The sequence below is a fragment of the Chelonia mydas genome, chromosome 9 (assembly GCF_015237465.2).
Source record: "Chelonia mydas isolate rCheMyd1 chromosome 9, rCheMyd1.pri.v2, whole genome shotgun sequence".
Lineage (NCBI taxonomy): Eukaryota > Metazoa > Chordata > Testudines > Cheloniidae > Chelonia > Chelonia mydas.
In genome coordinates this window covers 95938463-96052496 of record NC_057855.1, presented here as the reverse complement: position 1 = coordinate 96052496, position 114034 = coordinate 95938463, and the positions used below count along the sequence as shown (strand labels likewise).

The following is a 114034-nucleotide window of genomic DNA, read 5'->3' as shown; positions in this document are numbered from 1 at the left end:
CATTTTTATTTTATTTTGTTGAAAAACTTGGTCTTTGGTTGCTGAAGACCAAAAATTTCTTTTGTTTTTTTAACCACCTAAAACACAGATAAAAATAGATGTTTTCTTGTGAAAATGTCTGTTTAATCAGAAAGCTGTTTTGGTTGCAAAAAGGTTTTGACGAACATTTTTTCCAACCAGCTCCACTGACCAGGCAAATGCCCCTGAAGTTAATGCAGCCTCAGACAGCAGCGACTTCAGGAAGATGGGCTACATGGATTGTAAGAGATTCTTTGCTCCTCAGACTCTCTTCAATTTTGTCTATGTCTGAGACAGCCATATGAACATGGCTCCAGGGCCACTTTGCTCAGACCGTGGCAGCTTTGTGCATTTGGGGTGGGGGACTCCAACTGGGTCTCTGCTCTCTTTGCACTGGATCTTTCTACCCCTTTCCCTACACTCTGCCTCTAGGATTCTTCGTGGTGCCAGTCTCCTGCCTTGGACTATGGACTCTTTCTTCTTCAGTGCCGTGCTCTTTCGTCTGGTTCTTTGTATCCTAGGGAACTGTGGCAGCTTGTATGCACATGATGCAATATCCATTCTCAGGAAAACACTGCAGCTATACTAGGTATCCATCCGCTCCCGCAAGTAGCACGTGGTCTGCTCGGTTCCAGCCTCTCCCTCCCTCTACCCCAAGGTCTACCTCTCGGGCTGGTATTTCTGCAAGGTTATGGTTGCAGTGGTTTTGAGGGCACAGTTTCTTGATATTCACATGGTTTCCTGCCTGGGTGTGGTGCTTACTCTTCCTTTTTCCTCTGAAAGGACAATCTGCCTAATTCCTGTCAAATTCCTACTAGGAAGCCCTGCAACCAGACACAGGGGGCCTGAGTTTCCATTGTCGTACATCTTGTGCAGTCATTGACAGCAGTGCAAAGTAGGTGTAAAACTCTACCAAAGCAGAATCAAGGAAATGTAGGACTGGAAGGGACCTCGAGAGGTTATCTAGTCTAGTCCCTTGCACTCATGGCAGGACTGAGTATTATCTAGACCATTCCTAACGGGTGTTTGTCTAATCTGCTCATTAAAATCTCCACTGACGGAGATTCCACAACCTCCCTAGGCAATTTATTACAGTGCTTAACCGCTCTGACAGGAAGTTTTTCCTAAATATCTCATCTAAATCTTCCTTGCTTCCCTAAGCCCAGTATGTCCTGTCCTCGATGGTTAAGTTGAATAATTTATCACCCTCCTCTTTATAACAACCTTTTCATACTTGAAGACTATGTCTCCCCTCAGTCTTCTCTTCTCCAAACTAACAAATCCAGTTTTTTCTCTCTCTCCTCATAGATCATGTTTTCTAAACCTTCAATCATTTTTGCTGATCTCTTCTCGACTTTCCCCAATTTGTCCACATCTTCCCTGAAGTGCACTGCCCAGAACTGGACATAGTCCTCCAGCTGAGGCCTTGTCAGTGCTGAGTGCAGGGAAAGAATGGTAGCTTTACACCCATTTTGCTCTGGTGTCAGTGGCAGCACAAGATTCAGGGCAACAAGCAACCAGGCTCAGTGAGCATGACCTGGGGGAGGGGAAGGGAATTCCCATCCTGCTGCAGTTTGGTTTTTTGTCACACTTCTTCCCCTGCCTTGGGAACAAGATGATAACATTTCAGTCAGACTTGACAACCACATTAAACCATTGTGAGGCATCAGACAGGAGATGGTCTCAAAAGACCAGGCATTTAGAAGGGTTAGATTCTCCTAGTAACTTCCTGAGATTTGTGCATATGCAGCTGAGGGGACAGTTGGGTCACAGACATCTAGCCTTATGATCCAAGCTGCTTAGGGAAGAGTGGGAAGAGAAACAGACAGACACTCTCCCTCATACTGTGTAGTGATCTGGGGACAAAATACTCAGCTCTGAATCAGGGAGTGCAGAGACTTGAACTTGAATGGAGGGAATGGTGGCCCCCTTTGCCTCCCAAAATGCTCAGGTTTCCAGCTGAAAATGACCATTTTGACATAGGCCCATTTTCACGAAGGCTTTCGAAAGGGCGTGTTTGTTACAAAGCAGAACGAAAACAAATATCAAAACCCCAAAAGTTGCCGGGGAACACCAGTGTTGCCCTGCGCTCAGCTGTGTTCACACGGCGCAGTTCTGAACACAGTCCAGCCTACGCACCAAGTATCCCTTCCAATGCACCTCACAGCCAAGCCTCAGACATTTGCCTCCCCAACTAGGCTGATGTGTTTCTCCTCGCCTTAAAACAAACGCTCGTGCTAGTGTAACCCACACACCTTCTGGGTGTGGCGTTCTGTCCCATCTAGTGGCACCGAGACCACTTAGAGAGAGAGAGAAAATGAGTCTGCTCTACAGCCTTAGCTAACAGACAGTTGGCTTTTAGCTCATGCTGTAGAGGCTCATGCTCTAAGCTCCAGAGGTCCCTGGTTCGATCCCGCCTGCCGCTGACCGGGGTCTGTCGGCGTTATACTAGTATAACTATAGTCACTGAAGGAAAGCGTGGTTTACAGCCCCCTAACATTGTTCAGTACAGCTCCATTTCACGGATCTGACCCAAAGGCTGTTGAAGTCAATGGGAGTCTTTCTGCTGACGTCAGATCAAACTCCACGTGCATTATCAAAGAATAAATGCGTGTCCCTTCTTGCTGTTATTGTGTGAGACACTTTCTCAGGGAGTCCTGAAGTGTAAGTCACATTGTCACTTTTCTGCCTCATCAAGAGAGTGATTTGCTACACTATGTGATAGCTCCCAGACTGCTGGCCAGCCAAACCAACTCCTCGGGACTCTGCCAGTCCAAACTTTGCCTTGCAGGTAACCCTGGGTTCCCCCAGCTCCCAAACCCGCTGGAAGAGCATTCCTCCATCCAGCCCCTCTCACTGGCCACTCTCCGAAATAACCAAGTCTCCAAAGAAACAGAACACACAGCAGCAGCCTGCTGGCTCAGCTGAGGATGGGCACCTCACTGGAATATCACAGCACTGAGATTAATTTACAACAAGGATAAGTTTAGTAATAAAGAACAGAGATTTACGTGATACCAAGCAGAGATGATAGAAACAGAAAATGGTTACAAATAAATCAAAAATATGACATGCTTCAAAGCTTTGTCTAAAGCAATTTTCTCACCTAGTTACTTGTCCAGTGTCACCAAGCCACACAATCTGGGACCTACTGCTCAGAAATGCAATGAGTGCTGACGCAGCAGTTTTGGCCCACAGCCCCATGCAGCTATGCCTCAGTTTCCCTGCTCTCAGTGGTGTGCTAGGGTCAGTGAGTCACTGGTACAGCTAGTAAAGCTCTGGACTCTGCTGGGAACAGGGCAGACTCCGCGTGGAAAGAGATCTGGTTTCACACCTTAAGGGGGTGACAGAAACCTTTACTGGTCTAAGTGAAGGAAACAGGCACAGCTCAAAGATGCTGTGGCCCAGAAACGGCTGTGGGCCAGGACTCCATCGGGAGTAAAGAAGACTCAGGCGCGTAAGAGAGCTGGTATCATGCCTTCAGGGTGACAGAACCCTTTACTTGCCTGAGTGACCCAGATGGGCATGGCACAACTGCTGGGGGGAGTCTGGATGTTGAAGAGGGGGAAAGATGCCCCTTACTCTGTGGTTTATGATTAGGGTGACCAGCAATGGAGACTCAGGCCCCCTGTGTCTAGTTGCAGGGCTTCCTAGTAGGAGTTTGACAGGAATTAGGCAGATTGTCCCTTCAGAGGAAAAAGGAAGAGTAAGCACCACACCCAGGCAGGAAACTGTGTGAATATCAAGAAGCTGTGCCCTCAAATCCACTGCAAGCATAACTTTGCAGAAATACCAGCGCGAGAGGTGGACCTTGGGGATGGGGGGGAGGGAGAGGCTGGAACCCAGCAGACCATGTGCTACCTGCGGGAGCGGATGGATACCTAGTATAGCTGCAGTGTTTTCCTGAGAATGGATATTGCATCATGTGCATACAAGCTGCCACAGTTCCCTAGGATACAAAGAACCAGTCGAAAGAGCACGGCACTGAAGAAGAAAGAGTCCATAGTCCAAGGCAGGAGACTGGCACCACGAAGAATCCTAGAGGCAGAGTGTAGGGAAAGGGATAGAAAGATCCAGTGCAAAGAGAGCAGAGACCCAGTTGGAGTCCCCCACCCCAAATGCACAAACCTGCCATGGACTGAGCGAAGTGGCCTTGGAGCCATGTTCATATGGCTGTCTCAGACATGGACAAAACCGAAGAGTCTGAGGAGCAAAGAATCTCTTGCAATCCACGTAGCCCATCTTCCTGAATCTTGGTGGGGGGCCATGTGACCCTGCGTGCTCCCCCACGTGTTTCTTTGGGACGACACGGTGCCAGGTACTGGGAGAGGTGTGTCCGTCCCAGGGGCCCAGCCAGGCATGGAGGGCAGAGAGCGCCGGGCAGGGAGAGTCGAGTCAGTTGGTCACCCCCTCCCCCAGTGTGAGAGAGGTGTACAGGAGTGTGTGTGTGTGTGTGGTAGAGGTGTGTGTGTCACCCCTCCCTATGTGACCCCTAAAGCCTTAAAGATAAAAAAGTAAATAAAAAGAGTCCAACTCTGCAGTATTTCTTTTTTGCGCAGTCTTAGTCAACTTGATGTTAATTTGAACGTTTGTACTGCATAGTTCTGATTGATTGCCGTTGAACGCACTTGAATATGAGTAATTTTACCAGGTGTCCCTTGTTTAGCATAGGGAAATATGGTCACCCTATTTAGGATGGTCAGTTCAGATGTCATTAAACCAAGTGTGAGATTGGAGAACAAAGCAGTCAATGCCCTGTCGAGAAAAGAGGGGGATAGAGGTGAAGCTTACATCATGGCCAGTGGCCAAAACTCCAGCCTCAAACTCACAAGGGAGTTGTGACAATCGCGGTCCAGACACCGCATGGGGAGAACAGGGGTCTGAACCCTGAAGGATAAGCAATGGAATCAACTGATTGCATACAATATTATTGTCCTATAAAAGTGTATCCTGTAAGGTCTTTTACTAGTGATTAATATAGGCGTGACCTGTATGTTTTAGCACTATGTGAGGAATTCTGGCTATTATGAGGATATTATGTTTTAAAGTCTGTGACCAAGCAAAGGGAGAAAGGCTTTCTCCCAGGCAGGAAGGCAGGCAGCTATCTCCCTGTCTGCGCTGTAAATTAAGCATTGTGGAACCAAAACATTGAAAGCCCCATTTACATAGGAGTCAAGAAGAGAAGAACCGCGGGGGTGGGGTGGGAGTCATCCTGTCTCTGGGTACAAAAATGAGTTTTGGGAAACACAAGGAGAAGAAAAAAAGCCATTTTGGCATCCATCACTGAGGGAACAAAGAGGTAGGCCCTCTTTGTATCTCCGAACGGTGGGTTCTCCCTGCTACGTGGGTTGGTGATGCTGAAGAGAAACTGTAGACAAAGCGTCGAGCCTGCTAGGAGTCCCCTAGAAGCATGTTATACTTTTGTTTTATTTGTAATCATTTTCTGTTTCTATTATCTCTGCTTGGTATCACTTAACTCTGTTCTTTATTAATAAACTAGTTTTATTATGAACTCATCTCAGTGCGGTTATATAAAAGGGATGTGTGCATCCTCTGGTGAGCCAGCGGGCTGGTGTGCGTTCTGTCTCTTTGGAGATAGCAGGCTTAGTAATTTCTGCGTGTCCAGCAAGAGGCCTGGATACTGCAGAGGAACGCTCTTCCAGCGGGGTTCAGGAATTAGGGGCACCAACAGTTACCTGCAAGGCAAGGCAAGGACTAGCAGAGTCCTGAGGAGTGTGTTAGGCTAGCTAACAGTCTGGAGTGACATGGAGCTGATGCAGTTTAGCAGCAGCAAATCTCTCTCTTGCTGCGGCAGAAGGGTAACAAGGTGACTTACTGTTCTGGATGCCCCATGAAAGCATCACCGGTAGGGGGTCTGGAGGCTGATTGTCACTATGCAAGAACTTGTTCCCTTCCACAACTACCCTCACACCCGCTCTCCCCACTGACTTTAGGCCTGAATTTACACCAATAAACCACTTATGGGGAGCACTAGTTCCTCTAGGATGGTTGAATTAATTAATAAATATCACAATGTGCTATTACAAATGTAGTAGAAACATGGGCATGTACTAGAGGTTTTGTCCAAGTGGGAGACTGACAGAAATCCCGTTGCAACTCCCAATCATCAGAGAAGCAATAAACTCCACCTGGACAGAAAGTAACATACTGTACGTATAACAGGCAAGTGACTGATGCAGTAGAAAGAACAGATACTTCTCTGTAAAATACCCTAATTAGAAAACCTTTACAAGAATGAATATGGGGCACAGGCAAGGTTTTGAGACCCAAAGCTTCACTACTGTCTTCACGTGTCCTAGCTAGAAGGGCTTTTCTCATTTTTCAGAGGGTGACGGGTTAGTGGTAAATGTTGCAAGGGCTTGTGCAGGTAAATTACAGCAGATCTGTGCTAGGGTTGAGTAATTTGGGATTTGAGAAACCTGGGTACAAGTCCCTGCTCTGCCACCGCCTTCGTGTGTGACCTTGGGCAAGTCACTTAGCCTCTCTGTTCCTCTTCTGTACAATGGGGCTAATAGGACTGCTCTGCCTCATGGAGGGTTGTGACGATAAACAAATTAAAAGATAATGAGACACTCAGATACTACAGTAGTGGGGCCATGTAAGTAACTTACCTAGATAGATGTCCATGCAGGACATCCTTACACTGCCCGAAGCCAGTGAGAAGGACCAGGGGTGAGTACTGTAAGCTGGCATGTGAAGGAGCATATCCTCATCCAAATGGAGCAGAGACTCAGCTCCTCTGCTTGCTGGGATTTCCCCCAGCATGGAGGAGTACCCAGTGAACATGCACCTGCTCAGCCAGTTCTTTCCACCCACATCCCTATAGTCCCAGCACAGGGGGCATGACAGGAGGAGGGTGGGACCATCGCCAGCTGACATACGTTTGAGCAGGCTGTTCTAACCCATGGCTGGAGTCAGGCAGAGACTTAGGGAGCGGCCAGCTCCTCAACAGCGGCCAGCTCCCCACCACCCCTCCCAGTGCTGCAGAGGATGTAACAGAGAATCAGCCAGCAATCCTTACAAAACTCCCCTGTTCCATATAAATCTGGTTGACTGTGGGCAGTATTTTGAACACCTCCAGATTTCACTGCGGCAGGATTTTCAGTAAAATCCACTGATGCCAGAGCCTGCCAACAGCCTGTATCCTAGATAAGTTAGGACCCTGAGCCTGCAAACTCTAGCCTTAAATTGGCAACTCGTTCTTGGTATGGCCTTTGGGCCAAATGCCAGATTGTCCGGGGGGGGGGGGGGGGGGGGGGAGAATGCTGCCCTGTCGCCAAGCATGCGCTTCCATGCCCAGGCCTAGGCCAGGAAGTTTATTCTTTTACAACAAAGATTAACAAACAAAGAGAACACAGTCTTAAGCCAATACCTGGTCCCCAGGCTGCTAAGTCACCCCTCTTAGGGGTCTCTGGCTCTCCAGCTCCTGGCAGCACCTTGTTTCCTCCAGCTCCACTCCCCTCTTGAGGTTGTGGAGTTGTCCCTTTGCTCAAGGGACCCACCACAGCTGTCAGCTCCACTCCAGTGTGACCTCTGCTGACTTGGGCTCAACCTGTCTCAGTCCTATCCCACCAGCTGCCTACTAGCTGCACTTTATAGGCCCAGGTGTAGCTCAGCCCCCTTCAATTAGCTGGATTGGGCTACCCTGCTCCAGTGCAGTGGCACTGGGCTCAGTCTGGCCACAGAAACCAGCTATCCTGTGTCACAGACACTGAAAGGCTAACCGAACAGGTGCTGTATTTTGCGGATACCAGTCCCGGGGAAGAGCGGAACTGGACACAGAAATCAACAGATGTAGCAAAGAAGCAATTTTTATCCTTCTTTATTTGTTGAAAATGTCACTTAAAAATAGTTCAAAATAAAAACATTAGAAAAATTGAACTTGCATAAGTAAATAAATCTACATGACAAAAGATCAAGTGGAAGGCAGCTGACACGGAGCTTCCATCTTAAGACAGACTAACCAGAACCTATTTACAAAGTACTGTAAACAAAGTAACTATGGCAACACTGCTATCCGTTTGACATGGCTTCCTTTCCTTTATTTATTTAATTTTATTTTATTTTTGGCTTGTTACGCTCAGTACATGCGTCTGTTCCAAAAACGTACTAGCACATCCTCCAGCACATTAAAAATCTTATAAACATGCATATGTACACAGCATGGGTTCAAATAAACTCTGAACTAGATGGATATATTTATACCTTTTGCCCAGGACTATAAGTCACAGTCTGGTTTAGTTCACTTATTGATTACAGTTCATGAGCCAAATGTTGCTTGGGTGTGTGCATAAGTGCAATGCCAGCGAGACAGCAGACACAGCCGAGCTGCTGCCGGAGCATGGGGTAGATTACTGCCTCTCCTACCCTGGCTCCCCAAAACTCAGTGAAGTTACTCTGACAGGAGCAGCACAGGGATGTTACTCGGGAAGTGGGAGAACCAGCTTCATGACACCCAGCCACACACCAACATTTCACACTTCTACCCTTCATAAGTGAATGGATGTTAAAGCCCAGTGCCTATGCAATGAGGCATGGACAGATTGCCATGGCCAGTGGTCAGCTTAGTACAGTTCAGCTTCACACACTTACTGCAGATGTGCGAGGAGTCAGAGAGCTGGTCGCTTCAGGGACCACCTACCATCGAGAAGTAAGGACAGGGATGGTGAATGCTGGCCAGAGCAAACAAGGCCCAAGATTTTTTAAAAAAAATCAAAACAAACAAACAAACAAACAAGATCACCCCAAACAAACTCACAATAAAATGAAAACCCATTTTAAAATGCTCCACCGTTTTTAGAATCCAGCTTTTCAGCCTAATTGCTTTTCATTCCCAAATGCAATTTGCCCCACTCAGGTTGAACTTTAATTGCAATATGAGGGTTATAATTATTCCCTGTAATATTTCCTTCATGAAGAACTTAAAGAGTAATGACCTATGTATGATATGTGTCTATATCTCTTTGGGACACACTGCCCCTTGATATTTCATTCTTAACAGAATACTCCAGACCTTCTGCTAAAATTAACGATGTATTGCTAGCAAGGGAAAAAAGGCAACAATAACAAAACAAGGGGAACCCAGAGCCAGATGGAAATGCAATATGCAGTCTATATATACACACTGTATGTGTTGGTGCTGGTATTTCTGCCAGCAATTTGTAAAAACTGTATAAATTCTTATATAGGAGGGAGATTGATCATTGCTGCTCTTGTCAAAGCATAAATGTAAATATTTTTCCTATTGCAACAGAACATTTTTTCCTATTATAAAGCCCCTTTGGGGTGGACGGAGTAATTAGTTGTCATTGTCTTTTTTCATAACCAAGGTGAAGGAACTGCAAATGTTTTAAGTAGGGGAGAAAAAAACCTAGCAACCCCTTGTCAAGCCAAGTGTGCATTCCATAAAGAGGGGAGCACATATGGCAAGGTAAAAGGACTGGGAAAATATAAAGCTTATTCACTATATGGACATTTAGAACGTGAAAATGTAACAGGACATAAGTATTAGAGGTCATGCATTAGAAAAGGCCTTTGGGCAAAAGAGAAGTTAACTGTTGTGTTAACCATTAGCTGCTAAGAGGCAGTTTCAGCCAATGTGACTTCCTGATGTGCTAATGACAGAAGAAGTTCCTACTGCTCCAAGGAGTTAAATTAAAAATGTCTTAAAATGTTAATTGCACATTTTCATCTGTATAAAGGCCACATGGGAACCACACTATTGCAGGGCACTAGCTCACTACAGACAACTAAGGGTGGTGGAGAGGAAAACTTCCATTCTTGATTTTCAGAAAACAAGTGCTAGTTGCTTTTTGGTTTTTACTTGACTCCAGCTCAATAACATTTCCATTCAATAAATTAAGTACCGGGCACGTTAAAAAGAATAAAAAGGAAAGCATAAAAAGTGCTTACATTTCCTTTATAGGAAACCACTGTCAAATCCCTCTTCTGAGTGGCAGTCATTTGCAGACTTCTTATTTGCTTCCAGTAGCAGGTACAATGAGGTATTAGTTGCTGCAGATGAATTGTGAATCGTAGACCCCTTGCTGACCATTTTAGCTGTTGACTATTTACTTGTTTGTGGTATGTGTTATATCCTTATGGAATAGAAACAGACTATTTTTCACTACCACTTTTTTTTTGTAACAAAAAAAACCCACCACAACAAAATAAAATAAGGAGCAAGAAGAAGCAAAGCATCCAGTTCTGCTTCCCAAGAACGCCTGAGGTCACACGCAACTGCCAGCAGCTTCATCCAGAATTCAAGCTAAAACCGAGGACTTGCGCCCAGTCTCATCCCTGGCACATTCATCAGTTTGCTTCAATAGCCTTCTGACTAACTTCTCTAAATCTTTTCTTGATTTCAGCTCTTCTTCCAAACATTGTTTCATTTTTTTACTCTCCTGTGGGGTGAGGAAAAAACCCACTATATTTATTCTTATCAAAGTTCAAAAACCTCATAGGCCCAAAAGAGCAAAGCATTTAAATATGCGGTTAATGTTAAGTGCATGCCTAAGTGCTTTGCTGAATAGTAACAGACATAAGCATGTGCTTAAGTGTTTTGCTGTAGCATGGCCTTAATCGTCACTTAAAAGTGGTGGGGGGAAAAGCCCCCCAAAACCCAAACACACCCAAAGCAGGGACATTTGACAAAATTTAGTGCTGGTTTCCAAAGAGTCACAGACCGGGTCACTTGTGGTTTGGAATACACTAAGGGCCTGATCCTGCTCAGCCAGATCCTGCTGCTGTACAGATCCACATTGAAGTTACTGGGACTTCACATGGGCATAAGCATCCACCTGCAGGAATCCCATTCCAGGACCACGACTTCAAGGCCCTCTGGTAGTGGAGTGATGTCAAGAAGATCCAGAACTGGGGTGCAGGGGAGGGGAAGGAGGGATACTTCCCTCTCCTACCCCAATGGGGATTAATTTTTACATCTGTTTATCATAATCCTATAAAAGGAACACTGAGGTCCGTAGAGATTAAAGGAGACAGAACAATTAAAAAACCAATATATGGCTGCCAGAGGCTAAACCCTGCTTTGTACTCTTCATATACTGACACAAAGTATAGAGCCCCACGGATCCTGCAGCCACTTGGCACATCGAACTCCTGCTGACGTCAATAGGAAGTGTGCCTGTCAGGCAGCTGCAGGATCAGACCCATAATTTTGAAGCCATCTCAGTCCTCAAACAAAGATCGGCTAATTGATAGAATGTTGGTAGAGCAAGGTCACCTGTTTAATCACTGCTCCTTACTGACAGCACATGCAGAAATGCTCTAATTACCTGCTTTAATTCTTTGACCTGATCTTTCAGTGCATAAACCGTGTCTACCAGACTTCTAGAAAATAAGCAGAAAATTAAGATAAGAGAGCTGAGGTGCAGTAAATCAACATCAGAATGAGGTTTGCATACAAATAAAGAGTTAGTTGTGGGAGGTGCTGGCAGTTTGTATTTTATCTTAGGCTGCTTATTTCAGCAGGGCTATTAACATTTCTTGAGTTAAGTATGTGCCAGCACCTCAGTGCTGAGGGTCCATCCATAAGACCTTGTTCTGGAGTCTCAGCAGAGGAGCATTTAAACGTCACAGCCATCAAAACAGTTACCAGAACATGTGTTTATCTAGGTCTCAACAACAAAACATACAAGGCATTTACATCAAATGGTATGCATGGAATATGGATGGATGGCCACAAGAATGAATCTGTCGGGGCTCGGCCGGAGCAGTAATGGTTTTACAAATAACCTCCAATGGAATTATGCTGATTTACACCAGCTGAGGATCTGACCTCCAATTTTAAAAAGAAAAGGAGCTAAATATAAATTGGAATCAGTCTTGTACTCCTCGCCACCTGAAACTCCCAGTGAATATAAAGGATGCACTGGCTATATTCTGACCTGAGTACCTATATCCTTCCAATAACAATACACAGAGAAGACATGGCCTTGGTTTTTAAGGTATCATCCAAAATCCACTGGAATTTATCATAAAGTTTAAAGCATAAACACACAAATAGGGAAGCCTCTAAGCAGCTGACTAGCCTCACGCACTTTTCCTCCGTGACAGTCTGACCATTGCTTCTTGTTTCTTCTATGATGATTTTCTCTTCCTCGGGCAGTAGGACCTGGGGTATGGAGTCTTTACGAGAGCCTATAAACAAGAGTTGCCAAACAAAAAGAAAAACTGAAACCTTCCACAACAGCTGACACCATTTAGAAATAACAAGCCTAATTGTGAACTGGCTCACCCTAGTCGATATTAGGATAGTTCATTGGGAAACGGCTGGAGGTGGAATTGGGTCCCCCATTCAGAGTAAGTCTAAGCCTTGTGTTGCCTGCTAGCATTCATTCATTAGTATTTATATGACAGTAGCACCCAGAAGCTCCGGTCAGGATGGGGTCTCTGTTGTGTACACATGTCCCCTGCCTTAGATGGTTTCTTCAAATGCCATGATCAACATTCCTCCTTTGAGCTAACTTGCCATTTAAGCCTTGATAACACACTAGTTTCTGCGCAAACATTGTGCATCCAGGAATAAAACTTTCAACAGCATGTGCAGAGCCAGACACGTCAAGCCTGCTAACAGCGAGAGCAGAAGGTGACTCCTCTAGATCCCCACAATGCCTACACTGCAGTATGTTAAATACCCACATGGAGTCAGCACCCTTAAAAACTTGTTTTTTGAGTGATTCCCCATGATAGCTGTGGCCATTCTCAATCTAAGCATCAGGAATCTGGAAAGAAGGTACAAAATGGGCAATGGCCTAATTCAGCAAAGCACTAAATCACACGTTTTAATATATAAGCATGTGTTTAAATCCTATTGACTTCAATGGGACTTTAGCAAGGATGGACGTAAGCATGTGTTTAAGTTAACTGGGGCTAAAGCAGCAAATGGCAAGTTGTTGGAGGCGCTCGCTGAATCTAAAATTATCTGATTGCTTATAAATTAAAGTATTTGTTTAGGGTAGGAACCATTAGAAGATACATGTTTCATGGATCCCAATTTAAAAATGTTTCCTCATCAGATAGTTCACCAGTTGAATCTGATCTCTCAACAGCACTGATAAATAGCCGTAGTTCCAGAGTTTCAGAAAATGTTAGATACTCAGGTTCTCATGAAGCAGCTTGTTCTTAAACACGCGGCTGATCAAGAGATAATATTCAAGCTTCCTTTCAAAAGCTACCTACCACCCTGAGATTAGCATCAGTTTCTCTTACTCACAGCCACAGGCACAAACTAAGTTTGTTTAATTCCTACCAAGTGCTAGTGAAGTAGCTGTGTACTACAACCCAGAGCATCTGCCATCTTACCTCCTACTTGTTCATCCTCTGTGACAGAAGAAAAACAATAGCAAATAAACCACTAAATGTATGAAATGTTCTTATCTTGATGATTCAAACACCACGGTTTCTTTGCACAAGCTTGACTGCCGTATGTTGCAACACTGTTTTTTTTCCTAAGAGGTGATCATCATTTCAGATACCTTGTGAATTATGTAATATATTTGTGTGTCTACCTGAACTGAGAGTTTGCTGAAAACCTGCACCAGTGCAATAGGCCTCAATAACTTTCAGAATCTGGGCATCCTCTTCTAGTGCAGCAGTACCTGCAAAACATTGCAAATATTGGCTAAAAGCAATATATTTTGGCTTTTTTCTCTCTCAAAACCCTTGCAACAAACTCACTTACAAGGAGAGACAGACTTGCTTGTATGACAAATGGTATTGTCTCTAGGAGAGGGGCAGAGGTGATACTCTCAATTCAAAGGGATGGAGAGCTTTGCATTTCACATGAAGGCCAATTAAGTGGAGTGGCACCTACCTTTGGCTGAGGTCTGACTAAAGGAAGGACGGGGATCCTGGATAGCAAGTGCTGTGAAGAGTCAGGTAGCTACTACCCACGGTATGAGGGACTTGCAGGGGAAATAAGTGCATTTGTTAAGAAGTTGCAGGCTTAAAACCCCACTGCCAGGATCGTTGAGAGAGGTACAACTAAGAACTAGGACTCAGGAAGTCCTGATTTCTAATCCTGGCTTTGTCACTCTCTCACTCTGTGGGCAAGTCATTTATCTATTTTAGGGTTTTGTACTGCCACTCTTCACCACAGTATCTGATCCACTTCCATGTGAAAATCAAGTTATGTCCCAAGTAGACTTCATGGAGTCTCCAGCAGGTCTCCCATAACGGGATTAAAAAAAAAATTGATGGGCAAGAAGGGGAGTTAGATTTTATCAATTTATTTTTTGTTGGCAGGGGTTTAGCAGTACAAGGAGACGCCTGCATTGGGAATATTATTCTTATGTTGGAAAGCTTTTTTGAAGAGATAGGTTTTGCAATGTTCCTTAAAGATGGGCAGACGCTGGACTGGCCTGATTTCCTCTGAGAGTTAGTTTCATAGCCAGACCCCCTTGACAAAGAATGTTTTGCCCCCAGCTCTCACAGGCTTCTTTCTTGGGCTTTGTGATCTGCATTGTCCTAGAAGAGCACAGCTATTGTGATAGTTCATAGATTGAAATTCAATTTAAACCATTAACTGCTTTGACGATTATCCTTTCGGTCCCTGTTTCTCTATCTGTATGGTGAGGATAATAACTTCCCTACCTACCTCATTGTGATTTTGTGATGCTTAAATCAATGGTAAGAGTGATATAAATCCTAAGCATTCCCACAAGGGTCTCTCAAAACTAAGATAGATGGTAGCTGTGCATGGCACAGTGGGAAGCTTATGAGTATGATGAAGGCTTTCAAAAAATCTCAGAAACAAAGTACCTTTAGTTATTTATGTGCAACATATGATGCATTGAACAAATGGCTCTGTTTTCATTTAAAATCTCATGTAAATTACGTTGCAAACAGAACTCCCCTACAGAAAAGGAAACACTTACTTTTTCTAATAACAAACTCCTCATCAGATGCTTTTCTCTCCGTTTTCCTTTTAGGAAGAAACTTCTTCATGGTCTTTGGACTCTTGCTGGAATCCTATAGAGAAACAGACTTTCCTTCTAAACAAGAGCCAAAGATAGCTAAAATAGCAAAAGCGGCAAAGAGTGGCACCTTATAGACTAACAGACATATTGAAGCATAAGCTTTCGTGGGTGAATACCTACTTTGTCAGATGCATCTGACATATTCACCCACAAAAGCTTATGCTCATGCATCTGACAAGGTGGGTATTCATCCACGAAAGCTTATGCTCCAATATGTCTGTTAGTCTGTAAGGTGCCACAGGACGCTTTGCTGCTTTTACAGATCCAGACTAACACGGCTACCCCTCTGATACTTAAAATAGCAAAGCAGTTCAGACTGAATGTGGTTCATTGCATTATGCACTAAATTCCTTTGTAAGCAGTTATAAAGTTAAGGAAACTTCACAGCACTTAGGGCTATTCCCTGCACTAGGTCTGTGTGCACAAATCCCAGTAAAAGCAACGGGAACTGTGCATGTGTCTCAGGCAAATGACGGGAATAAAACACAATCAGATGAAATATAATCTTTTGGTAAGTGACTCACATAAATTCACTAGAAATATCAGTATGATCAACTTTTCTGTGGTCAGTTATAAAATTCCCTATAGAATTGGATACATGTTAATTCCTAGACTACATTTTTATTTATAATACAGAACATATCATAAATGATGCATTGTTTATATATATATATATATACACACACACTATATCTGTGTGTGTAAAATTATAAACACCTTCCCACACACATATATATGAAATATAGGCATATACACACAGAGTTAGTGTCTGATAAGATTGTAAAGATAAGAAACAAGTGTTTAGTTCTTTTGTTGAGCCATAATCATTCTTATTGATTTTGAAAGCATTTGTATATGACAGGTTATGTGTAATATAAATATCAAGGGTAAAAGATCTAGTAACGAAATAAATAACAGGGGTGTCATGTTTTTCATGCAATGCAGCCTTTGTGTCACAGTTCTAAATATTTTTGGTGAGCCCGTTCAAAATGTATTTACCAATCAGAATTGAATCGTGTTGTAAATTATTAAAAGCAGGCACAATTAGGAAAAAGCAAACGGGAGAGGAAAGATCTGCTTAATAAAGGTCACAGCACAAGCATTCTATGTTACAATAAGCCAAAGAGATGTATCTACCCTTACCTTTAAGATATAAGACATCCTCTAAAATGAATATGTAAAGAAAGAGAAGATGAGTGTGAGTGGTCGATGATTTTATTGACCAAGTCCATTTAATCAATAGTTCTAAAACAACATTTAAATGTTAGTGTTGCAATTAATGTGCTACAAGGATAGTCACACCCTCAATATCAACATGCAAAAGAACCAAAAAGAGCATGGTTTCATGCAAAATTATGAATGCTGAAAAATTAATTAAATATGAAATACATGACAAGCAGGCATTAATATACTCCTAATACAGGAAAAAAAGTAATCATGCTTCAATGAGTAGTAGTAGGATGTCAGTAAATATTGCCTATTTATAACCATACATCTTAGAAATGCAATAAATCACGAAAAATCCAACCTCAATATGCAAGCTAAGGCACTGATTCTGCAGCTGCTCTGCATGCACAACTCTCACCCAGACTTGTGGAGAAGCTGTAGGAACAGGCTCAGGGGTTTTGCTCTATGCTCAGATTTGTTTCAAGAACAGTAACCATTTCTTCAAGTCAGCGGGGGCGAGGGAACATTTGGTGTAAGGGTGGCAACGCCCGCTGGCATGCTGTGAACTGTGTTTTCTAAAGTAGAATGGGACCCTTTCCTAGTGAAATTATTTTTTCTCCTGATCAACATCCCCCTAAATGGGAGACTGCTACAGTGCGAGGCATTGAAATACACCAGAATTTTCCTTCTACTTCACGAGAAATAGTTTTTCCCCCTATAATCATCGTCAATATGGCCCAAATCCTGCCCTCTCCTCAGCAGACACACTGGGCTCTCAACACAGTGGAACCACGTGGATCTGTTGCAGAAGAGGACAGGAAGATGCCAGAAGATTTTGCAGGGAGGTGTCCACACATGCTGCATCCAGTACGGGCCCGCAGCATAGGTTTCTGTGGTATCCATTTGCTCTGAGGACAGTGTGGAGTGGACAGGGATGACTGAACCTCTAGTCTTCCCTAGTGTGGGTTGCAAAGGCCACAGAAACTATTCCAGTCCTTAGGCTGGATTAGCAGAGTAGCTCCCTGGCCTGATAACCTGCAGTCAGGTGTTCCCCAGCAGTTAGACAAGTTTCATGGCCAAAGTACTGAGGGCTAGATTTGCTCCTAGAAGCAGCTCTTACTACAAATGTTTTTGTGGGGTCTCTGGGAAAGACCCAGAGACCCTATATGACATGGGTTTTGAGGCAAGATTCGTCCTCTAAGGGCACTCACGTGGTGCCCTCTGACCCAACAGAAGTTGCTGTTTGCACAGAAATGTGCTGCTGTAAGAAGAAACCTTGCAAGTCATGCAAGGCAGGTAATTTTTCAAACTAGGAAATGTGTGTCACACCCCATTACCCCAAATCCGTACATGAGAATTTACTGATGGGCACCTGCTCTGTAATTTCAAATTATGACTAGAAACAGAACAGGAAAAATGACCCAGTTTAAATGGAAATGGCGACACTGATACACAGTGCGTAAGCAGGCTTCTGGGGTTTCCTGAATGCAGCTAGCTACGAGAAAGAGCACATGAATATGTGAAATTCCGCCCTACGAACAAGAAACCAATTGAAATCTCAGTGGATGTCTAAAAATCTCGTATCTTTCCATCAAACTCTGCGCCTCCCCCCCAGACAATAATGAATTTCTTTCAATTGAAGCTCTAAATTCTCTTTACAGAAATGGATTTTTAAAATCATTTTCATATGTCTCATAACAGGAACCTGACCTGGTCTGATTTCTCATCCCCATTACATGGTTGTATCCATGAGGGTCAGCCTAAATTTTAAAAGGTCTCGTTCAAAGCCATTACTGTCCACCAGGTAATTGTGGGAGGCGTGAATTAAGAATCATAGGCATTGTGTTGGAGCCCTTTGAGCCACTTAGTGTGTGAACAGAAATGTTATGCCTTTAAAAACAGGGCCGAATTCTGGCTTCTAGTGCGTGAACATAGCTCCAGCTGGAGTTCATCTGAATTTACCCAGGTGTAACACCAAGATCAGAATGTTGCCTAATGTGTTTAAAATTTACTTTTTTCCTTCCTGCTCAGAGTGGGCCAATCAATTAGTGTACATTCCAGATGAGTCGTGTCGGGTCTGGTTCTACTTGGAATTGGGGTTCTGATTTGCAAAACGCAAACGATTCTGAAAAGGTTTTTTTATTTTTAAGCTACAAAATGGTGCAGGGGAGGGGCCACATACAGATCCTAGCAGATGAGGTCCACTTCCCAAGAACCCTCTTCACAATTGGCGCTTACGAGCACCCTGCCAGCAACCTCAGTAGGGTGGGCCTGAGCTGAATGGCTCATTCCTAGATCCAACCCTGCCAAAATGCATGCGAGGCATGCTGATAGGGCAGTGAGAGACATCAGCTACACATGCTGTGCCTGATCCGTAGACGTTAAATAAGTGGCTTTTAATTGACAACCTGGAATCTTTCCGTGAACACTAGCTTCACTTACACATTGTCATATTAAGGTTTGTGTGGGTGAGGGCTGGGGGCTGCCACCAGAACGTTGCTCCTTAGCACACAGGGCATTGCGGACATCCATTTTGTGTGTGGGATCATCACAGCCTGCCCCATGCTCAGCAGAGAGTTTTTCACAGTACTATAGGCTTCACGCACCAGTCACATGGTCATTCTCTTATCACACAACAGTTGTTATGGAATCACCATTAATAAATTCTCTTCTAGAGAAATCTTAAGCTGTTTTCTAAACATATAGTCTAATGTGCCGTGTTGCAATTACCCAGTCACAACTTGTGAATGGGATTCAAAGGGCTGTGGTGTCAATAGTTATATTGGTCAACCTAGACATTTTTGGCCTATTTTAAAAGAAAATTCATTTCTTATTGCAAAGCAGTGATTCATCCTTAGATTAAAATGTAGTAAATGGGCAACAGTTTGTTATATATGAAACTGCTTAGTCAACATTAGGGACTCAGAGCATGGAAAGATTAAGGGATCTTAAAACCCAATTTAGTTTCCAAAATAAAATTTCTGATTTTTCTTAATTAAAAAAATCATCTCAACTGCCACCGTGATGTCTCAACCCCCCTCCTAAATAATTCACTCCTGCAGCCCACAGACCCCCCCCCGCACCCATCAGGTTTCAGAGTATTGCAGGCCCTGAGAATGAGCTGTTATAACAGAAGGGTGGCTGACACAAGCCTAGGATGCGTCTAGGACCATGAGACAGTAATGTTCACACCTTCGTTGTAACCAGGATGATTGGTGATTCAGCTGTTTAGTCATCTACTGCTACCGGGAACATTAAACAATTACTCAGTTTATTTTAAGGGAGGGAAGGATAGTCTTGTGGTTAAAACAGGGGACTAAGAATCAGATCTGGGTTCTATTATGGGCTTCCCCACCGACTTCCCGTGTGTCACCTAAGCCCTGGAAACTGAGTTTTTTCAGGGGGATAATACTAACAGGGGATCTGTGATCTAGCACCAAAAATACAGGGTGGAGAAATATAATTAAAATTAATAGTGGTTTCCTTCCCACAATTTTCTGTGTTGAGCCCAGTTCTGAAGTCCTCATGTACATAAAACTCTCAAATGGAGGCTTTGCCTATAGACTGCAGGACTGGAATCAGTGGAAAATATAAACTCTTCAATCCTGCAAATACGTATATACTTAACTTAAAGCACGAAACTTTGTTCCATTGACTGGTGGGACATACATGCTAAGTGTTTGCAGGATCAGGGCTTTATTTTGTGCAGCCTTTAACACCTATCTTCGTTAAAGGTCATTAAACCTACTCCTTTCTACTATCATCATGCAAAACAACTCTGTGCACAAACGTTAAAGATTTCTATGAAAGGCACAATACCCTGCGTATCCAAGATTACCTCTTTGTAACCTAGAGCTGCTGATGGTCTGAGTGGAGGAGCGGGTCGGAGACAACTTAAGGTCCAGGCTTTAAGGATTTTGGGTGGTTCCAGTGGTCCGCGAAGCTGTCCAGTTGAACTAAAAGTCTGAGAAAATACCTGATGAGATGGTGAAAGCTGTTTGCCTTCGCATACAATATATGAGAGGGGGGAAAAAAAGACCTTTCTCCATCTGAACTACTGTAAGGTCATGGCTTACCACAAAGATAGCAAGGGACATTAGAAAAATGACATGAATAGCTAGCTACAGTGTTAGATGTGAACTCAACAGTCACAGGCATGATGAGGGCCCAGAACCATGACCTCAATGTGAAAAATCCTGTAGCTCTATAAACTGGTCTGAAATCAACAAGAATTAAATTCAATGATGACAAGTGCAAAGTACTTCACTTAGGAAGGAAAAATCAAATGCACCACCTCAGAATGTGGAGTAGCTATCTAGGCGGTAGTACTGCCAAAAGGGATCTGGGGGTTATAGTGGACCACAAACTGAGCAGGAGTGGCCAATGTGATGCAGCTGCAAAAAAGGCAAATATGATTCTGGGGTGTATTAACAGGAGTGTTGTATGTAAGACACAGGAGGTAATTGTCCCGCTCTGCTTGGCACTGGTGAGGCCTCAGCTGAAGTACTGGGTCCAATTCTGAGCACCACTGTTTAGGAAAAATGTGGACAAACTGGAAAGAGTTCAGAGGAGAGCAACGAAAATGATGAAAGGTTTAGAAAACCATTTAGTCTTGAGAAAAGAAGACTGATGGGGGACCTGATAACAGTCTTCCAATACATTAAGGGCTGTTATAAAGAAGATGGTGATCAATTGTTCTCCATGTCCACTGAAGGTAGGACAAGAAGCAATGGGCTTCATCTGCAGCAAGGGAGATTTAGGTTAGATATTAGGAAAAACTTTCTAACTACAAAGCTAGTTAAGCTTTGGAATAGGTTTCCAAGGGAGACTGTGGAAGCTTTAAAAACAAATTGGACAAACATCAGTCAGGGATGATCTAGGTTTACTTGGTCCTGCTACAGCAGAGGGGGCTGGTCTTGATGACTTCTCGAGATCCCTTCCAGCCCGACATTTCTATGATTCTGTGAAACTAGCTAGATACAAAACCATCTGCTTTTGTCACATTAGGTAAGAAGAAAGCCTAGTGTCAATATTGAGATCCAATAAGTTCAGAAAGGACTGGAATGGTACAACATACTTACAGAATGAGCACTCCAGGACTGCGTTTTTGATATTGTGCTGCACGTCCCTTTGGTTAGCCTTTGCAAATGGTCGAGCCATTCGTGCAAATCCTGGCTGCTGTTACAGGACACTGTGATTCGTTCTATCATGTTCCCTGCATTAGAGGATTAAATTACATTCCTTATAAAATGGCATCAATCCACCAAAGAGAGAAATTCAGCCCAACTCATTCTGACAAGAAGCACCTCCTGTGTTTGCAGTGCGATATGGCTGGAAAAAAAAAAAAAAAAAAAGCACCGCATCCCAGAGGAGGAAGGTACAAGTCCCTTTATATGGGCCTGTTCCAAAGCCCAATTAAGTCAATGGGAGCTTTTCTTCTAGCGTCAGTTGGCTTTGGGGATCAAGCCCTCTGTGACTCTGGTATGACTATATCTGGAATAGTGTGCTCAATTCAGGGCACCTCATTGCCGGAAAGATATTGACAAACTGGAGGAAGTTCAGAGAAGATCAGCAGAAATGACCAAGGTACTGGAGGGATAAACGTGTGAGGAATTATTAAAAGCTAAGTGTAGCTTCACTAAGCAGTAACTAATGGGGGCCATGATAAAAGTCTACAAATATTTACAGGGTTCAAATGCTAATGATGCAGCCAAAGTACTGAGCATGATACAAGGTTGGTCTAACTAGGAGTCATGGGATGAAATTATGAAAGGGAAATTTAGACTGAGTATTAGGAAAAGCATCCTAGCCGTGAAATGTTTTGGACTGTAGAATGATCTGTCAAGGGACCCCAAAGCATAAGACATTTATAACTAGAATGGACAAGAAATTAGGAAATATAAATCAGGAAACAATACTGCACTGGTCAGGGATGGACTGGATGATCCAGATCTTTTTCCATTTCTAGCTCTGATGATACTCTGACTCAATGCGCAGAAGTAGTGGCTTGTGAATCAACTGGTAGTAGATTATGGAAGTGGTTCCCAGCATTTTCAGAGGACTGTACCAATTTAAGCAGACCTTGGCTGTACCTTAAACTCCCCTCTTTCCTCAGCATACAAGCTACTGGTAACCCATAATGGAGTCTGAAGCAGCCTGAGCACAGTCATGGCAGGTTAAACTGCACGCAAATGGATCAGAAGCAGACCCCCTTCTGGTCATCAAGGGAGCTGGACACACAGAACTCAGATGTCACAGTAGCATAAGAACAAGAACAGATTAGCATATTGTAGCAGTGAAAGGGTAAAGCATCTCATGTAGTAGCAGATGGGAACTACTTATACAGTATCTGCTGCTCCCACTGGACAGGAAATGCAACAAGTGTAGTGACCTGTGATTTCAAAAGCATGCTCGGTCCCTTCGGTTCCTTCTAATTTTGTCAGCGTCATTCCGGTTAATGGCAGTTTTCCCTACAAAAACAATTGAGAATGATTCAGACTCTACATCTATCATTTTTAGCCAATTTGACTTTCTCAGGAGTCACCACCAGAAATCATTGAAGGCTTCAGGAAACCAGAAAAGATTGCCCTTCAGTCTGTGGATCTAGATTTCCCTGTCCTTAGCAGGCCAAACACAAGGTCAAGTCCATTAAAGGAACTCCCATGCTAACTGAATTATAATAAATTATAGTACCTAGCTCTTCCATAGATCTCAAAAGCTTTACAAAGGAGGGTCATTTTCACTAACTTCCATAAGCCTCTCTTAGGAAAAGTCATGTTGCACAACTGAGCTGTCAGTCTCAAATCAAAGCCAAAGAATGCCCATCATGACTCCTTACTAACGTCATGATTGCTCTTGTACATGTGTGCTTGAGTGTGATAAATCAGCACGAGGCTGTTCCTTTCTTGGGAATTATTTCATGCCTCCAGTTGGTTGTGGGGATTAAAGCCAAAACAGAATGACTTCCGCCACTCAGTAGTGTGGTAAGCCCCCAAAAAATGCATTGCCTGGAGCATTGCATTATGTAAAATGGAAATTATCAGCCTATGGTTAAAAAAAAAGGTCATAACGAAAGCTTTTAACCAGGCATTACTGAGATGGGGGTGGTACACGCCACCAACACCCAGTCTGAAGTTTCTATTTGGGTTCAGAATGGTAAAGCCATGTCAGCATTTATTGTGCATGCACCAGAGTAATTGCTCAGAACTCTCTGAGTATAAGAAAGTGAGATATTTTAATTTAAGGGCACTCATGCTTGTGGAAACTATCTAACGACTCCCCATGCTGGTATGTATGATAAACTAGAGTTCTCTGTTTCCTGGCGGTGGGGTGTTAGCACCACAACAGAGAAATTTCAGAAAGCAGAGGAATTTAATCTGATTACAGACATTTGGTTTCCTTCTTTACGCGCAAATACTTGCAACTTCAAATCAAATTTGCCTACCTGATAGATAAACCCAGTCATCCGAGGGCTTGCAGACAACATTAGCAGAACATTGGAAAACAACATGAAATACCTCTCTTCTTTCTCCTAAAGTGAAAAATACATCCATCTTATAATGCATCACATACATTTTCCTCAGAGACATTAGTATAATGGGCGCAATCCAGTTGCAACTGAAATCAATGGCAATGTTCCCAATGACCATAAGGACACCAGAACTGGGCCTATTAATTTAAAATTTACTTATTTTCTTTACTTAATATCCCTTCAGAGTCTATAAACATTGATACATGTATCCTACCAAGCATTAATTTGGCTGGCTATGAGAAGTACCAATGCTCTAATAGGTAAATACTCAATCAAAACCAGTAAGAGCTACTGTAGTAAGAAATTACTCATATATAATACACACCCACGTACACATATATATGTAATAGAATATATAACACATATATTAATACATAGAGAGAGAGCATTAGAGGCTACCATGTCTCAGTTGTTTATTTAAAACGTAAAGGTCAAAACCTGCCATGATTCTACCCGCAGAACTTCTGGTAACGGCAACAGGAGTAGTGCATATAGATTGATGACAGAAGCATGCTCGCTTGGCAACACGAAAACAGCTTTTTGTCTGAGAGATAAATGCGAGTCAGATAGCGCATGAGCCTGCATGGTGCTGAGCACTCAGGATCTGATCCAGGTATGCATTTAAGCACATGCTTAACTTTAAGAATATGAGCAGTCCCACTGAATCCTGAACTTAAAGGTAAGCAGATGCTTAAGTGCTTTGTTGGCCTGGGGCCACAGCACTTAGCATCTTTCGCAAACACGGCCACGATAAAGAAAATTTTTGGACCTGAGCATTCTTTTTCCATTTTGGCATTGAGAGGGAGAGAAGGACTTTTGCCATGTTAAACACCTTACCTCACTTGCCCCACACTGTACCATGACCTGTGACATATAGATTACATTGCCCATGGTTTTGATATCCTCTCCTTCCCATCCTGGAATGGTCTCTGAAAGGATCTGCAATTCAAGTTGTTTCCTCTTCCTCAGCTCCTGGCACTGTGACTGTAAAGCCGATATCACAGACAAAAAAAAGTTTTGTTAAAATGAGAACAGGAAACTTCAGAATCAAACCTTCTCTAGCCCACCAAGAAGAGATTTTCTGGCAATGCTCCTGTCAGTCTGATGGCTAACACCAAATGCAGTCATTAGTGTGACCACTTCACAAGGAGAATGTCTTTCTACAGGCCAGATTTTTAAAGGTATTTAGGATTTTCAAAGGCATCTAGACATCTAAAATGCATGCATCCGATGAAGTGAGCTGTAGCTCACGAAAGCTTATGCTCAAATAAATTTGTTAGTCTCTGAGGTGCCACAAGTACTCCTTTTCTTTTTGCGGATACAGATTAACACGGCTGCTACGCTGAAACCTGATTTCAATGGGTGTTAGGTGCGTGGGTGCTTTTGAAAATCCAACTAGGTGCCTAAATACCTTTAAAAATCTGGCCCTAACATTTTACCTTGTATATTACTTATTACTTATTTAGGATCACATAAACCTGGCTAAAGATTCTGGCTTATTGTAACTGCCCCTTAATAAAAAGTATCAAAAATCTGGCCTTAGAGGAAGACCAGAAGAGACCATGCCACCACCAATTATCTCAATGAGAAATCAACAGCATCACTCAGCTTTATACAATTGCGTTCATGCAAGCAGGAAATCTGAAATTTGCTTTATTGTACTAAGTTTGTTAAAGTAACAACATTTTGATGAATTACAGAGTCAGAAGATATTTTAAAAATGAAAATTAGAAAAAGAAAATAAAGGGGCTTTTGTTCTTTTGTCAAACCAGTCCTGTATCTAAGTGAAAAATGTACCCATTTTCTAAGCCAAGATGGCCACAGAGTAGGAATTGTGAACTTTCTATTTTTGTAGGTTTTAATGAGAAAACAGCAATTTTGTCCAAACTGTAAATAAAGTCAAATTGGAAGGGGTGCAAAACTGCATGAACCAGATCAGCAAATATTTTCCTATTAAATACTGCATAACAAAAACTGTGAATTTTGCACATCTTGAGTCCATAGACAGAGGAATAGAATAACTTAAAAGGAATCCATTTAAGTTGACCTAAAACCAGAATATCTAGTTATAGTTCAACAGAATGGGCCAAACGCTCAGCCTGTCTAAATCCATATAGCTCCAATGAGCTCCATGTGTTGCTCTTCTTTCCAGCTGCCTTAATTGCCATATGGGAATAATTATACAAGATGCAAATGGAAAAGAAAATGCCAGAGCTGCTCAGAAAAATTTACTTTTAAAAAAACCTAACAATGTCATTATAAATTTTGTCTTGTTAATTGTATCTCGGTTCAGGAGTACTGATTATACACACACAGTCTCACTCTCTGAGGGCAAAGGGCCTGGTCCGAAGCACTCTGCAGTTAATGGGGAAACTCTTATTGACTTCAATAGGCTTTGGATCAGGCCCTAACTCCTGAAGTCTCTATACAGTATGCACACAGGCAAAATTCCCAGTGAAGTCGTTGGAGGTGCTGACTGAGAAAGGATTGCAGGATATTGTCCTAAAGCACATGTGCTACTCAGTGGGGCTGTGCAAGCATTTCATTATGGAACCTGATATAGGGTGAAGTTCTGATGACTTGGGAGGAAAAATCCTGAAAGGCCAAGCCTTGGCTCAGTTTTTACTCAGTCCTCACGCTGGCCAAGCTCTTATTTCTTACTCCATTTCAAACTCAGGATTTGACGCAGTTTTGTACAAATCCTCCAGAGGCTGTGACCCTTTCGCTGTGACTGAAGGAGAAGCCCCTTTTGGCTATCCCCTTGAGACACTCATTTTTAGAACCAGAGTTTAGTGGTTTCCTTTTTGGTTTGCAAAACTTTGTGCCAAAAGTCATGCGGTACAAGTCACATGGTGGGTCTTCTGTGACCCTGATTGGCTGAACCTGCAGTTCAGGAGATGCAAACCCACATAAAACCTACAAAAGTTTTCTGCAATCCCTATAAACTGAAACCACTGTATTATCACTCTGCTTCTACGACAGGGCTACAAATAGCATTTTCGTTAGCTTTCTGCAACCCACATGCTCTGCTTGGAAGCATACACTTGACTGATCCCTGACTCCATGAGAGTCATGCTGGCATATCTGAAGGCAAAATTTAAGTCTTTGACCATCTCACCTCAGACATATAGTAAGTACACTACAGTGATAAGTAAGAGCCCAATCCTGAGATGTGCTGAGCATCAGCAAATCCCATTGAAGCCTTATGCACAGACAGTTTAACAATAGGACCTAATACTGTACATGAATAGCTCAAGTACAAATCTCCTTAAATTACGAGCATCTCTAAAGCTTAAAGCCATTTTGAAGTTAATATAACTGAATTACTTCCCTATTATCTGCTATAATGAATGCAAATTGTTGAGCTTCTAAGTAAATGTAACACAACACCCTGTTTCCTGTTTTCTATGAAATTTCTCCTTCCTCCTTTCTTCGTCTGCATTGCTAATCATTGTAAACTTACATCTTCTCTGCTAAGGAAGGAAGGAAGCTGGACCACATCTGGAGTGGTTATAGTGAAAGGTAAGAGACACAGAACATAACTTTCTTGATAACTGAGCATTAAATCTTCCCCAGTAAAACAGTCAACCATGTAGAAGGTTTTCTTTCTCCTTTCATTTGCAGAAAGGTTCTAAAGTGATTTGGAATGATTCATTGAAATATGTTCACTATTGAATTGCTACTGATTGCTTTACTGTTATTTGTAAAGACACAAAGAGACAGTAGACTAATAACTTCTCTACTTATTGCCATTTCACATGTTTATAATATACAAGGACCTGATCCCAAGTCCATGGATACTAGTGGAAAGAATCCCAATTAAATCAATGGGCTTTGGATCAGGCCCAGAATGCATCTCTTTATTAGAAGTTGCAGTTGCGTCATATACTTGTGTTAATCCTTCATAGCTCATTTTAATGAGTAAGGAATTGTACAATTACATGTAGCAAAAATGACAAAGGTGTAAAGGGGAAAGAGATGAAAGGAAACTCCCCACCCACACGTGGCTTCCTTACGTGGCACACATTTAAAATAAGTTCTTTATCTAGTGAAGTTACTACACTACAGAGATCACAATGCAAGTGTTGGAACACGCTACCAGATGGCAAAGTCAGGCAAAATTTCAAATAAGGTGTCTCCGTAACCTGTCTTTTCCATTCTAAAAGACCTTTTCACAAGGAGACAAATGTCAGGCTTGACTCACTCTTTGTGAAACACAGCACAGAAAAGGAGCGCTCTATTTTGAGAATCACCACCTACCACAAGGGACTTGAAAGATGTGAATGCTTTCAAAACGTCTTCATGATCCGGATGTGCCTCCTAGCGAAGGAAGAAATCTTTGTTAGTTATGAAGAGCAACAGCGTTTGGAAATGCAGATTTCCCCCATTCCTGCCATGGTTTAAAAGCCATGGAAATTCTGTATGGCCATATGAAGCTGTGTTGCTGCAGTGCAGCACAGGGAGGATGCAACATGGCCCAGGGGAACTACACATCCCAATGGGGTGAAGGACCCCCCCCTTCACTCTTCTGCTGCCTTTGTCAGCCTAAAGTGATTTAAAGCAACTAAGTGATGCACTGATGCAAAACTGTTCAACAAGAGAAAGGGGATCAAGGATAGATACCATTTCAGCTCAACCAAACGTTGCTTTTTAAGAAATCTACAGCCCAATGCCAGATTGTATAGGGCAAAGTTCTGCTCTCTTGTCCACAAAGCAGATCTTGACTCTCGTATGAAATATTCCACCGCTCACCTCCCATCTATGGGATTCCCATTAACATCACTGGGAGCTCTGCACTTGCACAGAGAACAGAAGGCTAGAGGGGCAGAGATCAGGGCAGGACAACTGGAGTATTTCACACAGATCTGTGGGCAGAATTTGGCCTATACATTATACACTCTTTACAACCATAATCCAGAGCCCAGTTGCTGGACATAATAGCTGGGCCAGTCATGAGAAGATGGGCCAAGGACAGTGCTTAACGTGCAACGAAAGAGGTGCTGGGACTCAACAGGTGCTGGGGGCTCAAGCAAAATTGTTTTACTTTCATAACTGATGCAGCAAGCCCAGAGGCTCAGCCCTGGCAAGCCCCCGCACAAATTAAGCTCACAACATACAGCCACTCCCACTTTTATCACATTTATACACTCAGACAAAGTGCAGAACATATAAATCCACTCACCATGTTCACAATCTAGAAACCAACAAAAATAGGTGACCTGTGTCTGACCAACCCTCCAGCTCTTCTCTCATCTTGGTTAGGGTGTTGGCCACAACAGCTGTGGGCATGCAGTCAGAGGAGCATGGGCTGTAGTCAGTGAGAGCGTTAGGGGAGTTTCTCTTTTCCCCGTTCCTTCTCTAGCCTGGGCCCTACACTAGAAACATTAGCCGTTGCTGATGTGCGCAACTGGAACGGTGCTGGAAGGAGTGTAACTGCAAAGTGCAGACCAGACCAAGCCCTGTTTAGCCCAGCTATAGAAACCATGGCTGAGCTGTCCCAGGAGCAGATGTAACATGGAGAGACACCAGTCATCAGCAGGCAGGATTGAACCTGGGACCGCTGAAGCTTACTATATGAGCCTCTACTGCATGAGCTAAAAGCCACATGCCTCTTAGCTAAGGCTGTAGCTGACTCATCAATCTCTAGCTGGGCTAGATGCCACTAGAGGGGGACAGGACGTCACACCAAGCAGGCAGGGGTTACACCAGTGGTCACCAACCAGTCGATCGCGATCTCTGGCAGCGCAGAGGGGCTGCCGCTAAGACAGGCTTCCTGCCTGCCCCGGCCCCACGCCGCTCCCGGAAGTGGCCAGCGCGGCCCACACAGCCCCGGAGGGTCGGGGGGCAGGGGTCTCCCTCCACGCGCTGCTCCTGCTTGCAAGCACCGTCCCCAAAGCACCCATTGGCCGGGAGTGGGGAGCTGTGGCCAATGGGAGCTGCGGGGGCGGTGCTTGCAGAGAGAGGCAGCGTGTGGAGCCACGTGCCCCCTGCCTCCAGGGGTGCATTGGCCCTTCTGGGAGTGGCATGGCTGGGGTAGGCAGGGAGCCTGCATTAGCGGCAACCACACTGCGCCGCAGAGCGGGAGCCACCAGAGGTAAGTGCTGTGCGATGGGAAGCCTCACCCCAACCCCCAGCCCTGAGCACCCTCCCGAAGCCAGCACCCCATACCTCCTCCTGCACCCCAAACCCCCTCCTGCACCCTGAACCCAGCCCTGACTCCCCACCCAGAGCCAGCACTCTGTACTCCCTCCTGCGCTCCAACACTCTGCCCCAGCCCGGAGCCCCCTCCTGCACCCAAACTCCCTCCCAGAGCCCGTACCCCCTCCTACACCCCAACACTCTGCCCCAGCCCAGAGCCCACTCTTGCACCCAAACTCTCTCCCAGAGCTTTCACTCCTCACCCCCTCCTGCACCCCAACCCCCTGACCCAGCCCAGAGCCCCCTCCCACACTGCGAACCCCTTAGCCCCAGCTCAGAGCCCGCACCCCCTCCCGAACCCCAACCCCTTGCCCCAGCCAGGGGAAAGTGAGTGAGGGTGGGGGAGAGTGAGTGACAGAGAAGCAGGGGGATGGAGTGAGTGAGGTGGGGCTTTGCGGAAGGGGCAGGATAGATCCTGGGTTGCCCTTAAATTCAAAAAGTGATCTTGGGCATAAAAAGGTGGAGACCACTGGGTTACACAAACATAGCAGGCCTGGGCAGAAACAGGATCAGCAACCAGACGGATTATCTGTACTAGGGCTTTCAATGTTATTATCACAGCAACTCACCTGAACCTAGGTTATCAAGGGTAGGACATTTTTAGGACATTTCTGTGGTGTGAACAAGCCTCTAGTTGCCCATCCAGAGTTAAGATGTATTTTGGATAAAAAGTCTCGATAAAACGTGTCCTCTGGGACTGAATCCTATCCCGGTGCCGTAACCAGGTGACCTGATCTCCCCTCTCTCACCCCTCTGCTGCTGCCAGCATTTGATAGATTTTGCTAGTGCCAAATTTCCAAATAAGCCAGTGACATGGGGGCTTGTGGGGAACTATAGCAGCTTTCCAAAAATATAAATGTCTTATTTCGTGAGCCTCAAAACTGAGCCTGGTTTGGGCATTTCTCAGAGCCCTGCCCTGGTGCCAGTGAGCAGTGAGGGCAGGGCGCAACTGGGTCACAGCCACTGTGCTGTAGCCTATAGAGAGACGTAGTGCATCAGCTCCCCCTCCTCAAAGCTACAAGCTCTCAGCCCCCCATCACCCACCACCTTTCCTGTGGAGCATCGTGACCCTGAGCCCTGCCCTCTGGACACTGCAGCAGCAGGAGGGAGGTATGGGAGAGCAGGGGGCTCTTGGACACCGTGGCAGTGAGGGCTATGAAAGTACCGGGCGCGTAGGCTAACGAGATAGGAGGTGAAGAGGGGAGGGCAGCAGATAGGCCAGCAGTCTCATTTTGAGCAGGACAGATTTTGGCCTCTGTCCTGGGTCCCCATGTTGTGTCCTTGAGGGGCTGAACCAAAATAGATGTGTTGTCTGCCACCTTGTGCGTTCAGCACCACACGTGGCCCACCATGACTGCCGCAGAGCGCCACAGCTGCTCGCCAGTTTACCCAGTGCTGCAGGCAAACTGCACAGCGGCAACCGCCTTGGGCAAACCCTCCGGAAGAGGGGCCTAACACTGGAGCCTCACCAGACCCTGCTCCAGAAATCCCCACCCCCAACGGGTGAGCAGCCTCTCCTATCCACCCTCTAGGGGCCTACCCCCATCTGGTGTCACCAGGTCTGCTTCTGCCTCAGCAGTTTTCCCAGGGTAGCTCCTCCTTGCCTGCACTAGCCCCGTTTCCACTCTTCCTTTGCCCCCTCCTGGTTGTATCCCCTCCTTCCTCATTGCCCTCTCCCCACTGTATGCACCTGCTGCCTGCAGCATTCTTGCTTGCCACTGGGAGGGTCTGTTCATGCATAAACCTGGTGCGTGAACAGAGCAGCTGCCTCACTGGTATGAGCGCACTTGTGCCGAGAGAAGCCCGGAGCAACAGCAGAGCAGCCTTTGGTTGCTACACTGGGAGCAGTGGCCTCTCGTGGCCGCAGGCAAGAATTGCAAACAAAACAGCGATTTTGGTTCAGCCACTCAAGGACACAACATGGGGACCCAGGACAGAGGCCAAAATCTGTCCTGCTCAAAATGAGACTGCTGGCCTATCTGCTGCCCTCCCCTCTTCACCTCCTATCTCGTTAGCCTACGCGCCCGGTACTTTCATAGCCCTCACTGCCACGGTGTCCAAGAGCCCCCTGCTCTCCCATACCTCCCTCCTGCTGCTGCAGTGTCCAGAGGGCAGGGCTCAGGGTCACGATGCTCCACAGGAAAGGTGGTGGGTGATGGGGGGCTGAGAGCTTGTAGCTTTGAGGAGGGGGAGCTGATGCACTACGTCTCTCTATAGGCTACAGCACAGTGGCTGTGACCCAGTTGCGCCCTGCCCTCACTGCTCAGCTGACCCATGTTAGAGTAGAGCACTTTGAAACTGATTAAGCATCATGATTAGACTCAGCTATAAGGCCTGAGAGTAAGAATGGCCCAGCGGTTAGGATGCCAGTCTCCGACTTGGAAGACCCAAGTTTAGTTCCTTGTTCGGCCACAGATTTCCTGTGTGACCTTGGTCCAGCCTCTAATTCCTCTGTGCCAGAAGAACAGGGATAATGGCACTGTCCTACCTCACAGAAGCGTGTGAGGAGAAATATATTGAAGCATGTGGGGTGCTCAGTTACTACAGTAGTGGGCCCCCCCCTCGATATCTAGACAGAAGGACCCCGGGTACAAGCAATTCTCAATGCAGTTTTTTGGCAGCACAAAACCCCACCCATGATCTGCCTGGCAGATGCTATGTTTCATTTACCTCCATGTGCCGCTCCAGTTCTTGGAGAAGGGTGACGTACTTATCCAGTCTCATGAAGGGTTTGCTGAGGCTTGTTGTTAAGATCAAAATCCCTGGGTTGGACGCGCCCTGGTTCTCCATAAACTTCTCCAGTTCATCACTATAAACAGAGATAAGGGAAGTTCACCAGCCTCTAAGGGCCATGTTTTACTAATGCCTTCACTGTCCAAATAATGGTGGCCCAGTTCTGAGCTACACTCCATTGCAAAAGAAATCCAGCTTCTTCTACATTTGCCAGCTGATGCAAACACAGTGGGCCAGAGAGGGCCAGGCTGGGGTTTGGCAGATCAAGGCCACTGGTCCCCAAGGAGAGCTCGGGGGGGTAGGGGAGGACATGGAAAACCCTGGTGCTCAGCAGGCATGTGCATTCTGTGCAACCACCATGGGTAGGTGCAGCCACCTCCCCACACTAGTGCACTGGCCAGCTCACCAGGGGTAGGAAACCAAGTTCCCCTAGGGTGACTTGAACCCCAGGAACACTAGGAAGGAGCAGTACCTGTGCTCCCTCCCACTGCAACTGACCCTTGCATGGCGTCCCCAGTGAGAGATGGCTCCTAGCACCCTTCCCCCACCCCCACATACCTGTGCCAGGACCCAGACACAACACAGGCCCAATGTACAGAGAACACATTTGTAATGACAATTGCTCATGTTAGATGGCAAGTAGGGACCATTGTTACTGGCTGCTGTAGCGTAGGCATGCCAAGTACTGTCAGGGCTCTGCCTATCACCACTAGGCCTCTCTCCTGTGGTGTGAGGTATGGGTATCCTGGATCCACTTGCTGCTGGGTGCTTGAACAACCCACTGGGAATAGTGAGCAGGGTTTCCTTTCTAGAGAACACACTTGATAGAGATCACTAAGTTACCAGTGACCACTGCTGGAAGACTGTGTCCACAATTCAAGAACAATGTTGCTAAATTGGAGAGGGTTCAGAGAAGAGTCAAAGAATTATTAAAGGATTAGAAAGCACACCTTACAGTGACAGACTCAAAGAGCTCTGCCTATTTAGCTGAACAAAGAGAGGTTGAGGAGTGACTTAATTACAGTCTATAAGTACCTCCGTGGGAAACAAATACTTAAAAATGGCCTCTTCAATCAAGCAGCGAAAGGGCTAACGCAATCTAGTGGACACAATCCAATCTAACACAATCCAATGCCTGGAAGTTGAAGCTAGAAAAATTCAGACTGAAAATAAAGTGTAAATTTTACCCAGTGAGGGTAATTAACCATTGGAAGTTGTTCCAAGGGTCGTGGTGGATTCTCCATCACTGGCCATTTTAAAAGCATGATTAGATGATTTTCTAAAAGCTCTGCTCTAGGAATTGTTTTGGGGAAGTTCTGTGATCTGTGTTTTACAAAAGATCAGACTGGATGATCACAATGGTCTGTTTTGGCCTTGGAACCTACTAAACATGCAAAACATGCTCAGCTTTGGCTCATAACACTTTGGAGAGCACATTTTGTGTGTATCAGCATATTCACCAAAACAGATCAGTTAGATGCGCATTTTAAACATTCTCTGGCTAATGAACTGAATGAAGGAGTCACTGACAATAGTCAGGACTGTAATTAGGCTAAATTACAATCAGATGTGTTACAAGAGAAACATTGTAAAGGCCTCCATTTTAAAAATACAAGAACTCAGACCCTGGGATGAGGTCACTGCTTTCACAGATGTGTGCAGGAGAGCTAAGCAAGCACTGGAGGGAACGGAGCAATAGCCTGTCAGCTCAGAGGACTCTCTTAGCTCTGAGTTTACAGCTAAGGCACATGCAGATGTCTGTCCAGGAGTCACACCGTGAATGAGAATGTTGCCATGATTAGTGCAATAACATACAGAACTGCATGGCCTCTTTGTCGTTTGCTTGAGCAAACCTCTGTTTCAAGCCTCTTCATGCCGTATTTGGGGCCTGATCCTGAGACGTGTGGAGCACCCACAAGTAAGTGAATGCAAGTTGAAGGTGTTTGAACCTCACATGATCAGACCCCTGATGTCAGCATGTCAGAGTTATGTGGGATGCTTGTGTGTTCTTGCAGGGAAGCAGGTGAGCACAGAGTGATCTGCACGGTGGCAGGTTCCTCTGCACACACACAGGGTCTTTGGAAAGACTCCGTGCAATCATGTTGCCTTGGGATCCTGTTGTCGAGATCCCAGGCAAAGGCCCTAGCTGGACTTGCCATTATTAAAAAACGGATGGTTTGCTCTTTCGACACGAGCCATTCCTGACCTGTGTTGGGTTAGCACGTTAACAGCGGAAGGGTGGTTAGCACAATACGTGAGGTACAGAGATCGGAACTGTGGCATCAGGTTCATAAAACAGCCTCCCACTCTCTGCTGGTTCTCAGGAAGCCTGCAAATATAAGCAGCAACATCTTCAGAGCACGTCATTGAAACAAGAGTTAATGAGCCAGGTCCTCAGACACGACAAAGCATCAGTGAAATGGACACACTGTATTTCATAACCAGCTGCCAGTGCTAGCTGTGGTAGAAATTCAGCTATGTAGAGCAGTGGTTCCCAGCCAGGGGTACACGTACCCCTAGGAGTGCGCAGAGGTCTTCCAGGGGGTCTCTCTACTCATCTAGATATTTCCCCTAGTTTTACAACAGGCTACATAAAAAGCACTAGCAAAGTCAGTACAAACTAAAATTTCATACAGACAATGACTTGTTTATACTGCTCTATATACTATACACTGAAATGTAAGTACAATATTTATAATCCAATTGGTTTATTTTATAATTATATGATAAAAATGAGAAAGTCAGCAATTTTTCAGTAACAGTGTGCTGTGACACTTTTGTATTTTTATGTCTGATTTTGTAAACAAGTAGTTTTTTAAGTGAGGTGAAACTTGGGGGTACGCAAGACAAATCAGACTCCTGAAAGAGGTACAGTCATCTGGAAAGGCTGAGAGCCACTGGTGTAGAGTGTTTAGCTCACCCTAAGAACACACTTGGAGCCTTTCAGTGACAGCTCTAACTCAGAATTCTAGCTGGGGCGGTATAACTTTAGGTGGTCAAACCCTCCATAGATGAGGACACACTTGGAAGTGCCTCTCAGGTCTCTGCTGTGGCTGCTTAATAAAGTGGGAGTGTTCTCTCTGACATCTCTGGCCTGTTGCTTTGGGGCAAAGGAGCCTCTGTCCTGCATGGCTCCTTCCCTCAGAAGCTCTGTGCAGTGCTTGAATAGGAGATGAGAGAGAGAAAGGAAGCCCAGAGTCTGAAATTATTCTGCTATTTTGCCCAGCTTCCCCACACCGCTATCCTGTTAGTCAGCTTTCTTTTTCTCTTTTCAGTAAGAGGGATGAGACAGAACTATCCATTTCTCCCAGTTCTAGTCCAGGCTCTGCCCTGGTCATATTGACAGCTGGGGATGGTACATTCACTTGGGATGAAAGGAAAAGATTTACACTGATGCTGTTCAAAAAGGCTTATGAGAGTTAGACACTCAGTTCCCTCTGACTTCCAATGGGACTGGGCATCGGTCTCCTAAAGGCAAATGCCAGTCTTAACTTTCTGTTTCTAAGCAGGGCAGTTCAGAAGACACCTCAGAGGTACACACACCACTATTTTTATTGCCTTCTCTTACCCTCTAAGCACTGATGACAGCCTTCTCTAGCTCCTCCTGTTTTCTTCTATATTAAAACAAATGTGCAGACAATAGCTAGGAGCAAAGTTAATAAATAGGCCTTTGTATTATTTTTAACCACAGGTTAGTAACTCATCACCCTTAATTGCAATGACAGATGCTTACTTTGCACATTCTTCCAAGGCTTGATTCAGTGTTTGCTGAAATGAACATATTTCCTCAACATTTCCCAGTAAAGATGCAATATCCACCACACTTAGCCTGAAAGAATTAAAATACTGAAATAGTACTTGATAGGTACTTTGGAATGGTTCAAAACAAATCTCTTATTTAAAAAAAAGACATCTGAGAACATCTCCAAATAACCTGTTCAAAATATGGGAGATTTAAAGTATTTGTTTCAACAGAAACATGAATTAATGTAATGAAATACAAAACCAAAATTCATGATACACAAATAATACCTTATAGAAGATGTTTGCTCTCAAGGATTAACTGAATTGTATTTTAATCACGTAATCGTCTCACATTGTTTAATTGTCCTCATTGATATAGACAGGATTTCTTCTGGGGGCGGAGAAGGAAGATGTAGACACAGAGGTATGGGCAGAATAGTATTCATAGGCAGGCCAACCCTGACTCATGTTACAAGATCGGAGCTTTAGATTGTAACCTCTTCCAGGGATGGAATTTGTACAGCACCTGGCATTTAGGACCTATTGCATACAAATTACAATGACCATCTCTGTGCTCCCTGCACTTCCTGATAGTCTTTCCATCATCATCTCAGCACCTTCGGTCATTTCAGCCTTACTTCCCTTTGTGCTCTCTACAGTTCTGTGATCAATCAGACTTCTAGATACGATTGTTACAGCAAGATGAGAAAGTCACATCACCTAGTGTTGTGCCCCTGGATCCCATGATAAGAACTGTGACTAAGAAGGCCAACATGCATCCTGTGGGGAAGAAAGGCTGGGGTCTTGAGACTTTTCCATTGCTGAATTTATCCACACAAATATTTCGAAAGGTTTGAGGAAATCTGGACACCATGTGACTTAAAAAACAGAAACTTTGTTCCCACAGAAAATATGAAGGGCTTGAGATTCTACCCTCAGCTCTCTCCAAACTGGAAAAAGTCTCTGTGTTTAACCTCTGCGCTTATAACCTCTTGGAGTTCTACGTTCTCCTCACAGTATGCTGCACCAGAATCCAGAGAAACCGCTACTCCACGTTTACAACTGCACAACTTCTAAAGAGGGGGTGGCTGACTCTATGAGATGGAATTATCCAAGCATGCATGTTGTGCCTATTTATGCTACTCCCTAGGACAGATAACTATAAAACCAATGCAGTAAGCATCAGAGACAGGTTACTGAAATGGGAACAATTTATGCACATTGAGCCTATTGATGTGTAGGCAGAGAGATATCTACATGCCATTGTTTGGACAAATGAAAGACAAAGGTTTGATAAAATCCTACGTTTGTGACTGGATGTAGATGGAATCTGAAATTCACACCAGCTTTTCTCATGATAGTGATGGAAAACATTCTGGACTACATCTTATTTCTGCACCTAGACCCTGACAATGACAATTTATCAGAGGGATAAATACTGGAGAGGGAGAGGAATTATTTAAGCTCAGTACCAATGTGGACACAAGAACAAATGGATATAAACTGGCCACCTGGAAGTTTAGACTTGAAATTAGACAAAGCTTTCTAACCATCAGAGGAGTGAAGTTTTGGAATAGCCTTCCAAGGGAAGCAGTGGGGGCAAAAGATCTATCTGGCTTTAAGATTAAACTCAATAAGTTTATGGAGGAGATGGTATGATGGGATAACATGATTTTGGTAATTAATTGATCTTTAAATATTCATGGTAAATAGGCTTAATGGCCTGTGATGGGATGTTAGATGGGGTGGGATCTGAGTTACCCAGGAAAGAATTTTCTGTAGTATCTGGCTGGTGAATCTTGCCCATATGTTCAGGGTTTAGCTGATCGCCATATTTGGGGTCGGGAAGAAATTTTCCTCCAGGGCAGATTGGAAGAGGCCCTGGAGGTTTTTCGCCTTCCTCTGTAGCATGGGCCACGGGTCACTTGCTGGAGGATTCTCTGCTCCTTGAAGTCTTTAAACCACGATTTGAGGACTTCAATAGCTCAGACATAGGTGAGGTTTTTCGCAGGAGTGGGTGGGTGAGATTCTGTGGCCTGCGTTGTGCAGGAGGTCAGACTAGATGATCATAATGGTCCCTTCTGACCTTAGTATCTATGAATCTATGACCCTCAGTTGTCCATACATCACTTTGGCTATCAATAACTGCAGGATGATGTGTAGAGAACAAGAAAACACTTCAAGCAGATCAATGTACAGAGGGCAGGGCAATGCTTACTAGTTAGCAAGTTCAGAACAAACAAGAGCCAGACTAACCATCGTTAAAGCAATTCCTAGATCATCGCCCCGTCTAAATAATGTCCCCTGAAGGAATGACTGGGAGGTCCCGTTTGAAGATGAGCAGGCAAAATAAGGCACACTGGAGGGGAATACACATGAAAGAACAATTCCTTGTATGAGCCTGAAGTGATCATGTCGATCAAAATTGCATATTTAATAACCCATCACACCATCAGATGTCTACGCAAAAATACAGGAAAAGGAAGCGCCAGAAGCTATCACAAGCTTTGTTTTCCTGATCACAGAGACATTCTGAGGTTTTGCATGAGTGCCTTTAAAGAGCAGAAATGGTCCCTAAACATTCGAAAGTGAAAAGGCTTTGAAGTGTTCTGTTATTACAGACTGACTTGGGTCTTACTTGTCATAGGATTGGAGGGGTCTCAAGTAAATTCCCAGAAGTGACTGTAGTTCCTTAGCATAGTCACGTTCTGTTTCCAGAATACTTTGCAGTACCTAGAGTGAGAGACAGAACAAAGAGCAGATCTCAGCACTAATGACTAGGTGCATGACTACAACATCAGCTTCCAACAACAGAGCAACCTGGAGACATATTTTAAATCCACCTCTGACTTATTAATGCCTGAAGAACATGCTAATGCAAGACAGAAACTGTATAAAACAGGCACGGGGTTTCAGATTACAGATTTGATCTCATGAGGTGCAGAGTTTCCCAGGAAAGCAGTAAGAATAAGCCTTAGAAGCTGCTCCTTCTCGACCTCTCTTTTTTGCTATTGGAACATAATACAGATGCACATGCAGATTAGGTATTTGCCCCCACAAAAGGCGATTTGCATGCATAAGTGGCTATTTGGGTATGCCAGTATTGATTGGGCTTGCATGCAGGCACAGTAACTAAACACAAATCACATGCAACTGGACTAGTGCTAGATCGAAACAGTTTAACTGCAAGAGTAGACAGGATGAAACCCAGTTTCCCACTGTTTCACTTGATGAAAGAGCAGTGAAGTTGGTTCATGCCTCGCCTGCCTACCTCAGCAGTTAATCTCTTTTCTCACTGGTGCAGCAAGACCCACTGCAGTCACCCTTTGTCTGTGAACAGCAGCTTTCTTACTGTAGATCAAGCTCTAGAGACAGATGAGGCTGTTCCTAGTCCAGGTTTCAGCACCTGGGCATGTGCTGTTTCAGCTGGTTTGTACAAAATATATTTAACTGACAAATGCATTTACCCTCCGCCACCAGTCTGTATGTCCAAATGCAGACATTTTAACTCTCTCTTATGCCATGGGGCAATGCTTATTTTACCTCTCGGTTTATTTTGCCTTGTTCCATCACAAACCTTCTGACTTATATGAAGGTACATTATTTACATCAGAAATAATAAAATGGAACAAAAGCAAATTATTTTTTTTTAAATACCAATCTCGCAACTTATTAGACTTCCATCTTCGCTCTTCTATCTGGGCTCTCTATTTTGAGTCTCTCTCTCTCACATACCGTAGCATCTTATATGTGTAGTTTATCATCTCGATAGCCAAGTAGATATCTTGAACCAGAGCAGTTTTAATAGTTAAATTTAAACACAAACTGCCAGATCCTCAACTGGCAGAAATTAAATTAGCTCCAAGGACTTCAGTGAAGCTGCGACAATTTATATCAGCTGAGGATCTGGTCCAGAGGATAAATATAATACTCTGCTTATTAAAATATAAAATCGGTGCTTTAAAACTTACCACAGTATAATAATTCTTTGTAAGTTGAGGGCTTTCATGTCCTTTTAATGCTTTGGGAGAGAGTGGTTTATCTGAACAAAAACAACAACAACAAAAAACCCTGTAAATTATAAAGCAGAATTGCCATCAGAAAAATCCACATCTGTATCTTGTCCAGCAGACTGCAAAAAGTCACAGAAAAAAGAGATGCCCAATTGCAGGGGTTTTTTAATGAAACCTGAAGCAAAGTGAATGCATGCCTGAAACTGACAGCTGTGTAAGTCTGGACAGAACTGCAGTACAGCCATTCTATGATATTTACAAGTTTTTCTGAAATAACTGGCAACCATGCAACAGCTGGGGGGGTTTGCAGCAGGGGTTTTGCTTCAGCCAATCTGCAGAATTCAGACTTCATACACTCCTAACTCTGGGGACTTCTGGGTTTCTGGGCTTTGCTGTGGGCCCATCTCTAATTCATGATTTATTGAAACACACCTTAATAATAAGTTGCAAGTTGAGGTCCAACCCTGCAGTCCTTTGAAGGGCAAAATCCTCACTGAAATTAAGGGAGTTTTGAGTGAATAAGGAACAGACCAAAGCTGAAAGGCTCAAAGTTCAACCTACGGTACATCTTTCTCATACATCCATTTGCTAAGATGACTTACAGTAGCCCCTTTTATCTATTTGGTCTGTTCCCCCCCCAATCATTGTTGCACTGCTCTTTTCCCAAGGAAAAGCTAACCATGCCAACAACACACAGTGACAAATCGCTGTGGGTTCACAAGGAAGAGAACAATACCTCTGCCTTAAGCTGCTCTTAACTTTAAGGGCCTAAGAAATCACATTATGACTGTGAATTCATGGTAATTACCAGGAGGCGTTTCCATTTTGGGCGTTGTTTCCTCTGTCTAGAAGAACGGGTTTGATGGTATGCCCTGCTCCTCCACCTGTACAGGTAATCAGCCCATACATGGGCTGCCCACGGGCTCATTCCTGCATTCCTTTAGTGTACCAAGCTCCCTTTGGTGTTAGTGGGAGCTCTGAACATGTAGGAAGAGCTTGAGAGTTGCCAGGCAGAATAGACAGTGGTATTTTGTCCTGTGTGTGCTCTTCTTGCAACCTCCAAAGCACACTCTCGGTCCCACAGACAATGGGGGAAAAGCTGAAGTTGATAAACTGAGCATATTTCAGACTGCAGCTTGTTGTATTTTCTATTTATTGCCCTTGCAGCATTTCCTGTCTCCTCCACAGAGGATCCCTGTGCATCACTTAAAACACTCGATGATGCTTTACTCCACACCAGTAGATATTATGGCCCAAAAAATACACTGAGGATACAGTGCAAGTGCAAATAGCATCATGTGACTGCAGCACTGAAAAAAGGCAGAGCGACACTATGCAGATGCAATCAAGCTGCAATGGTAACTGAATCAATGAGAGTTAATGTCGGTGTTCTAACATCTGCTGTCATGTTATTTAGAGACTTTAATTATAAACCTGCAACAAATTTATCTACAGCCTCTATTAACTTGACCTAGGGGACTTTGGTTCAGGCCCTTTCTGAACTTTAACTTGCTTTAGGCCCTGAGGGTTCTCGGGGATGGGGGTGCGTGTGTATGTACTGGCTTTTTCCCTCGGGATACCAGAGTCCATGTCTTGGCAGACGTCACAGGTAAAGAACTCAGGCTGTCCCTTCTGTGCAAACTGCAAACCCACCATGAAGCCTGGCACAATGAGCAGTCCCTGCATGACACTAGAGTGTCTGTGCAGGGTCAGCCCTGCAAAACGTTAGCAAAGCAGCAGGCACAGGGCCTGTCCAAAGGTGCTGGAACTAAGGGTGCTGGGGGTGCTACTGCACCCCCTGGGTTGAAGTGGTTTCCATCATATACAGGGTTTACAGTTTGGTTCATTGGCTCTCAGCACCTCCACTATACAAATTGTTCCAGCATCCCTGGGCCTGTCAACACTCGGCTATTGTCAACCTGTGCAGAGGGCCAGCACAAGGTCCATCTATCCCCAAAATAGGGAAAAAATCCATGGCAACAGCCGGTGCTCACCTCCGAAATTCTGGCCACAAAGGGCCTGGTTCAATGGGAAGTCAATGGGAAGACTCCAGCTGACTTAATGAGAGTTGGATCAGGCAGGTGCCTAAATATGGATCTAAGGGCCTAACTTTAAGATTGCATCTTTGAAAACTTTCTCCACTATTTAAAAATCTGCTGAAACCAGATTCCAAAACTCGGTGTACGAGGCGGGAAGGCAGCTCCCTGAAACCACCCCTACCTCTACTCAAACGTCACCAGCCAGTCTGCAGTTACCTGGCAAACAGGTAACTGCTTCCTGCTTGACAGCCCAAACCTGCCCACTCCTCCATATGCCTGGAGGCCCTTGACAAAACACAGCCAATCTCTTCTGCCTGCCCAGCTCTGGAAGGACTCCTGGCATAACCACATGAACCAGGGTGCTGGGAACGGGGGGTGTCAGGAGGCAGGGTGAGGTTACAGGTTCAGCAGCTATGTGGATTCTCTAGTCCAGGGGTTGGCAACCTTTCAGAAGTGGTGTGCCAAGTCTTCATTAATTTAAGGTTTTGCATGCCAGTAATAAATTTTACATTTGCAGGGCTCCCTGATGGAACCCCAGGGGCCAGCAGCCGGAACCCCAGACCGGTAGCGCGGGCAGCAGATGGAATCCCAGACCAGCAGTGGTCTGAAACACCGCTCAACCCGCTGCTGGCCTGGATGGACAGAACCCCGGGCTGGCAGCAGGCTGAGTGGGACCGGCGACCAGGACCCCAACTGGCAGGGGCCTGTAGACGGAACCCGAGACCGGCAGCGGGCTGAGCGGCTCAGCGTGCTGCCAGTCTGGGGTTCTGTCTGCCGCCCACGCTGCTGGTCTGGGGTCCCGGCCGCTGGCCCCGCTCATCCCACTGCCGGCCTGGATGGACGGAACCCTGGGCTGGCAGTGGATGAGTGGGGCCGGCGGACAGAACCCCAGACCAGCAGCGCGGGCAGCAGATGGAACCCCAGACCGGCAGCGCGCTGAGCCGCTCAGCCCGCTGCCAGTCTGGGGTTCCATCCACTGGCCCCAGCCAGCCGGGGTCCCGGCCGCCGGCCCCGCCCAGCCCGCTGCTGGCCCAGGGTTCTGTCCATCCAGGCTGACAGCGGGCTGAGCGGGACCGGTGGCCGGGACCCCGGCTGGCATCACAGTGCCACTCAAAATCAGCTCACGTGCCACCTTTGGCACGCGTGCCGCAGGTTGCCGACCTCTGGTCTAGTCCATCTCCACCCCCAGATATGGGGAGGGGTGGGGGCTAGAGCTGGCAAACAGGCTACTTATTAATGCTACTCTTGCCCTGCATCCTTTGCCCAGTGAATCCCTACTCGAGCTAGCGAGAGGACTGGAGGCTAACAGATTCACAGATCAAAAGGCTGTCATGCTCCTTTTGGGCTCACTGGGAGATCTGAGATTAGCTCCAGTGAGGCCCCTTTCTCTTACTTTATGAAACCTTCATTTTTCTGCTTCATGTGACTGACATTTCTGTCGTCGTGCCCCTGGGCCCTCCCCCTGCCCAGCTTTCCCTGATAGACACATTCTTTGAAAAACCTGCAGCGGCAAGTCTCAGAGTCTTGGTCAGCTGACTTGGGCTCACACTCCCCAGCAAAAACCAGCAGTGTGGACGTTCCCGCTCAGCTGGAGCCTGGCTCTGAGACCCAGCCAGGGGGGTGGGTCTCAGAGCCCAGGCAGAAACATTTACCCTTCTAGTGTTAGCCCCATTGTACAAGCCCGACTCAGTTGACCCAGACCCTGAGACTCGCTGCCGTGGGGGGTGGAGGAGCTGGCAGTGGAGACGGACCCTGCAACTTCACTGTAAAGTCTTGGTGCAGCTGTTATGTTTTCCTTACACAAGGGGAAATGGCGGAAGCACTGATCTCATGGCCAGGTTTATATTGCTGCTTGTAACTTTGCTTGTATCTAAGTGATGTGTTCTATGTATCACCACTAGCACCAGGAATGAAATAAACTCATAGATACACTGAGGCAGTGTGGGCTAGTGAACCAGGCACTGGAATGGAAATAAGGAGCCCTATTTCCAGCTCTGCCATTGACCTACTGGGTGACTTTGGGCAAGTCACTTCCTCGCTCAGTGCCTCAGTTTCGCCCCCCACACACGCTCTGTCTATTTACATTGTAAGCTCTTCAGGGCAGGGACTATCTCTAACTATACATATGTCCAGAGCCTCCCTAGCACAATAATATACTGATCTTGGTTAGGGCTTCTAGTCCCTGCTGTAATAAACAATAATAATTAAAAGGTAAAACTTGGTTTTCAAAAATACAACATTCATCATCACAAAGTGGCTCCGAAAGGATAACAGATCTAACATGGGGAGCTCTATTTAAATGGAATTGGAACCACAAGAGGGCAGTTAACCAGGATGATGTCTGATGTCATGACTGTTGCAAAGATTTCTGAAAATGTACAGGTTTCAGAGTGGTAGCTGTGTTAGTCTGTCTCAGCAAAAAGAACAGGAGTACTTGTGGCTCCTTGGAGACTAACACATTTATTTGAGCATAAGCTTTCATGGGCTAAAACCCACTTCATCGGATGCATGTCCCGATGAAGTGGGTTTTAGCCCACGAACGCTTATGCTCAAATTAATTTGTTAGTCTCTAAGGTGCCACAAGTACTCCTGTTCTTTTTGAAAATTTACAGGAAATTCAAGGCAAAACTGAAAGGAGTTAAGATTTCATCAGGCAGGTTCTCTTCTCTTATGCTGCCTGCAGCTGAAGATGCATCTAGATAAAGCATACCGTGTGAAATCAGCCAGAGCTACGTATAAACAAAGGAATCCTTCCCTATGGCCATGTAGTTATTGCTGGCTTCCACAGTGAAATTCTGAGCGTTAATTATACTGCTCCCAGGAATGGCTACATCGAAAGGAAAATATGCACCGGACACATAGAAAGGTCTTCAACAGAAAGCAAGCTCTGCGCTTAGAAACTGGAGAGAGCAACCGGCCCCCATTTAAAACTGAAGGCAAATGCCATGGAGACAACGCAGCATGCTCTTCCCGTTTCTAAAGCCATGGAAGCTACTCTGCTCCCATTCTGTGCTGTTGGGGCTCTCCCGTTTCAGACAGGAGTGCTGAGTTGAGATGGGAAGAAGCTGCAGAGCAAGGTATGCAAAGGGCGGGGCTGTCTCCTTCTATCCCTATTCCTGCCACTATTTCTGGTACAGCACTGGGCACGCTGACACTGCTTAACAAACAACTGCAGTTTCCGGAAGGCGTCAGGGGACAAACTGCATTATGCTGTTATTCAATGAGCCACTGAAGATTTGCTTACCGGCGGACTTGATTTCTTTGACGTAGTTACTGGGGAACCAGCCTGTTTTTCCATTCAGTGTACCTTCCCACCAGCCCCCTTCTTCAACTCTGGTGACATAAATAATGTCTCCTTTGTTCACCGAGAGCTCATCTTCATTGGTTTGCTTAAAATTGAACCTGGCCTTTACCACCAACTGATAACTGCCATTTTCGACCATCTCCTAAGGAAACAAACATTAAAGAGTATTAGAAACCAATTCAGGGGGTAACCAGAATTATACTAAGGTCATGAGGATACTATTGTTTGCATTTTTATAACAGCAATAATATCACCCCCTTATATAAAACCTTCCATCAGAGGATCTTAATGTCTCTTACAAGCAATAATTAACCTTCACAATAGCACGAGAGGCAGATAAGTATTCGTATACTCATTTTGCAGACAGATATGCTGAAGCTCGGAGAAGCCATTTGATTTGCTTAAGATCATATAGCAATCTAGTTGCAGGGCTGGGAATAGAACTTAAACTCTGACTCCCAGTCCTCTGCTCTTGTCACTAGAATGTGCTCCCTCTTTCTATGATAGATCAATGGTTGTCACTATTATGCTTGATATTAGATTTTAAATCAAGAGTACCACAGGTTTCGACTGCCTCCGTAACACTCTTGAAGTTTGAGATGCTGTTCCGTGTAAATTAGTCTGGGAGCTGCTGGCAGCCGAGCTATGAGATGATAAACGTGAACATGGCCTTTCTGATGGCTGATCTGTTGAAGGAAAAACAAACTGAAATGTAATCTGTGTTTTACAAAATTGTCTCTATTTCCTCACAATTAAGAGAACAAATAAATGCACAGAACTATACAGTCCCCAAATATTTAGGGGCTCAGAGCAGACAGCTGAATGCTGCAGCGCTTATTTTGATTGGACCAATGCCATTAACCATGTAAATAAATAGTTTAAAATGTGTTACATTTTAGCATGATAAGAGATTATGAGATGTCACCCTCTAATGACTGACAGAAAACATAAATCCCTAAGGACAGCTAATGGAGAGTCTTCCTCCGTTCCCAACAGACAGAGCTTGCAGTTTTGGAATTAAGTTCTTGGTCTCTATTCTCAATGTCACCTGCATGAGATGTGGGAGATAAGTGGGTGGCTGGTACTTATGGCTATATTTCATGACCAATAAGTTTACTTGTTTCTACTCTAGCCACTTAAAATATTTGTCAAGTGATAAAAACCTGTTGGTCATTATAGACCTGAGCTACATTTAAACCAGCAGCATAAGTACTAGAAACCGCTTATACCACTATCAATCCCATGAACTATCCAGTCCTCTGCACAACAGAATTTTCACTTGTATGCTTCCAAGCAGAGAAATCATGTTTCAAGAAATTATCGCTCTCATTAACCCTCTACTACTGTTTCACATTTCCATGTTATCAGAAAAATAATCAGATCATGTGAGTTTCATATGCTGTCATTTGCAAATGAAGCAAAGGCAGATGTTATTTCAAGAAGCTGTAAAGTATAGGGGATTTAAAGGCTTTCTGTAGGTACTCTTATTCCATTTAAATATAACATAAGAACGGCCATACTGCGTCAGACCAAAGGTCCGTCTAGCCCAGTATCCTGTCTTCCAACAGTGGCCAATTGCCAGGTGCCTCAGAGGGAATGAACAGAACGGGTAATCATCAAGTGATCCATTCCCTGTTGCTCATTCCCAGCTTCTGGCAAACAGAGACTAGGGACACTACCCCTGCCCATCCTGGTTCATATCCATTGATGGACCTATCCTCCATGAATTTATCTAGTTCTTTTTTGAACCCGGTTATAGTCTTGACCTTCACAACATCCTCTGGCAAAGAGTTCCACAGATTGACTGTTCGGTGTGTGAAGAAATACTTCCTTTTGTTTGTTCTAAACTTGCTGCCTATTAATTTCATTTGATGACCTCTAGTTCTTGTGTTATGAGAAGGAGTAAATAGCACTTCCTTATTTACTTTCTCCATACCAGTCATGATTTTATAGACCTCTATCATATCCCCCCTTAGTCGTTTCTTTTCCAAGCTGAAAAGTCCCAGTCTTATTAATCTCTCCTCATACGGAAGCCGTTCCATTCCCCTACTCATTTGCGTTTTCTAATTCCAATATATCTTTTTTGAGATGGGGCAACCACATCTGCAGGCAGTATTCAAGATGTGGGCGTACCATGGATTTATAGAGAAAATATTATATTTTCTATCTTATTATCTATCCCTTTCTTAATGATTCCCAACATTCCGTTCACTTTTTTCACTGCCGCAGCACACTGAGTGGATGTTTTCAGAGAACTATCCACAATGACTCCAAGATCGCTTTCTTGAGTGGTAACAGCTAATTTAGACCCCATCATTTTATATGTATAGTTGGGATTATGTTTTCCAATGTGCATTACTTTGCATTTATCAACATTGAATGTCATCTGCTATTTTGTTGTCCAGCCACCCATTTTGTTGCCCAGTCACCCAGTTTTGTAGCTCTTCGCAATCTGCCTGGGTCGTAACTATCTTGAGTAGTTTTGTATCATCTGCAAATATTGCCACCTCACTGTTTACCTCTTTTTCCAGATCATTTAAGACTTTGGCTACACTGGCAACTGAATGACAAAACCTTTGTCTCTCAGGGATGTGTTTTTTTAACACCTCTGAACAACAAAAGCTTTGCCGACGAAAAGCGCAGGTGTGAACAGCGCTTTGTCGGTAGGAACGCTTTCCTGCCAAAAAAGCTACCAATGCTCTTGGGGGGTGGAAGTTTTTTGTTGGTGGGAGAGCTCTCCCATGCCGACACACCGCGGCTACACTGCGTACCTTTTAGCAGCACTGCTGTAGCAGCACAGCCATGTCACTAAGAGCTGCATAGTGTAGACAAAGCCTAAGTGTGTTGCTTTATTGCAACAGGGAAAGATGAACTCCAAATATCAAGCACCTTCAGGAAAGGTTGTTGCAAAAGACATTGATGAAATTAGAAAATAAAGGGCCCAGTCCTGTCCTGCAAGGCACCGGTTGCCCTTAACTCTCATTGTCATTGTGATTCCGAAAGGAACTTCAATTGGAGCTAAAGGAGCTCATCATCTTGGAAGATTGGGAGAACGATTACTCTGAGTCAGGTCTTTTTTCCCCCAGGGATTTTCTGTAATATAATCATACTACTCTTTCTAGACCTGATCCAATAAATGACCATTGAATGGGACTCAATGGCTGTCTTCAGTGGGCACTGGCTCAAGCTCATAGTTAGACTGTAAGGTCTCTGGGGCAGGGACAGTCATTCTGTGCTGTGTTTGTATAGCACCTTGCACAATGGGGTGCTGGTCTGTGACTGGGGCTCCTAGACACTATCACAATACAAATAATAAAATAAATAATGTTTGTGGCAATGGTTAGCACAATTTATGGTCCACTTATCTGTGGCAATGTTCATAAGTAATTCTACCACTTTTTCTTGACTGAATTCTTTTCCTCACCCCCATGTAATAGGATTGCCTGATGCACACAAAGTGAAATATAATTCTTAGCTCCTTGAATTGAAATGTTGGTAGCAATAACTAACAGGATGAAAACCCACTTTGCAAAGACAGGGTGTTTTTCTCTAAAATGTACTGACATTTGATCAGACTTGTTTCAGCTGTTTTCAGTGTTCAGAGGGTCGGCAAACTCGCAGGACTGGCATGTGGCTAATTTTAGATGTTTTCCCCCATGATTTGTTTTGAAAAGACAGAGTACATAAACCACAAGTCTCCATTCCTCAACCTATCCAAGCCATGAACAACAGTATCAAGGAAATTATTTGGTTACTGTAGATTTTAAAGTTTTACCTCCTTGTGTTACTAGTTCTGTACGTATGTAAATATCCAGGGACAAATGTAAAACTGACTGACAGTTTGGCAGCAAAACCTATAATTTATGTTACATCAAACTGACATCCTACTTTACGCCTGCTCCAAAATGGAATGCTGCTGTGGGTAGCTCGCCATATGTTGTCAAAATATGGTTAAACTAGCTGAGTTTTCCGTTCAGAGCCCGATTATACTATTTTAGGCGTATCATCACAGCCTGATAGATCATATTATTATAGCCTGATTTTTTCCCCTAAAATGAAAGCCTAACACTTGATATGCAATGCAGAGAGGTCCTGCATTCTACCTTTACACACTATTATGGAAAATCAGAGTTACCTTCCACAACTGCATCCATGAAGTCACCATGCATGTGGGCTTCACAAATATACACTGGTCTGGGTGTGCAATTGCATTGAGGGCTAGCACAAAGTCCTCTGCATGAGGAAATGGAGTGGGTGGGGAAGCATGTGCTCAGAGAAGCCACTAAGGGGAAGCTCTGTTATCCACATGACAGCCAGGCAGCATTAGGGCAAGCTTCCCTGCACTGCCCCATTAACATGACTCAGCCCTGAACTGGAGGGACCCTAGAGTGAGGAGGCGTTTCATCCCCTTAGTTCTGGGCCTCTCTGGTGAGACCACACACCTGGGAGCCAATCTGTGCCATCTGTGGTGGTGGTTTCTGGGACAAGGTCTCCTGTTTCCTGGGAACTGGGCCAAGCCACCAAATGGTTTGACATTTTAGAACTATAGCTTTTTACCTCTCTCCTTTTTCCAAAGGTTTTCTCCCTCTGAGCGATTAATTATGTCACAGGCACCAAGCTATGCTAACTTTTAACAGAAAAAGCATGTGTTCAAACTGATGTTTATCATGAAACTTCCCATGATCCCAGTTTCACTGGCCCCTATGGCAAAGTAACAACAGTGATTATTACACAGCAGAGCATTTCAGATGTTCTATATGTAAATAGTTTGTAAGACAGATAATATCCTTCAGACAGAAAGGTGCTATATCAATGTAAAACTATTGTTATCAGCCCTAAACACTATAAAGATTGGTGCTCTGGAAATACCTGAGACATATGCAGCAGACAGACAAGAGATTATAATAGTCTTAAACAATCTCCCAAATGTATTAGGCAGAAACCTTCTTTCCTAAAACATCTAGTTTGCTGGCAAATAGTCCTCCTGTTATTTATGTTTTCATAATAAATAATAATAATAATAATAATAATATCTAATGCAACAATCCAGAGTATAGCATATAAGCACTAGCTCTATAATTACATCACTTGTTATTAAGTTTGCTGGCACTACAGAACTTTTTCCAATTACATTATGTTTGCTAACATTTTTGCTACCATATCAGACTTTCTTCCTTTCCAATTCTGAGATGTATGACATATGCTGAGGCCATATGGGAACTATTTTGCTTGATGTATGTTGTGTACATCCAAAGGCACTAAAGAATTAATGGATATGAGAGATGGTTTCAACTGGCTGAAAATAGGATCTTTGTGTCTTAAATATTTAGCTGTTGCTGCAGGTCATCCCTTAGCTGAAATAAGTCTTCATTTGTGATGTCATAATAATTTCAAAAGCCAACCAGTCAATACCAGAGAGGGTGCTGAGTTCAGGTGGGGAAAAGCATCAGAGCAGATGAAAACTGAAACCAAAAGATCCTGTTTTCATGCAAATTTGCCTTGCGTACCTTCCAACTGACCTGCATTTTGTACTAGCATGTACTTGGCCCACAAGGATCTTCTGAATTGGCCCCCAAAGGGCTTCTCATTTAATGGGCCCACTAAGGGCCTTTTACGAAGCTGCACTGAGGATGAATTGCTGTTCATGGGCTTCTCAGGCAGCTGACTAACCAGCAGAAGCAGTGGATCAGCTGGAGACCTGGAGGTAAGAACTTGCATTTTTCTGTCTAAGAGGAGCAGCATTCAGAAAAGGGAGAGCTCTTTTAAAGGGGCATTGTCAGGTAAACTCAGGCCACAAAATTAGGTTTTGTATAAATGTGGTTTTATAAAACCTCAGCTCAGCAAAAATGTTTCTCATTGGAATTAAAATGCTATAGAAAGTTTCTTCTTTGTATGTTCCCCTGCGTTCCCCTGCAGCATTGCACTAGTGCAAGAGGACTCGACAGCACAACTAACTAGGCAAGAGTGGGCATATTGTCCCTTCCCACCCTGAGAGAAATGCAAAAAGTAAACAAAGGGCCTGAAGGGTGACAATTAAATTGGATTTTTAAATTCTTTCTGTGTGAATAACCTAACATGCAATTTGCAACATAATAAAGAAACATGAGAGGCTTTAAAGTATGCCATTTGTAACCTTACAGACTCCACTGGGCACAGAGGTCTGCTTGTGCAGATCCAGTTGCAAGATTGGGGCCATAACTACCTTCCCGCCTCCAACCTCTTTTCAGATCTGCGAAATGCAGATCTCTCACCAAACCTACCCATTAAGGCATCCTGCTCCTCCCTCCCCCACACTCCCCAGAATAGACTGTAATTCTTTCCTACAGACAGTACAGGGTGCCGGGAGTTCTACCTAATAAAATAAGACTGTTTCCACGCTCATGGTATTTAGTGGTTTGCTTTTGAATCTTCTCACTTTATATCTGATTTGACAGAAAATAAGAACGAGGAAAATTTTAGAGAACAGCTAAATATTGAGAAGGGACAACCCAGATTTGCTTTGCCTGAATGACCTGCTCCTGCACTGACCAGAGCAGACAGTACTGTAAGTGGCACAGTGCACATAGCAGGCATCTGATTCCTGATCAGGGAGACACACTTCACAGACCTAAACAAGGAAAAGCAAAGGTCATTGACACATTGGACTGAGCGTCTGGCAATTCTGTGTGTTTAGACATTCAACAAATGTCCAATGCGGATGGTCTACTTTTTTGTTCAAACTTTAAAATGTACCATTTAAAATTCGATGTTTGCATTTGTTGGGGCTAGAGTCTCATTTATATTAAGGCCGATTTATGCTGACGCACTTGAAGGCCCATTTATACAGCCAGAACCACGTAAAGGGCCATAGTGTAAAGAAGATTCTAACCTCCAAAATGCATATCTCAGGTAGCACATTTCAGTCCTAAATCACTAGAAATGCAAATGTTAATCCCACTGTACCACATGCTCCAGGTGGGCAGTCCTGTCTGCCAAACCTTTGAAAATAATTAGAAATCATGAGTTACTAAAAATAGTAGACCATACTTAGAGGTAGTATTTAAAAAAAAAAGATAAAAGTTTTCATACCTTCAGTAGCTTTGTTTACAGCTGCTAAGGTATTCAGCACCTTGGAGAAATTTCCTCCGGCATACAGATCGCGTGCATCAAAGAGCTGTAAAAAAGGAACTATGTCAGTTTAACACAAAACATCTTATAATCCCAGTTTTACTGGCCCACTCTGGTAAGCAACGACAGTGATTATTAAATGGTCAAAACCCCCTAAGCATCTTTGCAGCATTTCAAATATAGGAAGAGGTTCTGGAGTTGATTTGTTCAACTTCCTTTTAGCTTAGTGAGTTAAACTGGCAACAGATGTTGAAAGAAGGTGCATGTACCCATTCAGAGCAGGATGCTATGGACATGAAAGGAAGACGTTTGCAAATGCGGGTCAGATCTTGCTCCCCTTGAAATCATTCAGAGTTTTGTCACTTGCTTGGAGGGAAGGAATGATTTTACTGCCATTTTAGTAATCTAAGCTAATGGGCCTGAGAGTGTAAATACTTTAACAGCGATGGTGCCAAACACAGGATGTTCTGCACTTATAACATAGCATGCGGTACGTATTTACAGTTATCCCAGGCAGCAGGCACTCACTATCCAGTGTATAAGACATTCCATTCAAAAAGATTCATTGCTCCAATTAGCAGGTGGCAAAAATATATATCAATGGGAAGGGTTTTATTTTCATGTCAGTGATCTGTTGGGGTCAGTGGATCTTCTGGACCTGGCCTATTAGACCATCATCACCCTGGAGATAAAATTCTGCATTGTAAGTAGCATTCACGGTTACACCAATCCAGTATAATAGAGGAGATGCTTTTTGGGTTTTCAAAGCACTCTAGCCACAGTCTCACTCTTTGATATGGAAGAAATTCACCTTAGTGCGGAGGGTCTGTGCAAATGCTTCCAAACCTTGAGTGGGGTTGAAGAGGTACAAGCAGCTTTGTGGACACCACCTGCTCATTAAGAGGTATACTTTGTACTGCAGCTAGAGCTATAGTTCTGCAAAGCCAATGAGCACGGAAGGCCTTAGCCACTGTCCAGCCAGACACTATCCATTGACAGATTCTCCCAGTGCACTAAAAAGTACTTCGTGAAAAACAAGCACAAGATCATTCATTACCTTAAAAAACTCACAGAAAGAGGGGTTACTCTTTGATGTGGCCCTTTTTCATTTCCTACATATAGTTCCTCAGGCACATTTACCAAATTCCTAATAAAGTCAGAAGTAAAATGTGCCTTTGCCCTCCCCTGAATCCAAGCTTCTATACTCTCTCTCTAAGCGTATGTGCCACACACATCACAGAGCATCTGAGCAGTAGGCACTACACACAAGGTGAGGAAGACAACATGCAGTTCTCGGTTTTAAAAATCTATATAACCACTTGGATCTAGAAGAATATCATCTGCAAGAAGAGGTATTAAAACCACCTCTGATAAAACTCTAATAAGCAGAAGCCTCCCCATTTAGAGTTGTATGAAAGAGTGTGTTAAACTTAGTAGCTTCCTTTTCAAATGACACTACTCCAAACTACCCAGACTTATCCCTTTGATACTTCTATAACTCTGTAAGATTGAAGGAAGTTTCCACATATATTGGGGATACTCTAAGCAGATCTTCTAATGCGTGTGCTGAATCTGTTCTTGGGTTTGTTTCTGTAAGACTCCCACAGGAGTGGGCCATACACTACCTACTGGTGTCTGAAGTAGTTTTTCTGTAGTAGGTGCTACTTGAGCAAGGGTTTCAGCTTTAAATAGCAACATTAGTTTCTCCCTCAAAAAGGAGGCTAAAAGAGCTCATGAGTATAGTGACCCCATTGGCAGAGACTAGTGGATGTGATGTTAGCACGGCTTCGTTCTGAAAGTAAACACTGGGATTGCAACGTTTGCTTATGTTTTCTCTGCTGTGTCATTTTCTGGGTCATGTCCTTTTCTTCCACTTCAGCAGCCAAGGAAAACAAGCCCAGACTTGCAATGGTGGCATCAGTATATTTTTTAAAGGAGTGAATGAGAAAAATACTTCAAGAAAGCAGTATTCTCTCCAGACCCAGAATGAATGGGTGCGCTCATCTTCATTACACCTCGAGGTAACTGGCATTCAATTAACCTGAGATACAAAAGTCTAATGTAGACATATCCTCTGTGTGTGTGCGCGCGCACATGTGCAAAAGGTGATGGAGGATGATGGAAGGAAAGCAAACAACTTTTAGGTTTATCTACATGGGGGAAATTGATCAGAATAGCTTTCTGAAATAACAGTGTCCACATAGGGAGTTATTCTGAAATAACTACTGCACTTTAAATTCACTCCATACCTTATTCTAGAATAATGTAGACAAGACCTTACTTGTAAGATATAAACTCTACTCCTTCTGTTTCTCTAGTCCCTAATTTTGTTCTCTTAATTAAAGATGAGTTGCAAATCCAAAAGGAGAAGTGTGTGTGGCTCTTTCCACCGATACTTTATGATAGTAAAAGACAAGAGGCCAGCTCCTCAGCTGGTGTAAATCAGTGTAGCTTCACTGAAGTCAACAGACCTATGCCAATTTACCCAAACTGAGTCATGGTGTTTTTCCTACATTAGAAATAACAGATCCTGGCTTCCTCCAATGGAAACATGTGGCCGCACTGCTGACATCATATTAGGATAAAATCAGCTGCAGCTTTCCCAGTCCTCAACTGTAAGGGGGAGAGAGGAAGTGGATAGAGGTGGGAGCTTGGAGGGAGATTAGAAGAGCAGCAATCCTTTCCTGTGGATCCAGGTACTAAAGGAGCAATCAAAGAAGACAAGGCTGCTGCAGAGAAGCTAAACGAATTATTTGCATCATTCTTCACTGCAGAGGATGTGAGGGAGATTCCCACATGAGCCATTCTTCTTAGGTGACAAATCTGAGGAACTGTCTCAGATTGAGTTGTCAATGGAAGAGGGTTTGGAACAAACAAATAAATTAAACAGTAATAAGTCACCAAGACCAGATGGTATCACCCAAGAGTTCTGAAGGAACTCAAATATGAAATTGTAGAACTACTAACTGTGGTATGAAACCTATCACTTAAATCAGCCTCTGTATCAGATGACTGGCAGAGAGCTAATGAAATGCTGATTTTTTAAAAAAGGCTCCGGGGCAATCCCGACAATTGCAGGCCAATAAGCCTAACTTCAGTACAGTACCTGGTAAATTGGTTGAAACGATAATAGAGAACAGAACTATGAGACATATAGATGAATGATATGTTGGGGAAGAGACAACACAGCTTTTGTAAAGGGAACTCGTGCCTCACCAATTTTTAAGGAGGTCAACAAAGATGTGGACAAGGGTGATTCAGTGGATATAGTGTACTTGAATTTTGAGAAAGCCTCACTAGAGGCTCTTAAGCAAAGTAGATAGTCATGGGATAAGAAGGAAGGTCCTTTAATGGATCAGTAACTGGTTAAAAGACAGAAAACAAAGGTGGGAATAAATGGCCAGTTTTCAGAATGGAGAGAGGTAAATAGCAGAGTCCCCCAAAGATCTATACTGGGACCTGTGCTGTTCAACATATTCATAAATGATCTGGGAAAAGGGGTGAACAGTGAGGTGATAAAATTTGCAGATGATACAAAATTACTCAAAATAGTTTAATCCAAAGCAGATGTGAAGAGTTACAAAGGGATCTCACAAAACTATATGACTGGGCAACAAAATGGTAAATGAAATTCAGATGATAAATGCAAAGCAATACACATTGGAAAACCTAATTCCAACTATGTAATCAAAATGATGTGGTCTAAATTAGCTGTTACCATTCAAGAAAGAGATCTTGGAGTCATTGTGGATAGTTCTCTGAAAACATCCACACAATGTGCAGCAGCAGTCAAAAAACCTAACAGAATGCTAGGCACCTTTAGGAAAGGGATCGGTAATAAGACAGTAAATATCATAATGCTACTATATAAAACCATTGTATGCCCACACCTTGAATACTGTGTGCAGGTCTGGTTGCTCCAGCTAAAAAAGATATATTAGAATTGGAAAGGATATACAGAAAAGGGGAACAAAAATAATTAAGGGATGAAACAGCTTCCATATGAGGAGAGATTAAAAAGACTAGGAGTGTTCACCTGAGAGAAGAGATGATGAAAGGGGGGTTATGATAGAGTCTACAAAATCATGAATGGTGTGGAGACAGTGAATAAGGAAGTGTTATTTACCTCTCCACATAACCCAAGAGCCGGGGGTCACCCACTGAAATTTATAGGCACCAGGTTTAAAACAAACAGAAGGAAGTACTTCGTCATACAACACACAGCCAACCTGTGGAACATGTTGCCAAAGGATGTTGTGGAGGCCAATATATAAATGCATTCAAAAAAGAATAAGGTAAATTAATGGAGGATAGGCTTATCATTGGCAATTAGCCAAGATGGTCAGGGACACAATCCCATGCTCTGGGTGTCCCTAAACATCTGACTGCCAGAAGCTGGGACTGGATGACAGGGGATGGATCCCTTGATAAATTGCCTTGTTCTGTTCATTCCCTCTGAAGCATCTGGCACTGGGCACTGTCAGAAGACAGGATACTGAGCTAGATGGACCATTGTCTGACCCAGCATAGCCATTTTTAATTTCTTAAGGTCTGCAGAAGGGAGAGACATTCCACTCATTTTATATAAAAGCTGTAGGCGCTCAGCATCTCTCAAAATCAGGCCCTAACATATTTAGCAAGTCACTAACTGGGAATAAAACCCAGGGATGTGTGAGAAAGTTTTGGAATATCCGGTTTTATATAAACCAAGTATGTGAATGAGGTTCACCAAAGGTTAAGAACCTTTTAACAATGAATTAGGGCTTCGGATGAAAGGCAGACTTGCATGGTTCTAACATGAAACCAACGAAACTCAGACCATTAGCACAAACCCAAAACTCAAAGTGAAACCTACAGCAAGAATATAGACCCAAGTGACCAAAACAGAACAAAGGTTTGTGAACTAAGCCAGCTGTAGTCCCACCTGCTGCTGTAACTATTAGGCAGTCAGTCCTTTTTGGCAATTAGGAGCCCAATCCTCCTTTCACTGAAGTCTATGAGAGTTTTATCATGGATTTCAATGAAAGCAGGAACAGGTCCAAACTATTATATCTGTGAAAATATTATATCTGTATATTATACCAAATTATATCTGTGAAAACCAGCAAAACTGAGATATGCCACAACAGTGGGGAATGTTTTAATCAGCACTATCCAGTCCTTGTTCTAATGAAGAGAATTTCCTCAAGGAAGATTCTGCACAGCACAAAACAGCTGGTCCCACAGTCTTAGCAGCACTACCTTGGTCACACCTCCACCTTTCCTAACACCCTAGGTACTGGCCAGTCTTTCTTGTACGCTGTACCGTTTTTAGGCATGGCACCTTCTCCACATAAAGAGCAAATCACTTTTCAGATTCGACCACCATAAATGTCACTTATGCAACTTGTGCCGGTCCAGAGACATTTGGGACCCTGGTATCTCGGGCCCCACCCCCTCCTATTTCACCCATTACAGATGGCGGGGGGCATGGGGGAAGGGCTGAGCTCAGGGCCCCGGTACAACTGTTTCCGCTCCCCACCAGCCTTGATTGCATCCTCTCTCCAAACATAAATAGCACCGAACATTAAAATATTCAGACAGCGGCTTCAGTCACCGCGGAGCACGGCCTGCCCTAGCTCTGCATGCACTAAGCGCACCGGGGGGAGCCGGACACAAAGAATCAGAGCGGGCCACGCTCCACAAGTTGTGACTTACTTTACCTGCTGCCACGGAAGGTCAGAGAAGGGTTTGCGATGGCAGGCGGTGAGCAGGGGACTTGGTGGCGGAGGCTGCCGCTGAATCAGCGTGCTGCCGAGAGGAGGCTGCTGTGGGGAGGGGGCTCTGTGTGGGTGGGGGTGTGTGTGTGCGGTGGGTATGTGCGACACTTCCCATGCGCCCTAGCACCGAGCAGTGCGGGCACCAGACACCAGCTGCGGGACAGAGGACGAGGGGGCGGCCGGGCGCGGCGGGAAGAAGGCAGTGGGCGCAGGGCAGGGGGCCCCGGGCACTCAGCACGGGGGGCCGTGCGGACAGCGCAGGGCACCCAGGGCAGGGAGCGGCGCGGCGGGCACCGGCTACTCACGGCAGGAGCGGGCACTCAGTCTCCGTGCGGCGCAGGGCGGCATGGTGGCCACCCCCGGGGCATGACAGCGGCCCCCCGGGTCTGTCCGCGGCGGAGGCGGCGCTGCTGGGTGCGGAAGGCGGCTGCTGGCTCTGACCCGGAGCCGGATCGCGGCGCTAGGAAGGGGAAGTGACAGGGAGCGCCTCCCCCCAGCGCGCACGCTGCGCCTGGCCGGGTCCAGGGAGCGCTCGGCCCGGGGCGCCCCAGCCCCCAGGGCGAGCAGCGGCCGGCCCCGGCCGGAGCCCGGGGCCCCTTCCCTGGCGCTCTACCGGCGTTTCCCAGCGCGCAGAGCTGCTCCCCCGCACTGCAGCCCCAGCCGGGCTGGCGCAGAGTCAACGCCCGGAGATGCCTCTAGTGCCCGGTGCATCTCTCGCCAAAGCGAGTGTGTCCGCTTCGCAGCCTCGCCAAACGCTCGGTGCGTCGGGTAGCCGCTTCTCAGACCCGCCCAGCGCTGAAGGCAGCTCTGGGAACAGATTAAATACGGGAGAAACTCCGTTTCCCTCTCTGCCAAAGCAAAAGGAGCTCGCTTGCTTTGCTCTGGCTGGGGGACGGGGGAAGCGCTCTGGCTGCTGCAAGAGGATCTCACCCATCCTGTTTCCATCTATTTTAATCACTACCTCTAAAATCCCTCCGCCGAAGAGTAGCATCTGTCAGGGGCCTTGCAGTTTGTTTCTCTGGGGATGGAGAAGTCTGTGGCATGGAGACAAAGTATTTTCTTAGTGTAAATTGTTTTATTTACATCAGTCCTGGCACAAAAGTGGTCACAAAATCAACCAGGTAATCCTTTCTGTCGGGAATCTCCACCCAAACGCCAGTGCAGGGTTCCCAGGGAGCAGCTCTACCCCAAGCACTGACTCCAGTCAGGGAAGAAAACCAGCTCTCCTACCGCTTGCCACAGCTCCCTCAAATAGAAACCCACCAAATTAACACTGCAGCTTTTCTCCATAACCAGCCAGCAGAGCTCCTGCGGTAGGAAAAAGAACTTGTAAGACCATATACAACAGCACACGCTGGTGGTTCCCACCATCACAATACCTTAAGAAGAAAAATTAGTAGTAGTGATGACCAACACAACTGTCAGAACTATCAAGAGAAGGTGATAGAAACCTATATGGATCGAATAACCAGGTGGGATAAAGGCAGAAAAAAATCCAATAAAAGCCCAATATCAAGAGAACAAAGGCAAAGAGACAACAGACTGTTAAAATGAAAGTGTCAGCTTTTCTAAACTTCTTAAAAAGAGAGCCAAATTGCTATTCATGCTAGGCCCTGGGAAAGAGTCACTATTTAATCAAGGAAGTGACATTTAAAAAAATAAAATATTGCCCCAAACAGCAACCTCAAAGCCTCCTGGCTCTTCCTGTCCATATGTTCAATTACAACCCTGCTTCCATGAAGTGTGAAATTCCCAGTACACTTCAGCAAAGTATTTGGCTGCATTTTGGAAAGGAAATGGCTCATGGAAGTATTGAACTGAGAGCTAATATAAAAACCAAAATTTTGGCCCCAATCCTGCTGCACACTTCTGTACATGTTTTACTTTAAGCCGATTTGTAGTTCCACTGAAGTCAATGAGACTAACTCATATGCTTAAAGTTAAGCACATGCAAAAGTGTTTACAGGATCAGGGCCTTAGAGCTTGCAGCCCAGATTTCCAACTGCTCAGAACTGCAACACCAAAGTTCCATACTCTACTATCCAGATATTGACTCGACTATATGATTTAATCCAAACATCTGATTAACGATGCAGGTACCTGGCTTGGTTCAGAAATCCAGCCATTTGTAGGAACTACTTTGTCACACCAATAACCATTTTACCTTGCTAAATAAAAGTTCTCCCTCTTGTTAAAATAAACAAACATCCAGTCAAATTCAGCCTTCTCATATGTGTGCATGCTAGGAGTTGCATATAAGCATGTGAAGATAAAATGTAATCTACTGGAGAGGAAGGATGGCCCAGTGGGTAGGGTGCGAATTTGGGATTCAGGAGACCCAAATTCAATCCCTTGCTCCATGATAGATGTCCTGCATGACCTTGGGCAAGTCACTCAGTCTCTTTGGGTCTCAGTTCCCTGTCCGTATGAGGAGAATAGAACTGCCCTCTCACACAGGGCTGGTGTGAGGATAAATACATTAAAGCTTGTGAGGAACTCAAAGAATATGGTAATGGTAGGTACCAAAAATAGATACTACTGTTTATTCTCCACCTGAATAAACTTATCCTTGATTTGCTTGTGGTGTCACTATTGCTGTGGAAACCGATGTGAAGTCACCAACAAAATGTTATGACATGAGGTAGAAAGAAAGTGCAGAAGCTGATGACCTCAAAAGGAACAGGATTTCAGGAGATGAGTTTGCTTAAGAGAATGGGGATGGGAAAAGGGATAAGAGCCGCTTTTTATCACTTGGTCCAGCTTGGACTTTTAAGTGTGTCCTTAAACATGTGAGTACATGGTATCTGGTGAGTCTGTACAGGAGCTTTCTCCTTGCTTTGTATCCCAGGGCATCCTAAAAAATGCAAAAGAAATTGTCCTTTCTACTGCACCTCAAATTGTTCCCAATTTAATCACAAATCTTTTGGCCCAGCTGTAGGTGGTTCTTACACAGCCCTGCCTCACCTCTGAATCATGGTGGGTGGGAAAAGAGTTTACACGTTTGAACTCAGAAAGTCAATAGTGACTGTACATCATGAACACTTGATGGCTTTCCAGTGATCTGTGGAGGACAGTTGGTGGTCTGACTCCGGTTCATGGAGGTCAGGTTCAGGTGTTACTCCACAAGAGACCACCAGTGTAATTCACACCCTGCAGTCCCAACAGAGAAAATAAGGAATGTGCCAAAACCTTCTCGCTCCCTAGAAATGGTCCTTTCAGAACAAGCCTGGGGTATGCTGAGGTGGGGAGTTTATTGTAGATTATGTAATACCAGATGGCATACAATATCCTATCTTCTTTTTTCTTTCCTTCCTTCCACTCTTTTTCTCTCTTCTTCCTTCTCTCCATCTCTTCTCTGTATTTTCTATCCTAGGCTTGCCGTTTCCCTCATGCCTGAGGGAGCCTGAGCTTTCCCTGAGGAAAGCAACCCATCCCTACATCTCACCAAGTTCGCCATCCAGATGTTGCCTCTCAAGTACTGCTGCCTTGCCCAACCAAATCTCCTCTTTTGTGCTCCTTTATCTCCATTCTCCAAGTGCCAACCCGATACTTCACAGGCCATGGTTTCCATGACCTTCATCAGTGCTGAAGCTCAGGTGTACATCTTCATAGTTCAGACTTGCTCTTGCATTTGTAAACAGCTGCTGCAGGGGGTCCCAAAGCTAGTTGTTTTTTTTCCAAGTGAAAGTAATGCTTGTGAAAGGTGCTGGTCAGACAGCCCTGAGCATGGAATCCTCTCTAGCTTTATGCATAGCAGAAATGAAACACAGGAACTGGTAAGTGTAGACCCCTCTGCCACTGTCTCTCAATCCAAATCTGGAAGGAGCTCCTCTATTAATGACTTCACTTTTACTGGTCATTCCATCTCCCTCCCCATCTCTCCCCACTGAATACAGTTGGCTGAAATTCTTCCAATTTAGACAGAATATTGAAATTGGGAAACAATGGGGGAAAAGATGATTTTTTTTTGCTAAATTCCCATTTTTTGACTAACTATAGAGCTAGTTTACATTTTTCAAATTTTGAAGTGCCAATTCTCCTATTGGCCTCAGAGACAATACTTTCCATAAGTAAAATTCACTGGCGGTACCTGAGTGAGTAAGGCTTTGCAGAATCTGACCCCTTTGTGCTAAAGTTAATGAAAAGCAAAATTCCTGTTTTTAGAAATGTTTTTACAGTATGACTGTTTCTGGGATTTCTGATAATTATGTGAAAACCAAGAAATTGTTTAAATAATGGCTTTTTATTAATGCCATGTGCTTCAGTTAATATACAGAATAGCCACCAGTCCAGTGGTTAGGGCACTTATCGGGGATGTAGGTAACTTTGGTTCAAGCTCCTACTCTGCCTGATTTGGAGTAATTCTTCCACATCCCAGGTGAGTGCCCTTGGATATTCTGATATGGGTCTCTCTTTCTCCCTCATTTTGACCAGAAATTCCGTCCTGGACCTAAGAAGCCTTCCAGAAGAAAGTTTAGTCTAAACTGACACTTTTCCGCAAATCAGCATTTTCTGACAAAAAAAGTTTTGTTGAAAAATTCCCAACCAGCTCTACTTATTTCCCTTGAAAACAGTATTTTTTCCTCAGACTCATCATTAGCACTCTGAGGAAGTTAATGCCAAATTTTCAAATAAACTTCCACGGTAGGATGTCCTTTGTGTGAAATAAGAGGCTTTTTTTTTTTTTTTTTTAAGTCAACTCAAGGGATGCCACATGACCAGTCTGAAAGTATATAGCAAAATTAACTGAACTTCTATTTTGAAGAATCAGTACAGTCATTTAGGCCCTGATCCCACAACCTTTTGTGGGTGGGCACACCCTTCCACTCACATTGGGGCTAGGCTTGGGCACAGGAATCAGCTTGCGCTCTTTGGGACCATATAAAAGGCACATTCTGCAACCCCTACTCATTTAATCAGATGATATTTACGTAAGTAATTCCTTTGATTTCATTGACTTTTTGTGTGTGAGTAAAGGCTACATCTATACAAATATGTTTTGCAGAATCAGGCCCAATATCCGTAAAGCATTTTAGGATCCTGTTGTCATAACCGGGGTTTATCAGGCCTACCCCAATTGTAAGTTTACCTGTTGGAAAGTAGGTGAAAGTTTATAAAAAGTTCCAACCCTTTCTTCCCCACTAAGAAGGGCTGCCTGACAAAGAAAGACTAACACATGCTCTATGTGAAAAAGGGATTCAGATAGGTTCTGATTAAGTTTGTTCTGTTAACCCATCAATTTGAATTCCAAAATGTCTTCTTCTGATTCTTTTTTTCTCCTGTGTATCCTGATCAACAAATTTCTAGACTTTGGCATGAATTTTCTAGTATGTTTGCCATGGGACTAAGTAGGCCAAGGTCTCTGTACTCAAAACCGGAAGTTTTATTTAACCGTTTAGTGTTGTACAGAGACAGGGTCATGCTAATACTTTTGACTCTCTGGAACCATTTATTCTATCACAATTAACACAAGAACCCTTTGTGAGGAAAGACCTTGGATAAATGTAAAGTAGTCTTAATATTACTACAATATAAGGAAAACTAAAGCAGGGCTGAGGATTGAATGAATTTTTCTTTAGTACCAAAAAATCTTCAACAGGATCAAACTCCTCAGCTCTCTCTAGAAAGAATGTTATTTTTAGTACATGTTCCTATTTCAACATTTAGCTCCATCTCAAAGGCTTGAAAGGTAGTCTATTCAACTCTGAGACACTATTACATTTGCAAAATTTCTCTGAATCCCTGTCCCGAATATTAAGGAATTCAAACTCATGTATTTTACTAAAACAAGAGATTATCAATAATGATCAATTTAATCTCCTGCTATGTGGTCTCATTTAGGAACATTCACAAGGGAAACAGATTAGCAGAATAATCATTTTATAAAGTGTAATGGAGATAAGTGGAATAACTTACCTCCACTTTAAGTGTGGCACAGACTTTTAAGAACTCCTGAATGTTGCTGATGCAATCTGCTTCATTTTTGGGCTCCAGACAATACTAAAGAAACAAAACCCAGGCATGATTATTGTATTACTATCAGGAAAGTCTCTGCTCACCAGACTTGCATGGATATTTGACATGTGCATCTTATTCTGAATTAGGGAAGCTTTTTAGGGGGAGGCTCGGGGGTGGTAGGCAAGCTGTTGAACCAGGAAGAGCCACTGGAGGAAATGATGCATAAATCTAAATGGTCGGCATATTGTTTTGAATGTCAGCATATGACAGTGCCCTAAGTGATAGTGAGAAGCTTGACCTTTATCAGCACACTGCCCAAAACCACCACTACATACATAAATGGACATATATATCCAGCTAGTTCAACTTATTTTTTTAAAGGTTCCTGTTTTATAGGATGGGGAGGAATCTGTTTTTTCTATCATTTTACTGACAGCCTGTCCTCTGTGTTGCCATTTCCTATCTCTCATCAAGCTCCTTCCGCTTTTCTGTTTGCAGTTACTTATTGCTGATTTGAACTGTCTGCCTACGTACCAAATAAAACTATAACACGATGTACTGATTTGGTTTAGCAGCTTCAAAACATTGCAAATGTATTGGCCAGACCAAATACAAACTGGCACTGATGAAAGGTACTTTTATTCCTATTTGAGTCCCTTCTCTATTATGTTTCCTGGTTAGCAAGATATTAGTACATTCTTTATGGAATTGTCTTTAAAATTCAAGCATTATATTTACAAGTCATAGATACATTATCTAAGACTTGGAGATTTGACCTCTGGTTGAGTAAATATTTCTACTTCCAATACAAGAGCATGCATAAAAGTCATGCCAGGACTTACGCCATGCATGCATAATTCAGCCAATTCCAACTGTAAATATAAGCAATATGCTTTTTTTTTGTTTTGTTTCTTGTTGCTGACAAAATTTCTCTAAGAGATTACAAAATTTTAAAAAGCTACAATCCAAATTTATATTTTACTTAGATCCAACTAACAATACAGTAACTTTGACACAAGATAACATACCGAAGTCTCTCTGAAACACAGATGGCATCTTTCCTTTCTTCCCTCCTCCAAAAACAGAGTCATTAGAAACAGTGCCTGCTGGTAAAATACCATGCTCTGCTTTCTCAGAGTATTAGAGACATGCAGCACAGTGTGGCAAGATGCTCCTGCCATAGTGACTACCAAAATACACTTAAGAAGTTACCTTTTCCACAGATCCTGGAAGAAGCCGATTAACCAATTTGCAAAGTACTACTCCATCTTTCAGAGAAGCTTTCAAGAACTGCTCTGGATCACCTATAATCTTTTTGGGGGAATTTAAAACTCCTAATGAAATAAGCCATGTCACGATTCGCTCTTCTGAATTCATCGTTAAGAATTCTGCCTTCACTGCAGTTTAGTGCAGCTACAAACCCTAACCCACATCCGTGATTGCATCTTCCTGCCTCTTCTAGTGACTGCAGAGCGAAAGCTTGAAACAACTTTTAACTCTGCATTGAAAGCCTCTGAACTTGTGATTTTTAAAAAAACAGAAGCTATGCTCATTCTAAATGAAGAAACAAGTTTGTGGCTGTATAAATGGTTTCAGGTCCTTTATTGTTGTGCTTAAATATGGTGAAAGTAAGTAGAACTTTTGGGTTGAACGGTTGCTTGTAAATAAAAATGAATATCCTCTCTGTTTAGATATTTATATCACATCCATTGGTATCTTATCTGAGTAATTTATCCTAATATAGGGGAGCAACCCTGCAAGATCTTAAGTATGTAATTACCCTTTTGTATAGTCCCACTGAAGTCAATAGCAATACATGTGAGTAAAGTTATGCATATGTTTAAGTGTTTGCAAGTGTGTGCAGAATCAGGACTGCTGTCAACAATTAAGAGATTGAAAATTTAATTGAAAAAAAATCAATAAAACTTTAAATAACTTTATTTTTTGAGAGACAATTTTTACAAATCTTACATAAAAAGTGTTTATAGAACACATGGAATCTTTCCATTTTCAAAATCTGAAATACGAGCTTTTCAGGCAGTTTAGCCATATGGTGAGATTTCTTCTGCCCTCCCCTCCGTGTACACACACACACACACCCCTTGTTAAAAATATCACTGTTGAAGTTATTCTGAGCACAGAAAAATGATAAATGAACATTTTAGATAAAAATACTGATAAGAATACGAAGTTTCACAAAACAACATAGAAGAAAGCACACTTTCCACTGGAAACAAGAGTTTAAACAATTTTCAACAAGTTCTACTCAGGACACACCATACTAAAACACATATGAACTACTCCACTGTACTTTGGAAAGTTAAAAGTTGCAGTGTGCATAAAGAACTCACATAGAATATCACGGTTGGAAGAGACCTCAGGAGGTCATCTAGTCCAACCGCCTGCTCAAAGAAAGACCAAGCCCCAGATCCCTAAATGGCTCCCTCAAGGATTGAACTCACAACCCTGGGTTTAGCAAGCCAATGCTCAAACCACCAAGCTATCCCTCCTTCCCAGGACAGATCTAGGACAAAGTAAAGCCAGGACCATTCTTAGGCATACATAGCATAAGAGGCTGCATACGGAACCCAAAAATTTGGGGCACCACCAGAACAGCAGGTTGGCTCCTGCACACCCAGCGCACACTGCAGTCTCCTTAGGCAGGGGCCATATTCACAGAACTGAATGTGTCAGCACAGTGCATTCTGCATGAGGGAGAGGTTTTGGGGGTTTCTGCAGGGAACTGTTGTTCTTCGCCACCGTGAGGCAGGCTGGACGGCTCAGTATACTTTGCTGCCTTGTCCCTCCCTCCCACCCCAGGCTGCTGCAGCGTCTGCTGCATACAAAGCTCAGTGTGTGTCAACAATGGTGGCGGGGAGGGGGGTTCTTCTGGGGGTCTGCAGGCATTTAATAATACTGTGTAGGGCCCCATAAATCCTAAGGATGGCCCTGAGTAAAGCCCATTCTATTAGCGTAAGAGCTTGTAGTAATTTAGAACAGGGCAACTGTCCTTTCTTCTGTTCTCTTCATAGTTCTCTTCAGAGCTTGTACCAGCAGAGCCAGAACCCGCATCCTATTCAGTAACAAGTTCATGCTTCCCAATGGCAGAGGAAATCTGGCTCACCAAGCGTCAGTCAGAAATGGTCAGCTGGATACTTCTATCTCCTTCAAAACAGTAACTGACAGCTCAGCTGGGGAGAAACACTCAGAAGGAATAAGCTCTATTTGAAAATAAAGTTTTAATTACTAATGGACAGTTTGAGACCTACTACTACAGGTGCCATTTTCAGGGAAAGTGTGACCTTAGCAAATATGTGCCTCTAGTTACCCAAGCAATTGCAGATACACAATTGCATGACCATTTCTGCATGTGGAACTTGTACCTCCTTTCCTGTTTAGCTGACAATGTGGGAGTCTATTCTCAGATTTCAGAGTAGCAGCCGCATTAGTCTGTATCCTTTCTTGATCACTCTTGTTACAGTCTGTATGGTAACACCCATTGTTTCATATTCTCTGTGTATATAAAATCTCCCCACTATATGCATCCAATGAAGTGGCATTTTCATGGTAGGAGAGTGGGCAGGTATTTCAGTAACTATACATTTCTACTATAGACGAACTTCTAACGTGAGTTCAGACTCCCCATCTTTTCAAAAGTGGGGTTCTCCACAGGAATAAAGCCCCATTCTATTGCCTCTTGTGATCGTCTCAATTTTAAATGGTTATTCCATTTCCTGTTATTTTATTTTTCAAAATCTTCTGATAACAGCCCCAGAACCATTAAGCAGCAGCCAAGACTTTCACAGATGACTAGTGGTTTTGGGTGTCTAATGTACAAACAATGCCCAACTTTCATGAAAGTCCTCAGCACTTCTAAAAAATCAACCCCCCATAATGTGTTACAAATTGAGCAACCCCCCCACACGTCCACAATCCCTTCTGAAAATTGTAGCCTATATTCCTGCACAGCCTGCTGGCTTACATGTGAGTTAAAAGAAAAGGAGTACTTGTGGCACACCTTAGAGACTAACCAGTTTATTTGAGCATGAGCTTTCGTGAGCTACAGCTCACTTCATCGGATGCATAGCATATCGTGCATAACTGCAGTTTCCACGATATGCTATGCATCCGATGAAGTGAGCTGTAGCTCACGAAAGCTCATGCTCAAATAAACTGGTTAGTCTCTAAGGTGCCACAAGTACTCCTTTTCTTTTTACGAATACAGACTAACACGGCTGTTACTCTGAAACATGTGAGTTAAAGGGACACAACACTTTCCTGAAACCAACTTCATTTTGAAACAAAACTTGGTTAGCTAAACGCAATTTTTCCAATTTGTGGGCAATTTTGCACAAGCATCCAATACCAGTCTACCACATTAATCCTGGGACTTTCAACAGGACTACAACCAGCTGGGCACCTCACACAGCTTGCAAGTCTGAATTCTTCAGCACACAAGTAGAAGTTCTGCAGCAACTTCAGATCAGAGGGTTTTTATTTACTGAATTGGGTATGAAATGTATTTTAAAAATATGTACTGAGTCCCAATTTTTTCTAAACTATTCCTACTGTTTTTCCAATGACAACACCTAGCTGCATGAAAGGACTTGTCTTCATGTACAATGCTACAGTGGCACAGGGCGCAACTGCACTGTGCCTGAGAGCTCCCATTGGTGTTGTTAATCATCCACCTCAAGGGGTGGCAACTATGTTGACAGGAGCTCTCTCCTTGACATAGCGCTGTCTCCACAGGGGGTTAGGTTGGTAGAACGATATTGCTCAAACTACATAGTTACACAGATATAGGCCTGTAGTATAGACCTGCCAAAGAAGTTATCAGAACCTTCTGTTTTGGCAGGCAGAGGCTTTTGACACCTAAAGGTGTGGCAGTTTTGGATAAGCACATTAAACTAGATGTCTTTTCTAAAGACATGAGCAATGAATAATAATGGCTGATTTTTATAATCAAAACATTTGAATTCACACTGAACATGGAGTGGAGCATTTCACAACACTCAGCTGTTTCAGGCTGCCTGCAGACGATGGCAGGCATCAATGCAATAGTTTACAACTGGTTTGCATTTTCAAGATTAATTTTTCCAGCACTGACAGCTAGACAATTTTAGAAAGGCACACCAGCTAAGAGTTTGAGGATAACATTAGTCAGTGACTCCCCCTATGGATTATTTTAAAGATGGCTTGAATTTACTTCCTAATCAACAGCCCTATTTAGCCAGTAAGCTGTAAGGCAACACACTGCAGTAAGCAGGAAGACATGAAGTATTTTAACCCTAATAATTGTTTAACACATTAGTAGGGGAAAGATTAGATGGAAACATGTTTGAGAGGATACTTAAAAAGATGGCAGCTGTTGGAGATGTGCAATAGCAAAAGCAGGTGCAGTAGTATCAATATTGGAGCACATGAACAAGCTCACAATCTAAAGTGCAAAAACAGTAAAATTTAATCACATGCTTATTGCCATATAAACATGTACTGCAGGCTTCAAATTTGTAGCCCATTACAAGGCCTCTCTCTCACAGACGTGTGATCCTGAGTTTTATATTTTATTTTTATCTCTTATGGACAACTGTGTAGTATTTAAGTTTAACACAGTACAATTATTTGCATCAGTTTTTAATCTTTGGTGTTAAGACATTTTTTCTTCCTCCAAATACCTGTATTTGGAACTTAAGGTAACCTGAAAATGCTCATCAATCTACTAAGACACCAACTGACAAAAATACAAGCTCCCCTGGTTTAGATAATTATAAATGCCTTTCAAAAAGATGTTCAGTCTATCTTAAACATGTTCATCAAAAGGAAAAATACCTAGCTGTAATTATTTCTCCAGAGTTAATATTCCCAAACTAGATTTTACATTTGAGGAAATGCATCCCCAGGGACCTAGACACTTAATATTTTAAAAAATAAACTTTTTTTTGAAGGGGGGAGCACAGCAGTGCCATGGGTTTTTTGTGGACCCCACGAGTTTATTTTTTTTAATGCCTAATCTGCATCCACAATTACCATGATTGCCTGAATAAGCAGCCATTCCTTCATGGTTATTTGGATGCAACTGCATTTTTTAAAAAATAAATCTGACCCTGAATTAATAAAGTCTGAAAGCTAAACTGTGCAGAGAAAAATAAACTGGTGCCCTTTCTTTCATGATATATAAAGGCAGCCCGAAAGACTTAAGGCAAAGATTTAAAAATTAGTGATGAGTGTGTCACCTTTATCTTTCCATGAGTGCTCATGAGTGCTAGCAAAGGAAGCCCCACCGGCACGCCTCAAGTTGCTCACCTAAACTAGTGATATGGATTCTTTGGTAGCAGAATCCTGAGTACTGAAAACACAGCTACTGGACATAATCAAGAGTCCATCGGGCTGATTTTGGTGGTCAGCTGACAAAGTGAATTGAAAGGGGTGTGGTACAGCTATTCATTCATTAAGACTGTTTGACAAAACTGACCATAATATAAAGAGAACATGTGGGAATTGGGAAAGCTTTACATAACTAAAGAAAACATGTAGAAGAATAGAGGCAGGTACAGAACTAAACTGAGGTATTATTCGGTAGTTAATGTGTTCTAAATCAGACACTTCAAGAGTTCCATTAACCTTACACTTGCTTAACAATTATGAAATGCGAAGACTAGCATCAGAATTTAGAAGAGAATTACTTCTAATGTACATAGTACAAAGGTTCATTGTATTATATGTAACTAGCCACTTCCCATCAAAGATCAGAACTATTCCAAGCAAAAAACTGGATTTTGTTTAATATTCCAGGAGTTGTGCACCTTTAATGTCCATATCAATATAGAAGTCTACAACCCAAGGACCTAAAACTCTACAGCAGCACTCTTACTACAAATTATGTAGACTCAAAGCTAAGTCCACCATCCAGAACTTCGACACACTAATCACTAAACTCCCAGCCTAGCTGAAAGCAGAGTGAAAATTTTTTGCATCCACATTACCTAGATCACCGGCAGAAGTGGGGGGAAGCTGGATTTTTAGGAGGTAGATACTGGGCACGAGGGAACACACACATTGGAGTTTGGGCGCACAGGATAAACACTAGGTGGATATTTTGCTTAACAATCCTGCCAGTCACCTTTAAGTTTTAGGGTTAGGTCCCCCCACCCCAATTGAATGAACATACAGCTTCAGTTGTTTCTGTAGGATCTAGTTAAAATGCAGTGTTGAACTCAAATGTGTACAGTACTTCACACACAGAAAGTTAGTATCTTCATTTCAAGCCATACTTTATCTCTGACCTAGCTGTCCAGACAGGCACAAACATTTTCAATGACCGAATTTGTAAACTGAAGCTACCTGCTTCACTTACACCACTTTGCATCTATCACACATTCAGTCAATGTAAAGTTTATTAACCATGACACTGCATCTTCACCAATGAGAAAGATGAGGGATGGCATATAGGATTACTGATGCTTGAAAACTGGATTTCACTTCTACCATATATTGGCAAAATAAGCAATAAACATGTGTAATACAGAGTACAAATGCAATACAGACGACCTAAAGATGTACTTAAAGACAAGATTCCATACAAACTAATTATCTCTATCTTAGAAGGATCACATTTGAAGTAATCATTTATGAAAGATGCTAGCTGGTACAAGGGCACCAATAACTCCAAGGATGGATTTGAATATTCCCCAGAAGTCCTCTACACCTCATTTTAGGTTCATGAATATTGTCTCTGACTCTCCGACTCCTACCCCCAAAAAAGATTTAAAGGTTGGAAAATTAAGTTGCCTATGCAGAAAACAGTGAAACAAAAACGGTTCTTGCGTTTGCAAGTCCTCCCCCCACCCCACCACTGAGTGGGCAAAGTGGGCAGCTGCTTTTGCTTAAGTAACTTATTCCATTTTCAGCTCAGAGGGACAGTTTCCGCAAACTGTTCACTAAGGCTGTCGACAATACAGTTTTATCAACAAAAGTTATGCCACTCCCATTAAATTGCTGTTGTGCGTCCATGCTATGCTCCTTGTGTCAGCTGAGCACATCCACACTAGCAGCTCTTGCACTGACACAGAGAGCAGTGCACTATGGGTAGCTATCCACTGTGCAACCCGCCACAGGGTGCTTTTGGAAGGATTTGCAATGTCTCATGGGGCAGGTACAGCATCACACGATGCAGGTTCCTCAAGCTCATGGTTCCTTGGGCATCCTACTAGATTGCCATCTGTTTTTCAACTGAAGTGTATCGGGAGAGTGGGAGTATGTCGGCATGCTGTCTTTAAGTTCAGACAGCTGCTAGAAGCAGCCAGTCCTCAGGCACGGAGACACCCTCCCTCTAGCTCCCACCTGGCTCTGTACAGCACAGCACTTTTCCACACGCACACACCTGCCTCTATGTTCCTAGTACAGGAGACAGCAGCATTCCACATTAATGATTTGCTCTTTGCTGCCAGAGCTCTCAATGTCAGAAATTCCAGAACTTCCTGGAGCTTTGAAAGAGGAGGGGCACATGCGTGCAGGGCAGCAGAGTTCCAAACAGTGAGCAGAGCAGTCATGGCAGGCATTGAAAGATACTGGGGAAGGCCAGTACTGCCAATATAATGAACAGCAGCATCTACACTGACACTTTGTTGCTTTAACTTTGCCGCCAAAACTGAAGAGTTGTCACCAAAAGTGGCATTGCAGTGTTTGCACCTGCTCTGTTTTGCTGAAAAAAGGCTGCCTTTTCCGGATAAGAGACTGCAGCGTAGACAAGGCCTAACAGTAGCACAGGAATGTTTGTTCTGCTGCAGCATCAACATGACACCCATGCTTACTTCTTGGAAGTGGACCGTTACAAAAGCCAGACAACCACCACTTAGTTCACACTTTTCATCTATAAAGGAGATGCTCCTCTCAGATGTTCCCATTAGTAACCTTTCATGCTTCAATGAGAACAGCTCTAAAATGGCAATTAACACCTTTTTCTTCAAAGCTAACATTAACATCTGCACACACTGAATGCTTGCTGGCCAAGACCACTTTTAGAGGTGGTTAAAATTTGTGTTGCACTAGTTATCCTTAGATTTCCCAATACGCATCCATTGTTCCACCGCTTTCTTCCAGTCACTCTGTAACTGAAGAAAGGAAATGTGTTAGTACATTGTGTATTGCAAAACAGTGAGGTAATGAAGTCTAGCCTAAACCGGAGAAGAAACTACAAGAAGCTAAATGCTCTTCAGCACCCTTTTCACACTAGAAGAGACGATGGCAAAACCCACTAGGTTGGAACATTTGAGTGTGCCCCAAGACATGCACAGCTCTTACACTAATTGTATCTGGAATGCGCAAACATTATAACTTACTGAACTAACAAACAAATAGGACAAAGCTTTCAGACCAAACTGAACTGGTGATGCAACCGTGGGAACAAAAACATTGCAGCTACATGTCCCTCTACTAATTCACTTCCCGCTCATGAAATGATCTGTACTTGATCAGCAAGTGACTTCGGCTCCCTGCAACATTAGGACCATATTAGAATACCAGTGCATTCTGGGACAAACATGACTACAAGGAGTGAGGAGTATATCAGCTGGATCAAGACACTGTTTATAAGAAAATTGTTTCAAAGTAGAGGCAAATGACTTGTTGCATTAATGCCCATTGCAATGGTTTCCTCCATTAGCACAGCTGCCATTCTTGGAGGAAAGAATTAGGAAAATAAGGTGTATGAGTGTAAATTGTGTATATTAAATCTACAGCAGGGTGCAGCAGACCTCACACGATGCTTAAGTGTAACATCTTTTGAATTACAACTGGTCCAGTACACACGAGATAAGTCAAGATATTTGACATAAGCAGCAGCACAATTATCCAAAACATTAGGAGCTTGTTCAATTGCCAAAAGTAGAACTGCTCATTGCAGTAACTGAACTCTACCAGGGCATGACAATTTTTGTAATACATCTAATATAGCTAGAGAATTACATCTATTAAGCCAGATGATTTGAAAGATGGAGAAGTGAGCTCTACCAGCAAGATGCCTTGGCAAAAGCCTGGCAAGCAGTCCAAGCTGCACCACTTACTTGGCTATTTACTCTTGATTGGGGAATTCATGTTCTGATCAAGACTCTGGCTTTTTGTATATTAAGCTTCACCTTCCCTAGCCCCTAGAAGAAATAAACATACCATCTCTTCAACTCTCCAGTCCCCTCACTGATGCAAGTGGGAAAGAGGACTCAGCAAGGAAAGAAGTCTGCCTCTTAATGTCAGAAGCAGAAGTTTGAGGAGGTGAGTAATGTATAGGGAAGGATCAATGTCTACCTTTGCTGACATTTGTAAGCTTTCCTAAACAGTGTCAATTTAAGAGTTTGTTCACCCGCCAGGTGTGGAATTACCGTCACTGAAACATACTTAAATGTCAGTCTCACACTAGAGATGCACCACAAAATGAAGCAGCAGTTGAGTATTTTTTCCAGATTCTGCCATCCTACTCTGATTTATTTTGGATGATTTTATTAACAGCCATTAAGGCTAGAAATCTGTCTTCTTATTTGCCACTGGCCAGATTTTTTTTGAGCCCTGGACTCAGATAAAGTTAATTCTGTACTAAACCTTCCACAAGAGGATTTCAGAGCACTTGACAAACAGCTTAGCCATTTACCACTGTGAGGTTGGTAACTTTTATAGGTAAGGAAACCAAAGCTGAAATTAAGTGGTTTGTACAATGCCACAAAGATCACCTGTAACCAATCTGGTAATAAAATTGGGTCTCCCAGTTCCCAGATGTACCTTAACTCTGACCTGGGCTCCAGTTGGTAGTGGTTTAGAGCAGTGGTTCTCAACCAGGGGGTATGCAGAGGTCTTCCAGGGCGTATATCAAGTCATCTAGATATTTACCTAGTTTTACAGTAAGCTATAAGAAAAGCACTAGTGAAGTCAGTACAAGCTAGAATTTCATGCAGACAATTACTTGTTTATACCGCTCTATACACTGAAATGTAAAATATTTATATTCAAATTGATTTTATAATTATATGGTAATGAGAAAGCAAGCAATTTTTCTGTAATAGTGTGCTGAGACACTAGTATTTTTAGGTCTGACTTTGTCTTGTATACCCCAAGTTTCACCTCACTTAAAAATTACTTGCTTACAAAGACTCCTGAATTAATGTAGAAAGGTTGAGAACCACTGGCTTAGAGATGTTAATACTGGTCCTAACAGCAAATCGAAATGGAGATCTTTTAATTAATTTTACTTTTCCGGAGTCACATTTTATATATATAAGGGATATGAGGAATAGGAATGTGGGCTGGCCACAACTTTTTGTTGCATCCATTATACTGTCCTAGACAGGTAGTGGGAAAGAGTAAATTAGTGCAGGAACAAATCCTAGAGTAAAACAAAGTTCTAAATTAATAGTGTACCCTAGATAGTAAATATTTTCCTCCTGTCAAAATAGCTTTAAGTAGTCAAGATAAATTACAAAGCAACATTGTAACATTCTGATAGGGAACTGAGAAGCTATGTAATCCCCTGGGCGCTGTACTTTTCAAAGGCAATTCCAACACAACAAAAATGTGAACACACCCAACACAGTAAGTCACAACTGTCAGCTAAAAATCCTCCAAAAAACTTTCCTAAAATGAATAGTGAAAGTAACATGCACAAGGCAGTACCTGCTTCCCTATTTCAGTTTTTTAAAAGCAGCATTTGAGAGAGCAAACAAGAAGCCAATGTTTTCTGCAGGTTCTCTTTTAGAGTATAGATTTTTCATGTAGTTTATTTTGAATGGGAATGTCCCATCTTTTCTATGCTTTAGGTTAGGTTTTGAAGTACACTAAGGATCCAAGTTAACTAATATCTTTGCAACTGTTTGGTTGGAGACTTTTTGGAAAAAATTGTGTTAGAGCAATAATCCATCCGCTTTTATGCTTTTTGGGGGAAGGTATTTGTTTCAGTGAGCCTTTCATCCTTATGCAGTTGTCTCAGCAAACTGGAAACATCTGTTCCTGTGCCTGCTGGGCCCCTGATTAAAGGGAATGTGCACTGATGTGATAGAGGTAGGCTCTGTTATGCTAAACAATAAGAAAATGACCTACAGAACTTGAGTTGTTTTGCTTCATTTGTTTGTTGTTCCACAGTTTAGTCGGAGAACCTCAGCAAAAGCAAACTCAAAAGATCTTTAGATATTAAATTAAACTCAGTCATATAATTTTGGATCAAATCTCCCTAAAGAAGATGGCACTGGTTAAAAATTAAAGTTAAACTGCAAAAGCAGCATGGCCATTTTCTTTTAAAACAGGCTTATGTTGGCTTAGCTTCGTTAGCTCAGGAGTAAATTTAAATTAAAGCTAAAAAAGTGAACTCAAAAACCAAAATAAGCATCTATACAGCAGTTTGTGCTAGTTTAACTACTCTTTACTGAACTCTTAACCGAGCTAGTGCATCTCACGTGGCCCAAATGCATACACAGAGGCCTTGTCTAAGTCCCTCCCAGTCATCCTTGCCACTTCCCAACCTGCTAAACCTCTGTTCAAACATCCTAGAAGTTTTGCTTTCAAGCACAGAAAAAGGCACGGTTTCCATCCCCCACCCCAAAAGTGAGATCAAAAGTTTGAGCATGGAAAAAAAGGAAATTTCTGTAAAGTTACAGTGCTATTATAAAAATTTACCTTTCCTACTGTTACAGCTGCTGTCACTTATCCATGCAGACGTGTCAGAACTGTACCTCGGACCATCATGCCTTTGAAGGTAATCAACCTGCAACAATTAAAACAGATATGACAGAGCTAGAACAGACTTAAAATGGTTATCCAACCTATAACTGTCCCGGTCCCAGAAAAGTCACAAGCTTGGGTTTGCAGATTAATGTGTTTCAAGTTCTACTACTTCTCTTTAAGTGGTGGAAGGTTCACTGGCTTGGAATGGACTGGAATGGCTTAGTGATAGGTTGCATGGCTTATGGATTCTCATTCCTTTCCAATGGTGCACTGCCATGTTAAATCCATAAGATGAACGGCAAATTTATTTTGAGGACTAGAGTAGTAACAAGGTTTTTTTTAGTTGGAGGTCTTCAAGTCTACTATATTCAAGAGCATCTTTTGAACTTCATGGCTCTACCTGCGACATGACAACTCACCACAGGTTCTGCCACTTGTACTAGAATTTCCCCATATAATGCAGTTTCACAAAACTAAAATAAAGTCAGGCATCCAACTAAACGTCAAGTTTGCAATGGCTTGCTTGAAAATGCCCAATATCCGAGCTGATATATTTGGCAATCTAAGCCAATTCCTGATTTCATCAGGATTTTAATATTTGTTAGAAATATAGTATATGCAGCTTGTTTTAAGTGTCTTCAATGAAACATACTGGGCATAGAATTTCCCCTCCCAACCCTACTTTGCAAAACATTGTGTCTACGAGCTGCATTCTTAAATGCTTTAGTTTCAAAATTGATGCCATACATGCTTTATATCCATAAGAAGAAATGTTGAATTTGGAAGACTTCTAATGCTTTCCAGCATTGCTTTTCCATAAGATACTGTTTTAAATACAGAAAGCACTTCCATTGCCATGACGTACAGCATGTCTTACTGTACTAAGAGGAAGGTAATTTGGTTCAATTTTGACAGACTGAAAAACTAGTTTGCTTTGCTTACCCATCTTTGCTGTTTCACAGGCATTTGATGCTTTAAATCTGTTGTGGAATGCTGAAAGATTCACTTGTTTTTATGAAGTCATAAGCCTTTGAGAAGTTGGAGAGAAAGACTTCTTTGCTTATCTTATTTTCTCCATTTGCCTTTGGAATCAAAGATGGTCCTTTAAAAGTGAGACACTACACAGAGTTGCAAAAATTTGAAACAGTATGAGTAAGCATCGTTTTGTAGCTTCTTTGATGGAACTGGTCAAACCTTTTATTTACAGTATTCTGTAGTTGACTTATTACATGTAAATGGTTTATTTTGGGGGAGAGGTCCTTGCAAATTCCCAGCAAAACAGTAGGAAGGCAAAGTATGCTCAGCATTATCCATTTGCTGTTTCTGGTTTAGTGACTGAATGGAATCCTGATTTTTTCTTTACACAAGGATCTGAAGAAATTTTGATCTGGGAATATTGTGTGATTTCAGAATCAAGAGGAAACTGAAATTTTAATGTGGCACATCCCCACCACCCTCCAACCACAAGTAACTAATTTGTTTAGAATGAGAGTTTGAATGTGTAGAACGATCCATCTCCATTTTAGATGGCTAGATGTTGTGTGGAAGATCTTAGAACTGCTTGTTCCATTCATGAGGAAAATCAGATGGGAAGTGTGGCATTTCAGGGAAACTTTTACTTTGAAAGTTACAACACTAGTACACAGCTCAACTTTTATACATTTAACATCTGCTTTTTGAAAGAAATGTTAACAATTTTGAAATGAAATTAAACATTGTTTTAACTTTTCCTCACAAAAGCATAAAAATCATGGAGGGGGAAACTTAACAGGCAACAATAAAAAAAAGGTAAGAACAACTTTTCCTTTTAGTAGTCCTCTGGTAGTAAAGATAGAACAACTTCCACTTGGGTTTGTGAGAAGTAATCTGTCTTGGTCCAAAAGTTTATGATTGTTTTTCAGTATCTGCTTCTGCCTCCACCCCTATCAGATCGGCTTCCTCCACGGCCACCACCTCTGGGTGCTCCGCGGCTTGAACTGCTGTATGAATCACGGGGAGGAGGGTAACCCCTTTCCATGGAAGGGGGAAGACCTCTGTCTTGTCTTCCAACACGATCACGACCACTTGAGTAGACATCACTTCTGCTGCTTGAATAACTTTCTCGACTTCCATATCCATCTCGTGTACTGCCGTAATCATCATAGCGACTGCTTCCACCATAAGATGGCGGGGGCCCTCGTGCAGGTGGAGCACTACGTGAGTTACCTGCAGGGTCAATGGTCAGGTAATATGGCAACACTATAAGTTATATATAACAATTTAAATCTGAATTTACAGAATTGCTGCACTAAAGTTTACTGTTACTTTTTTGTACGAATTGAAACTTTTTAATATAATCTGCCATGTTGGGACATTTATAGTGGGGGCCGTGTATCAGGCAGCGAATGAATTTAAAGACTGTTTGAAAGGACTGAAGACGGTGTTTATTTCAAGCAGGCTCTTTTGGGGGATATTCCAGAACAACTTGTTATTTTTAGAGAAGAAACTCAGCCATATTTTCCAGTGATAGTCGCAATTCTGAACTGTAGACTTTGCTTCGTTAGGTTATGGTAATCATTTGATCATCTTGTTAAATAAACTAATAATTGCATTCTCACTTTCACTGTGGGGAGAAAACTGAGTGTGACATTCCCCCTTAAATGCAAGCAGCCTAGTAAATCAGGATTAGGAAGCCTTTACAAACTCTGCTACGATATCCTCAAAATGGGTCCTTACCATAGCTCTCATACGAATCTCTGTAAGAGCCTCCACTTGGATGATCTGAATAGTCTCTATCGCGTCCACCACCATAGCCATCACGATCACTATAAGAAGAAAAACTGCTGAGACTTACTACAAATCAGTGTTGTGACAGAGTGTGACTGAAGCTGAGAAAAATATAATGCTAGGTACCTGTATCCTCTAGAGGGGTACTCATCACGTGAGCTGGAATGACCATAATCACGGTATGCATAATCTCTTGGAGGTGGAGCATAATCTCTTGTATCCCTGGAACTTGGATAATCTCTACTTGAATAACTAGAAAAAAGTGATAGTCATATTAATGAGGTATCTTAGAATCATAGGGGTGGAAGGGACCTTGAAAGGTCATCTAGTCCAGTCCCGTGCACTCGTGGCAGGATTAAGTATTATTTAGACCATCCCTGACAGTTGTTTGTCTAACCTGCTCTTAAAAATCTCCAATGATGGGGATTCCACAACCTCCCTAGGCAATTTATTCCAGTGCTTAACCACCCTGACAGGAAGCTTTTCCTAATGTCCAACCTATTCCGCCCTTGCTGCGATTTTTCCTCCCTCCTCCTCCTCACAGCCTTGTATGTACTTGAAAACTGTTATGTCACCTCTCAGTCTTCTCTTCTCCAGACTAAACAACCCCAATTTTTTCAGTCTTCCCTCATAGGCCATGTTTTCTAGACCTTTAATCAATTTTGTTGCTCTTCTCTGGACTTCCTTCAATTTGTCCACATCTTTCCCAAAATGTGGCGCCCAGAACTGGACAGAATACTCCACTTCAGGACTGATCAGCATGGAGTAGAGTGGAGGAATTATTTCTTGTGTCTGGTTTACAACACTCCTGCTAATACATACTAGAATATTTGCTTCCCGCCCCCCTAAACTGTGTTACACTGTTGACTTATATTTCGCTTGTAATCCACTATGACCACCAGATCACTTTCCACAGAAGTCCTTCTTAGGCAGTCATTTCCCATTTTGCATGTGTGCAATTGTTCCTTCCTAACTGGAGTACTTTGCATTTTTCCTTATTGAATTTCATCCTATTTACTTCAGACCATTTCTCCAGTTTATCCAGATCATTTTGAATTTTAATCCTATCCTCCAGAGCACTTGCTCCCAGCTTGGTATTGTCCGCAAACTTTGTAAGTTTACTCTCTATGCCATTATCTAAACCACTGATGAAGATGCTGAACAGAACATGACCCAGAAAGGAACCCTGCGGGAGCCCATTCAATATGGCCTCCCAGATTGAATGTGAATCACTGATAACTAAGGTACTCTCTGGAATGGTTTTCCAACTAGTTATGCACCCATCTACAGTGTATTTCCCTAGTTTGTTTCTGAGAAGGTCATGTGACAGTATCAAAAGCCTTAAAGTCAAAATATACCACATCTACCACTCGCCCCACCCCCCCATCCACAAGACTTGTTACCCTGTCAAAGAAAGCCATTACATTAGTCTGACATGCTTTGTAATCCATGCTGTTACTTATCACCTTATCTGCAAGTTGATTACTTAATTATTTGCTCCATTATCTGTCCAGGTACTGAAGGTAAACTGATTGGTCTGAAATTCCCCAGGTTGTCCTTATTTTCCTTTTTATAGATGGGCACTAACATTTGCCCTTTTGCAGTCCTCTGGAAACAATCTCTTCTTCCATGACTTTTCAAAGATAATTGCTAATGTCTTAGATATCTCCTCAGTTAGCTCCTTAAGTATTCTAGGATGTATTTCATCAGGCTTTGGTGCCTTGGACATCTAACTTGTCTAGGTAATTTTTAACTTGTTCTGTCCCTACTTTAGCTTCTGATCCTAATTCATTTTCCCTGGTATTCACATGTTAGACGCCCGATTGCTACTAACCTTTCTGGTGAAAGCTGAAACAGTCATTTAGGACTTCCACCATTTCCACATTTTGTTATTGTTCTCCCTCACCATCATTGTGTAATGGGCCTACCCTGTCCTTGGTCTTCCTCTTGCTTCTAATGTATTTCTAGAATGCTTTATTGTTACCCTTCATGTCTCTAGCTAATTTAATCTCATTTTGTGCCTTGGCCTTTCTAATTTTGTCCCTACATACTCGCGTTATTTGGTTATATTCATCCTTTGTAATTTGACCTAGTTTCCACTTTTTGTGTGACTCTGAGTTTCAGATCATTGAAGATTTCATAGTTAAGCCAGGGTGGTCTCTTACCATACTTCTATCTTTCCTATGCAGTGGGATAGTTTGCTTTTGTGCCCTTAATAAAGTCTCTCTGAAAAAACTGCTAACTCGAACTGTTTTCCCTTTAGACTTGCTTCCCATGGGATCTTACCTACCAACTGCCTGAGTTTGCTGAAGTCTACCTTCTTGAAACCCATTAGCTTTATTGTGCTGTTCTCCCTCCTACCATTCCTTAAAATCAAGAACTATACCATTTCATGATCACTTTTTCACCTAAGCTACCCTCCACTTTCAAATTCTCAACCAGCTCCTCATAGGTGAGCATAATTCTTTGCAGGCAAAATAAGAAATCAGGACCCTGGTATTAAGCTTTAACTATAATGCATTAACTTTACCTGTCTTTTGTACTATAACCATCATCTCTTGGTGACATGTAGACATCTCTCCGTGATGGCATTGGCTCTCTGCGTGGAGGACCACCATAGCTGTCTCTTCCACGTGATACAGGAGCTTTAAAGAAGTACAATTCACGTAAATCAACTGTTTAAAAATGAAGCAAGTATGAAGGACAGCTGCTGCAGAGGAAGTTCCTCAATCCAAAGTTGTATTAACAGCATAGTTCAGAGTTATTTAGGACATCACTTTGCTATAGTCTGCATTCAGTGCAATACTGTTTCATGGCTCTGTTACCCAAAACTAAAACACAGCAGTAGAGGAACATCTTTAAAAAGTCACAGATCTGAAAGTTTTGCTCACATGGAGACAATAGCTATACAAGCATAAACATTATGCTAACAAAAAAATGAATCTGATTTAAAGTCATTGGTGATTTGTTACAGGCACGAATAAATCCAGCCTCGTTATTCCAGACGACCAAAAAGAAACACACTGAACAACTCCTTACCTCTCCCTCCCATTCCACTACTGCTACGCACTGGCCCTGAAGGTGCAGATCTTTTGGGTGGAGGTCCACCACTTCGTGGAGGTGGCCCCCTCTTCATTGGAAGTGGCCCCCTCGAAGAACCTAAAAAGGTAAAGAGTCAGTCAACCGATCATTTATGGGAAGATCTAGATAAGCCATTTTTTATATTCCTGCAGGTTAAAGGGCTAAAATTTGAGATGCTTAAGCAGTGGCAAATCAGTACCACCAAGCCAGAGCAGAAGTCTGTAGGAAGAACTTGGAGACAAGTGGAGAAGAACTGTAACACTCTGGCCACATGCATGCTCCCTGAGATTCCATAATGGCCCTTTTTTTGGTACAGCGGTCAAATCTGGGAAGCCCCAGTCAGGAATAAAAGATGCAGTGTGACCAAAGGAGGAAGAGTAACGTAAATCAGATTACATGGTCACGTAGCCTAGATAATGCACAGGTCCACTGCTTCCAGATATTGTGGCCAAATAAGGAACAGAGCAGCCTAAAAGCAGATTTGACCACATCCTACCCTGGAGGTTGTGCAGGACCCACTATACAGACCTCATAGAACTGCTTTCTGGCTGTTTTGATTCAACTACACCCCAGATAAGGGGCTACTTGCTTCTCCGATTAAGAAAGCAGCTTGCTTCATTTTAGTCCAGTATCCAGACAAACACTAACAAAATCTTGTGTGCTACTCTAACGTTTTCTACATCAAAGGATAACCAGTCAAGTATCTCTTCTAAAACCTACAGCTCTAAACAGTGCTATATTAAACAAGCAGTGCTCAAAGTTTGCAGATCCCTATCTTGCCAGATAATTAAGCTTGACCCTCAAAGGATCAATCCCTGAAGTCAGCAGCTATTGTTTATTGAGTTTTGTCTTCTGGCAGTAAGACTGCAAAGCGTTCACCTTTTTCCCAGCTGCAAGATGACTTTCAAACCAGGACACCAAAAAGCTTCCTTCCTCGCTTGCAAGGGAGGAGTTTTGCTTTCTGTTTGAGCCAAAAGTCAAGCAGAATGCTATATGCAGAAAGGAACCCTCACACACTAGAAGGTTTAAGTCTAATTACTGAGCCAATAATTTGACTCAACTGCAGAGTGCACATTTTCATCTGTTTTTAATTTAAAAACAAGGAATACTTTATTCAGTGGCTTGATTTTTCAGAGGGATATTGTCACCTTCCAAATCTGATGGTCTTCCATGTTGTCCAAGTATTATCAGATATGTAAATACATACCCAAGTGACTCCCTCTTGAAGGTGGTCCTCTTGCTCCACTTCCGCCTCTTCCACCTCTAAGGCCCCTGGGAGGACCTCTGCTTCTTGGAGGGGGTGGTGGCCCACGTCTACCACCACTTTCAAAGGATGGCTTGGTTGCTTGTTCCACTTTAATTGCTTTCCCATCTAATGACTAAAAAGAGAAGCTGCTTTACTCAGTGCTCAGTTATGCTTCTATGTCTTAAATAAGCAACTGGGCTAGATGGACCATTGGTCTGACCCAGTAGAGCCACTCTTATGTTCAGCTTCACTGTTACTGGGCTTTTACATTATAAATTAAGTAGGTCTGTAATTCTGGAACAGCTCTGAATCTTCAGCATACCAGTATAAACAACTGGGAATGTACTCAGAAGGAATAAGTTCTACAGGAAGGTCCTTTGTTCCAGTGGCACTTAATGGAAATCTGCAGCAATTTCAGAAATTGGAACTCTGGTATTTCTGTTGAGTTTAACTTAGAACATACATCTGTTTTAAATATGTGCTATGTATGTACTACTCTCTCCAGTTTCAGTAAGCCACAGGATTTTTGTACCAAACTATAGTGGCATCAGAAGTTCCAGGGATGAAGCTTAAGGTTTGTCAGCTGGAGCTTTTGGCACATGGGAAGGCAGCTGGACGCATTCACTTGATGTTTCTGCGAAGATGATCAGCCGTGAACTAAATTAAAGTTGGCATGAAAACTAAAGGCAGTTTCAGAATTAACAATGAACTGGGCAGTTGATACCTTTGCACTATTGCATCAGGCTACCTACTCAAAAAGATGACAGACAGTTTATGTTGTTTTCAAGGTTCTCTGAAACCACTATAGATTTTTTTTCTTTTTTTAAAAAGCAAGAGCTGATTCTAGATCTAGATTTAAAGGCATGGCTCTACAGAAATGGGTGCCTTGTGTGGCCATAATACAAGCTCAATGTTCAATATATTCAACAAGTAAACTCTAAGTTTTACAGCTGCTTTGTTACCAGCCTATTATGTGCTGGGTTATCACAAGTTTTGGAATCAAAGAGTCAAGATCCTTAAAGGATTTGAGCCTATCTACCAAGACTGCAGGCTCTGTGAAAGGTATGTGTTATTTAGGTTTCCGAACATCTACTCTGCCCAGAACTCAAAAAGGACAAAAATAGTTAGGATTACTGTGCTAAATACAACATCTCATTAAAGAGAATCAACTCGATTATTTTAGTTCTCCCTTTCTGCAGTTAGTGATTCTAAGGCCATTGTTCACAAGGAAAGAGATGCCTGTAGGTGGTGACACCCCCTTATCGCCCGCAGCTTTGAAGCTTTATAGAAATTAGTTCCCAGTGGTGCAGTACAAGCACTCTCCCATAGCTTGTGTTGTGCAGAAGCCTGTAGTCTTAAGTTACCCAAGAGTCCAACTCAGTCCATTGGATACAAGCTGGAGACACAAACACTGGTAAACTGGATTGTTTAAGTTAGAAATATTATGACAAGGCATCTTCAAGGCACATGGAAAAGCCATCAGTTGTCATGATGAGCTGAAATATTCTAGAAATGGAAGCAAGTGTTTTGATTGGTTAGTTTCAATTGCATGAGGATGCCATCGCTTCTTGGACATAGTTTGTGTGAAGGTCACTAAAACAAAGACTGGAAGGAGCAAGCTTCATCATGACCATTCTCCCGGCTCATTGTAGATTCCTGACACTTTTGTGCTTTTGCTGTCCTGATACCAAAATACCTCATTGACCATCTGGCATTTAGAAATTCTGAATACCTGGAATGCAAGCTTTAAGTGCCTGTTATCACCTAACTCCCTAATGTGTGGTTTTCCTTCCCCACGTTACTTCTTTCCTATCTTTTTGCTTTCTGTTCATTGAAAGCCTGGCTTACTCAGCCAAGATATCACCACCTTCTGCAGCAGGTGCTGTGAACCTGTGATCAAAAAGGCCAGCTACAAGTGCCTGGGACAGTCCAATGCTAGTAAGTTTGCAAAGGTCTTAAAGTAACTAATAGGATAATGTGCAGAGCCTGTGCTTTACCAGCAGCTAGGATGCAAGTGAAGAAAACAAGCATTAGTGACACAAGCTGCATTATTTTATCTTTGCTTTTATTTTTCCTACATATGAATAAACTTCTTGTTTGATTGTAAAACAAACAGAATTTAATTCCAACAGCTCAAGACAATCTAACGAACAGTCTTTTTGGGATTAGACAGCTACTATAATCTTTAGTGCCTTCTGGGAAAGCTCAAACAAGGGTCTACTCTATAAAAAGGAGACTACAGCTGAAAAACAAGAATTAAAAATAAAAGCCTTAATTTTAAAGCCTTAAAGTTAAAATAATTAAAGTATTTCCCTTTCTCCTCTTGTGTCCATAAAAGGTCAGAAATTTAAATAGTGGTTACTACAATGGCAGCCAACAATAACTTGATGTAAAACCCCAAACCACCTTTAACTGTTTAGTGTTGTATCCGCAGAACAAGGGTTTTACTAACACCTTTTCGCTTGCTGGGCCCAAGACACCCTTATGAACACAGCACATCCAACAGTTGGATCATGTATTAAGCTTAAATTTATAAACTTTTTGGGGGCAGCGATCACCTTACTAGTTTGTGCAGTGCCTAGAATAGGGATCTGGTCTCTAGATACTCTGCAACAAATACTGATGTTCAGAGCCATGGTTATAAAAGCCATACAGGTGCTGACCCACCAAAGAACTACAGTTGCTGGTGTACTACCTACACGGCAGCTGGGAACGGGCAATCAGTATAACCCTATAAATGGTTGACTGGGAAGGTTCTAATTAAGTGAGGATTAAAGAATTACCCTTGGACAACAGCTATAAAGATTTCCAAGAAACAGAACCAAGGTGAGCTATTAATGCCTAAAACCTTCAGGTAACACCATGCTAGCTAAAGCATAAGATGTCAATGGATTAGTTTGTGCATTGGCAGGCATTTAATAGACATGTCATTCTTCTTATATTGCTCATTGATAACTGTTTCTGTAGTCTGACTTCAACTTCAATTAGCCAAAATGGGCAGGGATGCAAAAAACTGTAAATACTTTCATTATTAACAAGGTAACAGGTCCAGGTCCATTGTTTCCTGATAGAGCAGCTAGAAATGAGCACTTGCTATCATAACACCAGGCTCTCATACTGTCCTGACACTTTGTATTATGTGGTCCTTGATTGAAAGGCAGAAAGGATTTTCAAGTTCACTTGATGGCTTTCCAACCAGACACTCTTATACAGAGTTTGGCTTTCCACATGTTTTATTGACCATGAACAGTCCACTTTCTCAGACCAAACTGAATGCATCTGCAACAGTTGGTACTAGAAAGACCTATCAGCCCACTGATGACTCTAGGACAGCCTTCAGTAAAATAATAAACACTATACCCAAGTCACCTATATTTGGACTGTATAGCACTAACAACCACTGATGCAAGGATCTCCTCCGCAGGTAGGCAGAGGTCATACTTAGAATCATAAATGTGTGACTGGAAGTGTCCTTGAAAGATCATGGAGATCATGTTCACCATGATCTCAGGAAAACTGCACTGTGAGCACCTTCATTACGACCATCTGGCAAATGCCTTCCTTAATAGAAAAGCCTTGGCTAATAGAGCCAAGGATAGTTCCAGAGAAGGGTTTATCTGTAGTGATCACCATCTATGAGGAGGCAATGGTACTTTGTGAGCTAATCTGACTACAGCGTAAAAGTATGCGCTTTATGCCTGAATCCGTTTCAGAGTGAAAAAATAGGGATAAAAGCTTGTGATACTACACATAATTTGAACTCTGATGTAACTGTTCAGTTTCCTTAAATCCATTACAGGATGAAGACACTCTTCAGAATGATGAAGCATCTATGAAATAATTTCTTCTGTACTGCTTGAACTGTACTGCTTCTTTTGACATCCATCCTTATTAGAGAACTCAGTTTTATCCTGAATAGCAGATCATGTGAGGGATCTCTGAAAACTTATAGGAAAGAAGCTAGGAGGCACCACAGGATGGAACTCAATCTCATATGGACCAAATGGCAGCCCAAACCCAGTGATCCGTGGTAATTTCACTCCACAAGGATGAGAATCACCTATCCCCAACAGAGAACAAAGCAAAGCTATCTTGACTCCCAGCAACTATCAAACTTGAGATTTATTAGAAGTAAGAGTGTAAAAGGCAGAATAACTTGATCAATCTGAAGTGTTGTGCTCTCTTTTGTGCTGTTAGGAAGACTTGGACTTGAGATGATAGAAAGAACCAAAAGCACAGAACTCCCACGCTTCCTTTGGCTAGGAGGGGGTCAGCCAATAACTTACTAGAGACCTGGTTTAATTTTTTTTTCCAGAGGTCAGTCTTGCTGTATCCTAACAATCTGTACCTGGTTTAAGCTGCTACTTCCTATTTAGAAAATTTCTGTTGCTTTCCCACTTTAGGAAACCATGGAACTGAAGAGGCCCCTTTATGGGAACAAGGCTCTGGCTCATGGGAGCTCTATCCTATAGAAACCCTGGAGAAATGCATGTGTCTTTTCTGACCTAAGGTGTAGAGGAATAGCATTACAGAACCCCAGCATCTGGATATCTTCCACAACATTCAAATGACTAAAAGATGAAGGATGCAGTGTGGTAGTTGTATTGGCCCCAGGATATTAGAGAGAAGGTGGGTGAGGTAATGTCTGTCACCAAAAAGAAATTGGTCCAATACAATACATGTCTCACTTACACCTTTTGTCTCCCTCTTTATATAAAAAAAGCAAGCCGCACAGAAGGTACCACTTTACCTCGGTTTTCCTCTAGGATTGACCATGATTGACCCAGAATGCGGTGGATCCAAATTTAAGCAGATGCAAATATTTTAACTGTTCTGTGGCCCAGAAACTAAGCAAGCTACTATTAAAAATCTAAAGTTTTTAAAGATTTCCCATGTAAGGACCTCCACCCCATGCATCTGCAGTTTACCACAGGAAGAAGGAATCAAAGGCTGTTGGACACTTAGGACCACCCTTCAGAACATTATGGGCATTGAGAGGGTGCTCATACAACCCAAAAGGCACCACTTTATAAAGGTTCCAAGAGTTCAGTGATGCAGGAGGTGCATTCTAAAATAGTATGCACAAATCTCAAAGAAATACAATTAAATATTATATAAACAAGCCACTATTTTAGCTAATACACTGGGCATTTGTTCTAAAAATTCCAAGTGTGGCCAACCTTATACCGTAATACAGAAGACCTAAAATAAGATCATTTTGTTTTAAGAGCAGTTTTAGAATAGTACTCTACACACGTTGTCTAATGATCAAATCCTCTCAGCCAGTCACTAATCTCTAGTGCCTCAGCAGTTAAAGCACAAATTATTCCAAGCCACTCTGGTTTAAACAGTATTTAAGAGGACTTTAGAATTGTGCTACATAATTCTCAGTATTACAGTAACATGCATATTTTGAGGTAAATCCTGGAATAGCACCTTTAAGGAACTGTCTACAAGTCAGTAAGAGACCGACTGCCTTCTAAGTCACATGACTGTAAACTGACTCAGAAAGACTGCTCATCTCTGAAATGGTGGCACAAGTTATTGTAACACTAAGTTGGGCATGGGCACCAAGAACACATGTTCAAACAGTTTGACCGCACACCATGCTATAGCTAGCTTTTACTGTTTGTATTTGATTCTCACTGTGAGACAACATAAGGCAAGGCTTAAGAGAGCTTTGCTGAAATTAAATGTTTTAACTAAGAACACTACCAGCACATTGATGTTCCATTCCCAGGATTCCCTAGATACTTACTAAAGACCTATTGAAACACTGCAAAATATAATGCTTAAATCACACTTTAAGATATGCACTCAAAACATTTCAAGTGATTGAGTATAAACCAAATAGCGAAGAGTGCCAAATGACAACTAAAGGACTCTAGCTATGGAAGACAAGTAATATCAATACAAGCTTCTTCAACTGCCCCACCAATGTGTCAATTGATTTAAAGGGGACACCTCCAAAGAAAAAGTAAATTCAGTCCTGCTACATAGTTGTTCAGAGCTTAAGAGGCTGCAAAAAAGGAGGGCTGTGATGCTGGTCAGCAACAGCCGACATCTCCCACTTAGAACACAACTGCAATCAAATTTGCAATACCACCCGGGACTACATACTAGCCTGTGACCTACAGATCAAAGGCTATGTATCCCCATTACTACTCTGGGCCTTTTCACTTATTTCATAAAAAGCTGACAATGCATAGCTACATTATTTGCATATCAGTTTAAATGAAGCAATTCAGTCCTTTCCTATCATCAAAAGTTACTGTTCCTAGTTAAATTGCCAGATTTGAGAAAAGAGCACAGATGCAATCATGGCTGTTACTACTATTGAATGAGTTAGCTGGCAAGCCACTTTCCTTATCACGCATCTGGTACCTATTTGATAAATTTAGGAGTGTGCTTAATAAGCAGATATCTTTTATCTATATCCTCTAAGCAGGAACAACACTAAAAGACTTGAGTAACTGTCTCAAGTTCCAAAAACAAATGGAACTGTTTTTCTTTAACTTCATATTTATCAAAATATGTCAATATAACAAGCTCCCATCCTTCCAAATTAAGAAATTATATTTGAATCAATTCAGTAAAGTAGATGCTGTTTATAATCAAATTTAGACTTTGATTAGAGTTATGTAGCTTTTGGCCTTACAAACAGATAGGATAAAGAATTTGTGTAACAAAAAGGATGCCTTTCAGATTGAGTTTTTAGCTGATTCTCAAAGATACATAAATTAACTTCCCTCTTATTCTCCTGAGCAGAAATCTTCCCACCCCCACCCCGCATCCTCATATCCTGGGACAGGAAGAGAAGCTTTAATAAATGCCAGTTCTACAGGGTTAGCAAAGATTATATTCAGCATTTGTAAGTTTAGCAGCAGAAAAGAAATTTGGTCATTTGTTACAGTAGGACTTGTCTCTCAGATCTTAATACAAATCTAGTTTGTAAAGCACACTGCTATTTAGTTCAAATAATTAATATTGACACTGCACTGTAGTAGTGTTAGAACAAGCATGATTTATCAAACGGAGATCATACCTTTCCATTCATATCTCTGGCAGCATCCTTTGCATCTGCTGGGCTCTCAAATGTGACAAAAGCAAATCCTCTGGATTTGTTGGTTTCACGATCCTTCATCAAAAGAACTGTAAATATAAACCTAAATGTTATTCTATTTTTCAGAAGTCTTACAGCATAACCTACCCCTTACAATGTGCTCAGAACTTCTTAGAGGACTATGAGAGCAATATCATTTCAGCTGATCAATGCCATAAGATTCATCACAGCACAACTTTTAGTTAGTATCTATTTAAAAATTTTATTTTTACCTTCCACAATGCGCCCATATTTGCCAAATACAGCCTCAAGAGCTTTCTCATTTGTCTCTGTATTCAGTCCACCAATGAACAGTTTCCCAGGACGATCCGCTTCAACCATTTTGATTCTAGTAGGACCTATTAAACATAAGTTCTATTAGTGAGACATGACAGCACTAGATTTGAGAAAAAACTTTAATTCTCTTTTTGTAAGAAGTTGTGAACTCCAGAAAGTATTTCAACACACACCCTCCCTCTCCTTCCTCACCATATAAGAGTGACTTCTAACCAAGTCAGTTAGAAACAGTTTCTGAGTGAGAAACAAACAGAGACCATCATTTGTATGAAAGAATGAGATAGCTGGACACAGAATACAGCATCAATTTTACAAAACGATATTCACAATTAGCACCCTAATAGTATTTCTAACAAATGAACCTATATAATTTGAATAAATCTAGAAGGAAGCCATGCTATAAAATACAGTGCCGGGATACAGAAACGGGGGGGGCAGCGCTGAGGAGACGATAATAAGCCCTGCTCTAACTGACTACACATGATGTAGGAATAATGTTTTATGGGCAGAAGGAGCAATTTTTAAATCCTATGGAAACAAAGCAAAATCCTTTACCAGAGGAAAAGAAACAGGACCCTGCAGCTACGTTTCAAACGATGCAAAACAATCCCAGAGTAATTCGCTTCAGGCCGGCTAGCTCTTATTTCCAAACTGTTCAAGCCTAGTCGGGAAGCCAGGGTGCATTTTTCAACATGTTTCTATTAGGCTGGCCCTTCCACGCCGCTCCAGGGGCCGGGTGTAAATCGCGACTGTAGGGCAGATGGGCCTCAGCAGCCGGGGAGGAATGTGCCAACGCTGCTTCACCCGCCGCCCCCCCTAACTCCAGTGGCGGGAAAACCAGAGCGCACCCCCTCCCCCCCCCCCCGGAATACCGAGGGCTCGGCAGCCACAATGAGGCCGGGGAGACGAGAGCACGCGGGATCCGCAGCCAGTCACAAAGGCAGAGGCGCGTGAGCCCCAGGCAAAGCGGAGGGGGCGGGGGGATAGGAGCGTTAGACCCTCAACAGTCTCGCGACGCTACCACAAAATGGCGGCCACCTTTGGCGCGGATAATCTCCTACCGGAGAGGCGGGTCGCCGCAGCAGCTGAACTGGGAACTACCAGACCACGTGTGTCTACCCGGCATCGAGCCACCCCAAACGCAACAAAGAGCCGCGCCCCTCCCCACAGCGAGCGCGCGTGTACACACACACACACGCCGCGAGGCCCACCCAGCGGGACCCGAAAACTGCCCGACACCTAAAATGGCGGCCGCCGCTCCTCACGCGGTTGGACACCCCGAGAATCCAGCGACCAGGCGGGCGCGGCGCCAAACCGCAGCGAGTGCCCGGCCACCCCACTCCAGAGCGGGAGGAAGTTTAACTCCCCGACGGAACCTCGGGACCTGGCCCCCTCCAAAAAAAACCCTTCTTCCCTCTCCCTTCGGCGTCTCCTTTCCTGCCCTGCTCTCCTCTCCCGCTCCGTTCCGTTCCCGCCTGTCCCGCCGGCCGGCGCTCACCTCCCCTCCAGTTCCCGTCCTCGCAGACCGAGCTGCAACTGCGCAATGAGAGAGCGAACAAAGGCGCTGCAGGCCTTTATATAAGTGACGTCACCGCCTCGAACGCGACGGCGAGTCCCGGATGCAGCCGCCAGCGGGGAAGGGGGCTTGTAGGCGGGGGGGGCGCTGAAGAGGCCCGAGTCGTTGTAGGAGCTTGGGGATAGGGAGTGTTCTTTTGTGGGGGGGAGGGGGCGATTGCCTGCTGCAGGGAGAAGCACTGCGCCCTACAGGCAGCTTGATAGCGCTGTGTGGGCCTCGCACACAGACCCAGCCCTCGCCTGCACTTAAACATTAGGTCGGCCTAGTGTCGACCCAATCCCTGCTGTGGCTGCAGCGAAGTTGAGGGGACGATTCTTCCCTGTCCTAACTAGGGCCTCTCAGGGCTATGGGTTACCTGCGGCAGTGGCTCTCAAACGGCTGTACTGGTGACCCCTTTCACATAGCAAGCCTCTGAGTGCAACCCCCCCTTAGTCATTAAAAACACTTTTAAATCGATTTAACACCATTATAAATGCTGGAGGCAAAGCGGGGTTTAGGGTGGAGGTTGACAGCTCGTGACCCCCCCCCCCCACGTAATAACCTTGTGACCCCCTGAGGCCTCCCGACCACCAGTTTGAGAACCACTGACCTACAGGGATGGGAAAACCCCTTCTGGTGCTGTAGGAAAGGATGGCAGCACAGCTGGTGTGCCAGAGCTGTGCCGCTGGAGCGGCTGCAGTGCAGCTGCACCTGGACGTGACAAAAAGCCCGCATCTACACCCCGTTTTGGTGTAGTACAGACACTTACTAGAGCCACAGAAGGGGTTCTTTTGTTGCTATAGTAAATCCACCGCTCTGAAGGCTGGTCTGCATTAACGCTGTACAGCGGAACCTCAGAGGTATGGAGACCTCAGGAATGGAGGTTGTCCATAACTCTGAACAAGAGGTTATGGACGTCAGCCAACGGGAAGGAGAACGGACTCCGGGTCGGGGTGAGGGCAAAATAGCTTCATACATAACTTCCTGGTATAGCATGGGTTTAAACTTTCTGAAATACATGGGGGGAAAGGGTGAGAAAACCTGGATTTGTGCTGGAATTGGCTCTACTTGAGGATCACTTTAGATAAGCTGTTGCCAGTGGGGGAGTGAGGTGGGAGGAAGTTTTGTTTCATGGTCTCTGTGTGTATATAATGTCTTCTGCAGTTTCCACGATATGCTATGCATCCGATGAAGTGAGCTGTAGCTCACGAAAGCTCATGCTCAAATAAACTGGTTAGTCTCTAAGGTGCCACAAGTACTCCTTTTCTTTTTACGAATACAGACTAACACGGCTGTTACTCTGAAACCTGTCATTTTGGGTCAAAACTTCATGTTTAGGCTCTGGCCGAGGGGAATTTTTAATAAAGTTTGGATAAAATCCGTGCAGATTTTCAAGTTCTGTAAGGGTTGAAAAACATTCTCTCTTCTCACAAAGTTAATGCCATATGCTCCTCTGCCACGTACGTAACTCAGAAACAGTAGTTGTTTGAAACCCTGAGCCCAGATCCTGCTCCATGCAGGCAAATCCCTTCATCCATGCAGAACCCCACTGACTTTACTGGGGCTCATGCTGCATGCAGCTTATTGCAAGATCTCACTAGGAATGAAACCTTCCAGCAAACACCAAGAAATGAGTACTGATGTGTCTGTTGACAAAAGTGTAGTCCTCAAAAATGGCAATTAAATATACATGGTTTATTCAGAATTGTGGAAAGACTTGTCAAACTCTGCTTTGATGGAGAAAATAACTGTTAGCAGCAAGTGTGTGTAGTACTCCTGATGGAATTTTGTGCCAAAAAAATAAAAATTCTGCACACAATATTTTAAAATTCTGCAAAATTCTGGGAATTTATTTAAACTACCATACAATGGATGGAGAACAGGAATGAGGAGCATTGGCAGAAATCCCTGAATCCCCTTTGTCTAATAATAATGTAGCTAGGTTTGATCCTTTATTTCTAGTTATTAGTCAACAAATATATGTAGCCATATGCTCAGTATTACATCATAGGCAACTGAAGAGTAAGTGAGGGCTGGGGCATCAAACTCACAGTTTATATTGGCTATTGACCATCTCCAGAAAGGTCAGTAGTAAACAGTTCATGGAGCACATTTTGACAGGAAATTTTTTGTCTGAAAGTTTAGACCGGTTCTAATCACAAAAGCACCTTAAGGATTTATAAGACCATACTGTCATTTATAATATGCCTCCTTTACACCACTCTGGCAGTGTAAAGGAGCCTTAAAAGTTTATGCTTTTCGGGAAATTCGCTAAGAATGGGAACAATTCACTAACAACAATGGGAACAACTAAGCAGTCAGGCTGCTATATTATGTTGTGCCTGCCTCACGCCTGCCTCCAAACATCCCGAAGCCCTGCCCCTGCATGCTGGTCATGCCACAATAGCGAGCCAGAGGCACAGAGTCTCTTTCGTTTGCTCACATGCACGCACGCAAGCCTCCCCCCATGCCACCACCCCCAGCAGTGATTGATGTCTCCCCTGCACGCATGCACAGTCCCTCCACCCCCAGGCTGATTTACATCTCCGCCAGCTGCTCTGGGCTGCTGAGGAGGTGCAAGTGACCGCTCTTGCGGCTTCCCTTTGATTCCCCTCAGAAATCATTTTTCTGCGGGGAAACAAAGCAATCTGCGGACAACATGAATTCTGCGCCTGCGCAGTAGCACATCATTCCTCCAGTAGTAGTGTAGGTGAATACAGTAAACTTGTATCACACTAATGCTGTTATGATAACAGGGCTCACAGATGAATGTATTAGTACCACTATTTTATGGATTACATTTGTGTAGTGATAGATCTAACAATTGGCTGGTAAATGCATATTGGCTGTTTCAAAGATAGTAAGCTGAAAACTCCACGGCTTAAACTTCTCTGCGTTTTGATACACAGGTACCAGATGATTTTCCCAGAGAGAACAGTATATAGTACAAACCTATTTATAAAGTGTACATGTTTGGATAAAGCACTAGCTCTGCTGTACGGTGCTTCTGCAGCAGTGGATGTCATAGCCTGGTAATGTCTGTGTATAGATGAATGGATTAAATATATTTATATGGCACTGTGCCAGAGAAGTAACTGTCATATGGGCAAGGAAGAACACAGTAGTTATGCCTATAAGTTTAAATTGCAATTGTGGTAAAATGCTATGCATTGTTCCAGCATCTTTTAAAAACACACCAAAATACATATTCCATCCTACCAAAATTTGGAAGCAATTATTGCTTTGCTGCTTTTATTTTCTTTATATAAAGAGAGATAACATGCTGACATGGCTACTGCATATCCCCACACTTGCTGCAACAAATTAATTTTTCAGTGCCTCCAGAACATGTAAACTGCACAAAATGGCAAAGAAAACAAAACAGTGACTAAATACAGTTACTGGAGAGTTGTAGCAAAGTGTTGGAAAACTAGCACTGCGCCAATAATACAAGGATCTTGGTCATTGGGGAAGGAAACAAATCCAGAGTCATTGGATCCTAGAGGATATTTCAACACTAGAACTCCCTAATGTTAATTTTGTTGGAATCCTGAAGGAATACTGATCTGAGTGCTTTCAGGCCAAGGACAGATTAATCTATGCAGCAAAGCATGAGGGGAAGAAGGCATTTTTACTTACTATTCAGCTGAAGATCCACATGTGTTAGAGATAATAGCAGACTCAAATCTCTGTGCTCTAGCCCATTGTTCCCCAAACTTTTGAGGGTCATGCCCCTCCTTACCTCTGCCGGCACCCCCCTACTCCTCCCAGAGCTGGGGTTGGGAGTAGAGTCATGGCTGGGGGTGGGGATGGGGAGCTGGACAGAAGTAAGGGGGCTGAGGCTTGGGCTGCAGCTGGGGGTGGGTCTGGGACCAGGGGCAGGGCTTGGGTAGGAGCCGTGGCCAGGGTCTGAGACTGGGGATGGGAGCGAAGCCGGGCCGCAGTGCGGACCGGCATCCGAGCCTGCGGCCGTGTGCTTCTCTGCTCCTGGCCCCACCCCCAGCCTCTGCCCCAGGCTGGGAATGGGGCTGAGGCTGGGGGCAGGGGCAAGGCAGGAAGTGGGACTCAAACGAGGCCAGGCATGGGGCTGGGAGCTGGGGACGCGACTGTGGGCAGGACTGGATCAGAGTTGGGGTCGGGGGAGAGGGGCTGGGTGGTGCTCCTTCCCTGCCCCCTGTGTGGATAGGCCCAGGCCCCCACGTGCCCCTCCAAAGGTTCCTCCATGCCCCCATAGGGGGACACACCCCACAGTTTGGGGACCTCTGCTCTAGCCACTAGAGGGAGGACAAAGAGCAACAGTTAGTGTGCGTTATATGCAGTGATAAGCTGCCAAAAGCTGAAGAACCGGTTCCTCCACTCGCTCTGGGTCTTCGGCCGCAGGTTCTTCAGTCGCTCCGGGTCTTCAGTGGCACTGAAGGGCCCACTGCTGAAGTGCCGCCGAAGCCCCGGAGCGTCACCGGGTGAGTAAAAATTAAAAAGGGATTCTCAGGGGAGCCTCCCCAGCCGAGAGCTCAGGCGGGCCAGACAGGACGGAGTTTGCCCACTCCTTTAACAACCGGTTCTAAATCGGCTTCAAAATTTAACAACCGGTTCGTGCGAACTGGTGCGAACCGGCTCCGGCTCACCACTGGTTATATGGAGACAAAGAGTGAGTACACTTCTGTATCTGCACTGGAGCTTCTTATGATGACTTTGCAATGCTGATGTAGACTGTTGTAAACCTTGTGGAATACAAAGTTTATTCTTTATCCTTATTTTCTTCTGTGGATTTGTTATCCTTGTAATCTTTATTTTGAGAATATACAAAATACTCCTCATTCCTCCACCCCTTCTGTGTGTTCCCCCACACCCCCCCAAATATTATTTTATTGTGGAGTACTCAGATCTTTGACTACAGTATTCTTCTTCTACTGGAAACGTTTTTCAAACATGTAATATTTTGCAGTCGCAGTTTCACAAGAGGAACACTTCATAGCTCTTCAACCATGTTGACATTACAATCTTGTACCATAGCGGGAAAGATGAAAGCTGACCTGGAGCAAGACTGGTAATGGCAAGACTGGATGCAAAAAGGTAATTCCTAATACATGCCATTTTAATATGCTTCAGTGTCTTCAACCATGGGTAGCAAAACTAGAAATTACAGTTGAAGTAAACTAATTTCAGTCTTTCTGAAGAAATGTCTGTGCTCTGTTGACTATTATATCAGTGTACTCAAAGATTTACATCTTCCTGACTTTACTTTTTGCGGAAAACCCAGCCTGTGTTTTTCTCTGAAAACCCTAAAGTCCTAAAGGGTTGTTGGCCTGCTGTGGTTTTACTCCTTAATCCAGTAATTCCTTGCTTTGACAGTACAACCTTAATTTTATCATTTTTTCTCTTGATGTATTTTGTATATGGGATAGCCTAAGTCTTTATAAAGAAGCTGTGTTCTAAAGCTTTGCAGCTTGGCTTCCTTGTAAATATGTAATGGTGAGTGTATTTTCTGTATTATGGAGCTAGTTAGCTAAACAGCACAGTGTTCAGGGGTTCCCAAGAACCTACCTTGGTAGATTTGTAGGAGAGAGTCCTTCTCATGAAAACCTTAAGAGCTCTACTTTGTGCCTCTCCCTGCTGCAAAGTTTCTAAGATATGTCATAGCAGGGCTACCCAAGTCCACTGAACTTGCAATATGCTTTCCAGCACACAGGATGGGCTTTCTTTGGCTGCATGACACAAGCTTAGCAAACAACCTTGTGTGAAGTATACTCCATATGCACAGGGCACCATTTGAAAAGTGTCATAACTCAGCTTTTGTAAAGAGAAATCATGCCTCACTAATATATTAGAATTCGTGGAGGAGATCAACAAACATGCGGACAAAAGGGATACAGTGGATATCATGCACTTGGATTTTCAGAAAGCCTTTGACGAAGTCCCGCATCAAAGACTCTTAAGCAAAGTAAGCAGTCATGGTATGAGAGGGAAGATCCTCTTATGGACCAGTAACTGGTAAAAAGACAGGAAACAAAAGGTAGGAATAAATGTTCAGTTTTCAGAATGGAGTGAGGTAAATAGTGGTGTCCTGCATGGATCTGTACTGGGACCAGTGCTGTTCAACATATTTATAAATGATCTGAAAAAAGGGATAAACTGTGATGTGCCAAAGTTTGCAGATGATACTAAACTACTCAAGATAGTTAAGTCCAAAGCAGACTTCAAAAAGGTACAAAGGAATCTCACAAAATTGGGTGACTGGACAACAAAATGGCACATGAAATTCAATGTTGATAAATATAAAGTAATTCACACTGGAAAACATAATCCCAACTATACATATAAAATGATGGAGTCTAAATTAATTGCTACTACTCGAGAAAAGATCTTGGAGTTGTGGATAGTTCTCTGAAAATTTCTGCTCCATGTGGAGTGGCAGTCAAAAAAGCTAACAATATTAGGAACCATGAAGAAAGGGATTAATAATAAGACAGTAATTATAATAATGCCCATATATAAATGTGAGGTATGCCTGCACCTTGAATAATATGTGCAGTTCTGGTCACGCCCATCTCAAAAAAGATACATTGGAAAGGGAAAAGATATAGAGAATAGCTACAAAATTGATTAAGGATATGGAACAGCGTCCATGTGAGGAGAGATTAAAAAGACCGGGACTGCTCATCTTGGACAAGAGACAGCTAAGGGGGGAATTGATAGAAGTCTATAAAATCATGAATGGTGTGGAGAAAGTGAATAAGGAAGTGTTATTTACCCCTTCGCGGAACACAAGAACCAGGGGTCATCCAATTAAATTAATAGGCAGTAGATTTAAAACAAAAGGAAGTACTTCTTCATACAACACACTGTCAACCTGTGGAACTCATTGCCATAGAATGTTCTGAAGCCCAAAATTATAACTGGGTCCAAAAAATAATTTAGATAAGTTCCTGGAGGATAAGTCCATCGTTGGCTACTATCCAAGATGGTCAGGGATGCAACTCCATCCTTTGGGTGTCCCTAGGCCTCTGACTGCCAGATTCTGGGACTGGATGATAGGGGATCACTTGATGATTTCCCTGTTCCGTTCATTCCCTTTGAAGCCTCTGGCATTGACTACTGTTGGAAGATAGGATAGTGGGCTAGATGGACCAGTGGCCTGACCCTTTATGGCCATTCTCATGTTCACTGATGATAAAACTGACTCATTAATGGTGATTGAGTGTTCTCTTCAGTGCAGGCAATTTCTCTGATGTGTTTCAACTTTCTCTTCACATCAGTTTTGGCTGCAGCAAGAATGTTGAGTAACAGGAGATCTATTTTCTTATTATTCTCATAATCCAAAATGGCTGAACTATGTTTGCTCAAACTTTCTAAAACCTCAAAACCAAATTCTTCACATGTGCAGAGGGACCATGTCCATTTTGATTGTGGGCAACAAAAGCCTGTTCTCAATAAAGAAGTTGTGTAGCTGGTGCGAAAAAGTAGATGGCTAAATTTTTCACGAGTGTCTTAATTACTTTTAAATAATTGTGAAGTTCTCTACCCAGTCAACAGGTATGAATCTTTAAAATTTCTGTCTTGCTAGCTACAAACATACGGATAAAAACAATTTAAATTGTGGAGATCCCCCTATGGAGATTCCTGGTGAATTCATGAACAAACTGGAATTGATTTGAGGTACGCATATTAATCTTTTTGTAACCAGTACCCTAAATTGTTTGGATCCAGGTTCTTTCTGGCAGTTATATTTGTCCAGTATAAACATTTGCACTATTTTAACGGTTTTACGAATATTAGTTTTATGAATAACAGTGCAATCTGAACTTTGGTGGTAGAAGAGCCTTAAAGTGAGCGTATTTTTAGTCCTTTCCAGCTGAGTTTCTGTCTTATCTGATTTGAAAATGCCTTCATTATAATTTTGCCCAGGCTCTTGCAAGCACTGAATTACCTACTTGATAGAGAGGGAGATTGTTTTCAAAGACTATCAGTCCTTAATTCACCTAATACAGCACAGGGCAGTAGCCAATCATACTTGCGAATGTGCCTTTACCCCTATCTGAAAAGTAACCTCCTATCCTCACATCCTAGGTTCAGTTTCCCTGTTGTTTCAAAACTTGTTGCCTCTGTTCAGCCTATCCTAAAAATATGGTAATTAGGGTTTGTTTTTGTGATATAAGACTCCTGTCTACTAGGAATTGAACTGAGAGCACTAGTTCATTTGGTGAAGACAATCATACAGCTGTCATATAACAGCTTTCGTTTTCCACCCAGGTGAAGTTGACTTGAACCCGTAACCTTGAGGTACAATGCGCGATAATGTATTACTTTTCTCTTGAGCCATCCAAGCCTCCTTAGAGTCTCTGATTTTACTACTTGCATGAGCTTGCTGTCCATTAACATTTGTGTTTAAATTTTAAGGCTCAATTGGAATTGTAACCTCAGCTTTTTTCAGTAATTTACAAAATGCGTTACGCCTTTCAGACATCTGTTCTCTCAGCAAGAGCAGATCATTGCTGCCAGTTCAGGCATTTCCAGCAGATGTCACTATGTACAACTTACAGAGGAGCAGCCGTGTTAGTCTGTATCTGCAAAAAGAAAAGGAGGACTTGTGGCACCTTAGAGACTAACCAATTTATTTGAGCATAAGCTTTTGTGAGCTACAGCTCACTTCATCTCCCTTGTCCACATGATTTTTGAGCCCCTCAAAGAATTCTAATAGATTGGTGAGGCATGATTTTAGACCCCATGACATTCCAAATCTCTTCTCAGAAATCCACTCCTACCCCTCGCTGTCACCCCTGAAATCTGGCATTTCTGTCACAAATAAGGTACTGTAATCATGGGGATCCCAGAAGCCACCTGTCACAGGAGGCTGTGGTCAGAGGCCTTTTAAAAACAAATGTCAGGGGCATTGCTCTGTGGAACCCTGACCTTAGACTATCTGAGCACCTTGAATGTATTTATCCTCCTGCCATCACTGTAAGACAGGGCCGGGATATTATCCACCAGAGACAGCGCAAATGGTTTGCCCATGAAGGGAATTAAACCCACCTGTCTTGAGTCGCAGAGCAGTGCCCAGACCACAGGACCAGCCTTCCAGTCATCTGATTGTTGACAGGCCCAGATGGCTTCTCTGCTGCACCTGCAGAGCTCCCCTTCCTGCCATGCTGTAGAGACCAGAGATAGCAAGGAGCCAGTTACAGAGGTTTGATTTGCTGACCTGTTCTGTCCTGGCCTCAGTAGAATTTAGAGCAGCCTGGGGGATGGGCTGACCTCCGCCTGATTTTAATGGCTTCCAAGAGCACAGCACACTCTGGCCATGTCCCTGCGCATGGGTGCCACCCCAGAGTGCTCCCTGGGGCCTTGAGGTGGCCCTGCAGGCACCCTGCTCTTCCCTCTAAGGTCCTTGCAACGACTTACTCTCAGCCTGGAATATTTAAAACAAGAGTTCTCTTTGTGGGGTCACATTTATTCAGTCTTCTCCAAAACACAAGATCTCCTACCCTCCAACTTCTCCCTCCTCCTTTGCTCAGGAACACCCTATCACCCTTGTTGGTGGACTTGCTGCAACCCCTTTTCCCCTGAGGCCCGCCCCATCTCTTACCACTAGGCCCTGCCCCTGCTCCACTTCCCCCAAGGCTCCGCCTCCTGGCCACGCAGAGCCGGGCCATGGTAAGAGCTACTGTGATGTTCTCTGATCAAAATATGACCATATAGATCACTTTTGCAACCTCTGTAATATATTACATATTATATTATATATATTATATTATATATTACATAAATATTATATATTTAAGTACAACTTAAATACCAGGTACACTGGTATTTAAGACAAGCAAAAGAGATAAATATTTAAACCAACGTGAACTGGTGTATTTCAAGTGGAATTAAATGGAATGCTTTGTTTTGATTTACATTTACATTTGTCCTGGGAGGATCTTTGTTAATTACAGTGTTTGTTTCTCTGTCACTCTCAAAGGCAAGTATTTTCATGATAAATCTTGCCTTTTTCTTCCAGTAAACCGTGAGGGGATTGTAAAATCAGTGAGTGATGAATCAATACAATTAGTCTGTCTTTGGAGCCAAACTGAAAGTTAATCAAACTTTGAAAACATGTTTCACTTCTTGCTTATATTAATTCACTGCTGAATTATGTATATTTAATAAAGATGTTGCTATTATGCAGGAAGATGCCCAAGAGGAATTTGGTTGGAAGTTGGTTCATGGAGATGTATTTAGACCTCCAAGGAAGAGAATGCTATTATCCGTCTTTTTGGGTCAAGGAACACAACTTTTCATTATGACATTTATTATTCTATGTAAATAGCATTAGGTTTATGAAAATTACTTACTTACAATCTATTAGTGAAATTGTAAGAAATAGGAAATGATTTCTGGCATAGCTGTCTATCCTTTTTACTGATAGCAAAGTTCTTTATTTAAGAAAAGAAAAATACACTTGCCTATAGTAATGACCCAGATGTCTCCAATAACACTATCGAAAATAGTAGTGTTTTGATCATTATTGCAGCATCTCTCTATTAGGGATAATTCACATGCTCTAGAGCCTTGACTTTAGCAAAGCTTTTGACACGGTCTCCCACAGTATTCTTGTCAGCAAGTTAAAGAAGTGTGGGCTGGATGGATGCACTACAAGGTGGGTAGAAAGTTGGCTAGATTGTCGGGCTCAACGAGTAGTGATCAATGGCTCCATGTCTAGTTGGCAGCCGGTATCTAGGGGAGTGCCCCAAGGGTCGGTCCTGGGGCCGGTTTTGTTCAATATCTTCGTTAATGATCTGGAGGATGGTGTGGATTGCACCCTCAGCAAGTTTGCGGATGACACTAAACTGGGAGGAGTGGTAGATACGCTGGAGGGTGGGGATAGGACACAGAGGGACCTAGACAAATTGGAGGATTGGGCCAAAAGAAATCTGATGAGGTTCAACAAGGACAAGTGCAGAGTCCTGCACTTAGGACGGAAGAATCCAATGCACCACGACAGACTAGGGACCGAATGGCTCGGCAGCAGTTCTGCAGAGAAGGACCTAGGGGTGACAGTGGACGAGAAGCTGGATATGAGTCAACAGTGTGCCCTTGTTGCCAAGAAGGCCAATGGCATTTTGGGGTGTATAAGTAGGGGCATTGCCAGCAGATCGAGGGACGTGATCGTTCCCCTCTATTCGACATTGGTGAGGCCTCATCTGGAGTACTGTGTCCAGTTTTGGGCCCCACACTACAAGAAGGATGTGGAGAAATTGGAGAGAATCCAGTGAAGGGCAACAAAAATGATTAGGGGTCTGGAACACGTGACTTATGAGGAGAGGCTGAGGGAAATGGGATTGTTTAGTCTACGGAAGAGAAGAATGAGGGGGGATTTGATAGCTGCTTTTAACTAATTGAAAGGTGGATCCAAAGAGCATGGATCTAGACTATTCTCAGTGATAGCAGATGACAGGACAAGGAATAATGGTCTCAAGTTGCAGTGGGGGAGATTCAGGTTGGATATTAGGAAAAACTTTTTCACTAGGAGGGTGGTGAAACACTGGAATGCGTTACCTAGGGAGGTGGTGGAATCCCCTTCCTTAGAAGTTTTTAAGGTCAGGCTTGACAAAGCCCTGGCTGGGATGATTTAGTTGGGGATTGGTCCTGCTCTGGGCAGGGGGTTGGACTAGATGACCTCCAGAGGTCCCTTCCAACTCTGATATTCTATGATTCTATGATAAAGAAGTGAAGTGGTCCCAGTACAAATCCCCTTTTTAAGGTTTTGCTGCCTCAGACTTTAGAAACTTAGTTATTTTTAACAGTGAAAATGGCAACTTTGTCTTACCATTCCATTTACCTTCTTCTCACTCTGATACAGACCACTGCTTTTCTTTGGTATATTATCAAAATATGTAAATATATCCCCCACAATTCACTTCATTCCTAGCTAACTTAACATTTCACACAGAGCATTACTTTTCAGAGTTCTAGTTCAACATCCTTTTCTCTGTTCCTAATGTGTTTAAATGTAAGTATAATAATAACTTACCTTTTTGTGCCTTCATAAATCGGTCCTTCCAAATCCATGACAGCTGTTGGAATCTCTTTCTAGCTACAACAATTTCACATACCACTAGTACCATATAAGTAGTCAATAACAAAGATGTTTTTCTTCAAAAAGAAGCTTCTAGCTGAAGGTTGCAGAGACTACAATTGAGTAACTCCCTTTCAACTCTGGAGTTGCCCTTATAGTTTGTTCAAGAACTTAGACCCCCGCCTTTTTAAATATAGGGACCTTATTTTTAAGATGGGCCATGACGATAAGCATTGTCCATCGTGGTAATTGGGTAAGGCTTTGTTTGGAGTTCGAAGTTTCTAAATCAGTTACTTGAAGATCCAGTCCTGTCATCTTCATGCTTCTTATAACTACCTTTTTAAAACTTAAATCATTGCTTTTTACTACTCTGGGCCTACTTTTCTTGGACGACTCTTATGGCATGTATTAAACTATTATGGTTGCTTATGCAGTAAATATACTCTTACAGAAGCATCATTCTTTAAGCTTTTAAAAGCTGGTTTCCAAGCTGAAATCTCATGCCATAGTTTAGTTGGAGGAGCAGAGACTTCAACCATGTGCCTCTCTTGAAGCCGTTTAGCCACAGGAATCTTAGCCTTTTGAGTATGAGGTGAAAGTACACAAGCATTTGGTTCAGAGTTATGCCCACAGTGGTGTGCACTTGTGACTAGTCAGTATGTGTGCAGATGTACGCCTATGCTGTCTGCCAGTGAACTTGATAAACCTGTGCGCTGTGGCTTACATTCTACAATATGCTAATAAAATGTGCCGACAAATGGCTTATTCTTTCTTTTCACATCTTTAGTTCTAGCTTGCCTTGGCTTTCTTTCTCCTGCCAACCAAAGAGCTTTGATGACCTGTGCAGTTGTACTGTGGGTCTTGCTGGGAACTCCTGCTGGTTATGTATCTGCTAGAATGTATAAGAGTAAGTAGCATTGCTTATTGCATATGATACAGCATGTTAAATTCAGCATTGCCAGGCATTATATGTAATTCAAGTTGGAGCTGATGTCTGGGATATCAGATCTGCTCCTTGCTGTCACACTGCAAAATATTTATAAGAGGTGTTACATTTGAAACTCTAGTAATGATTTTTACTTATTCCTCAGCATTTCGAGGTGAAAAGTGGAAGACAAATGTTTTGCTGACAGCTCTGTTGTGCCCTGGGTCAGTACTTTTTGTTCCTTACTCTTATGAAATTGTTCTTTCCTGTATTCTTGTATATAACACAAATAAAGAAAAATACTGATTTCTTAGCACAGAACTCTTTCAGGGGCTGTGCCGTTGCCTTTATTGCTTCCCTACTTTATTTTCCTTTCTACACAGAACATTTTAGAGTGGTAAGAAAAGCTTGTAAATCTCCTGCATTTGGAGAGTTTGCAAATTGCATAATGTTGTAGAACATGGCTTCTCAACCTGGGGGTCACGACCACTCTCCCTTAAGTAGGAGGGAGGAGGATCCAAACACTATGGAGGTGGGGCCTGAAAAGTGTGATTTGATTTGTTTTTTGTTTTGGGGGTGTGTGGAGAGGGGGGTTGGTAACATGAAGACACGGCATGGAAAAGTTTGTGAGCCATTGACTTAGAATTGTATTGTGGCTGGTGTAATTAATTCTGACGCAATACAACTGCTCTTAGACTACAGCATTGATTATTTTCTAGATACTCGTGTTAACATTAGTAGGGACTATATTTCATTGTGAATGCGTGGCTTATTATGGTGGCTTTTTGGAAAGGCTCTTCTGTCTAGAGCACCTTTATAAATCAGGGCTAGATCCTACCCCCATTGAAGTCTGTCACACTATTCACCCTTAGTATAGGGGAAATGGGGTTAGATTTTAGATTGTAAGTTTAGTTCCTTACTAATGTGCTAAAATACTTTATCTTGTCTTTGTATTTTGAACATATTGGAATGTTCTTCTGGTGAAACTATGTAATAGGGACATTGGTATTTTAAACAAAATTATTTTTATGTCTAAAATAAGACTATAACATAAGAACAGCCATACTAGTTCAGACAAAAGGTCCATTTAGCCCAGTATCCTGTCTTCCAACAGTGGCCAATTGCCAGGTGCCCCAGCGGGAATGAACAGAACAGATAATCATCAAGTGATACATTGCCTGTCGCTCATTCCCAGCTTCTGGCAAACAGAGGCTAGGAACACCATTTCTGCCCATCCTGGCTAATAGCCATTGATGGACCTGTCTTCCCTGAATTTATCTAGTTCTTTTTTGAACCCTAGGAAGGGGAGAAGCAGAGATTGGATTACTGACATGGACAAGATCTAAAATAGACCATGCAGGGTTTGCTTTAACTGCATTTGATTACACATTTTTAGGATGTTACTTTCAGAAGTATCTGGGAGCCATTTGTACAATGGCTTGCCCACTGCTTTCGTTTTGTATAAGGTTGTTCAATACAGTCGAATGTGTAGCTTCCTCTGAGACTAGTGTAAATTCTGCTTCAAGAATTCTTCCATAATGAGTCCCAGTGAGTGGTTCATTTGGCAGTGACCCTTCCTGAGATTGATGCTTCTCTTGTACCCTGGGTGGTGGGAATCCTTGCAAGTTCCCAGATGATGTTCCCTAGCAATGTATTTTATTGCTTTACTATAGGATGGAACATGTTTGAAATCTTAATCACTTCTCTCAAATAATTAAAACTGGGTTTCAGTCTCATTTGTTGAAAGGATTTTCAGAAAGCAGGTGGAGAGGGTGCAGGAGATCATGACTTAGATTTTGTTAATTTCCAAAATAAAAGTTTGGAAGTCTTTTTAAAAACTTTTTGTTGTGGTGTACTTTTTTTTTTTCTTTTTTTTTCTTTTGAAGGGAGGGTTTAGGAAAATATAATGCAGTGGGGAAGTTGTTTGCTTTGTGACACACTTCTACACTAAAAGTGCAAGAAGACTGTCGAGAAGAGGACTTAAAATGGAAGGTATCCCACTGATTAAACTGAAGAAATAACGCTTCACTAACATAGCTCCTTCTGAAACTGTGAATTTCTTAAAATAGTACAAAGATATGATGGGGTTTTTTTTTTTTTGGGAGGGGGGTGTTTGTTTTTTATGTATTGTGTTCCATGGCTGAAGAGAGATTAGCTTGTAACAATAAACTCTTCCTAAGATTAGCCCATGGTAGCCCTCCTACCGCGTTCACTCTGATATGGTTTGTGGTATCTTGAACAATGGGGTTTTGCCAGCACTGAATGAATTTGGTAGAAGGAACATGGTCATTAGAAAAGAGCTATTTAAAAACATTAATAGACAATGAGCTGTGATAGGAAAGGAAGGGCTGGAAATGTACAGTACAATCAAGAGAGTGTTTGCTAAAAGACCTCTAAAGATTAGAGACAATTAGCTGTCACAAGAGCCTTATAATAATTACCACTTTTTATGAATTAGTGGGGAAACAATATTGCATAAATAGAGAATGAAATAGACTACAAGTGAATGTTCATAAACCTTTAGTTTTATGAACCACCTAAAAATATTTAATTCTCTTCTGATTTTATGCTGCTAGTGAGAAAATTCTGGTTTTATTTTTTCCCCAGAATTGTCTTTGCTGATTTCTTCATTATGAATCTTATTCTGTGGGTGAAGGGATCATCAGCTGCCATCCGCCTTGGCACACTGTTGCTATCCTGGCAATGTGATTTGGAATTTCTGTCCCATTAACCTTTATTGATGCATATTTTGGATTAAAAGAAAAGGCAGTTTTTGAGTGCATTGTTTAAGTGTGTCTTATCTGCCACTCAGTATAATACTTTTCTGTTCTAACATCAAGTATTTATTCATGCGGAGTTAGTGTGTTAGCTGTCAACATCAAAACACCAAAATTTGGCTAAGATGCATATGGCTGTTCATTCTGAAATGAACTGTTCTTCAACTTCTGATTTTTGTACGGTAGACAAGAATACAAAATGATTTTCAAAATATTCTTCTGGCCATTTGGAGTCTTTCTTTTAAGAACACAAACTTATTGACATTCCTCTTGCCTACGCGGTTTGTGAGCTACAGTCCTCTGAATTGTTAACACATCTAGAAGAAAATCAGTGATTCCATGAAAAACTAAATAAAGACCTCTCCCTCCTGCATGTTGAAATTTGCTAGGTCACCACTGAAATGGAGTGTCTAAAAATCACTGTTTGTTGGTTTGTGCACTAGTCTGTAATCTTTAGAGATGTGATTTAGCTCAGTGGCTTGTGGCACTGTTTATGGATGAATATAATGGGAGAGTTAAAAATGTCAAGTTCTTAGGAGTTGATATTAGGAAAAAATCATCTTAAGTGTCTTTGATTCCTTTAACACTTTCATATCTTAACTGTAAATAACATAGTTACAAGGTATTTGTCTTTTTTAAATTGTATTAATTTCTCTCAAAGCCTATTGAACACCCAGTTCGTACAAACTAGATTCCTTGTCAGATCCTGGAGCAGTCGTTTTTCACAAAGCTGTTGCCTGGTATCATCATGGGTGGCATGTTGCCATTTGGTTGTATTTTTATTCAGCTTTTTTCCATTCTAAACAGTATTTGGTGAGGATTGTATCTTTACTTGATAGGCAGGCTGGGCTGTCAGCTCAAGCTTGGTATAACAAACCAAAAAATGGACATGTACATGGAGATTCCCAAACAGTGGAGTCAGAAAAATCCACAAACTCCTAGGATTGATGGTCTTGCTGAAGACTTTTCAGAATTCTTCAGAATCTAAGCATATAATATATACATTTAAAAATCAAACTTCTTGCCTTTATTGAGAACTTTAAGACAATACATTTATTTTGCATTTTGCCTGGAACCAGGAAGATCAAAAGAGAAGCACTAATGTGAGAGCGTTATCATAATTGGCCTTATACATTAGTTTTTCGTGGTATAATGGGCCTTAATGTGTTGCAGGACTCTATTAAAATTTGATAGACCCTTTACACAGTTAAAGCACTGTGGTGGTCTTGCATGATCAGGAGGACAAAACTGTTTTCAACTGTGTTTCTGAATCAGGCCAAGACCTTGGATTTCACAGGGCTGCAGAAAAATTCAGGAACATGGTTAAAATGCAATTTGTTTTAGTTTTGCATAAAAGTATTTGACCAGTGTAGCTATTCATAGTACAGGCATAACCCAAATGTTAAACTTAGCATTTGATTGTCATATGAAAAATGCCTAATATGCTAGATTATTGTCGTCCGATGTACACTCCATATCCTGATATCTACAGGAATAAGATAGCAAGGTTTAAATATAGAGAGAGTAAAATATACTGTGGGGCATTTATTCACCTTTCACCAGTAGTCCTCAACCGGGGTCTTGATTGTGGCAAGACGAGACACGTTTGAAAAATGTAGGCAACTTTCAAACACACACCTTGATATTGGCCTGTCTAGTTATATAGTTAAAAATACTAAACACCATTACAGGCAGAATGAGCAAAAATTCAGGAGGGAGACATTAGGTGTTTGCCAGTATTCCCTTTTTCTCAGATCTCTTAAACTGTAGTAGTTGCAGCCTTCTAATTATTACATATGAGTGAATTCTTCCTCCCTCATCTCATAAACAAGATAATATTTATACACTTGGGAGGAAAGGGTGCATTTTTGTATGGTCAAGTGTTTCGATGACCCTTGGACTGGAGTAAGATTGATTTGTCTAGGGATAGAACTCTGGGAGTGGAGGAGCAACTGTTAGAAGGTGTAGCATGGTGAAATAGACAGGTGGAAGACTAATTGCAGCAATGTGAAGGAGGCAGATGTCAAGCTGGAGAGAGGCACAAGAGAGAGCCAATGGAGCAGTAGGGCTCAGAAGGCCCTGAGATTTGAAATCATGATAGTACTTTTCTAGTGAGAGCAGTCCTTGACAGAAAGGTGAGGGGAAACGAATGATTTCCCTGGCCTACGTAGTCAGGGTCTAATTGTTTTACAAAACTATGCTACAGCTTTGAGTTGTCCCTCCCCTGACTTTAACAATGAAATTGTGTACGCAGCGTATTTACACATGAAGGTAGAGGTATAGCAGGTACAGGCTGAAGATTTGTAGGAGTATGTCAACAATGCAGACAAAGACTGTTCTGTTTTCGGATGAGCTTAGTTCTTGGGTATATAACAAAAAGAGTGAAAACTAATTTGACACAGATTTCTTTTGTGTGTGTTTAGGTCCCATCAAATATACAACATGTTTGGTTTCCCGTTCTTAGTATTTATAATTCTTCTTATTATGTGTTCTGAGGCTACAGTTTTGCTATGCTATTTCCATCTATGTGCAGAGGTAAATGAACATACTATTTTGATGCCTATATCATGACAGCACAATGCATAGCTAGCTGGGATATGTCAGAGTGAAGTTTGCAAGGATGCCTATGCAGGGCCACCTCTGCAAAATGCTGGACACTGTAGACTATGTGGGTGTATTGTCAGGATTCTGTATATCGATTGTATGTACCTTTGGCCTGGTTATGTTATTGCCCTATGTTTTGTAAAATATACAAGTTAAATTTAAAAAAAAGGCAATTTCTGCCTTGTCACTGCAACTGCAGCTAGCAGTGCAAGCTCTCATTTTACACACTGGAATGGTACTGGAATGGTAGAGGAGCCACAAAACAGGAAACAACACTCCAGCTGGTCTGGCAGAGGTATACTTTTTAATGTTATAAACAGCTTGACTTAAGGCAACTGTTGGGCATAACATGTCAGTGCTCAACTTTGGAGGCTTTATAAAGGGGGAGAGATGTTGTTTTCGAATTGACCGTGGATGAGGTATTTTGTAGGGTATGACAGGTTTCAGAGTAACAGCCGTGTTAGTCTGTATTCATAAAAAGAAAAGGAGTACTTGTGGCACCTTAGAGACTAACCAGTTTATTTGAGCATGAGCTTTCGTGAGCTACAGCTCACTTCATCGGATGCATAGCATATCGTGGAAACTGCAGAAGACATTATATACACACAGAGACCATAAAACAAAACTTCCTCCCACCCCACTCCCCCGCTGGCAACAGCTTATCTAAAGTGATCATCAAGTAGAGCCATTTCCAGCACAAATCCAGGTTTTCTCACCCTTCCCCCCCCCCCCCCCCCCCCACACACATACAAACTCACTCTCCTGCTGGCAACAGCCCATCCCCCTTTGAAACCCCTCTTTATAATGCGCATGATAATCAAGGTGCGTCACCTCCAGCACTAATCCAGGTTTTCTCACCCCCCCCCGCACCCCCCCCCCTCCAAAAACCACACACACAAACTCATTCTCCTGCTGGCAACAGCTCATCTTACAATGTGCACAGCAATAATCCAAGTTTAACCAGAACGTCTTGGGGGGGGGTTTGCAGGAAAAAAACAAGGGGAGACAGGCTACCTTGCATAATGACTTAGCCACTCCCAGTCTCTATTCAAGCCCAAATTAATAGTATCCAATTTGCAAATGAATTCCAATTCAGCAGTTTCTCGCTGGAGTCTGGATTTGAAGTTTTTTTGCTTTAAGATAGCGACCCTCATGTCTGTGATTGCGTGACCAGAGAGATTGAAGTGTTCTCCGACTGGTTTATGAATGTTATAATTCTTGACATCTGATTTGTGTCCATTTATTCTTTTACGTAGAGACTGTCCAGTTTGACACTTTAGATAAGCTGTTGCCAGCGGGGGAGTGGGGTGGGAGGAAGTTTTGTTTCGTGGTCTCTGTGTGTATATAATGTCTTCTGCAGTTTCCACGATATGCTATGCATCCGATGAAGTGAGCTGTAGCTCACGAAAGCTCATGCTCAAATAAACTGGTTAGTCTCTAAGGTGCCACAAGTACTCCTTTTCTTTGTAGGGTATGGTTTCAGTAATTTTGTCCCTACTGAAAGGGGCTATTTTAAAAATTTTCTAGCGATCGCCAACAAAATAATTATTGTGGTTTAAAGAAAGCTTTGGATCTGATTTCACTAACACTTTCGCAAAAAATTTGACACTTGCAAATTCTCAACTATATGTATTTAAAATAACAGTAAAAGAATGAAGTCCCATTAGTGAATATTCCCTATTATATATATTCTACAGAGAAGAGAAGACTCAGCATCTCATTTGTCATGCGTCACCATTTCGAGACACACACAATTATTTTTTTTAAAAGCCACAAATCTGGGGAGATTCTTGGGAGCAAGAGATAGGCTAATAAAAGTCCTTTCTTAGATTCCCCCATCTCTTCTTGGCAGATCCTCATTTACATTCAGTTCATAAGTAAAAAATTTAAAAATAAATATTTTGGCTGCTCAGGGTTGCTTACATCACCGGTCTCTTCTCTGCTGCTGCCCTGCCCCACCTTCTCTAGTGTCACTATGTTTGCCGAGATTAGTTCATCTGAGCTCATTGTTATTTGTTGCTTGCCATATGCTAATTGTGGAGAGAAGTGGATTTGGAGCCTGGCTACTTACTAGGGTAACTTCAATGATGTTGGAGAGAAGGAACTTTTGCTTGCTCACTTTGGATCTGCTACCATCCTTGGATCTACGATTAAGACCTCTGTAATTTTATTATGAGGAAACCTGAAGAAAAGTGGTGAAAAGGCAAATGGTGATGAATGGAGAATGAGATGCCAGGTAGGAGTTGCCACCATTTTAACAAGAGGAACATTCAGGGGGATAAAACTTCACACGCCGTAGACTTCCAAACAGAGAGCCATACTTTGAAATGTGG

At 42.9% G+C, this 114034-nt stretch overlaps 2 protein-coding genes, 1 long non-coding RNA gene and 1 other non-coding gene across 11 annotated transcripts; 1 reads left to right on the top strand and 3 right to left on the bottom strand.

Moving 5' to 3' along the window:
* Positions 1 to 7845: 7845 nt before the first annotated feature.
* Positions 7846 to 66376, bottom strand: ARHGEF6 (Rac/Cdc42 guanine nucleotide exchange factor 6). 6 transcript variants are annotated; one of them, XR_005226752.2, is made up of 23 exons: positions 65801 to 66376; positions 64547 to 64630; positions 52833 to 52917; positions 46323 to 46450; positions 45705 to 45906; positions 40380 to 40450; positions 39047 to 39141; positions 36398 to 36493; positions 34871 to 34993; positions 32602 to 32740; positions 27994 to 28053; positions 24571 to 24717; positions 23647 to 23733; positions 22594 to 22672; positions 21284 to 21417; positions 20041 to 20178; positions 16179 to 16199; positions 14934 to 15027; positions 13566 to 13655; positions 12096 to 12195; positions 11331 to 11385; positions 9952 to 10442; positions 7846 to 8676 (listed from the first exon to the last, which is right to left on the bottom strand). XR_005226752.2 is itself a non-coding variant. In XM_037908864.2 (22 exons), exons 1-22 carry the CDS (start codon positions 65963 to 65965, stop codon positions 10302 to 10304), a joined length of 2334 nt encoding a protein of 777 aa, XP_037764792.1. In that variant the 5' UTR covers positions 65966 to 66376; the 3' UTR covers positions 7846 to 10301. The 6 variants fall into 6 exon arrangements, 5 of the variants coding, with proteins under 5 accessions (XP_037764792.1, XP_037764794.1, XP_043378904.1 ...); XM_037908864.2 differs by having other exon boundaries at positions 7846 to 10442; XM_037908866.2 differs by having other exon boundaries at positions 7846 to 10442; positions 20041 to 20166.
* Positions 66377 to 66510: 134 nt separating this feature from the next.
* On the bottom strand, positions 66511 to 93427 carry RBMX (RNA binding motif protein X-linked). Of its 2 annotated transcripts, XM_043522972.1 has the most exons (11): positions 92338 to 93288; positions 91719 to 91844; positions 91429 to 91535; positions 84345 to 84516; positions 83096 to 83215; positions 82587 to 82701; positions 80183 to 80308; positions 80006 to 80094; positions 78233 to 79495; positions 77243 to 77330; positions 66511 to 73701 (listed from the first exon to the last, which is right to left on the bottom strand). In XM_043522972.1, exons 2-9 carry the CDS (start codon positions 91825 to 91827, stop codon positions 79188 to 79190), a joined length of 1146 nt encoding a protein of 381 aa, XP_043378907.1. In that variant the 5' UTR covers positions 91828 to 91844; positions 92338 to 93288; the 3' UTR covers positions 66511 to 73701; positions 77243 to 77330; positions 78233 to 79187. The 2 variants fall into 2 exon arrangements, with proteins under 2 accessions (XP_043378907.1, XP_043378906.1); XM_043522971.1 differs by having other exon boundaries at positions 77243 to 79495; positions 93281 to 93427.
* LOC114021474 lies at positions 91604 to 91677 on the bottom strand. The gene has a single exon (XR_003566022.1). It is a non-coding gene; the product is annotated as a small nucleolar RNA SNORD61 (small nucleolar RNA).
* A 4026-nt stretch (positions 93428 to 97453) lies between the features above and the next one.
* LOC102947263 lies at positions 97454 to 109183 on the top strand. Of its 2 annotated transcripts, XR_006283532.1 has the most exons (7): positions 97454 to 97985; positions 98283 to 98410; positions 100902 to 100993; positions 103506 to 103638; positions 106183 to 106302; positions 106487 to 106544; positions 108928 to 109183. It is a non-coding gene; the product is annotated as an uncharacterized LOC102947263 (long non-coding RNA). The 2 variants fall into 2 exon arrangements; XR_006283533.1 differs by lacking the exons at positions 97454 to 97985; positions 98283 to 98410 and adding an exon at positions 99264 to 99278 and having other exon boundaries at positions 108928 to 109168.
* The last annotated feature ends 4851 nt before the right edge of the window (positions 109184 to 114034 follow it).

Coding starts and splice junctions, on each gene's coding strand:
- ARHGEF6 (XM_037908864.2), bottom strand. CDS start 65,965: ATGAATTCAGAAGAGCGAATCGTGACATGGCTTATTTCATTAGGAGTT. Junction 24,718..27,993: donor CATCTTTCAAGTCCCTTGTG/GTAGGTGGTGAT, acceptor TCGGCTTTACAG/TCACAGTGCCAGGAGCTGAG. Junction 11,386..12,095: donor CAGACTGTCACGGAGGAAAA/GTGCGTGAGGCT, acceptor CTTATTTTCTAG/AAGTCTGGTAGACACGGTTT.
- RBMX (XM_043522971.1), bottom strand. CDS start 91,827: ATGGTTGAAGCGGATCGTCCTGGGAAACTGTTCATTGGTGGACTGAAT. Junction 91,536..91,718: donor ATATGGGCGCATTGTGGAAG/GTAAAAATAAAA, acceptor TTATATTTACAG/TTCTTTTGATGAAGGATCGT. Junction 82,702..83,095: donor TAGTGGAATGGGAGGGAGAG/GTAAGGAGTTGT, acceptor ACTTCTTTAAAG/CTCCTGTATCACGTGGAAGA.